The sequence below is a fragment of the Odocoileus virginianus genome, chromosome 17 (assembly GCF_023699985.2).
Source record: "Odocoileus virginianus isolate 20LAN1187 ecotype Illinois chromosome 17, Ovbor_1.2, whole genome shotgun sequence".
NCBI lineage: Eukaryota > Metazoa > Chordata > Mammalia > Artiodactyla > Cervidae > Odocoileus > Odocoileus virginianus.
In genome coordinates, this window is record NC_069690.1 from 44,079,229 (window position 1) to 44,204,691 (window position 125,463).

General features: G+C 44.1%; 4 protein-coding genes across 8 annotated transcripts; 3 read left to right on the plus strand and 1 right to left on the minus strand.

Annotated features, from left to right (window-relative positions):
* Nucleotides 1-25,915: 25,915 nt before the first annotated feature.
* On the minus strand, nt 25,916-27,084 carry RPRML (reprimo like). The gene has a single exon (XM_020873488.2). It carries the CDS (start codon nt 26,793-26,795, stop codon nt 26,430-26,432), a length of 366 nt encoding a protein of 121 aa, XP_020729147.1. The 5' UTR covers nt 26,796-27,084; the 3' UTR covers nt 25,916-26,429.
* A 195-nt stretch (nt 27,085-27,279) lies between these two features.
* On the plus strand, nt 27,280-56,398 carry LYZL6 (lysozyme like 6). Of its 3 annotated transcripts, none has more exons than XM_070479615.1 (5): nt 27,280-27,330; nt 52,079-52,312; nt 53,254-53,412; nt 54,321-54,399; nt 55,971-56,398. In XM_070479615.1, the coding sequence occupies exons 2-5, from the start codon at nt 52,174-52,176 to the stop codon at nt 56,038-56,040; spliced, it is 447 nt and encodes a 148-aa protein (XP_070335716.1). In that variant the 5' UTR covers nt 27,280-27,330; nt 52,079-52,173; the 3' UTR covers nt 56,041-56,398. The 3 variants fall into 3 exon arrangements, with proteins under 3 accessions (XP_070335716.1, XP_070335715.1, XP_020729085.2); XM_070479614.1 differs by lacking the exon at nt 27,280-27,330 and adding an exon at nt 28,498-28,660; XM_020873426.2 differs by lacking the exon at nt 27,280-27,330 and adding an exon at nt 48,718-48,878.
* Nucleotides 56,399-57,454: 1,056 nt separating this feature from the next.
* Nucleotides 57,455-65,592, plus strand: RDM1 (RAD52 motif containing 1). 2 transcript variants are annotated; one of them, XM_020873487.2, is made up of 7 exons: nt 57,455-57,595; nt 57,979-58,158; nt 59,941-60,063; nt 60,435-60,606; nt 61,474-61,572; nt 63,648-63,733; nt 65,187-65,592. In XM_020873487.2, exons 1-7 carry the CDS (start codon nt 57,482-57,484, stop codon nt 65,286-65,288), a joined length of 876 nt encoding a protein of 291 aa, XP_020729146.2. In that variant the 5' UTR covers nt 57,455-57,481; the 3' UTR covers nt 65,289-65,592. The 2 variants fall into 2 exon arrangements, with proteins under 2 accessions (XP_020729146.2, XP_070335717.1); XM_070479616.1 differs by lacking the exon at nt 59,941-60,063.
* Nucleotides 65,593-65,708: 116 nt separating this feature from the next.
* Nucleotides 65,709-111,269, plus strand: LOC110124750 (leucine-rich repeat-containing protein 37A-like). Of its 2 annotated transcripts, XM_020873385.2 has the most exons (14): nt 65,709-70,602; nt 72,967-73,038; nt 80,215-80,286; nt 83,863-83,934; nt 84,542-84,622; nt 93,638-93,709; nt 94,235-94,309; nt 100,007-100,125; nt 102,330-104,137; nt 104,551-104,655; nt 109,250-109,293; nt 110,654-110,708; nt 110,794-110,936; nt 111,046-111,269. In XM_020873385.2, exons 1-14 carry the CDS (start codon nt 65,753-65,755, stop codon nt 111,149-111,151), a joined length of 7,674 nt encoding a protein of 2,557 aa, XP_020729044.2. In that variant the 5' UTR covers nt 65,709-65,752; the 3' UTR covers nt 111,152-111,269. The 2 variants fall into 2 exon arrangements, with proteins under 2 accessions (XP_020729044.2, XP_020729045.2); XM_020873386.2 differs by lacking the exons at nt 83,863-83,934; nt 84,542-84,622.
* Nucleotides 111,270-125,463: the final 14,194 nt, after the last annotated feature.

The window sequence follows — 125,463 nt, forward strand, 5'->3', positions numbered from 1 at the left end:
TTACCAGGTTCAAAATAAAGTCTTAATTTGTTTCCATCTTATTCCAGGAAAGATTTAAGGAGACCTAGAGAAAATAACTAAGTGAATAAAGAAGTGAACACTAGGAACAAGTTAGCAGAATGTTAGTGCCAAGAAAAAGACACTCAGATGCAAGTTGTGAAGCCCCACAGGAAGGCTCTGAGGGATGCCTAACTTGGCCTGGAGGCCCAGGAGGCACAGCGAAGAGAGAAGCATGACATGTTATAGTCTGTTGGGGGTAGGATGTTATATTTGCTCAGAGGAGGGCCTAGACCTTGACAACTGCTCACTTCCTGTGGCCCTTACTAGAAGTCAGACATGATTGGTTTCTGGGTCACCTCTGTGATCTTCACAAACCTTCCCAGTTAGGTTGAGAGTCTTTCCCTTTGTGCAGATCAGGAGACTGAGCTTCAGTGAATTTAACAAAGCCCCACAAGGAGTCCTGGAGGAACCGGCTGCTCTGACTTCATAGCCCAAGCACATAACCATGGAACCCTGCCTGCCTGCCTCCCATGCTCAGGACATGATGCCGGAGACTGGGGCAGCCTGGATAAAGAGCTGTAGCATGTTTGGTGCATCTTACATGGCAGGTTCTCTGCTCTGAAATATTTTCCTAATTTAGTGGGCAGGGGTGGAGAATTTGAGGAGGACCTCCTGGAAGTGGTGAATGGGAGCTGTACTCAATCTTTCCACTAGGGGGCGACATAAGCCTTTCAGGCTGGTCTGCCCAGCACTCCACTCTGCCTTAGGCCTGGTGCACTTGGAAGAGGAGGAATCTTCTTCAGATTTAGTTTGTTTCCTTATAGAGATTCCTGCTGAGTAGCAGCTTGTCCCTTGTTGCTCTCAGGGTATAGCCAGCAATGCCATCTGAAATCCCAGTGCATTCTAATTTCTAGGGCTCCCCTCACTTTTATGTCTCAGAGCACATGGGTGTGTTGCAAACAGTCGTGGCAAATGCTCCCCAGTGTGGTGTCAGTTCCTCCCCCTCTCTCTGTGTCTGTTCATGTCATGCAGCACGTGGGAGCTGAGGGAAGGGGGGGTGGCAGAGGATTCTGCAGTCCTTGGCCCTCAGGTGCCGTCGGTAACCCCCCCGCCATAGAACCTCCGGTGTGTGCAGGCCCTCCCTGCCTCATCCCACAGCCCACTGGCAGGGGCCTCAACGTTGGCTTATATCCGGATCCCTTCCAGAGCTTTTAAACGCACCATGTGTGGGTCTTACCCCAATCCATTATTATTTAACTGGCTTGGGTTGTAGCCTGGATATGGGGAATTTGAAGGGTTGCCAATATAGGAGACTTGGGTTCGATCCCTGGGTTGGGAAGATCCCCTGACGGAGGACATGGCAACTGACTCCAGTGTTCTTGCCTGGAAAATCCCACGGACAGAGGAGCCTGGCAGGCTATGTTCCATGGGATCTCAGAGATCTTGTTAGTGACTAACACCAACAGCAACATCCATCAGCCCGTGACCATCAGAGGCAGTGAGGGAGAGCTGCTGGGAGGGCTGCCTGTTCGGCTCACATCAGCTCAGGGCCCATCTGAGAAGTGGTTGCTGCTCCGAGGCTCAGGAAGCCTGCATGGAGCTGAATCCTGGGTGGGCAGTTGCTTGGTGTGGGCTGTGCCTAAGGAAGGTGCTGCCGCCCCTCTTCCGCCTTCCAAGGCTATGGCCCCATATTCTTTCACCTAAGACACCTTGGGTAGATCCTCTGACTCCACTCCCCTCCTGGCACCTGCTGGCAGGGTTTTTTTTTTTTTTTAATGCAGTTTAAACTTACGAGTTGTTTATTTCTGGAATTTTTCCGTTTAATGTTTTTAGACTGAGGTTGAACAGAGATAATTGAAACCATGGAAGGTGGAACTGTGGATAAGGGGGGGACTTCTGAATAGAATTTTCGTAAGTTCTGTGACTCATACCAGCCAACCTGGACAGAAGTGCCAGTATCCTGGGTGTTCCATTGCAACTGGCATCTGAGGTGGGGAGCAGGCCTGTAAGATGGGGCCCTTAACCTGTGGGGTCCGACATTAAATCCAGAAGTTAGTGTCAGAATTGAACTGAAATGTTGGACACCCAGTTTGTGTCAGAGAATTGGGAAATAAACATTCATTCATTCATGATGCTCAGCACTTTGCTCAGGCTTTCAGTTTGGGATTCTGAGTTGTCCACCTCTTTCCAAAATTAGCCTTTATCATGATCAGCCAGAGTCTGTAGTAGTGTTAGATAACAAACTTTAAAAAATATATGTATCTTTGGCCGCACCAGGTCTTAGTTGCAGCACACAGGATCTTTGATCTTTAACTGTGGCGTGTGGGATCCAGTTTCCTGACCAGGGATCAAACCCAGCCCCCGGCATTGGGAGCACAGAGTCTTAGCCACTAGACCACCAGGGAAGTCCCAGATATCAAACTTTTATATGGTAAAAACTTGACTTGGTCACTTCTCTGCTAAGAGTTTCTCACACCAGGGCCTGTGCAAGGACGGGGCAGCAGGTTGGGGAGTTGGGACCGCCATAGGAACGGAGAGTAATCATTGCTGACCCTCAGACCTCTCTCCATGTGGCTGTGAACTTCTCAAGAGAAAATCTTGAATGCTCCTCGATGTTGTCTGAGTTCTGTTGCAGTATGCCTGGGTGGGCACACAGTCAGTGTCTAGGAAACCATTTCTTCCCCTCCTTCACCACTGTGGCAGGGAGCAGCCTCTTTCAGGGAGCTCAGCACAGAGGCCCTGGGAGACCCTTGGCAGGCAGTCCCCAGAGCAGAATTCCGGAATGGGAAACCATGGCCACCTTCTTGAACAAAAAACCTTAAAACAAATTTTCTGAGATCATCTATTTGGAGGCAACAGCCATTAACTAAAGATGTAGGAGGCCTGGGATATTCACTTAAGGAAGAAAAAAAGCTCAACCCTAGTATTGTACCCTTTTAACATAAAAAGTCAATTTATGGACTTTCCTGGGGATCCAGTGACTAAGACTCCCGTGCTCTCAATGCAGGGGGCCTGGGTTTGATCACTCATGGAGGAACTAGATTCCACATGCTGCAGTAAAGACAGGGTGCAGCTAAAAATAAGTGAATAAAATTTTAAAAGTCAGTAGTTACAAGAGATGTCATGGGGCAGTGATAGGGCCAAGCAAGTGGGATAGATCCCAAGAATACACATTCAGAGGGCGGAGAGCTCCTGCGGACAGGGTGGAAGTAGTTTCAGAGTCCTTCCCTGGGGAGGACTGGAGCGGTGTCAGAGTCCTTCCTGGACTAGGGGAGGACTGGAGTGGTGTCAGAGTCCTTCCTGAACGGGGGGGACTGTAGGCAGGTGTAGGCGATGGATTAGTGGGCCTGGAGGATGGTACTGACTGATGTCCTCAAAGGACATCCCTCCCTGGGGAGAGGAGCTGGTTTGAAGGGAGGAGTGTGAGCTCAGTTCTCAGCTGGTGGGGTTTGGAGCAGTTTTGAGATCTTGGCACTCTTTCCTTGTGGAAAGACTGGGAAAGTACTGGGTAGAAAGCTGGAGCGGGGGCTGAAGAAGGCCTTGCTGTGAACTTGGATGTAAGCGTTCCCAACTCCCAGCCTGAAGCCAGAGCAGTGGGAGAGACCCCTGAGCACTCGCTGAACTCTGTGGACTCAGGATGGAGGTGGGGCAGGGGGCGGGGATGCTCCCTTCACCAGGAGGCCTTGGTTTGAAGCCTCCTCTTTGGGGTAGGTGTGCAGGAGTGGGGCTGTGCTGGGACTCTGGGTGGCCAGTTCCTCAGGAGCACCCGTGTCTGGACTCCTCAGGCATGGAGCACCCACCAGATGGGCACAGGTTCAGGGGAGGAGGCTGGCTCTGCCACATACCGTGAGAACTCCCCACTGCCTGTCTGATGACATGTTCATGAGACCTGGTGGAGAAGCTACGCATCTCGTGTGGTGTGAACAAGCTCATCTCTCCTGGGAGGACCTGGTCACCAAGGAGATGCAGCTGGTGGGATGGGGGTAGGGGTATGTGGTGGGATGGTGTTTGTGATGGGCATGGCAGACATGGCTTAGAATCTTGATTTTACCACTTCTTAGCAAGACAACCACAGGCTTAATTGTCCAAGCCTGTTTCCTCATCTGTGCTATGGGAACAATAATAACAACTCATCGTGGTGGCTAATGTGCCCATATTTGAGATCTTGGCAGTCAATGGAAGTGATTTGTTAAGAGGCAGAAAAGTTTAAGTGGTTGTAATCAAGCAAGCCTGGGTAGGCAACCCAGCTTTGTTCCTTATTAACTTTGTCACTTCAAGCAAGTAATATCACTATCCCAAGACTGCTTTCTTTTTTAATAAACTATTTTCAATTAATTATTTATTTGGCTGTGCCAGCTCTTAGTTGTGGCACACAGGACCTTCAGTCTTTAGTTGCAATGTATTAACTGTTACTTGCACAGCATATGGGATCTAGTTCCCTGAGCAGGGGTGGAACCTGGGCCCCCTGCATTGGGAGTACAGAGTCTTAGCCACTGGACCACCAGGGAAGTCCCAGACTCTGATCTCTTAGGGATAAAGTGTGCCCCTCTGGGAACCAGTGAACAATGCAGTTTATATGAAAAGCATTTCTGCCCAGCCTAGGACATAAGATGTAGCTGAAGTTTTTGTTGTTGTTAATCAGCACTGTATAAGACCTAGGTCTGGTCCCTGCTTACTCAGCTGATAAGCTTGCTAGTCAAGGACCCAGTATCCCTAAAGAAAGTACAGCAGGCATTCACCAGGTCGACTTTGTGAACAGGTATGATGTCATGGATACAATATTGTATTTGGCATCAGAAGATCTGAATTCAAATCCCTGCCTTATTACTTTTAGAAAGTATTCATTTATATATTTGGCTGCATCAGGGATTGAACCTGGCCCACCAGGGAAGTGCCCCTGCTTTTTTACTCATTATCACTTGCTTTCCTGGTGGCTCAGGTGGTAAAGAATCTGCCTGCAATGCAGGAGACCCAGGTTCAGTTCCTGGGTTGGGAAGATCCTACGGAGAAAGGAATGGCAACCTACTCCAGTATTCTTGACTGGAGAGTCCCATGGACAGAGAAGCCTGATGGGCTACAACCCATGGGGTCGCAGAGAGTCAGACACAACTGAGTGACTAATCACACCACACCCATCTCTTGCTTATGCTCTCTCTCAGCCTCAGTGTCCTTGTGTGTCAAATGGGGATGGTAGTAATGACCTACTTCTTAGAACTGTGGTGAGGACAAAACGATCAATCATGTGGAGCAATGAGGGTGCTCTGGGCTGCAGGCACCAGCAACTCCAACTCCAAGTAGCTTAAAGGACTGCTGGAGCTGGAGTGGGCTGCAGGGTTTATCGATTGAGGGCTCAGTGATGTCATCCAGGGCAGCCTTGGGACTGCCTGGGTTCCCCAAGAACAGCAGAACGCTGGGGAGAGGATGTAGGAGAGGTGGGAGTGATGGTTGAAAGGTTAGACTGGAATTGTCACCTGCTGAAGTTGATGGATTCATTCACTCAGTAAGTACTCATTGGGCACCCGCTAGGTGCCCAGTCATGGAGCTGGGCCTTGGAATACAGATGTGATTCATGAGGTCCCACCTGCATTAGTTTCAAATAGTGTGTCACCACAAAACATAGGGGCTTAGAGACTGTCCTGGTGGTCTAGTGGCTAAGACTCTGGTCCCAATAAAGGGAGCCCCATCAGGCATCTCTTGATGCCTGGTCAGAGAGCTAGATCCCACATCTAGTTCTGAAGATCCTGCCTGCCACAACTAAGACCTGGTGCAGCCAAATAAATACATAAAGATTTAAACATGAACAGACAACACTGCTGTATTCAAAATGGATAACCATCAAGGAACTTTTGTATAGCACATGGAACTCAGTGTTACGTGCCAGCCTGGATGGGAGACCGGTCGGGGGAGAATGGATACGTGTACATGTATGGCTGAGTCTCTTTGCTGTAACAGGTGAAGCTAACACAAAGTTGTTAATCGGCTATACTCCAATACAAAATAAAAAGCTTAAAGTTTGAAAAAAAATGAACAAACAAAAAATCCTAGGGACTTAACAACACTCAGTAGTTTTATCTCACCATTTCTAAAGACTAGGATGGGGCATGGTTGGGATGCTCCGTGATGTCTCAGGCTTCAGCTGGCAGGTTGCAGGGTCGGGGAGGGAATCATCCGAAGATTCACTCATGGGTCTGGTGCTTGGTGTCCGCTGAACTCCTTGGCTGAGGCTGTCCACTAGAACGCCTTCTCGGGGCCTCCATGTGGCCAGGGCTTCCTCACAGCGTGGTGGCTGTGTTCCGAGAGTGAGCAGCCCAAGGGAAAGAGCCTGGTGGGAGCTGTACTTATGACCGAGCCTCAGAAGTCCCACGCCGTCAGTTCTACCCTGCTCCTTGGGCAGTGGCAGGCACAAGCCCCCACTGCCTCTCAGAGGAAGAAGTGTTGGTCACAGTGTTAAGAGACAGGTAGGATGGGGTCAAGCCCTACATGTGGCCATCTTCGGATAGTACAGTCTGCCATGTTGTTTTGTTGTTGGTTAGTTGCTCAGTCGTGTCTGACTCTTTGCGACCCCACGGACTGTAGCCCGCCAGGCTCCATGACAGGATTCTCCAGGCAAGAATAATGGAGTGGGTTGCCATTTCCTTCTCCGGGATCTTCCTGACCCAGGGATCAAACCTGCGTCTCCTGCTTGGCAGGCGGATTCTTTACCACTGAGCCACCTAGCTACTCCCATAGTCTGCCAAAGTCCTCTGCAATAACATGCACATCTAACTCACAACGATCAAATACACAAAGTCTATCACCATAGGTACCAGGTGGTGTCTGCTCGCCTAAGACACAGGAGGAGGCCTTTGAGCTGAATCTCAGCTGAATGACTCGACTAGATGTGGCCTGGGAGGAAGGTCTCAGCAGAAGGAATAGTGTGAAAGGATTATATCCTGAAAAGAGCATGAGGATCTCTGTGACTGGGGCTCAGGCCTGGGGTTGAGGGTTTGCTGGGGCCAGACGTGGTACCAAGGAACAGGCTCATGACTCTCTGCCCTCCTTCATACCCTGCCTCTCAGCACACGGTACACACTTAATAAATATTGATTGAAATTAGAATGAACAATATGTGTCCAAGAGGAAACCATATCCCAGAGCCATAAGATGGGGCCTCTGGAGGAGGCATGGGCTAAAGACAAGCCAGAAGTCACTGTCTTACTGTAGGAACTTGGGGTCTTTTTCCTTAATTGCCAGCCTTCCAGTATTTTTCATTGTTTCTGAGAGAGCCTGCGGGAGCTGGTAGCAGTGCCTGACCCACTTCCCTTTTGTTTCCCTTGCTGCCAGCAAGATTCTTGGGGTCTCTTCCCTGCCCGCAAGACCCCCATCACACTGCTGCCCCTCATGGATGAAGAGGAGGGGATGGGATGGCAGAGGAGGAGTGGAAGGACCAGGAGGGAGGAGATGGAGAGGAGGGGAAAGAAAGGAGAAGGAGGGTTAGGGGAGAGAAAATTGAATCCTTCAGTGTATGTTCAGGGCCAGAGCCAAAGTTCTGCACCACAAATTGCTTTTTCCTTCACACTCATCCCAGGGAAAGGTCCAATTAAAATAGCACCTATTGGAAATGGAAGAGTAATTGCAACAGGCAGCTTATGAAACCCGTTTCTGGGAGCATGCAGGAGCAGCCAGGAGCTATGGGAACATCTGTCTGCGTGCTCAGATACCCTGAGCTCAGGGGTGAGGTGGCCCCATGCAGCAAAGGCCGGTGGCACGGGGGCCGCCGCAGCGTCTTGCCTGTCTCAGGACCTGTGCGACAGCCTCAGAAGAGCCTGGGCTGGTCTCTGCGGGGAGGACACCCTGTGCTGTGGTGGGTGGTGCTGAGATGAGGGGCTGATGAGATCCAAACTGTCAGGTTCCAAATCCCAGGACAGAGGAAACGTGGAGCTGAGTGGGGTCTTGGGGACCTTCTGGGGGAGAGTGATGTGCGAGGGGTCACTCAGCCAGCGGGGAATATAACAGATCTGAAGCCAGAGTGGAGTTGCCCTGCTCCCAGTCAAGTGCTCGTGCCATTTCACCCGTGCCATGGGCATTCTCACCTTGCCAGTTTGTCCTAACCCTAGTCTGTGGCCTTTACCCCAGCTAGGTCCCATGACCCGGCGCTCTGCCATACTCTTGCCAGGCACAGCTAACTCAGGGTGATGGAAGCCATGCCAGGTCTCTGATTGGGGGTATCTCCCCAGGCCCCTTGGATAGCGATGTGAACTGGCACACACATTGCCAGATGGTGCTGTCCCTAAAAGGATGCAGACAGAGGTGGACAGAGCCCACAAACAGCTGAAACGGTGGCTTCCAGAGGTGCCTGCTTGCCACCCACAGTGAAAGCCTGGTGGTGGGTGGCATTCTCCCCTCGGGTTACCCATTAGATGATGTCTCATCCTCCCAGAGTCAGTTTCCATGGAAACGGCAAGTTCCTTACCCATCATTTTCATCCTTAAAGCTTCCCACCCCAGCTGTCTGTGCCTGGGCGGCTCGCCCTGCTGCCGCACCAGCCGGCCCCAGTCCCAGGTTTAACGGTGAATTGTCGAGCTGCCAGCAAAGCCTCCTGGGATGTGTCTGGTAACTGGCATAGCCCTTGAATATGACTGTATAATCACTTCTTTTTTTTTTAGATTTTTGATGTGGACCATTTTTAAAGTCTTTACTGAATTTGTTACAATATTGCTTGTGTTTTAGTTTTTTGGCGTAAGGCCTGCAGAATCTTAGCTCCCTGAGGAGGGACTGAACCTACACCTCCTGCCTTGAAAGGCAAAGTCAGCCACTGGACCACCAGGGAAGTCGCATAATCACTTTAAAAAATTATTTCTTTATTAATTTTGGCTGTGCTGGTCTTCATTGCTGCACAGGCTTTTTCTCAAGTTGCGGTGTGCAGGCTTCTCATTGCGGTGGCTTCTGTTGCAGGGCGTGGGCTCTAGGGTGTGCAGACTTCGGTAGTTGTGGCTCCGGGGCTATAGAGCACAGGCCTATGGACTTGTTCTGGGGCCCGGGCCAGGGGTCAAACTCACGTCGCCTGCACTGGCAGGCAGGTTCTTAACCACGGAACCAGCAGCGGTTCATCAGGGAAATCCGCCACCATCCCTTCTTAAATGTGTTAGGCGCCTGCTCCCTTAGCAGAGCCACCTCCGTCCTCTCCCCTGGAACTTAGCATCGGGGTTCTCCCCATTCCCCTCTGCCCACCGTCCCAGGCTGAGGCCATGCTCATTAGTGCTGCGTGAAAGCCAGACACTGACTCAGGGGGAAAGGGAAGCCTTCAGTTTTCTGGGGCCCAGGTACCGGCAGGGAGGAACGCCAGCCTCCATGGCCGCAGGGCGGGCGGGAGAACACGCAGGGAGGGCTGTCCACCCCGCCCTCCCTCTGTCTCCTAGTCAGCTCTGTTCCTGGCCTCTGTGTAGCACTTCTCCTCTGGCTTTTTAACCTCTCTTCTCCTCTCTAGCCATCAGCTCCTTCACACCCCAACTCCAAGTTCACTTGCACCAGGATGTCTTTCTAAACCATTTTTCTCAGCATGGCTATATTTGGTTCCTGCAGTATAACTTTGCATATATTATGTCAGAGAAAGGAGATTCCTGAAGCTATTTTTTCTTTCTAAAGCTATTTTTTAGTATATTTTCTTTCTATACTGGAGAATTCCTGTCATGGGCATATGTTGTTGATCTGCCCAGCATCCCCTCTTCAGACTACAAGCCAGTATCCCCTTCAGCTGGTGACATTATCTCCCCTTCATGTGGAAAAGTCTGTTCCATAGGATGCAGCCAGGACTGCCTTCTCCAGCAGGGGGCAAGGACTTGAAGTAGACCCAGCCAGTTGGAGAACTCTATCCGTGGGCCCTAGTGGTTGGTTCAAAAATGACCACATGACCACACAGAGCCAATTGGAATCTTCCTTGGTATTCCTGGAGACAGTGCTGGGTCCCTGACCAATGTCCTTTCTCCCCTTGATTCTCACTAACAAAACCCTACTTTTAGTGGAAGCCCAGTAGAAAATATTGTGGTCTCCAGGTTTTCTTGCAGCTAGGGGTAAATCATGTCACCCCATTCTGGTCAGTAGGAGGTGGGGAGAAGTTGCTGGAAGGGACTTCTTGGAAAGACTTTAAGAAGGAGCAGACTCTGACTGGCATGGCCTCTTGAGCACAAATTCTAACTCACCACTGGCTCCGTGGGAGCAAGGCATCTTAACCTGGAGCTTGAATTCCAGCCAAGTGGAGAGGCTGCCTGAGAATGAAGCCCTCCAAGAGGAAAGCAAAGCTGAGAGGGAGAGAGAGATTGAGAGAGAGACATGGAGATGGGAGGGAGGGAGGACAATGTCAGTTTAGCCCCTGGATTGAGCCATGCCCTCAAAACTTCCCAATTTCAGGAGCCAGGAAATCCGTTTCCTACTTAAGCAGGTTTACATTGGGTTTCTGTCTCACTGAAGGCTCAGAAGGAAATCCTCTACAAGACCAAAGCCATGCCTTTGTCTCTGTTCTCACGTCCCAAGCTATTAATGTTTACATTATAAAATGCTACATGCAAAGCTAGCACAGAATAAACATTAATTCAAGTAGACCTAGAGCCTCCCCACCCCAATTTTCTTATGTCATCAAGAGTCAAATTAGAACTTGGAAGGACTTGGTTTCTGAACCAAACTCATTAAAAGACACACATCCATCTGTCCTCTGTAGATGTCTCAGGCCATGCATGCCTGCATTCTTCTCTTGGAATCCCTTCTCTTCATTAAACCATTCCTTCAGCCCTCACCTCCTCCAGGAAGCCTTCCAAACCAGATCTTAACTTCATCATCCTGCCTACCTTTGCGATTCCTTGCTTTTACTAACATTTTCATCCAGCTGTTCTTGGTTAGATATATCATTTGAGTGTAGCTCTGTGTGTGTGTGTGTGTGTGTGTGTGTGTGTGTGTGTGAGATCCCTCCCACCCCACCCGTTCCAACTGACTCAGAGCTTTTCAGGACAGGGACTGTGTCTCTGCCCTCTGACTAGGACTCTTCTGGGGGCAGGGGTTAGTAGGGGGGCAGGACTCCCCTGCTAGTCTGGGAACCCAGATGCTGCTTCTCCTCACAGCAGACAAGGCACTGCACAATTTAGAATCATCTCTCCATGCCTCATGAACCTCATCAGCAAGGCAAGAAAAATCTGATCTGAATCACATTATAAATGGTGAGTGGGAGGAAGATGACTAAGAGTGACCCTCCTCATTCACAGGAGGATCCACCTTAACCTTCATGGGAAAACTGAAGAACAGCCCACAAGATTAGTCCCAGAGCAGAATCTGCTGTTCACCAGCTCCTGCTGTATTCTAACTCAGATCCTGTTCCCTCCTGTGTAGCAACGTAAACAGAAGTCTCCCCACACGAGGCCAGAATTCTGCCTTACAGGCGTTCTTGCTTCGCTTGTTCCTTGACTGTTGGGTAACAATGAAGCCTTCATTGGGAAGTTTGTCAAATCTGCGTAGACGCTGAGGGGGCGGCCATATGTTTTCTGTCTCGTGGCTCCTGTTGGACCGCAGCCCTGGAGTAGCCTGTGCAGCTGACAGCGCTGGTGGGACGCGGTACCACCCTCCTGCCCTCTTCAACACGCCCCTCTGTCTTGGTGCCCCCTGCCCCCATCCCAACACTCAAGCCTTTCTAGCAGCAGCTGTGCAATGAACCGTGGTGGAGGAGGGATGCTAAGGTAGGGTCCTGAAGAAGGTGATGGATTCCCAGTGAGAGTCAGAGAAAGTCACTGGGGGAGGACAGAACCTGAGAAAAGGCAGTGCTTGGGGGGGGTGGGGGGCGGGCAGGGCGTGGATGAGGCTGCCCTCAGAGAACTGACTTGGAGCTATAGAGAGCAGGGAGCCAAGGTGAGGAGGGGTGAGGCAGAGAAGACATGAAGGTGTGATGGACATGAATGACTGATTTGGTGGGAGAGGAAGGAATTGATGAAAGCCCTTCAATGCAAGTCGAATCTGTATTGGGTAGAAAAGGCAATGAGGAGATGAGGCCAGATCTTGAATAGGAAAGAGACATGATAAAAATAGTGCTGGTGATCCAGTCATCTGCATGTGGGAGGCTGAGCGCTTAGGGAAATGGAGGCGAGGCGCTAAGCCTGGGTGCTGCAGTCTGATAGGTGTGCGTGGCGGGGATTATGGAAGTGGGTTGGAGCTCGGGTCAAGGTGAGTGACTTCTCAACTTTTAGACAGGCTTCATCTCTTGGACGAAGGTGCCAGGCGCTCAGGTTTAATTCCCCAAGGGGATGATGGCTCCGGGAATCTGGGCCACTGCTTTGGAGATCAGTTGCTGTCAGAGCTCACCAGATCTGGACCATCCCATTCAACCCATGGAGAGCAGGTCTCCTTGTCCTCAGCTGTCCAGGACTTTCTTTCCATTGGCAGCAACTGGCCAGGGATCTTGAAGAAGCCAGGGGTGGGGTACAGGCTACCAAGAAGTTTGGGCCCAGGTAAGCGAACTTGCATGGCAAAGGAGAGAGGTGAAGCACCTTCAGCCTCACCGTTTTACCCACATTCCTATCACATACCAAATAAGAATAAAGATGGGATACATTTGCCCAATAACTCAAGACAGGGTCTCCATGGCAACAATTACCCAAAAATCCACTCCTGACAGTCGCAACAGCAGGAACTAGCAAAGAAGACTCTGGGGGTGGGAGACAGGCGTGGGGACTCAGAGGATGGCTTCCTTTTATTCTTGAACTGAAGGAAATGCTGACGGCAGAAACCAAGGCATCTCAGAGCTTGACTCAGCCAAGAACACTTGGAAGGGGGGGCTGGAAGGAGCCTTAAACATGAGGCCTGGCTGCAGAACACCCATCAGTGTCCTGCAGGGGATGTGTCAGCTCAGGGGTGAGGGCTGAGCCATCAGTGCGTCACCCCTCCCGCCACCCACTTCCGGTGGACCAGAGTTCTCCCTGCCTCCTGGAGATCGTGGGATGGGGACTAGGGGTGGACCCAACTTCCTGGGAAATGAGGATCTCCGGGGAGTTTGAGCCTGCCTGAAGACTGAGTCCAAATCCATGAAAACTCCACACATGATTGGGATCTAGCTCACTCCACCCCTCCTTATTTGTTTCCCCAGAAGTGAACATACAATCTATCTTGAAGAACCAGTACAAGGCTGAGTGAGTCAAGTGAGATGGGAAATGCTTTACCAAAGTCAAGTCCAGTGCAGAGACAAGAGGTCTCCATGTATCCATGCAGAACAGCTTAACAAAATCAGACTGAGGCTTTCCTCCACAGGCAGAACATCCTAGGACAAGGGAGTCAGTATCAGGAATGCAAGGGAGGCACCTAAGTGTGGTCAGAGAGCAGCATCAGGAGCCGGTGGGAAGATGAGAGCATAGGGTATCTTAGCAACAGAAGCATCATCTGCTTCCTACCAGAAGACAGGTGGACAGATGGACTGAGGGCAGGCAACAAAGTGCATGACCTCTAATCTCTAAATTTTTAAGAAGAGGTTTGGATCAAAAGGAAAAGTATTCTGCTTCCTTTTTGGAAAAAAACTAAATCCACCAGTACCACCCCACACCCACCCCTACTTCTAAGGTTATTTCTCTTTGTCTGGTAGTGCTCAAGAGCCACTGATTATTTTTCAGATCCTGTAGATCAGGCTGCACTAAAAATCCTGGAGAAAGGAGAGGTTCTTCATCTTTCTTTTGGGAACAAAGAAAAGAGACAAATTGACTCTATCTCTAGAGCCAAGAAGGCTCTGCTGCATTTGGACTTGTCTACCAGCCCCCATGGATAGCAGTTCTCTTACACTGAATTATGGTGAGAAGGGATTAAGCCAGAGTATTTCCTGAGCCCTCGTTTGGTTCCAGCTCTCTCCTTTGCCATCCCACTCTCCACCTGCAAAACTTTTCTCTTCCCTTTTATCTCCCTACCTATGGAAAGTCCTTTCATCCCTGGAGGTCCCCAGAAGCCACCACTCTGGGACACACACACACACACACCCGCCTTCTGGACTGAGCAGGGAAGAGAGAGATGCGTACACACACACACACACACACACACACACACACACACACCGCCTTCTGGACTGAGCAGGGAAGAGAGAGATGCGTACACACACACACACACACACACACACACACACACACACACACACCGCCTTCTGGACTGAGCAGGGAAGAGAGAGATGCGTACACACACACACACACACACACACACACACACACCCCGCCTTCTGGACTGAGCAGGGAAGAGAGAGATGCAGGAGCAAGGCCATCCACAAAGTGTTGGCCGGGCCCTCAGGCAGGACTTTACAGGGTGGACTTCAGAGTGATCACCAAGGTCCAGGCTTCAGTAGGGTCCAGAAGTTTGACCAGGACACTCAAAAGTGGCCAGTCTCTAAGGACTGACTGAACTCAATGAAGAGCAACCAGACCGCCACTTCCTAAACTCAGGATGGAAGGAATGGAGGCTGCCTTTTCAGTCACTGGACTACTCATGCTCTAGTAGCTCCCTTTCTTGGAGTCAAGAGATCAGGGAAACCAAAATAAAGGTCAGGAAGCCACTTGTAGAACAGAGAACCAGAGCAAGAAGGCAATAGGAGGGAAATCAGAGCAGAGGGGATCCATGTACACGTGGAGCGGATTCACTTTGCTATACAGCAGCAACTCCCTAACACTGTGAAGCAACTATTGTTCAGCCACTCAGTCGTGTCCGACTCTCTGTGACCCCATGGACTGCAGCACGCCAGGCTTCCCTGCCCTTCACCATCTCCTGGAGTTTGCTCAGACTCATGTCCACTGCGTCAGTGATGCCATCCAACTATCTCATCCTCTGTTGCCCCCTTCTCCTCCTGCCCGCAATCTTTCCCAGCATCAGAGTCTTTTCTAATGAGTCAGCTCTTCACATCAGGTAGCCAAAGTATTGGAGCTTCAGCTTCAGCATCAGTCCTGCCAATGAATACATAAGGTTGATTTCCTTTAGGATTGACTGGTTTGAGCTCCTTGCTGTCCAAGGGATTCTCAAGTGTCTTCTATACGTCAATAAAAATTAATTTTAAGGAAATTCTATTGTTAAAAAATGCAATAGACCTAAGTAATGTAAACCCAGACCAGAGTGAGTCACCTTCTCAGTAACCAGAAGGCTCAGCTTCCCCATTCACTCATTGCATCATCCACTCAACAGATACTTGTGGTGTTCCTACTACACAGGCACTAGCTAGGTACTGGGGAACAGTAGCGGAGAGAGTGGACAATGGACGGGAGAGGTGTAGAACTCTGTGAGAGACTCTCTTAATGAAAAGACAAGGCCTAGGCTGGGAGAAAATATTCACAAGTCACACATCTGCCATGAACTCTCAAAAGTTAATAACGAAGACCAACAATCCAACTTTAAAAAAAGAGCAAGACACGCTTCTCTAAAGAAGATATTCAGATGGTAAATGACCCCATGACAAGATTTTCAACACCCTCATTCCTTAGAAATTACTAATTTAACTCACAGTGAGATATCTCAACCTACATACTAGAAAGAACACACATACAAAGAAACAAAATACAAAAACAAGCAACAAATGAAACACTGACATTACCAAGTTCTGTGAGAATGAACAGCAGACAGAACACTCACACATTCCTGATGGGAATGCAGAATGTGACAGCCACTGTGAGAAACAGTTGGGCAGCTTCTTGTAGAGTTAAAAATATTTATGACCCAACAATCTATATGACCCAACACTCCTAGGTACTGAGAAAGGAAAAGAAAGCTTCACTCATCCATACATCCAAAAACTGTGCATGATTGTTTATGTTGAATTTATTCATAATCACCAAATACTGATACCCAAATGTCCTGATAACCCAAATGTACTTCAATTGAAGACAGATAAAAATCAAAATTTAATTGAAAAAAATCTGTGATAAATTCATGTAGTGGAATACTACTCAACAATTAAAATGAATGAACTACTGATGCACAGAGCAATGTGGGTGCATTAAGCTAAGTGTAAGTAGCCAGACTGAAAAGGCCACATATCATATGATTCCATTGATTTGACATTCTGGGGAAAAAAAAACCGTAGGGAATAAATGACAGGGAATAAATCAGTGATTGTCAGGTGTTGAGGGAGGGAGGGAGGGTTTGACTACAAGGAGGCAACTTGAGGAAGTATGTGTGTTTGGTACAACTGTTCTGTATCTTGGTTGTGTTGGTGATTACACAACTTGAATCATTTGTCAAAATTCATAGTACTTACTATACACCAAAAAAACAAATTTCACTGTATGTAGTTTTAAAAATAAAAAGGCATATTTGTGGGGATTTCTTGGCAGTCCAGTGGTTAGGACTCTGTGCTTTCACTGCCAAGAGCACTGATTCAGTCCCTGGTCAGGGAACTATGATCCTACAAGCTATATAGTATGGCCAAAAAAAAAAAAAAAAAACATATTTATGACTACTTTGGGGAGAATTAAAAAACAGGGTGGAAATAAAATACTAGAGAAGAAAAGTTGGTAGATGGGTGAGGTAATCAGAGTTCAAACATTTGAAGTCTTTGTTTTGTCCAGGATGAAGACAGAGATATTGATTAATTTCAGACTCTTTCATCAAAGATGCTATTAAAAATTGAAGGTAACTGCTATAAGAACAGAAATAAAATGCACAACTTCCAAACCAGTAGAAGGCATGAAAGAAAGGGGGGAAAGGGAGCAAATAAAAAGAGTAATAAAAACAAAACACTAAATAAGATGTTAGAAATAAATCCAAATAGATTGGTTATCACAAGAAATGAAACCAGAGAAAACACACCAGTAAAAAGATCATATATGTTTTAATCCAGCTGTATTTTATGAACCTAAAATATATTGCTGGAGAAACCTGCAAAGAAAGGATTGAAGAAAAGATACACAAAGAAAATATTAACCAAAATAGAGTTGATAAAGAAAATATTAATATCCAACAAAGTGTGAAGCCTTTATTTAATACCTGCTGTATTCAGAGCCGTGTCCTAGGCCTGTGGGGGTGATATGTGAGAAACAGAAATGTGACATGTAACTAGTCCTAGGGAACTAGTTAGGGTGGTAACCACATGCCTCTAGATTATATGGTTAACAAATACTTGTTCAATAACTCTGTGCAAACCCAGTAAGAGGTGGTATGTCTGAGAACGAGGTAAGGTAGTGGCATACTTGTAATTTCAATAATAAAAATCATTTATTGATCAATGTAAATGTAGTAGTTGGTTTCCAAAAACATCCATCAATGAGCCATGCCTCCCAGTATTGATGCCCTTATATAGTCTCTTCTCCCACAGTGGATCTGGGCTGGCCCTGGAACTCATAGTGATGAGTAGGATGTGGCATAAAATATGCCAATTCTGAGCCTAAGGCTTATGAGGCTTGAAATCTTCTGCTTCTACATTCTTGGGAAGAAAGCTGATATGTATCAATAATAATTACAGCCATCCCGCGGTAGAGACCATGTGGAGAAACCACGTGGAAAAGGAGATGCCATGAGACTATTAGGAAAGAAGAGAAGTCCCACCCCATCTCAGCCATCCCAGCTGAGCCCTGACTTCCATCTGTCCCCACCAAGCCACCAGACTTGGACACTCTAGCCAGATGACCCCTAGATGGCTGCAGCTCCTGCTGATGTCACAGTGCAGTTGAGGAACTTCCCAGCTGACCCATGGATGCCCAGTCAACCCACGGAACCATGAAAGATAATACAATTATTTTATTTTTAGTATTTCTTTATTGAGCTGCACTGGATCTTAGTTGTGTCATGTGGGATCTCACGTTGTGGCACAGACTCTTCTGTCGTGGCACTTGGGCTCCAGAGCATGTGGGTTCAGTAGTGTGGGCTTAGTTGCCACATGGTATGTGGGATTTTAGTTCCCTGCCCAGGGGTAGAACCCCTGTCCGCTGCATTGCAAGACGTATTCCTAACCACTGGACCATCAGGGAAGTCCCAAAACAGAGGTCATTTTAAATCATAAAGTTTGGGGTGTTATTTTTTATGCTGCTATAAATAATCAAAACAATAACTTTCAATGTATGCTGACACTGTGCTTGCTAATCATTTCCATAAATGATGTTGTTTAATGCCTTCAACAACACTTAGAGGTTTGTGGCATTAACCCCCATTTTACCAATGAAGAAACAGAAGCTTGGAAAGTATGTCTTATAGCTAATAAGGAGCAGAAGCAGGGCTTGTATCAAGGGCCCTTCTTGATTAGGGACTCCACGCTCCCAACCATCCCTTTGTGTTGACAAGTGGGGGCGTTGAAGAGTGAAAACCACAAGGTGTTTCAGATGGAATTGTGGTGTCTGTGTCCCTTAGAGGGAGAGCTCCCTTTGAGCTTTCCTTCCTTTGTCTCTTGCGTCTTCTGCTGCTGTAGAGTGAAGCAGACTCTGGAAAGATGATCAGATAAGTAGGCAGAGGATATAAGTTGGAGATTTTATTATAGTTTTGACACCTAACAAGCACTAATCATCCTCAGTGTTCAGTTGTCACTTGAGAAAATGTAAATGCTACATCTGCTCACTGCCTGTCTTTCCTTCCAGACGAAAGAACACATGTTCCTAACAAGAGACTGTGCCCTGTTCCTCATCCTCAGCCCACTAGAGAAGCCCAAGCCTTGGGACAGATGGGAAGGGTTGAATCTTTATGGGCTGTCCTCTCCCCTGTAGCCCAGGCAAGCTTCCAGGAGTCTTCTGGGACCATCAGGTGTTAGGGATCATCTTAGTCCCCATCTTAGCTTCATTGATGAGAAAACAAAGGTCCACAGAGAAGGCGTGACTTCATCAAAAACCCACTGACAGCAAATATCAGAATCAGGCTAGGACCCCCTCCAGATTCCTCTTCCAGTGCTCTCTGAACTCCAAGACTCTCTGGAGTCTCTCTCCAGCTGCAAGCAGGTCTCCCGACTCCTGATAGAGGTCTTCTGAGTCCACCAGACCCTAGAAGTGCTGAGAATAACCAGGATCTAATGGCAACCCACTCCGGTACTCTTGCTTGGAAAATTGTATGGACAGAGGAGCCTGATAGGCTACAGTCCATAGGGTCACAAAGAGTTGGACACGACAGAGTAACTTCACTTTATTGACAACAAGATGTGGCCCAGGAGCTCAACGGACAGATGTTCAGCACCACAGACAGCTCCTCTGACCTATTGAGTAATTTACTTGCGAGACCAGTTGCCCCTCAAGGCAGAGAATCATGGGAGAGAGAGAAAAGAATTAGAATGATCTTAGAGTTCAGCCACTCACTTTGCATGGGAGAAAACCCAAGAACAGATAAGAATGACTTGTTCAAGGTCACATGACAGGTCAATAGAAAGGAGGGCCAGCAGCCCACTTCCTTGTACCTCTTCAGGGCCCTCAGATACCTGATTCTGATATTCTGATTCTCATGACTTACTAATGATACAGCCAGAGCTTGAATCCAAGTCTTCAAAATTTAAGTCCATTGTCTTTGGGGATGATAAGAAAAGAAAAAGGGAGCGGCAAAAAGAAACTGAAAGAGCACCCGGCCCTGATGGTAAGGTTTGTGATTTGGCCTCTAAACGTCAAGTCTTTGATGGGAGCTCACTACTTCCCCAAGGTGATGTGGCCTTTTAGAAACAGTTTTGTTACCATGGCAACCTCATTCCAGGTTTCATTTCCATGGCAATTCATTGGATCACTTTACAGATCACTCTTCGGGGAAAGTATACGTGTGACTGCTGATACATACATTGCAGAAAAATTAATGTAAAACCACATTTTTAGAAGGATCTCATATTCAGAGTCTGCAGTCAGGAGTATAACAAGGCAGGTTCCAGCATAGATGGGCCACGGCATCAAGGACCCAGAGCAGTCTTTGGGGGCAGATGTGCCCTCTGACTGTCATTGAAAACCTCTTCTAAACTTTACAGATCAGTATATCTTAAGCTCACCAAGACCATAAAAAATATCTCCTTTTCTGTATCATCCCTAGTGTCCTGCGCTGCAAATGACAAAGCCTCAGACTTGCCTCTGGTTGCAAGAAGTGCTGGGACAAGGGCGGGGGGGGGGGGGGGACTGATTCTTCTGACTGCAATCTTTGCAGTACCCCAAGAGTGACTCCTCCTGTTTCTGTTACCCATGCAGCCCAGTTTGGGGCACCCCTAGAGCTGTTCCCGTCTTTGGTGGCAGACCTTACTTGCGTGATCTGTGGTTGTGGGCACCTCTTTCAACATGACCTAATCTGCCACCTATCTCCCAGGAGATCTTTGTGGTTTCTAGTCCATGAGGACACCCCTTCTGTTTCCCAGCAATGCTATGGATTTTCTTTACTATCCTGATGTTTATGATGACAGAGTTGGCTGGAGTGAGTATCTAGGGCACCATTAAGACCTAACCCTCTTTCTGTCTCTACTTTTAGTGTTTTGGGTAGCTTTCCTTGGCAACTTAAAGTCTGTTTAATGATGGTCGTGAGTCATTCATTACTTCCTCATCATTTTCATCATCAGTAACAATACTGTTTCTTGACTAAGAAGGGTCACCATCACATTCTGCAACAAAGAAAAGTAACAAGTGCTCACGAAAATCCGCATATCCCGAACAATGAAACAGAAAAATCAAGACATGGTTTAATTTCAGAATTTTAATCAAAATCTTGAAATATGTCGGTTCTTCACCTTCCAAATATCTTTCTTTTAAACTTTTTTATTTTGTATTGGGGTATAGCTAAATAACAATGTTGTGGTAATTTCAGATAAACAGCGAAGGGACTCAGCCATACATATACAAGTATCCATTCTCCCCCAACTCCCCTCCCATCCAGGCTGCCACAGAACACTGGGCAGAGTTCCATGTGCCACACAGTAGGTCCTTGTTGGTTTTCCATTTTAAATATAGCAGTGCGTCCATGTCTATTCCAAACTCCCAAAGTATCCTTTCACCTGTCAAATATCTTTTGACCTCAGATAGACTTGAATTTAAGGCTTCCCTGTGGCTCAGTCAGTAAAGAATCCACCTGCCATGGAGGAGACCTGGATTCGATCCCTGGGTCAGGAAGATCCCCTGGAGAAGGAATTGGCAACCCATTTCTTTATTATTGCTTTGGAAATCCCATGGACAGAGGAGTCTGGTGGACTACAGTCTGTGGGGTCACAAGAGTTGGACATGACTTAGAGACTAAACCACCACCACCAGATTTGAATTTGGACTCTGGTCCTATGGGTTCTTTTTTTAAATTTATTTAGAGGTGCTGGGTCTTAGTTGTAGCATGCAAACTCTGAGTTGTATGGCATGTGGGATCTAGCTCCCTGACGAGGGACTGAACTCAGGGCCCGTGCATTGGGAGCTCAGAGTCTTGGCCACTGGACCACCAGGAAAGTCTCTGGTTCTATGGATTCTTAACTGTGGTTTCAGAGGAATGACCTAAACAATTTGAGCCTTGTTCTCTTAAGCAGAGATGACAGCAACCTCTGCCTTGCAGGAATGATTAGATCTGGGTTATGAAAAAATCAGAAAGGATTATGAGATCAAATATGAAAAGTACTCCACACTATTCCTGGCATGTGAAAGATCTTCACTAAATGGCAATATTAGCACCTAAAAGGGGAATCATTATTGTGAAATTTCATTTGCATCTGACTGAAGTGAGCGCTCACCCGCCTTGTGTTTTGTTTATTTGATTACATGTCTTTGATCCATATGAGCCATGACACTCTTTGAAAGCAGAGGCTGTGTCTTCAGTTCAACCCAGTTTTGTGATGTCTCTAAACAAAATAAAGCATCGTGCTTGCTGCCACAGAAAACGCATACACAGAGAAGACAGTTGTGATCCTCAAGGCTAGTGTAGTGATGGAGTTCTGTCACACCATGGAGCTGCAGGGGTAAGCAGGTACTGCCTCAGGAAAACCCCCTCACCTTTCGGCTGCTCTCAGAGTCCTGAACACTTATTTGGTGTGGCCTGAGCTGGAGTTCTGGGTTCTAGACATCCCATGTACCTGGTCAGATCTTGATTGACAAGAGAGGACTGTGAGTTGCACTCAAGGGATGCTACTCAGAGATCCTACTAAATTCCTTTGCATTGAGTTGACCAAAATGTTAGTTCAGGTTTTTCATACAATCTCGTGGAAAACCCAAATGAAATGTTTGGCCAACCCAATATAAACTACACACACACCCCTTTTCCCCCAACACTGGAATGCTGGCTGTGGCCATTTTTGTCTGTGTCCACCACTTCTCACGTTTCCCTCTCCCTTCTAAACCTCCCTAACACTCCAGATTGCTCTTGGTCTGCTGCCGAGTGGGTGTCTCGGGAGAGATCAGGCAGGGCAACTCCTGGAAGCCAGCCCAGCCTGGCTCTGTGTGAATGCGATTCAGACAAACAAGTGGGAAGATAAGTGGATGCTGTGATGTAAGCCCTTCCTACTGTCTCCCACTCCAGGGGACCTCTCTTACTAGTGAGGGCATAACTGACCCCAAATATTCCAGCCCTGACTCAAAGGAAGGAGGAAAGTGAGTGGTTTGACCTCATCCCCAAGACCCTCAGCTTAGTACCCGAGGGCTAGTGGCCCTGAGGAGCGCGGCAAGAATCTGGAGCTTCCGGGGCTGCAGGCCAGGCTAGACTCCAGCTCTGCCACCCCCTTGCTCACCCTGGTGCCCTCACAGTACCTGGCCTCGGAGATTCCCAGTAGTCATGGGTACAAAGGATGAACTGGGGCAAGTCCCTTAAACAGAACCTTAGTTTCCTCTTCCTGGCACACGGGAGAGTGTCTGCTCTTACTCACCACGCTATTGTGGACAGCAAACAAGAGCGTGCAAAATGGGAGCAGTGATGAAGTTGTCCTCTGTGGGGTAGGCGCTCAGTGCTCGCTCTGCAGGCTAGACATGTGATACATTGTTTTTATCCTGCTTATGAGAGTGCTTTGAAAACAACAAATTACATTGCAGATATAAGTTACTGGATTTCTGTCCAGGATCCCTTTCCAGAAAACCAAATATATCTTGCTGGGGAAGTGTTCATACCCTAAACAAAAATCACGGCAGTCACAGTAATTATCTTTATTTGCTGTTTATTCCATGCTAGGCACTATGTTGGCTACCTAAACTCATCATCTCATGGGAGCTATGGGTTCTATGGCTTCCATTTTATGTTTATTTATTTATTTATTATTTATTTTTGCCTGCGCTGGGTCTTCATTGCTGCCCATGGGCTTTCTCTGGTTGCACAAAGCAGAGGCTACTTTCCAGTTGTGTGTGGACTTCTCATTGCAGTGGCTTCTCTTGTTGCGAAGCATGGGCTCTAGGGTGTGTGGGCTTCAGTAGTTGGAGCAAATGGGCCGAACTACCCTGAGGCAAGTGGAATCTTCCCAGACCAGGGATGGAACGTGTGTCCCTCTGCATTGGCAGAAAGACTCTTAACCACTGGACCACCAGGGAAGTCCCTGGCTTCCACTTTACAAATGGAAACTAAGGCACAGAGGAAACGAAGGAAAACTAAGGCACAGAGGTTGAGTTACTTCCCCAGAGTCACAGGACTAGGAAGCAGGGTGACTAGGATCTCAAAGACCAGTTCAGGACCTCTTTTCTGAACCCAGGATCCCCAGAGACCTGGCCCCTCAAACTTGGGCAGCCTTTGTTGGAAGATCTTTCCCTGCCCAGGGATGGGGAGTAGGGGGAGGGCATTGGAGAACTAGACCCCTCCTCGATCCAGCACCCCACGCCCCAGACTCAGGATTCTGATCTAGTCCTGCTTTTCCCCCAGAGCATGATGCTTCCTCTTACGTAACTAAGTGTGCCCGCCCCCAAGGTTTATATAAGAGAACTCTGGTAAACACACTGCAGGACATCAGGGCTTCGGGAGAACTGAGATGGACAAAAAATGAGATCTTACCCTCCAGCCCTTCCCAGGACCCCACTCACACTTGCTGTTTTCCTCTTTGGGGGCTGGAGCCTGGCTTTGTGTGTCCCTACTTGCGGTAGGGGCATGCCGGTCATGGAGGGCACAAACAGGCATGTTGATAGGCGTGTCTTCATGGTCCTTTTTCTTCTTTACAGTGAGAAAATCCTGCAAAGCTTCCCCACTAAGGCTTTCCTTTTTTCAGCAAATTCAGGAAACTTAAATCCCCTCCTCTTGCCCCAGTCATAGATCCATTTCATTAGAGGGATGTTCTCATAGTTGTTCGCTCCAGCTTGGTCAGCCAGAAAACTGTTTCAGTGTCCCTCCTGAAACTACCGTTTTCTAGTCATTTGGGTTTTCCATGGATGCCTGCAGTTCTCAGAACCACGTTCTCCAGGCCATCTCGTCACCCTGGGCTCCAGGCCTCTGTGCTACACAAAGCTACATAGTCAGCTTGCCCCCATCACTCAAGGCCGCTCTCCCCAGATCAGGCCTGCAAGTCACCCCAAGCCATCGACAGAACATTCTCCACATTGTGGATCAAATGGAGCCACCCAAATTTGATCCATCCAAAAGTATGGATCAAAACTATTTATAAACTATCCTTTATAAATAGTTTCTGGCCCCTAGCCTCTACTGGACTGGCCTAATTGGATGAACTTGATTGAACTCTCCCAGGTCGGAGATTGGGATGGTGGGGTGGGGGTGAGTGGGAAGGTGACACATCCTGATGTTGATGACTGTGGTTACACAGGAGGGCTCAGGAACCAGGAAGACACTGGGTCCTTCATAAGCAGTGAGCATCTACGCTCTTGTTGAGATACCTTGCCCTCCCCCAACCTCATGTGGAACTAGTGTTGAAGACATGAGGTAGTGGGCCCTATACATGTGTGTGTGCTAAGTTGCTTCAGTCATGCCCTATACATCTCTTCCCAAAGCCAAGTAAGGCTTCAGTCCCCTTCCATCTCACTCATCTTTACTTCCACACATGGTGAAAGGGAGAAGAGAGACAGAAATCAATCAGAGCCCTCCCCTCAAATCTTCCAAGCACCAGGGTGCCGGAGTCAGGCTGGCACTAGGGTTCGGGGGGGATACATGGGCCACAAAGCCCAGCTTTCTCTCCTTCTGTCCCCCTGACCCCAGGCTCAGTTCTTCCCCAGACCAGACACTTGCAGACAGTAGAACCACTCATTCCCCCTTGGCCGGTGAGTGCCAAGGTTCTAACTGCTTAACAAGGCTTTATGGAAATTCTGCACCTATAAGAGATGCCAGGGTTCTGGGCAGCAGGGGCAATCTCATAATGGCAGGTTCCAAATTCCCCGAACACAGCTGCACTGGAGGCCATTTGCTCCATTTTACACGTCCTGGGTGTGGACCTCACTGGTGGTCCAGTGGTTAAGACTCCACCTTCCAGTTCTGGGGGGTGTGGGTTCAGTCCCTGGCGGGGGGAATTATGGTCCCACCCCATGCCAAGGGCTGCAGCCAAAAATATTTTTTAATAAATAAATAAACATCCTGGGTCCTTCAAACCACAACACCCTCTCCCAAGCCCACATCCCCCTTCCCCCACACCCTCCCTCCCCACACCGCAAGGCAAATCTTCAGAATCTGCTCCCCGACCTTCTACAAGGGTAAGTCAGACAAGCCCTGAGCTGGGGCTTTTGGCCCTATCATGACAATTCCACCTCCATCTAGACCTCTCCCCACACACCAATTACACTTCATTTGTCCACTCTCCTGATGTACTGTTTTTGCTGTTTTCTCCCTTTTGAATTCGAGTCGCTGATTTATTTTTTTTCCATCTCACAGAATAGATTCAAATTGATTTAATTTACCTCACCAGCTGTCCAGCCGTCCTTGCAGGACCTGCCTGCCCCGGCTGGCAGCAGTAGAAAACGGGCACTTTCCCCCCCTTCCCGGCTTTGGAGTGGGGTCTCAGGAGACCCCGACCATCCCCCATAGCTGCCCAGTCCGGCGGCCAGGCGTCCTGTGACCTGCTTAACATGCTGGCTCCTAGGTTACACACCGCCCCCGCCGCCAACAAACGCCCCAGCATACACACAACACCCCACAGAGGAAGCCCCCGACGGCTGTAGCTTTATTAAAAGATTCTCAAATGCGAAATCAGGCCAACAAGCCCAACAAGCTCAGTGACTCAGATTCATCCACAACTGCACTCCCCCCCACCTCGCCATGCTGGTCGGAACTGGTCCCCACTCCACCCCACCTACATACACACAAAATTCCCACGCGAGTGACCTCAGCCCCAAGATGCTTTCTACAGCCTCTCCCACCACCCTGCCCAGAACTTTAAAAAAAACAAAAAAAACACCAGTTTAAGAACCCCCATCCCGCCCACCAAGGCTGGACAGCACGCAGTCTGGTGTGGAAGTCCCTTCCCGCGCCGCCGCCTGGAGTCCTGCAGTGTCCTGGGGGCGGGCGCCCCGTGGCGCTTTGCGGGTGGGGGGAGGCCCTCGAGCTGCCCTCCCGGAGGCGGCGGCAGAGCTCCGGAAGGCGGATCTAGGGTCCTGGGCTCTCCTCGGTCTTCTTCCAGCCGCGCTGACGAGGGCGGGCAGAGGCGGCGCTCAGTACAGCCCCAGGATGGCAGCGCCCACGTCCTTGGAAGGCCGGCGCTCCTGCATCAGAAAGTTAATCATGCTCTCGGACTTGATGAGCAGGTTGCAGCCCAGGAAGAAGACGCCGAAGAGCACGGTGAGCGACAGCACGCAGAGCACGGCGATCTGCGCCACGCGCGACACCCACAGGCTGCGCTCGTCCGGCGCCAGCCCCGCGGGGACCCCGTCGCTGGCGGACAGCGGCGCGCCCCCAGGGCAGCAGCCCAGCCACGTGCCCAGCCCGTGGCTGCGGTTCCCCAGCGCAGCCCCGCCGCCGCCGCCGCCCAAGCCACCCGCTGTCTCCAGGCCGCTGTGGTTCAGGAAGGTCGCGTTCATCGCAGCTCGGCGCCCAGGGGGGTCTCGGCGCGCGGTCCGGGGCGCACGGGAAGGCTCTCCGGCGTCGGCGCTCTGGGAGAAGCCCGGGTCCACCTGTGCGCGGGGAGAGGGAGAGGGCGGGGGGCTGCCGGCGCGCCTCACCCCCTCCGGCCGCCGGCCCCGGGGCACCTGGCGGGAAGCGGCGGCCGGGAGAGTCGAGCAACAGGCTTCGCGTGAGCTGGAGCCGCAGAGCCCAGCGCGCCTCTAGGCACCGACTGCGCTCGGCGCCCGCCCAGCCGCCCCTCCCCTAGCAACGGCCCCGCCCCCTCTCCTCCCTTCCTTCCCCCCGCAGCTCCCCCAGGCCGCATCCATGGAGGGGTGGGAGATCCCGCCGCGATCGCATCTCCGCCTGTGTCTCGAGGTTGGAAGGGGTCGGGAGATCAGGGCAGCCCCGCCCTCAGTCGGCGAAGCTCGACACCCTCAAGGCATCCTTGGTCTGTTCCAGCCGGGAAAAATCGCCCCAAGGAGCCCCTTCTGGGATTTGATGCTCTCTGCAGTTAAGTTCTTCCTGAAGTCTGCCCTAAATCTCTTCTCCGCTCTTGACTGAGGTCGTGGTAAGCCTTCCCAGATGTCGGAGGAGTTGCAGAGAAGCCCCCACCCCTCGCATCCTCTCCCCGCAGCGCGGCCTTTCCTTTCCCCTTCGCCAAATCCCCCCTCCCCACCTCACTGGACCGTGGCCGTGTGTGGCCACCGAATCCCACCGACCCGACTCAGGTCGTCCCAGCCTCGCCCCCACCATGAATATGAGGAGTACTCTCGTCTCCTTCCCACCTCGTCCCCACCCCTCCCCACGTGGTTTTCTTAACTTAAAAATAGGTTATTGCGTTTTTTCTTTATTCCTTTTTACAAAGCCACATTACTGTAAACTAGTTAGAAAGTACACATTCGGAAAACGAAAAAAATCTAAAAACTCATAATCCTACTACCCAGAGAGTGTTCATGTTACTGCCTTGCTTCAAAATCTTCCTGGCCTTTTTCTATGTGTTTCTATATATGTATTCAGAATAAGGATGCACTGTTCATAATACTGTTTTGAACATGCTGTTTTGTAATCCTTTGTCATTTACCAGTTTCTTCTTTCATAGTGATAAATATTCATCTACAACAGGAGCTTGTTAAAACCCAGATTCCTGAGCCCAGCCCAGAGTTTCTGAATCTGTAAATCTGTGCCTTTCAAACAAATGCTCTTTCTGCTCTTCCTGGACTTACTTTGAGAATTATTGGCCTGGACATCCTTTTCAGAGAAGGAATTGTGTTTCAAAGTATAGACTGTTATACTGTTACAATTTATTGAACCAAAGTCTCTATTTTTGGATATTTGATTTGTTTCTGTTCCATCTTTACTTTTTTCCCTCCCTCTTTCTTTTTTCTTTCTCTTTCATCAGAAACAATATTTACCATCAAAAACTTGGTAAGAAATCTTTGTACAGGACCCGTAATTTTTTATTTCTATCGTATTTTGAAAAATGGACCTGCAGAATCAGTAAATTACATCTGACTAAATTGCCCTCCAGAAATGTACCAGTTTCCACTCCAGCCTTCCACTGGGAGAAAAGAGTGGATTGCGCCCAGTCCTGGTCATTGTCGATATTTTAAAACTCATTGTGTGAATTCAGGGGATAGGGGATAGTTCCTCACCCTTGTATTCTTTGGTTGTTGAATCAAAGGAAAAAACGGAAAGCATTTAGGACTTGTTGCAGCAGTCTAGGCAAAAGATGGCTGGCTGGAGGCTTGGATTCCAGGGATGGCAGTAGAAGGAGAGAAACCGTGGATGGAAACAAAGAGCCTGGAAATTGGAGGGAGGGGATTCAGGCTGTCTCCAGCAGGTGAGCATCTCAAAGTCACCCCCTCACTATTAGCAGAACACTAATTCGTGTGTCTGTGTCCTGCGAAGCTATTGAATTTTTCATTTTAAAGATGAAACTGACACATATGCATAGACACACACACACACAGAGGAGAATAGAGAAAGACTCAGATCACCTCCTCAGTCCTAGGAGCACAGCCTGGCACAAGGGCACTCAGAGTTTTCTGGGCAGGAGTCTCCCTACCCTGACTACCCCTCAGGGCCAGGACAGAACAGAATGAGAATGGTATCTGGCCTGGACACTTTCTCTTCTGCTTTTGACCAGTTGGATTTCTTTAGAGAAATACTTTTATGCCCTTTGTCCATCCTTCTTCTGAGACAAACCCCTGACCTTTGATGTACCCTGGACTTAGCCCATGACTGACTCCATCGGGCTGAAGTCAGTCAAGCTGCCAAATGTGCAGAAAGGTGGGGGAGGGTAAGGAAAGCTGGGCTACAGTGTCCTGCCTACTTCAGGAAGAGGCTTTGAGGAGGCTGATGTGTGTCCTCAGTCGTGTCACTGTAGCCCATCAGGCTCCTCTGTCCATGGAATTTTCCAGGTGAGAAATACTGGAGTGGGTGGCCATTTCCTCCAGCAGGGGATCTTCCCGACCCAGGGATCGAACCTGTGTCTCTTATGTCTCCTGTATTGACAGGCAGATTCTTTACCACTTGTGCCATCTATGAAGTCTGACCTTTCCTTTATTAAGCACCTATTGTATGCTCAGTGCATCAAATATATTATCTCAATGAATGTTTTGTTTTTTTTTTTTTTTTTTGGACCACACCGTTCAGCATGCATGTGGGATCTTAGTTCCCCAACCAGGGATCAAACCCATGCCCCATGCAGTGGAAGTGCAGAGCCTTAACCACTGGACCTCCAGAGAGTCCCTCACTGAATTCTTACAGTGAATGTATCCTCGACATGAGGAAACAGAGGTTCAGAGTGGTTGACTTACTTAAGCCTACTCAGCTAGTTAAGCATCAGAGCCACAATTTGAGCCTAAATCTATCCTGTTCCAAAGCTACACTCTCCTTTTTAAAATTTTATTGAAATTAGTTGATTTACAATGTTGTGTTAATTTCTTCTGTACAGCAAAGTGACTCATATATATATAATAATATATATAGTATATATTATACATATATCTATAATATATTCTTTTTCATATTCATTTACATTATGGCTTGTCACAGCATATTGAATATAGTTCCCTGTGCTATACAGTAGGATCTTTTTGTTCATCCATCCTCTATATAATAGTTTGTGCCTGCTAATCCCAAGCTCCCATTTCTTCCCTCCTCTACCCCCCAAGTCTGGCCTCTACATCTGTGAGTCTGTTTCTGTTTTGTAGATATATTGGTTTGTATCATCTATTTTAGATTCCACGTGTATGTTATATCATATTTTTTTAACTTTTTATTTTGTATCGAGGTATAGCTGACTAATAATGTGATAGTTTCAGGTGAACAGAGAAGGGACTCAGCCATACATTTACATGTATCCATTCTCCCCTAAATTCCCCTCCCATCTGGGCTGTCACATAACATTGAGAAGAGTTCCATGTGCTATACAGTAGGTCCTTGTTGGTCATCCATTTTAAATATAGCGGCATGTACGTGTCCATCCCAAACTCCCTACTATCCTTGACCCCCATCTTTCTCCCACTCTGTAATCATAAGCTCCTTCACTAAGTCTGTGAGTCTGTTTCTTTTTTGTCTGTAAGTTCATTTGTATCATTTCTTTTTAGATTCCACATATAAGGGATGTGATAGATATCATATCATCATCTCTAGATCAATCGATGTTGCTGCAAATGGAATTATTTCATTTTTTTCATGGCTGAGTAATATTCCATTGTGTTTATATACCACATCCAAAGCTACACTTAATTTTAACTGTCCCCCATCATCCCTGAGCAGCTTTCTCTGGACATCTGGTGGGAGAGAAAGATGTTGTCTATGACCTGGGAGAAGGAAGGGAGAGAGAGAACTTGGTCTTGTGGAAATAAGCAAAGATCACCCAAAGGAGAATGAGCAAAGTCTATTTTTCCAGAGTTTGCTACGGCAAGGGAGTCAGCCATATTTACTTGAGTTTGACAGACACACAACGGCAGGCAGAAAGCTTTATAGTGGGGGGAGGGGAATGATAGGCTTCATATATGCCCTGATTGGAGACTGCTGACTTGGAAAAGGTGTAGGTGGGCAAACTAGATGGGGGGCTTCCCGTGTGTTTGGTTAGGGGAGCATATTTAACTTTCCCCAATCTGTACTATGTTGAAAGTGGGGGCAAAATTAGAGAAGCTTGTCATTGATCAATGTCTGGCCATTTGGGGCTGGTTACTGCAAGGGTTGTGATTTGGCTTCCTGGGCTGTTGCTATAGGTCGTGAGTCAGAGCGCGGTTTTTATATATGGTCTGGCCATTGTCTGTATATTCAGTGTCTCAGACTCCTCCCCAGAGTAGGAGTGGGGACCTACCTAGCCTGGACCCAGCCAGGTACTCCCTCCTTCTGCTTCTCTCTTCTGCCCTTTCTGGAGGCACTGGCCCCAGAAAGTCTGGTTGCCATTTGATTGGCCTTTTTTTTTTTTTTTTCCAAGTCACACCATGCAGCTTGTGGGATGTTAGTTCCCTGACCAGGGACTGAACCTGTGCCCTTGCAGTGAAAGTTCAGAGTTCTAACCATTGGACCACCAGGGAACTCCTTGCATTAACTGTTTTTTGGTGTTTTTTTTTTTTTTTTTTAAGCTCTTTGGGGCCCTCAATTCTTTTTATTATTGATTAGTTAATTTTTGGCTGTGCTGGGTCTTCATTGCTGCGTGGGCTTTCTTCCTCTTGTTGCAGTGAGCGGGGCCTCCTCTCCAGCTATGGGACATGGGCTTCTCATTGCAGTGGCCTCCCTTGTTGCAGAGCATAGGCTCTAGGTGCATCGGCTTCAGCAGCTGTGGGCTCGGGCCTTGCTGCTCCACGGCATGTGGGATCTCCCCAGATCAGGGATCCTGCATTGGCAGGCGGATTCTTTACCACTGAGCCACTCACTAGGGCAGTCCTGCGTTAACTCTTAACTCATACAATAACCCTGAAAAGTAAGTGCGTTACTTATTTATCCCTGCATCACAAATCACCCTCAAATTTAGCAAATATTTATTATCTCGCAATAGTTTCTGAGGGCCAGGAAACCAGAAGCCGCTTAGCTGAGTGGTTCTGGGTTGGGGTCTCTCATGAGGTTGTAGTCAAGGGGTTGGCTGGGGTCACAGTCACATAAAAGCTCCATGGTGGGGGGTAGAGGATTGACTTCTAACGTGACTCCTCAACACAGCTGTTGTCTCGAAGGCTCAGTTCCCGGCTGTGTAGACCTTCCCGAGGGGCGGCCTCGTGACACGTCCTCGTGACATGCAGTTGGCTTGCCTCAGAGCCACTCTTGAAGAAGGTGCTGGAGGGACTTCCCTTGTGTTCTAGTGGTCAGGACTCCATGCTTCCAATGCACGGGGGTGTGGGTTCCATCCCTGGTCGGGGAACTAGGATCCTACATGCCATAAGATGGGGTCAAAAAGGAAAAAAAAAAAAAAAGCATGTGCGGGAAGGTGAGCAACTGGTGGAAGGGAGAGAGGCAGAAGAATGAGGCTGCAGGGTAGAAATTGTTATTTAATCTTCACAGCAAGCCTTACCGAGAGAGACCGCAAGCCTCTTTGGATAGATGAGAAAATGGAAGCTCAGAAAGGAGAAAATTCTTGCCTGAGGTCACAGAGCTGGTAACTGGCACAGCCAGAATTTCAGCCCTTAGCTATCTTATAACCCAGTCCAAGCTCATTCCAGATCCAGCAAGTTGTTTGCTCATGGGGGCAGGGAGGGCGGGGGGATGAATGGTGACTATAGGAATGTGCTTTGATATTAGAGAAAAGCATCCCCCCATCCAAGCCCCAGGACTTGGGAGGGGCCTCAGGAGCCCGAGAAGGTGCCTGTCTGCAGGCTGTCTGCCGCCCTAGAACCAGGAAGCCAGTGCCTCTGGGCCCAGCTGCCTCCCACACAGCACTATTTTTACCCTCCACCTCAGTGACAAGCCTGCCTCTCCCAGATCTGGAAAGGCCATCTGGGCAGTCTGGCTGCCCCAGGAAGAACCTCCGCCCAGAGGCCACTGTTGTCCCCACAGCTGTTTCTAGATGAACCTTTAGCTCTCAGGCCTGCCTTGGCCATCCAGGATCAGTAAGACACCTCCCCTAGATTCAGAGATTAATCAAACCTCCCCAATTAGTATCAATTGCCAGGTGGACCTATCCAAACTAAAATGTTTAAATCCAAAGGTATTTTACATTGTCAACCTTTCCAAGAAGGTTAATAAAGTGCTCCCTTCATTTTAATGAAGAGCTCAGGATGATTTTATTTGCATATTCAACTGTACACTGAACATGTTGTTGTTCAGTTGCTCAGTCGTGTCTGACTCTGCAATCCCGTGGACTGCAGCACACCAGGCTTCCCAGTCCTTCAGTACCTCCTGGAGTTTGCTCAAACTATGTCCATTGAGTCGGTGATGCCATCCAACCATCTCATCCTTTGTCATCTCCTTCTCCTCCTGCCTTCTATCTTTCCTAGCATCAGGGTCTTTTCCAGTGAATTGGCTCTTTGCATCTGGTAACCAAAGTGTTGGAGCTTCAGCTTCAGCATCAGTCCCAATGAATATTCGGGGTTGATTTCCTTTATACTGACTAGTTTGATCTCCTTGCTGTCCAAGGGATTCTCAAGAGTCTTCTCCAGCACCACAGGTTGAAATCAATTCTTTGGTGCTCAGCCTTCTTTATAGTCCACCTCTCACATCCATACTTGATTACACACGCACAAAATATCAATAGGTGACCCTTGTACCATAGCTTGTTTCAGGGAGGCCCAAGAACCCTTGAAAGGAATTTATTTTCTGAAGTGGTTTCAAACAGCTGCCCTGGGGCTCCTGTTTATGCTAGTCATTCATTTGGCAAACTCTTCCTGGAGCGGGCAAAGGTTGCTTTATGCCCAGGTCCTGTCCAAATGATCTCACGTTTCACATTGGCAGAGGGGAAGTTAATAATGATTTCCTGCGTCTGGTACAGAATTTAAATAAATACAGACTGCCCTGTTTAGCCTTTGCCCCTCCAGAGATTTCGAGGTTGGGCCCTGCTCTGTTCATGCACACAGAATGGAAGACAGAGGAGCCTGGCTGTTCATGCAAAGGTGGCTTTGCCCAAAGCAGCGAGAAATATGCCTTGAGGGGTGTTCATGCCGTAGCAGAAAGTGGGAAGTATTTGTTTAAGAACTGTGCAGTGGAGAACTTGTGAGCAGATGTCACAGGTATCAGGAACTTCACACGTCACCTCCTGCCACCTGTCTGATTTGTGTTTCAGAGAATACCTGGTTTTTGGAGATCTAGAATCTATTTCTGCCCCTAATTGTCTGCGTGACCTTTGACAAGTCAGTTATCCTCTCTGGACTTTGATTGGCTCATCTGTAAATCAAGGGAGCTGAATCTGATCATTTTCAATAAAACTTTATTTATAAAAACAGGAAGTGGGGCCAGATGGGTCATGGTTTGCCTTTCTCCACTCTCTCTTTCCTGGAAGGGGTGGGGTGGATGTGCAGAGAGCATGGGGCCCAAGATCTGTGCCTGGTCTGTACCTCAGGCATTACCTGGGCCTTTCTTATTGATGTCATTCAGTCACTCAGTCATGTCCGACTCTTTGTGACCCTGTGGACTGCAGCATGCCAGGCTTCCCTATTCTTCACCAACTCCCGGAACTTGCTCACACTCGTGTCCATTGAGTCAGTGATGCCATCCAACCATCTCATCCTCTGTTGTCCCCTTCTCCTCCTGCCTTCCATCTTTCCCAGCATCAGGGCCTTTTCTAATGAGTCTGGCTCCTCACATCAGGTGGCCAAAATGTTGGAGTTTCAACTTCGGCATCAGTCCTTCCAATGAATATTCAGGATTGATTTCCTTTAGGACTGATAGTTTTGATAATTTGATAATTGGATTGATATTTTTGATAGAATTGATAAAATGCAGGGAGCACTTTATTAACCTTTTTGGAAAGGTTGATAATGTAAAATATCTTTGGATTTAAACATTTTAGTATGGATAGGTCCAACCTGGCAATCAATACTAACAAAAAAGTGAACAAACTTTTTTTTACTACTGTGTACCACTCAGCACAGTTTGGACTGGTTTGATCTTGCTGTCCAAGGGATTCTCAAGTCTTCTCTAACACCACAGTTCAAAAGCATCACTTCTTTGGCACTCATCCTTCTTTATGGTCCAACTCTCACATCCATCCATGACTACTGGAAAAACCATAGCTTTGACTAGATGAACCTTTGTCGGCAAAGTGATGTGTCTGCTTTTTAATATGCTGTCTAGGTTAGTCATAGCTTTTCTTCCAAGGAGCAAGTGTCTTTTAATTTCATGGCTGCAGTCATCATCTGCAGGGATTTTGGAGCCCAAGAAAATAAAGTCTGTCACTGTTTCCATTGTTTCCCTACCTATTTGCCATGAAGTGATGGGACCAGATGCCATCATCTTAGGCCTTTCTTACCCCATTTGTAAGATGAGAAGCATGGGTAAGATCTGCATTCCCCAAACTGTATTCTGGATCAACAGTCCCAGTGAGGTACCCACAGAAGTGACACTGACCCCAACAGGTTTCTTCACTACAGGACTTCTCAGAGCCTTTAGACTACTGATGGCATTGTGACTTTCCCAGGGTGATGCAGGATGTGCTGTGTAACAAAGGGATACTTTTTTCCTCACCAGCAACTAATATGGGTTGGCCAAATAGTTCATTTGGACTTTTCCATACCATCTTGTGGAAAAACCTGAATAAACTTTTTTTTTTGGCCACTGTACCACTCAGCACAGTTTGGGAAATGCCCTGTAATCTCCCGAAAACCTTTTGTTTCCTTCCCTGCAGAAGGATGATGATGATTCCTGCCTCCTGGAATTGTTGGGAAGGGTAAGCGAGGTAATGCCTGGAAACAGGCCTGGCACAGGGCCTGGCACAGAGTAAGTGTTCAATAAATGCTGGCAGCAATTATTTATAATAAGGTTCTTCCTTTCCAGCTCTGACATTCTGTGCTTCTAACTGCAGCGTGTAATTAAACCCCAAAGCATCTGGCTTCTCAAGCCTAAAGAACAAGTCTGGAGGAAGGAAAAAAGGAAGAGAAAGATCCTTCTGGGTTGCCCATTTGGCACCAGCTTCAATACCAGTCGTCACAACAGGGGGGCTGCAGCAAAATGCCAGTTCCTAATGACAAGGCTCTGGGGAGTCGGTGGTTCCCTGTTTAGCTCAGATGCTGTGGGGAATATTGCAGACTCTGGAGAGGAGAGGGGGAGGACCAGGGCTGCTTTGGGGTCAAGTGGAAGAACCCCACAGCATCCCACATGAGTCAGCCACCCCTTCCCACTGTCCGGGCACAGTGATCTTGGCCACTTACAGTCCTGTATGATGTGCTAGGGGAACAGTGACAGGAGAACTGAGTCAGAAAAGGTACATAGGAAAATTCAGACAAAAGGGGCAGGAAGAGCAATCTGCAGGGGAAGCAGCATCTGCTGTGGCTCTGAAACCTAAGGGAGCCCAGGGCTGTGGTCACAGGGACCCAGGGGTGAGGCTGCAGCGCTGCGGAGTGTCTAGAGAGAAGGCTGAAGAGTGGGCAGGGAGGGGCCTTGCCTGGTAGTCCAGTGGTTAAGAATACACATTTCCAATGTTGGGGGCCTGAGTTCAATCTCTGGTCAGAAAATAGATCCTGCATGCCACAGCTAAGGCCTGGCAAATATTAAAGGAAAAAAACCACAACATTAAAAAGCAAATATTTAAAAAAAGATAATGAAGTATTAAAGATGTAGTGTACAACATTATAAATATAATTAACACTGCTGAATGCTATATATGAAAGTTGTTAAGAGGATAAATTCCAAGAGTTCTCATCACAAGGAAAGTTTTTTCTTTTTTTCTTTTGTATATATATAAGATGATGAATGTTCACTAACCTTATTGTGATAATCATTTCATGATGTATGTAAGTCAAATCATTATGCTGTACACCTTAAACTTACACAGTGCTGTATGTCAATTATATCTCAGTAAGACTAGAAGAAAAAAGAGAATAAGATGATCATTTTATTGATGTTTCTGAATGCCATAATGAGCACGTGCAATGGGAAAACCTTGGAGAACCTTCTACAAATCATTGAAAGGGATGAGACAAGGGAAGGAAGTGATTCACACCACACTAGGAACCAGTGTCTAAAACATTGACCCCATAAAGTCAGTTGGACAACAGGAAGCTGTTCGCACCTATTTGAATATTAGAAACATGTCTTTTCTCCCCCTCTTTCTTCAGCGTCATTTGACAGCTGAAATGACATACTCAAGCTGCTTTCTTTTTTTTAAGATTTTTTTTTATGTGGACCATTTTTAAAGTCTTTATTGAATTTGTTACAATATTTATTCTGTTTTATGTTTTGGTTTTTTGACTGCAAGGTATGTGGGATCTCAGCTCCCTGACCAGGGTGGAACCTGCACCCCCAGCATTGGAAGACAAAGTCTTAACCACTGAACCGCCAGGGAAATATCCATAAGCTGCTTTGAAATGGTTCAGGCCTTCCACCAGCTATATTTCCAAGAGTTTATCACATTGCAATGGTTCCAAACTGTATTCCTTGTGGAGCACTAGGGTTTCATAGAGACATTTGGTTGGTTCTACAAAACTTTGACTTGAATGCCACAGGTGCTGAGGCTGATTAGAAACAAAACCGGAAGAAAAAAAAAAGAAACAAAACCAAAAATAAGGATGATCTACAACCCCTGACTTTTTAAAAACAAAATGTACATTTGAATTTATAAAATAAATGTAACTAACAAGATGCCCCTCTTACCTGTTGTTTTTATGAATTCTAGTTCAAGTTTTATTTGGAAGGGGTCTTACTTCTTAAAGTAAACACTATCACCATTCCAAGAAAATAGTCATTTTATGCTAGAAGGTGTAGCTTCAAAGATACTCACTACAGCACTGCTTAGAGTAGGAGCCAGCAAATTATGGCTCAGAGGCTAAATTGGCCACTGCTTGTTTTTGTAAATAAAGTTTTATTGGAACACAGTCATGCTTCTTCTTTTATGCATTGTCTGTGGCTGCTTTGGTGCTACAAAGGCAGGGTTAAACAGACTCCTTATAGCCTATAAAGGCTAAAACATATTATTCAGCCCTTTACAGAAAAGGTTTGCTGACTCCTGGTTTCTAATATTGAAAAAAAATGGAACCAAATTGAATGTCCAAGGAAGGGAATTGGTCAAATTACAGCATATCCCTTCAGTAAAGAAAATGCAAGGCTACCTTGGGAAAGTGAGGCTGTAGCAAGGAGTGCTCCAGCTTGATTGCACATTGGAACCCCCTGGAGAGTCTTAAAAGTCCCATGGACCAACCCCATCCAGGGTCAATTAAATCTGCCTGAGAGTGAAACCCAGACATGAATATTTGTTAAGCTTTCCTTGGGGCTTCTAACAAGAGCCACTGTTGGAGAAAAATATTTGATGACATAGAAATACGACCACTGTTTGCAGTCGTCCCTCCATTTCCACAAGGAATTGGTTCCAGAACCTGCTTCAGATATGAAAATCCCCAGGTGCTAAAGTCCCGTAACCAATCCTCCATATCCACAGATACGGAACCTGCCTTGTTTTGAAAAAAGTCTGGAATAAATGGACCCGCGCAATTGAAACCTGTGCTGTTCAAGGTCAACTGTACTGTTAAGTGAAGAGAAGCAAATTATCTAACAGAGTATACCTCATGACTCCTTTTTGGTAAATTTCTGCCTACACACACACACACACACACACACACACACACATGCACACAGACTCACACAGATGAACAACAGGTGTGAAACATAGATGTGCTCATCTCTGTGTGAGATACTTTAATATTTTTCTTTTATCTGTATTTCCTATATGTTCTAAAGTGAATATTATATCTTGTAACAAGTACCAAAAAAAGATAAAGTCATCAGCTTAAAAAGTCATATACTTTTCATTTCAGGAAAAAAAGAGAAATGAGCATCTAATCAAGGTATTCACAGGTCATTTGTGTACACACCACACCCATAGGGGTGATGCCACTGCAGCCCAGTGGAGAGGCAGGTCCCAGCCTCTTGGTGACAGCTGGGTTCTGTGAGTTAGGCAGTCGCTGCTGCCTCTAAGCCCCAGGGCCCTCAAGATTAATGGGATGCGGGCTTCCCTGGTGGTCCAGTGGTTAAGAATCCGCCTGCCCATGCAGGAGACATGGGTCCCATCCCTGGTCCTGGAGAATTCCACATGCCACGCCTGTGCACCGCAACTATTGAGCCCGGAGCCTTAGTGCCCATGCTCTGCAACAAGAGAAATCACAGCGATGAGAAGCGCTGCAACAGGGTAGTCCCCACTCACCGTGACTAGAGAAAGCCCTCACTCAGCAATGAAGACCCAGTGCAGCCATAAACAGGTAAATCTTAGAAAAAAAAAAAAAAGATTAATGGGATGAGTTTGTCCACCTCATGAGATTAAAGACATTTATGTGCAACGTCTGGCGCAAAGCAGGTGCTCAACAACATTGCATTTTTCTCCATAAGCAGCTCTCAGGGTCAGCCTGCAGCCAGTCAGCTCCTTGCTCATCTTGCTGAAGGAGAAGGGTTAGTTTAGCCCAAGTTCATCTACAGTTGCTGGTCCCCAGCGCTGTTGCAGTTTAGCTTGGAATCTCTGCTGCCAGTGGAATTTTCCTGGACTCCCTAGAAAGGCCCGGGCTTCTTACCAACCTGTTGACCCTCTTATCAGCATAGCCTAACTCCACCATCCCCAGATGGGGTCCCATCTGCATACAGAAAGAAGGGCTTTCAATTTTCCTGGGGCTCCTCATCTTTAATAAAAATGACAATTGTAGCTGCCGTATTTGGACCCTACATCTGCCCAGGCTTACATTCTCTATCTCTCAGCCTTAGCTCTGTTGGGCCTGGGATGATGCTATCCCATTTCACAGGTGAGGCTCAGAGAGGTGGAGGGACTCAGTCAAGGTCACACAGCTGATAACTGGCAGGTCTGTCTGGTCCCCAGGTTTCCCCACTGCACCACACTGCCTTCTAGCAGCTGTCTCTGTTCTCTTTTCTATCCCAGTGGATTCTAATGGACAGCCAAGTTAGAGAACTGTTTTTACAAAAGCAGTGATTCTCAACATTGACTATGGAATTGCCCAGAGAGATTTTTAAATGCTAATGATAAGGGTGGACACTGAGGGGTGTGGGGTGGGACGGGTGGAGATTGGAGGAGGGCGAACGGGGAGTCACTGCAAGGGACCCTTCAGGTCTTCTGTGCTTGTGGTAAGGTTCTACTTCTTGATCTGGATGCTGGGTGCTTAGGTGTGTTCAATTGCGTGTGTGTGTGAAGATCACTTATGACTCATGTACTTTTCTTTGTACATGTTATTCCATAGTAAATTTTTTAAAATTATTTTTTAAGTAAAGAAAAAAAAAAGGCAGTTGTCCTCAACCACATCGCCGCCTGCTGGGAGAAGGCAGTCTGTGACCCTTGGACTCATCTTGAGAGTTCCTTTCACAGCATCAAGCAGTTGTTGGCCTTTGAGTCTGTGCCTGTCCTTGACAATGAGCAGACAGTTCTTCCAGGGCTGATGCTGCGCTTAGCTGTAAAAGGCCCGCCGTTGCTGCGGTGGCAGGTACTCAGGCCCTATGACTAGGTTCAACACCTCCCTCCCTACAACTGAATTCATGTGACCCCATTCCTCCCAAGCCCTGGGACCTAGGGCAGCAGAGATGGAAACAGCTACACCCCAGCACCTGGGTCTAAGTGTGAGCCCCCTGCTCACTTCTGCCTTATGTCATAATTTGAGTCCCTGGACACATGTTCTCTGATTTTTACTTATAGACTCTCTGATTTTTAGTTGGGCCCATCCGTGAATGTGTGAAACTAAGACTGTATTTCCCATTGTCATTTGGAGCTAGGTCTGGTTCTGGCCAATAGAATGTAAGTGAAGTAGTCTGCACAATTCTAGGAAATGCCCTAAAAAAGGAGACTGTACTTCTCCTTCCCCTCCTCTTTCTTGTTACCTGGAACATGGCAAGGAAAGGCTGAGTCCTAGCAGCCGTTTTGGGTCAAAGAGCAAAGTCATGACTAAAGATAGGAGAACAAGACAGGGGAAACTGGATCCTCTCTCTCTTTCATCTCCTTTGCACTATGGGGCACCCTGTTGGTAGGAGACTGACTCCCTCTGGGTGTCTTAACATGAGAGAGAAAGGAGCTTCTACTCTGTTTGAGCCAGTGATATTTGGGGTTTTCCACTCCTCTCAACCCCAATTTAAGCCTAGCTAACATCCAGTGCTTCTGACTAAACAAATATATGTATATATTTGTTATTGATTTACTTGGCTGTGCCAGGCCTTATTTGCGGGTTTTATATAAAAAGGTTTTATATAAAACCTTACGTGGGTTTTAATTCCTTGACCAGGGATCGAACCTGGGCCCCCTGCATTGGGCACACAGAGTCTTAGCCACTGAACCACCAGGTAAGTCTCAGGGCTTCTGCTTTTGATCTTTGGCCTGAGTTCTAGCCTTGGTTACCTGCCCAATATGAGGATGAGGGTCCTGCCTTTCTCCCTTGGGCACTGGAGTTCTGCCCCGGTCCCACCTGAGTGGTTGAACCCTGCAACCTCCTGGTGCTCCGCATCCATGCTGCCTGCAGGATTGTGTTGGCCAGAGTGGCGTACAGCCTGCTGCTCCAATTGCTTTCCTAGAGGGAGCCCTGCCACTCTCTTCCCTCTCATCCTCTTACCTGTGGCTCCTGCCATGTGCCTGACAGGCTGGCCGCTCTCTGGACATTACAGCAGGACCAATGCCTGCTGTACCTTCCCCAGGGGGCAGACAACGGCCAGTTCCTGAGATGTATTGGAAATAGGCAGCTAATGCAAAAGAAAAAATACAGCTAATAAATATTTGTTGTTGTTGTTCAGTCTCTCAGTCATGTCAGACTCTTTAGGACCCCGTGGATTGATTAATGAATCAATCGATGAATTATTGGCACCCCGCAGCCCCACTTTCTGTACGTGGGCCGTTGCTGGCCCCTAGTGGCCACTGGGTAAATTGCACAGAGAGTTGGCCTGAGAATCGGAGTGTGGGAAAAATTTTCCCCCATTTCTGAATTTTCCTGATGCTGGGGGTTTCAACCATGACCCATAACTCCTTCGTCATAAAATATATTTTGTGTGATGATAATAGTTTTTAAAGATTTTAAGCACTTTATTGAGGTTGTTGTTCAGTCACTAAGTCACATCCGATTCTTTGTGACCCCGTGGACTGCAGCACGCTAGGCTTTCCTGTCCTTCACCTTCTCCCAGAGTTTGCTCAAATTCACGTCCATTGAGTCAGTGATGTGTGTGCTGCGCTTAGTCGCTCAGTCGTGTCCGACTCTGCGACCCCATGGACTGTAGCCTGCCAAGTCGATGACGCTATCCAATAAATGACTTATTTGTAGGGTGCAATTTGATAAGTTTTGATTTATGTGAATATCCATGCCCATCATCACAATCAAGATGGTAAACTTCTCCATCCCTCCCCCCAGATTTGCTTGTCCCCCTTTCTACCCCTTGTCCCCAAGCAACTAATGACTGCTTTCTGCTTTCTATAATTTAAAAACATTTTAATTTATTTATCTTTCTGACTATGACACAAGGCACTTGGGATCTTAGTTCCCTGACCACAGATCAAACCCTTGATCCCTGCAGTGGAAGCGTGGAGCCCTAAACACTGAACCACCAGGGAATTCCCCCCATGCTTTCTATAATTAAAAAAAAAATTATAGATTAGTCCACATTTTTGAGAGTTTTCTATAAATGAAATCAGTATATACTTTTGTTTTTTTGGTCTGGCTTCTTTTACTCAGTATAATTATTTTGAAATTTATCCATTCAACAAATTAACCAATAGTTCTTCTCTTTTCATTGACATGTTTATCCATTCAGAGTGATGGTAAATTTAAAAAGCAGCATTGTGCCCTAACTATCATCTGGCAAAGAAACAGAAGGAAAGTAATAAAATAATAGTAGATGCTCATGCATGAGAACAGTAAAACATACAATGATGTGGTCACAGGCTTTACCTATACATGAAATTACATGAGCCCAGTTCTTTGCCAGAAAGTTTGGCTGGTTTGGCTCCAAAGGCCACTCCATGCAGAAGGGTACTTGGTGTGTGGATCACACATGGGTGCTGAGATTGAGCAGATAAGGTGCGAACAGGCAGATTTTAGTTCAGGGATTCACTTCTCAGAGGACTGATGATTAGGGCGGCATGTTACTTTTTGAATTATGTGAGTGGTGTGTTCGGTGTGGACCACTGTGGAATTTTCTCCAGTCTGTTAATTACTCAGGGACCTCCCTGGTGGTCCAGTGGCTAAGATGCCGCACTCCCAATGTAGGTGGCCCAGGTTCAGTCCCTGGTCAGGGAACTAGATTCCACAAGCTGCAACTAAGTTTGCATGCCACAACTAGAAGAACCCACATGCTGAAAAGATCAAAGATCCATTGTACCACAACTAAGACCCGGTGCAGCCAAGTAAATAAAGAAATGTTAATTACTCAGGCTTATGAGCTCACTGAGGTCCGTACTTGATTTTTTTAAAGCATGTTTGTATTTGACTCATCTTGTGTTTCACAGTGCAATCTAGAAGCTTCCATTGCACTTTCCTCAACAGAAACAGAAGTCTCCTTCTGTGGCCCATGCTTTCAAGGCCAGCAGCCGGCAATGGTACCTCTTTGTCCTACTGGAGGCCTTCTTGAGTCAGAACATGATTTTATGAGAGAAAATGTTTGGCAATGATTTTGAAATAACAAAGCTTTAGAACCTTCAGTTACTCTACCTTCTTGGATAATCAACCTACTGAGTTTTGTGGTGACCTGTAGCTTCAGAGTGACCTGTCCTTGCAAGGAATTTATGCCAGAAACTTTGAAGAATTTAGCTTACATTGCACTAGTGCCACCAAGAATCCAGAGTCCAAAGTGGGACACATAATATGCAGGTTCTCTCGTTGCTGTTTCTTAACTCCATTTTTAACTTGTCACCCAACATTTCCCCTGAATCCGATTAAATATGAAAGTGTGAAAGTGTCAGTCACTCAGTCGTGTCCGACTCTTTGTGACCCCATGAACTGTAGTCCACCAGGCTCCTCTGTCCATGGGATTCTCCAGGCAAGAATACTGGAGTGAGTAGCCATTCCCTTCGCCAGGGGATCTTCCCCACCCAGGGATCAAACCCGGGACTACTGCATTGCAGGCAGATTCCTTAGCATCTGAGCCACCAGGGAACCCCCAATTAAATATATTATGCTTTTATTCTTATGCTTTGCTTCCTTCTGTCTTCCTTGGGAAAGTTTTTCTTCTAATTTTTCTGACTTCTTGAATCAAACACTCAATTTGTTTTACTTGAATGAAAGCAGTTAAGACTATGAATTTACTTCTAAATAAATTTCAGACATGATATATTAATGTCATTTTCATTTTAGAAAGCTGTTACTCCAGATTTTATTAATAATTTGCCAGTAACCCAATAATTATTCAGGGGAGAAGTGTATGTGTGTCTGTGTCTGTGTTTCTTTTAAAGTTATAAGAAATTGAGGTTTTTAAATTGTAGCCAGAGTATGGAGCTGATATAATTCCTCCTTTCAGGACAATTTGAGGTAATAGTTTTAGCCTAGTTTATAATCAGTTTTGTAACTATTCCTGAAGTATTTGAGAAGGTATACTTTCTGTGGGGTAAAGTACAGCCTAAAAAAAAACAAAACTCAGTCTTGGGCTTCCCTGGTGGTCCAGTGGATAAGAATCCGTCTGCCAATGCAAGGTACACAGGTTTGATCCCTAGTCTGGGAAGATTCCACAAGCCACAGAGCAACTACTGAAGCCCGTGCATCTAAAGCCTGTGCTCCACAAGAGACGCCACCTCCACGAGAAACCCGCACACCGCAACCAGAGAGTAGCCCCAACTCGCTGCGACTAGAGAAAGCCCCCCCACACAATGAACACCTAGTGCAAACAAAAATAAATCCATAAATAATTTTAAAAATTCAGTCTTATGACCATATGGTTTGAATATGTCTCATTGGTGACTGTCTTTTCATGTCAGATCTGCAAACTCACCTTTTTCAGCTGTGTTGTTTCGTCCCAGTTTAAGTCTCTGATCTTTGTTATCCACATCCATCCTTTTTGATCTCATCATTTTCCACATGCCTTTCTGCTCAGGATTTGGAGGTCTTCCAAGTGTGTGACAACAGCCTTTTTTTTTTTAAAGATATTTTTATATGGACCATTTTTAAAGCTTTATTGAATGTTACAATATAGCTCCTGTTTTATGTTTTTGGTGAAAGTTTAATGGCTCTTGCTAGGCACTATTTTGAAGTCCAGAGAGGCTTTGGGCAGAAAAGTATTTAGGTAGGAGAAAAGACTAATTAATTAACTCTTCAGAGCTTTCCTCTCAGGTAGCCTGAAGGCAATAGATATGAACACAATGAGTTGCTAGTAGTGCTGAGTGTACAGTTTCTTATTTTTGTGGTCCTATTCTTGGTTCTGGAAGTATCCATGAAATAATACAATATTTACCTCGATGTAAAAAGCTGAGGAAATGTTTGTAAGATTGCAAAACTCACATTACACATTACTCTTATGTTTTCATATATGTCTAGACTTTAGACATAATATAATTCTTTACATTGGCAACAAGATGGACATTAAATGCTAGACTTATGATGAATTTTGACATTTTAATTTGAAGAGTTACTTTAAGGTTTAAGTTAAATTTATAATTTAAATAAAATTTGTTACATTTTAAAATTCAAAGTTGTTTAGTAAAGTGTAGTTAAACTTTCAAAGAGTAAAATAAAATGGATCTCTGTAATTTTGATATAAAAATGTAATATACATTCATTCCAATTTGTATTTTGACTTTTAAGAAAATAACTTTTTTTATTTGTTTATTTACTTTTGACCGTACTGGGTCTTTGTTACTGTGCGGGCTTTTCTGTCATCTCGGCAAGTGCGGGCTGCTCTCTAGGTGCAGTGCACAGACTTCTCATTGCGGCGGCTCCTCTTGTTGGGGAGCAAGGCTCTAGGGTGTGGGGGTTCAGCATTTGCAGCAGGTGGGCTCAGTAGTTGCAGCTTCTGGGCTCTAGAGCACAGGCCCAGTAGCTGTGGTGCACAGGCTTGGTTGCTCCATAGCATGTAGGATCTTCCCAGACCAGGGATCGAACCCGTGTGTCCTGCATTGGGAGGCGGAGTCTCTACCACAGAGCCAACAGGAAAGCCCTTGACTTTCAAATTATTAGATACTTTTCAATATTTTAAAGAAACTAACTTTTTGGAAAACAGGAAAAATTAGTACATTTTTAACGCAAATTTACATTTTTGATGAAAATATATTTAAAATTATGTACTTTCAATATGTTTTTAATTCTTAAATATATTTAAAATCTTGATAATAGTAATATAACTAGTGTTTGTGCTGAAAGGAAGATAGGAAAATAAATTTCATGGAAAAGTTTTAATCCTTTATGAATTATGTATACACTTATTACTCATCCCAACATTATTAATCCATTAACAGAGCATCCAGACATGTGGAATAAAAATTAAGTTCATTGATCTTTGACATTCTGCTAACTTTCAGTCATATAATAACATAAGCCATAGCTTCATATGGGCTTCCCAGGCAGCGTTGGTGGTAAAGAATTCACCTTTTAATGCATGAAAGGCAAGAGACATGTTTCGAGCCCTGGGTCAGGAAGATCCTCTGGAGTAGGAAACAGCAATCCACTCCAGCATTCTTGCCTGGAAAATTCCATGGACAGAGGAGCCTGGCGGGCTACAGTCCCTGGATCCGCAGACTCAGACCCAACTGAGCACACACACACACATAGCTTTATACACATTTTTAAAATTTTATTCTTTTAAAGGAATGTTTGTCAGAATATGAGGATAGAAAATATTTTATTTAATAGCTTGTTAGCTTGATTTATAACGTGCCAATGTTTATTTAGACAAGTGATATGTGGAATCCATGTCTTCTTGCCCCAGGCTACAACATCCAGACTTTATTCATGGGTCCCGGGTTGGATGTGCCAGTTTTTTGAATGGGTAGGAATCCACCCAGGGCTCATGTGTGTCACAGCTGGGGGTGAGTGGGGGCTGGAGGGTCCCTATGGTCCCCTTCTGAGTGCTGCCATCATTCCCTCTAAGACCATGTTGCAAGGAGACCCTCGCCTGCAGGCCCGATTTGCAGCATGTGGTCCTGGACTACGGAAGCCTTTCCTGTCACCCAGGGTTCTAATTCTGCACAGGTGAGGTTACTTGGATCATCTGAAGTTATCTGGGTCATTTGTTTTGGCCACAAATGGTACTGCATAAAGTGATACCCAGAGAATGTCCTTCTCCCAGGGTTCAACCTCCACCAGAGCTTCAGAATGGATACTTTCAAAATGTGGTGCTGGAGAAGATTCTTGAGAGTCCTTTGGACTGCAAGGAGATCAAACCAGTCAATCCTAAAGAAAGTCAGTCCTGAATATTCATTGGAAGGACTGATGCTGAAGCTCCAATACTTTGGCCACCTGATGCAAAGAGCCAACTCATTAGAAAAGACCCTGATGCTGGGCAGGAGGAGAAGAGGGCGACAGAGGATGAGATGATTGGATGACATCACCGACTCAGTGGACATGAGTTTGAGCAAGCTCCAGGAGATGGTGAAGGACAGGGAAGCCCGGCGTGCTGCAGTCCATGGGGCTGAAAAGAGTCGGACACAACTGAGCGACTGAAGAACGGCCAGAGCTTCTGCTGTCTTTCCTTCCCAAGACGCAATGCGCTGCTGCCCCGCTGGGGGGGGCAAGTCCAGAGGCGGAGGGTACAGGGCATCATTGCCCACTTAGAAAACTCCTCCTACTTCCTTTCTGGTAGACTCTATCACCCTGTCTCAAGGGTGAAGTGAGCATCAGTAACAAAACTTTTTTTGCCTCCTTTTTGCTATGCTTCTGCTGCTAAGTTGCTTCAGTCATGTCTGACTCTTTGCAACCCCATGGACTGTAGCCCACCAGGCTCCTCTGTCCATGGGATTCTCCAGGCAAGAACACTGGAGTGGGTTGCCATGCCCTCCTCCAGGGGATCTTCCCAACCCAAGGATCGAGCCTGTGTCTTTTATGTTTCCTGTATTAGCAGGCAAGTGTTTTTTTTTTTTTAACCATTAGCGCCACCTGGGAAGCCCTTCCTTTTCGCTATAGTTGGTGGAAATGTCTCCTAGACTTCCTTGGTGACAAATGACACTAAGATGTGTGTCCTTCATGGGGAGGTGACAGGTTGTCAGGTCACCACTCCATGGATGGTTAACTCCATCCTACCTGTACTAAGCAGGTCTCTTTTGGTCGTATGGGTGACAGAAACTCAACTCAAATGTGTTTATACAAGAAAGGACATTTATTGAATCACAGGGTTGCAGTAAGGGCAAAGGTGAGTTTAGGCTGCAGAAGTGGTGGATGCTGGGATAAGAGTCCTGTCTGGACTCTGCTCCCTGTTCAAGGAGGCTATTCTCTCAGATGGGCTGTACCCATGAGATTCCAAGCAGTCTCAGGCCCCACACCTGAAGGCTTCCTGTGAGAAGCTGAGCCTCGCCACTTAGTTTCAGTTCAAGATACACGCGTTGGGGCACGAACAAACCTTCTCACCTGGAGGACATGGCCCTGTGACCGGCAGACTACCTAAAAGCCATGGGGGAAGGAGTTCCCTCAAAGGTGTTACTGTGCCCAGAAGGGAAGGGAGGTGGTCAGACAGAACAACGTGCTCTGTCCCATCAGTGGTCTTCGTCACAGTTGTCACCAATCCCTCCAGGCCCATCTGCCGCTTCTGCCTCAAGTTTGGCCTCAAGATTGAGCCAGTTTGCATGGTTAAGACCAGAGTATTTCCAGGAGGGTGATGACATCACAGAACTGGGGTTCCAGAAGGCGGGGGTGACTGAGTGCTCCCATCTTCTTTAGAACATGGAGAGCAGTGAGCTGGGCGGGGCTAAAGGATAGTCCATGAGGAAGAGGGGGCTCCCACCCAAAAGGCTTTGTTCTATAGATTCTCACGGAAAGCCCTGGGCAGGCTGGGACCTGGGGTCGGCGAGGGATAGGAGAGAGGTAAGCTTCGGGAGGGGAGGTTGGGATGCACCTGCCCGAACCACCGTCTTCCCTGGAGAACCCCAAGAGGGGCTTTCAGGGGCAGAGATGGAGCTCCCTGCTTTCCAAGGCAGGATCCTTGGAAGGATCTGAAAGATCCTGTGTCTGAAGGATCCCACTGAGTCAGGGCCAAGTAGGGTTGTATGAGACACACTTATACTAAAAAAATAACCATTGTCTGAAATGCTGATGTAACAGGACATGCTGTGATTTTATTTACTAAATCTGGCAACTGTAGAGTGGGAGAGAGAAGCAAAAGAATGGTCGCAAGCTCAGGCTGCTAAGGAGTGAGTCTCAGGAGACAGAATAAAACATTCGTGAGGAGACAGACTGTCAGGGTAGCCATCTTGTCCAAGAAACTGCCAGACTCATGAAGCCAGTGCATGGAAGAACCTTCGGGAACATACACCTAGTTAAGGAAACCCACCCACACACACAAGCCTTCCTAGGTGGTGTAGTGGTCAAGAATCCACCTGCCAATGCAGGAGACATGGGTTCTATTCCTGAGTCAGGAAGATCCCCTGGAGGAGAACAGGACAAGCTACTCCAGGATTCTTGCCTGGGAAATCCCATGGATGAAGGAGCCTGATGGGCTAAGTCCATGGGGTTGCAAAGAGTTGAACACGACTTAGGGTCTAAACAAGACAGCAGCAGGATGAGCACAGAGCAAGATGTTTTCCCTTCCTCCTCCTCCATTTCCAGCAAAGAGACATGTATCCATTCTCCCCCAAATTCCCCTCTTGTCCATATTACATTGAGCAGAGCTCCCTGTGCTATACAGTAGGTCTTTGTTGGTTATCCATTTTAAATATAGCAGTGTGTATGTATATGTTCATCTCAAATTCCCTAACTATCCCTTTCTGCACCACCCCCCCCCCCGCATCCTTTCCCCCTGATAACCATAAGTTCTTTCTCTAAGTCTGTGAGTCTGTATCTGTTTTGTAAATAAGTTCATTTTTATCATTTCTTTTTAGATTCTGCATATAACAGATATCATAAGATATTTCTCCTTCTCTGTCTGACTTACTTCACTCAATATGACTGAAGTCAAAAAATGCTATCTGGTTTCTCCACTGTATTGTTACTGTTTTTCTCATGCAACTAAGATGCAATCTGTGGGGAGACACTTTAGGACCATGAACAAACTCAGTTCACTAAGCTTCCCACTCCCTCTGATTTAGCACCCACTGTTGATTCTTTCTTGCTCAGATCAATCTATAATGGTTTCAGGATGGTGATTTTTCAACTTCTTGCCTACCTCCACATTTATCCGTCAGCATTTTCATGTCAGAAAGAGCCCCCCCCCCCCAATCCCCATTATGTATCTATTGGACTATCTATTACTGTTGTGAACTCATGGCTTCCTATCTTACTCAATGGGTTATCATCATTTGATAGAGTGAAAGTTATCACAGATAATAACTATCATCATTTATTGTGATGGCCAAATTGTTCTAGATTATCTTGGAAACTGTTATTCATTGGTTTCACAGATATGATACCAAAGCACATGCAACAAAAGAAAAAAATACATAAATCAGTCTTTATCAAAATTTAAAACTTGTGTTTCAAAGACACACCATCAAGAGAGTGAAAAGTGACCCACAGAATGTGAGGAAGTATTTGCAAATTATGTATCTGATAAGGTTCAGAATATATAAAGAACACTTACAGCTCAATAATGAAAAAACAAAAAACCCAACTGAAAAAATGGGCAAAGGATATGAAAAGACATTTTGCCAAAGTCATACAAATGACCAATGGGCATGTGAAAAGACAATCAACATTATCAGCCATCAGGCAAAGGCAAATCAAAACCACAATGTGATACCACTTCACACCCATTAGGATAGCTTTGATCAAAAAGACAGTTAATAACTGTATTGGTGAGGATGTGGAGAAGTTGGAATCTTCATACATGGTTGATTGGAATGTAAATTGGTACAGCCACTTTGGAAGTTTAGCAATTCCTCAAAAGTTTAAACTTTAAGTCACCATGTGACCCAGCAATTCCACTGTTTGGAATATATCCATAGGAATGGAAATATTTGTCCACACAAAAACTTGTACATGAATGTTCATAGGAGCATTATTCCTAATAACCAAAAAGTAGAAACAACTCAAATGTCCACAAACTGATGAATACATAAACAAATTGTGATATATCCATACAATGTAATACTATTCACCCAGGGTTTAGTCACTCGTGCCCAACTCTTGTGACCCCATGGACTGACAGGAGGCTGGCCAGGCTCCTCCGTCCATGGGATTCTTCAGGCAAGAATACTGGAGTGGACCACCATTTCCTTCTCCAGGGTATTCAGCCATGAAAAAGGAATAAATACTGGTACATGCTATGACATGGATGAACCTTGAAAACATTATGTTAAGTGAAAGATGTCAAATGCAAAAGACCAGATATTGTATGACTTCATTTATGTGAAATGCTCAGAACAGGTAAATCTATAGAAATAAAAAGCAGATTGCATGCGTGCATGCTAAGTCACTTCAGTTGTGTCCATCTCTTTGAGATTGTAGCCCATCAGGCTCCTCTGTCCATGGGATTCTCCAGGCAGAGTACTGGAGTGCGTTGCCATGCCCTCCTCCAGGGGAATCTTCCCCACCCAGGGATCGAACTTGCATCTTTTATGTCTCCTGCATTGGCAGGAGCACTAGCTCCACCTGGGAAGCCCAGAAAGTAGGTTAGTGGTTGCCAGAGTCTATAGGGAAGTGGAACAAGGAGTGACAACTAATAGATATGAGGTTTCTTTTAGGGTTGATGAAAACAGTATAAAGTTGATTGTCGTGATAGTCACATAGTACTGCATTCTGAAAATGATTTTCTGCAATCTGAAAATGATTGAATTATACACTTTAACTGAATTAAGTGTATGTATAGTGTATGAGTTATATATTGTCAATTATATCTCAGTAAAGTTGTTACCTCAAAAATGTTATTCCAGATTTGGCTAGTGGGTACCCCTTTAGGCCAGCTTACATGTCCATTTGACATGCCCCAGCATTGTTAATTTTAAATTGGGGAATAAAAAACCAAACAGGAGACCCAAAAAAAAGTATTTATAGAATAATACATGAGAGGAAAGAGAAGTAGCCAGGAGGGGAGCAGCGGGTGAGTGAGGACATTTGGCTGCCCTCTCCAGATTCTCCGGGAGAAGACCAGGAGACAGTCTGGGAGACTCCAGGCCCCGCAGGCCCTCCGCCGCTCGCCCTCCACCGTGCCTCCTCCCCTCCAAGGATGACAAGCCCACTGCTCATCTCCTTGGTCAGCTGCCTCGTTGCTGTGAATCAGCCCAGCCTCATCGGCCGCTGTGACTTGGCCAAGGTGCTGCACCAGGAGGACCTGGATGGGTTTGAGGGCTACTCCCTGACTGACTGTGAGTGACATTTTCTAACACCCTGCTCCTTCCTCCTCCCATGGTCGTGCCTTCAGTGGCCATCTTTCTTTCTTCTCTTATTTGTTTTTTCAAAGTCAAATGAACAAAGCAGTCCTCTCCAAGAAGGCTTTCCCCACATTCCATGTTTGTTCAACCATTATTAACTGAGCACTTACTATGTCCCAGGAATGACTGCAGGTGCTGGGGGTGCAGACTTCGACATAGCTCCTCCTCTTACAGTATTCACATCCTAGGGGAAGAGGCAGCAGGAAACACACACAGATATATGAAGTGCTTCCTGGTGGTGATAAATGCTCTGCAGAAGAATAAGTCAGGGGGAGTGATGGGTGACACTGTTTTAGAAGGGGAAGTCAAGGAAGGCCTCTCTGAGGAGGTGACTTTGAGAAGTGCTGAATAGGAAAAAGGATCCAGTCCCCCAAATGTCTGGGGGAAGAGCATTCCAGGCAGTGCGAACAGACAGTGTAAAGGTTTTATCCAGCTCCACAGTAGAGATAGCTCCTTTTGGCCCAGAATTTGTGCATATCTGCCTTACAACACTCTCTCCTTTTATTTTGCCTTGTGGGTTTTTTAGGTCCATAGTTTCATTCTTACTCTATAGGCTCCTTGAAGGCAACACCTGCATTTGACCCAGCTAAATGTCCCTCTCGGGGCTTTGCACAGTTTCTGGCACACAGTCAGTGATCATTAAGTGCAGAAAGGATGGATGGACAGATGGATGCATGAGTGGTTGTACTGACGGGTGGCTGGCTGAATGGACTGAAAAATGAGAGGAGAAGCTGATGGATGTTTCTGGCCTGCCAGCCCCATCCAGCCCCTCAGTCCTTGTTCCTTTCTTCTGATTCCTCATCCCTTTCTCCTCCATCTTCCTTCTCCCTCAGCTTGGCCACCCCCTCTGAAAACCCTCTTCTCCCTGTTCTAAGGGCTGTGCCTGGCTTTCGTAGAGAGTGATTTCAACATAACAAAGGTGAATGAAAACACAGATGGCAGCTTTGACTATGGCATCTTCCAGATCAACAGCCACTACTGGTGCAACGATTACCAGAGTCACACGGAAAACAATTGCCAAGTGGACTGTCAAGGTCTGGCACGGGTCCCAGGGTGGGAGAGGTGAGAGAGATGACCAGGCTCTACTCACGGGATGCACAGCCTGGCAGCGCCCCCAGAGGGATGGCTCGTGGAGTCAGGGGATTCCTTGACTGAGCAGGGGGTCTGACCGTGTCCCTGGATGCCCACAGAAGCTTCTGCAGGCTGCTCTCGGGATCCAGAAAGGCTCTGCACAGCCAGTAGAGTGGAGCAGTGCAGCCGCCAACATTTATTGAGTGTATTACATACTCAGTACTTTGCACACATGGCTCATTTTACCAACTTGCTATGTGATAGAAACTAATATGATCCCCACTTTACAGACGGGCAAACTGAGGCTCAGAGAACCAGTGCCAAATGCCACTCTGGTGGCCCCGATGGCTCAGCTCTTGCCAGCAAGTAGTGCTGTCTTTGGCTGTTGGTCTGACTGAAGATCAAGTGCTAAGTCCCCACCTCAGGGCTAGTCCAGAAGATTCCACAGGTCCATGACCCTCTGATGAGGAGGAGACCTCATCTCCTCCTTTGAACTCTGATGAATGGCCCTCGGCTCTTCACCTGAAGAACCTCGCTCCCTAGGCAGGACTTCACCTTGGTCACTGTGCAGCCTGTTTTGGCTTTACCTTTCCCTAGAAACCTCCACACTCGGGATGAACCACCATCCACTAGGGAGGATGGCAGTAAACAGACCCACATCTCTGTCCTCCTGACCCTCCTGCCCCTACTCCCCAACCACCCCCAACGTCCACCAGCCATTGTATGGATGTCCAGATGGGCCTCTGAGAGGGAGTCCATGCCTCGGCTGCAAGTTCTCAGTCTCTGGGTGGGAGGAGCCTTGCAGAGAGAGCCAGTCTTTGGGACTGTCCCCAGCACTTTCATGGGTATTCTCTTTCTCCCTTTCTTTCAGAACTGCTGAGCCCCAATCTTCTCGCGATTATCAACTGTGCAAAAAAGATTGTGTCTGGAGCGGGGGGGATGAAGAACTGGTGAGGAGGTCACTTTGGGACAAAGTTAGTGGGCAGAGCCTTAAGAAAGATGTGGTGACAGAGAAAGGGACAGTAGGTCAGGACTTTCTGTACAGTCTAGAAAAATGGGGGCTGTGGCAGGCACTCTTGACTTAGTAGCTCCTGGGATCTAGCTCTTTCTCTGATGCTATATTGAGCAAAACTCTTTTGGCTGCAGTAACAGAATGACTTTAGTTAGCCGGAAGTAGGGGGGTGTGGTGGGGGGGGAGGGGTGGATTTATGCTGAGAGGACAAGGTGTCTTGCTGGGCCCACACGAGGGGTGCAGTTAGGCTTCAGGAAAGGGATGGAAACAGGGCTGGGGACTTTCCCTGGCAAGTTTCTGCTTCTCTCAGTGCCTTGGCCTCACTACTCCCTCTGCAGACTGGGTTTCTCTAATCTACAGTCCACCAGACAGACAGTCTGCCCTGAATCTATGGGCTAATGTCCTAAACAACCATAGAGACCCGTGAGGCTCAGTCCTAGTCCACATAGAGGATCTGTTGGATTCAGCTTGGACCTGGTGACCTGGCTCCATTCAGCTGTAGGGATGGAAGCAATTAAGCAACATAAACACAGCTGCCATGGGACCCTCTCTCTATAACTGGCAGCAACATTTCTATAAAAAAGAGTGTTGTTCGTCAGCAGGATGAGTGTTGCAGATCCAGCTTAACTATGGTGGACGTTGAGTTGATTATTTAACATTTCTAAGCCTCAAACTGGATATATAAACAATGTAAATGGCTGCCTCTACCAGAAACTGAAAACAGAAGGAGTTAAGTACCTTGCATGCTCCAAAGTGAAGTGTTAGTCATGTCCGACTCTTTGCAACCCCACGCACTATAGCCTGCCAGGCTCCTCTGTCCGTGGAATTCTCCAAGCAAGAATACCAGAGTGGTTTGCCATTCCCTTCTCCAGGGGATCCTCCCTACCCAGGGATTGAACCTGGGTCTCCTGCATTGCAGGCAGATTCCTTATCATCTGAGCCACCAGGGAAGGGATGTCTATTTATAAGGGGCACTGGGGCTTCCCTCGTAGTCCAGTGGCTAAGACTCCACACTCCCAAAGCAGGGGGCCCAGGTTCGATCCCTGGTCAGGGAACTAGATCCCACATGCCGCAACTAAGACCCGGCAGAGCCAAATAAATAACTTTTTTTAAAATGAATGCACATAGCAACTTTATCAGAAAGAGAGAGAGAGAGAGAGAGGAGGGGGCATTGATGACTGTTAAGGCTGACACTTTCTGGAGGGAAAGTCAATAGTTACACCTGGGATTTTTTTTTTTAAGTAACCCTCAGCCCTGTAAAAAAAGCTCTCCCCCTTCAGGAGTTGAGGATTTGAAAATGTGGAAGTGTACTGGGTAGGGGGAAAGAGCAAACACTATGGATGACAGAAATTAAAGAATCAGAGGGGCCACAGGAGGACACAGTAGAGAGCTGGGAATGAAGGGGTTTCTGGGCATTGCTCTGTACATAATACTCACGGAAAGCTGGGTCATGTGTAAAGCAGCAGCTGCTAAGTAGGAAGCAAGAACCACTCTTCTCTCTCTCCGCAGGGTGAAATGGAGGTTGCACTGTGCCGGCCGGCCCCTCTCCTACTGGATGACAGGCTGTCACCTGGCATGAGGCAGGGAGCAGGCCTGTGGTGGAGTCATTCCAGAACTCCTCTCCTCACTTGGGAATTCTTCAATTCTTCTTCCTCTTGCCTCCACTTCATGTTATTTTCTTCCCTTCCCATTTACAAATAAAACTGACCAGAGCCCCAGGAATAAATGGTTTTCTAGGGCTTCCTCCTTGTTCCCATCCAGGCCCAGGTCCCTGGTTCCTGACTGTCATTTGCAAACCAAGAAGACCACGATGAAAGAAGCTTCTCTATTTTTTGGAATTATTAAACCATTCCTTGTGCAAAGAATGTGTTAATTTATTCATGATTAATTCATGATTAATTTGAGTACCTAATAGATTATGAGTGTGTGCTAGGTACTAGAAAGTGAAGTGAGTGAAGCCACTCAGTCGTGTCTGACTCTTTGCGACCCCATGGACTAATGTAGCCCACCAGGCTCCTCCGTCCATGGGATTCTCCAGGCAAGAATACTGGAGTGGAATACTGGAGTGGGTTGCCATTTCCTTCTCCAGGGGATTTTCCCGACCCAGGGATCGAACCCAGGTCTCCCGCATTGCAGGCAGACGCTTTAACCTCTGAGCCACCAGGGAAGCCCAGGTATAGAAGAAAGATGATAAATGGTAACTATTGTTCATGTGGTGTTCATAATCCAGCTGGAGAAGCAGAGATATCTGTGAACAATGGATACAATGAATAAATGGACACATACAATGAATGCAAGAATAATGAAATGGATAATAAAATCTGTAGTTATTGGTTTGAAATAGTATCAAGATCCATATTATTCCTCTAAAGTCAACTATTTTTGAAGTAAAAGAGCTCAGAAGTAGGTAATGAGTGATGCTAAAGTTCTGATATATTGAAGTGGAGAAAGTCGTGGTAGGGGTGCAGAAATATGGCAGGTGATTTGGGGGTACTTTAGGAAAATGGGCTAGAAACCAGCTTTTTAAGGATTTCAAACTAGACTGTTGATGGCTTTAATAAGCTATACCTTGATTTGCATATTTAAAACTCATGAAAACAAACACTCTTAAGTCCAAGTGTTGCATCTTTGGTGGTCATTTCCCACAGGGTCGGGACATCTAAAATTTTAAAGTTCAGTGGGTATTTACTGCTAACTACTTAGTACTCTAGTCTTCCCTGGGAGTCTGAAGATGAAGCCAGCTGCTATAAAGTCCGCACCATCCGATCCAATAAACTAACTCTTTGAACTCAATCCACAAAATACACTTGTGTAAAATCACTAAACTCCAAAGTCTCCCCGACGACGGAGCTGCGGAAGGGGAACTAGAGGCGGAGCCCCGCCAGGAGTGGGCGGGGCAAAGGAGAGGTACGAGCCCCGCCCTCGTCTCACTCCCCTGGCCCCGCCCCCTCAAGCGCTCTTTTTAAAAAAGCGCGGGCGCGCCGTGCGCAGGCGCAGTGCGGCTCGCGAGCGAGCCGCGCATGCGCGGTGACGGTAGGATGGCGGAGTTGGTACCTTTTGCGGTTCCCACAGAGGGTGACAAAACCTTGCTTGTGTGGGAACTGAGCTCTGGACCCACGGCCGAGGCCTTGCAAGTGAGCCAGGCCGGGGTGGAGGGAGGGATGGAAAAAGCCGCCTCGCGCCCTAGTAATTGGGAGCCCCGGGGCCCTGCTTCAGCACCTCGCCCGCCTGTGGTCTTCGCTGAGAAGAATCTTAGTTCTAGAGCCGACTGGAGCGGTCAACTCGCCCTTAAAGATTTTTCAGAGATAGCTCCCAGCAGGCCTCACAATGCCTCCTAGTGCTTCTCGAAGCTTAGGACTTCAGAGGGAAACTTGTTTGTGAAATGAGAAGTGTTTGGAGTTGCAGGCTCACCACCGTTGCCTGTGGCGAAGGGCTGGGGGGAATATAAGGGAATGGTCAATTTGGTTTCCTGGGCTTGAAATTTCCTGCTCCCTCTTACAGTAGGACCACCCTACAGCATTCTCTGTTCACAGTCTTCTCCCAGTTCGGCCTTCTGTATTCGGTCCGAGTCTTCCCAAACGCCGCAGTGGCCGGTCCTGGATTCTATGCCATCATCAAGTTTTATTCAGCGAGGGATGCTCACAGAGCCCAAAAGACATGCAACCAGAAGCAGCTTTTCCAGAAATCTCCAGTGAAGGTGGGTCCAAATGTGGAATTCCTCGCTCCTCTGGGATGAAGTGCTGAATTTAAAACGAATAGGCCAACGTTTGTAAAGCGTTCTGGTTTACAGAATGCTTTCAGATGCATTGCTCCACTTACTGCCCCCCACAGCTCCCCATTTCTTCCCCCCACCCCCCCTTTCTTTTCTTTTTTAAAGAAACTCGAGCTCAGGATTGTTAACTGACTTACTTAAGGTTCATGACAATAAATATGGAAACTAGAGGTCAAACCCAAACTTATTGATGTTAAACCCCATGTCATTTATGCTGCCCCTTAATTTAAGAAATCTTCACAAGAGTTCTTTATAGTTATTTTTATATGAATTTTAAATGTGTGAGCTTGACAAAGTTTTTAGTCAGTTGTAACATAAAGGATGCTTTATCATCATCATCATCATTCTCAAACTGCTTATTCAGAACTCCCTTCAGTTTCCAGAAAATGGTTAAAATATTCTTTAGTGTATGATTATTCTAATAATATGGCTCCATAGTAACACGCTAGCCAGTTTTACTTCCCCAGAGCCCCAGAATGAACATTTCATTATATGCCTCCATTCAGCCACCGTTCCTTTTCCAAAGATTTTTTCAATTCTTCTGAATAGCTGAGTAAGGCTTAGATTTCCCAAGCCTTTCACTTTATAACTGTATGTCTCCTCTGCTTCAGTTGGAGAAAGTAATTTCACTTTCTTATTTACTCATTCTTTCATTCATTCACTGAGTCAACAGACCCTCAGTCCTCTATTATATGCCAAGAATTATGCTTGTTCCTGGTAACAAGATATGGTTCCTTCCAACACTTAAGAAGTTCATAAACTAGTGATAGAGGAAGATGCACAAACAGAGAAATAAAGAATTAATAATGCTTTGACTTTATTTGAATTTTTATTAATATATTTATACGCTACACACTGTTTAAAATGGAAATAGATATTTAACAAAGTGCTAGTGATGTAAAAAATCCACAGTAAAGTGATACTGTGTAAGTTATTTGGAGAAATAATGCCGGAAATACTTATACTCTCAAAGGAGCTTGTTAATGTAGATGAACCTCTAATTCTTTTGGTTACTTATAAAATTTATAGAGATATGTGTATTCCCTCTTCTAACAGGGGTTATTAACTTGGGGAGGGGGTGCTACAGATTAAGGTCCTACTTCAGTGGCAGGTCCATCTTATCTCCCCTTCAGGTCATATTCTCAAGCAGGATAAGATAGGGATAAGATGATTAAAAGTTTTCTTCCTTTGCTTACCCACAGCCCTATAATAGGCTTCTGCTGGGCTTCCTTGGTTGCGTTCATCATCACTTTCACCACCAGAGGACAGGGAAACCTTCCAATGAATCGGGTTCTGGAAATGATGCAGAAAAGTACTGACTTACTAAAAAATAATAAAGAACACTTATTTAGGGCTCACTGTGAACTCATTGCTTAAAATGTCCTATATAATCTTTACAGCCACTCAAATTGATTGGGGTTTCCCAGGTGGCTCAGTGATAAAGAATCTGCCTGCAGTTCAGGAGACGCAGGTTCACTCCCTGGGTGGGAAGATCCCCCAGAGGAGGAAATGGCAACCCACTCCAATATTCTTGCCTGGGAAATCCTATGGACAGAGGAACCTGGAAGGCTACAGTCTGTGGGGTCACAAAAGAGTAGGACACAACTCAGCAACTAAACAACACAACATGAAACTGGTATTGACAAACAGGTATATCCAAAATAAGTCTATGTCAGATTGATATTTTTAGGTTTCTTATGTCTTTAGATTCGTCTTGGCACCCAACATAAGGCAGTTCAACACAACGCCCTTGCCCTAAACAGCTCCAGATGTCAGGAATTGGCAAATTACTACTTTGGTTTCAATGGATGGTCAAAAAGGATCATCAAGGTAAACTCTGTAGATTTTCTTTGACCAACCAGGCCCCTTTCAACATTGAACTCCTAGACTTTAGAAAGAAAACTAGAAATGGGCTACAGGGAGGAGATGGGAAAGACTTCCCCATGGAAGTATCTGAGCATGGACATGCCACCTAGAATTCGTGATCATCTCAGTGACTTAAATGGTGGTGTCCATAATTTTCTCCAGTATTTGTGTGATATATAATAATAAATAGTTCTCTGTACCTAGTAATTCATTTGCAAATCTCACTTGATTTTGAAGCTGTAGGACACCTCAACTATTAACTGGGATTGATGGAGTTTTTTATTTTTCAAAACAGAATATTTTGAAGTATAACCTTTAATTCAAAATCCTAACAGCTTCAGGATCTTTCTGACCCTGAAGAAGAAAGGGAAAATGAAGATATTGTGGCACCTCTTCAGAAGCAAAGTCTGAAGTTCTTCTGTGCTTTAGAGGTGGTGTTGCCATCCTACGAGTGCAGAAGTCCAGGAGTTGGCATGGCTGAGGAACCTTTGGATAACTTGGAAGAAGGTCTCTTTTCCTTTCTTTCTGAAACTCGCCTTTTCAGATACATCATCACCTTTGCCAAGCAGCTGAAGTCCAGGGCAGAGTTTTTCTCCTTTGCCACACAGGGTTTTAACTTAGGCAATACCTGACAAGACCATGAACTTTAGAGTTTTAGAACTGACTGCCTGCCAAGGAGGAGGGAAAATTAAGGTGGTTTTTTTTTTCCCCATTTTTGGTTAATAATTTGTTTTCTGCTAAAATAGTCCTTCAAATACAGATCTCTTATGGCCTTCAGTTATCCCAACAAAATCATTCTCTAAAGATTTAAATCAACTCTTGTGTAAAGCTTCAGTCCTTTGCCTCCTATGGAAGGGCTTGAGTGGAGAAAGTCAAATGTAGATCCCTGGAAAGGGGATTCCCATTGGTATGGATTCCCATGGCACTTGGGCTTCAGTCAGAAGCAGGGCTGTTAGTAAAGGGAGTGGAGGAGGCCCCACCATCCACTTGAGTGAGTGATGCCTGGGGAGAGACCAGATCATCTGTCTCACTGTGTGAATCCAGCCCTCTCAACGCAGGAGTCTGCAGGAGTGTGGCTGTAGCTTGTCTATGTGGAATCTGTGAGTAATGAGAGATTTGTGTCATGTTCTTGGCTTTCATCTCCCATCTAGTATTCCAGGAACTTCAAGAATAGATGTGAGCAGGAAAACTGTGCCGTGCCGGAATATAACTACATCATAGCCATTCAACCATACACTAGTGTTGTGTTCCCCCTTAATCACTAAGATAATGATCTAAGAATCACAGGTGCATTTTTAAATTTTTAAACATATAACCTAGAAATCAGTTAATTCAGATAAGCATTTTAAATTCACTTGTTTTGGTTGGATTTAGGGCCATTATCACTCCTTATGAAAAGGAAGAAAACCCAGAAACTTGCTATTCAGAAGGCTATGACAAATGCATTCCAGAAACTGCAGATTGTGGTTTTAGGTAAGACTTTTTTTGACTGTCCTTATAGTACTTCAGTTTCAATGAGCAATTAAACTTATTTGAAAAGTTAATTGGATGAAAATAATGGTTATCTAAAACACTACATAGGGATTTCCGTGGTGGTCTAGTGGCTAAGACTCTGTGCTCCCAATATAGGGGGCCTGGGTTTGATCCCTCATCAGGGAAGTAGCATGTGGCTCCCACATGCTACAACTAAAGATCCTGCATGCCACAACTAAGACCTAGCACAGCCAAGTAAATAGATAAATAAAAAGTAAAAAAAAAAAATGTTTAAAAATAAATAAAACACTACATATTCTTTCATTTACCAAATGCTTGCACAGCAACAGTCTCACATTTGTTCTTTGTGGCATTTATGAGAAAAATGACACAAATATTATTGTCCCCACTGTTTAGATGTACACTGAGTTGCCTCAGTTCATACAGAAAGTGTTTGATCCCTTTCTTGTTTCTCGATTGCTGACTTATCATACGGAATAGTATGGTGACTGTAAGCCTTGGACACCTGTGTTTGAGTCCTGACTTTGTCTCTTAGATTTTTGTTGTTGTTGCAATTTTAGGTTTTCTAGCCAGAGAGATTTGAAGTTATTAAACATCCCTAAGCTGCAATTTCTTTATCTATAAATAGGGTTAGTAATTCAGCTTACCTTGTGGGGCATATTGTAAGAGTAAATAAGATGGTGAATGTAAAAGTCTTACAACCATGCCTGGAACATAGTAAGCAGACAAAATATTTCGATGATGATTATTATCATTGTTTTCTTGAAGAATTGATTAGATTATGTTTTTGGAATCAATTTCAGTTTTCATTTCTGATATATTGGGTGAATATGATTCTTATATACATTTTTTGTGAGCCTTGAATGTGATCATGCTATTGAATAGCTTGATTATGTATCCTATTGAGTTATATAGGGTGAAAATGTCACAGGCTGTGCCCAAAGGAAACTTCATGGTTGGTAGATCCCTGGAACAGAATTGCTCCCCTGTTTCACAGCCCTGTGGGCTTAGGGACTGAGAAATGCCAGCTAAGTTGTCAGAGACCTTATTTGCTTGTCAGAGTTGACCTTGGACTGGTGTCAGCCTTCCAGCCTGGACAGTCGTTACAGTGAAGTTTGACTTCCCTAGTCACCAGGCAGGATGTCCATGAGCTGTCAATTCCAGTAACAACCTTTGAGAACCAAACTAACTGTCTAGGTTGTTTGCCTATCCCTAATATGCAAATTGGAGAAGGCAATGGCAGCCCACTCCAGTGCTCTTGCCTGGAGGGTCCCGTGGACAGAGGAGCCTGGTGGGCTGCAGTCCATGGGGTCGCGAAGGGTCGGACGTGACTGAGCGACTTCATTCACTTTTCACTTTCATGTGTTGGAGAAGGAAATCGCAACCCACTCCAGTGTTCTTGCCTGGAGAATCCCAGGGACGGGGGAAGCCTGGTGGGCTGCCCTCTATGGGGTTGCACAGAGTCAGACAACTGAAGCGACTTAGCAGCAGCAGCAGCAATATGCAAATGGTGTTCCTTATATGCACTCAAAATTCCTTAAACCGAAAAGCCTGGTGGCTGTAGTTTGCCTTGAGGGAAGCTGTGTAGTCCAAAAGGTACATAGGCCAGTAAAATTCTCTCTCCAAAGCTTTGTTCATTGTATCTGGTAGAATTTTGGTCCCAAGTAGTAGACATTTGCCTCACTTCTAATATGACGTTTCCTGTATAGTCCAGTGGTATCTATCCCCGGTTTGAATTCCCTTTGACCCCTCCTTAGTGCCTTCCTATTTAATCATATTGTGATTGAACATTTTTGTTTCCACAGCTTTTACTGCCTCATTCCTTAGTTCTTATTTCTAAGATCATAAAGGTTTTTGAACCAAAGTTGATACTTCTCTTACATATTTTTTCACAAATAGTAATGATATGTGTTGGATGTGGGAACTGCTAGGAAAATGCTCTTGTTTTCTGCTTTTAGAAATAAAAAGAATGTCTAATTATTGGATGCTACCATTGTGCACAGGAAGTTTTGGAACAAAATTTCTGAATTGATATTTGTTAACTCTTATTTCAGAAAGTGGCAAAATAGCTGTGGCGTATAGATCCTGTGAAGAGGTCACAGATGCTAGAACTGAAGAGGAACTACAGGATTTAATTCAAGTATGTGGAGAGAAAGACTCAAGGGATACAAAGCCAGGGTAGCCGTAATTCAAAACAACCAGAAGATTCTTGGCATGTCTGCTCAGCTCCATCCTCCTTAGGAAATGTGAAACTCTGAAACTGCTTTTGAAGCAGGGAGTTTCTAGGACTTTTCCTGATGTCTGAGCCTTCTCTCTGACCCCTTATTTGAGATTTGGAGAGCAGGGTTGAGGACCATGAGGTACTTGTACAGTTGTGGACACAGGAGAAAACACAGGCCTCTTAGAACTCCCCTCAAACAGAATTGCGGGCATTTGGAAACAAAGTAATTATGGCTTTAATTTGTTGTGATTATGCTACAGTGTGTGGCAACTGTATTAATGTATTAATGCCTTTCAAATAATGTGTTTTACCCAGATCTCATATGTATTTTGTGTGAAATATTTTGCTGAAGGACCTTTCTGTAAAGCAGTTATATGAATGCCTCAAATCAGGGATTAAGTTGTCAAAGTAATTTTTAAAAGAAAACATTAATGTACTGCATATAGGATTTAAAAAAAAAAGAGCAAAGAATGTGTTTCATGTCATTGAGAACTTAATTTGGGGCTAGATTTCTGATTATTTAACCCACCCCAATGTTGCAAAGTTTGTTTTGAAGAGAAGAAAGTAGAGACAGAAAAGGTGGTTATGTCCTTAAAAACAAAAATTTTGAAAGCTTTTCATTCACAAAATAATTATTTTAATTCAATTTAAATCAAATAAGTCATGGAAACTTCAAACGTGTCCAAGTTTGGGCTTTTAGAAGGCTAGCCTCCCGTGAAATGAGAGAGGAAAGGATTTGGTATTGATGCTGAAGATTTTGGAAATCTGATTATAAAAACAAATCCGTTCCTAAATGAGGCCAGTCTTCGAATCAGTTCCATTTAAAAAACCGTTAGGTTGGACAGTGGGGATAAGATGAAGCTCCCTTTCTCTTGGAGTTTAGATGTTAGAGGTTGCCAAACAAAAAGGACTAGATTATTTTAAAAAGGACTGTGAAGAAAGTAAACTGCATGTTTAGTTACAGTATTTCAAGAAAATTATTTAACATGCTGACTTTCAACATCTTAAGTGTTTTCTCCAGGTGTGTACACAGAGCAGGGCTCTGTAAAGTGACACTGCAAATTTTTGTAGATCAATGGCTGTGTTGAAACAAGGTGGGATGGGGCAAGTTTTCCCATGGTAATGTAAAGGGCCATTCACTTGGTTGGACATTCTTTGCCAGGATGACTTGCTCACTTGCCCAAAGCCTCTCCTACAGAAATTTTGAAGTCATCACTGATTTGGTGGTAACCCCTAATAGCAGAGTGGTGAATTAATGACCAGACTTGGGTACTGAGAGTTTAGAGGAAAGAGCAACATGTTTTAATAACTTTAAAATTGTAAGGTGTGTTCCCCTCCCGCCACCCTAACTATAGTGCTGCTCATTTTGCAGGTCAGCTGCTTTTCCTGGAAGCCGTGTGGCCAAGGGGAGGAAGAATGCCTCTCAGACTTCAGCTTTGAGGAGGAAGAGTTCACAGTGCCAGAATTGGACTAGCACTAATGAATTTCCTGGAATGCTTGGCTCTGGGGCTTCCTTGGGAAGCTCTGCATCCCCTTTCACTCCTCCCCCAACCCCTGGGCTGCCAGCGTCCAGGGCCATTTAGGTTTGCAGCCCAAATCCTGCCTGGCTGCACGGAGCCAGGAGGGGCTGGGGGAGGCTAGGGAGAGGGCCCGGCCAGAGGGCACTGTCACCTGTGTGAGAGGAAGGATGGCTTGGTTTGCGCCCTGGTGACTCTGGGAAAAAGGCGCACTCAGATGGCGCAGATTGGTTCGAACCTAATAAAGATGGCGTAACTAAAGGTGTCGTAAATAAAGGGCTGGACGCGGGGCGGGGGAGGGGCGCGCGGTTGCTAACGGTGCGCGCGCGTTGCGGGCTCACATAACGGTTCGGCTCCCGCTCAGGGGCGGCGCCGGCGCCCCACTGGCCTGGGTCGCTGCGCCCGGGAGCCTCCGCATGTCATGTCCCGGCTGCGCCTCTGGTCCCCACGGCTCCTCCTTACCTGGCAACCGTTGTGGCTTTTGGTTCAGGCAGCTCAGCCTCTGGAGTGGGCCCAGGGCCCTGTCCAGTTGACCTCCGACCCCCCAGGGCTGACTGAGCCCTGGTCTTCACACTCCTCTGACCTCCCGCCCAAATTGCCCCATGCACTCACACCCCTGGCAGAGCCAGGGGGCTTTAATTACTTGACTTCCTCCTCTCCAGACCACATGTTGGCCCTGCCTCATGAGGATTTGAGTGAGACTCTGGTTCCATACCTGGACTCGGATTCAGCTGGAGAGCTGTTGGCAGAGCCAGATAAGTTTGCTATTCTACACGAGGATCTGGATGACAAGCTAACCCAGCATCAAAATCTCCCAGAAGCGGTTCCAGTGCTAGATTGGGATCAGAATCAAGCCTTGGTTCTGCCTCCTCAACACAAAAGTAAGGCTAAAACTATAGATCTAGATCAGACTGAAAATCACCAATCATTTGAAATACTTGTTCCGCCTCTAGGTAGTAAGAGCTCAAAACCAACGAAGTTTATTGTTTCACCCTCAAACCTGAAGAAAGATCTCATTAAGCATCGACAGCTTGCCAAAGTTGTTGTTGGAACTACAAGACAACTTGGAAAAAAAAATCAGGGTCTAGAAGAACTGCAGGATGATTATTTAGATTCCAGTATGGATGACTTTTATCCTGAGGAGAGCCTACCTACGGATTTTCTGGGGAGCCCAGATGAAACTCCAGAGCCCCCTGAAGCTGAAATTTCATCTCAGCAGGAGTACCACACTTCCCGACCGTTTCCCACCGAGCTGTTTGAATCTTCATCCCAACAAGAGACGCCTGAGGAAGCTGAATCTTTTTCATCCGAGGAAGAGGCCCAGGCTCAGCATCTGGAGCACACCAGCGAGGTAGAACTACCTCTACTTCAGCAGGAGTCTCTGTCTCAACCTGCAGAGACCCCCAAGGAAGTGGAAACCTCAAGCCCTCAGGAGGCCCTAGCCCAGCCTTTGGAGGTACCTAAGGAGACTGTAGTTGGGCCAGCAGCGCATCATAAAGTTCAGCAGTCACACTTGCACAATGTCACTGTTAAACCTCTGGATCTAGTGCTTACCGTGACTCCAGAAGTGACTAAAGAGGTGGAACTTTCTCCAGTCCAGCAGGGGGTCCTATCTCAACCTCCAGAGCACTTTGAGGAGGTTGAACCTCTTCCAGCCCAACAGGAGGCCCCATCTGAGTTTCCAGAGCAACAAGATGTGGTTGAAACTCCTCCAGTCCAGCCGGAGGCCCTGTCTCAACCTGCAAAGCACCCTGAGACAGTTGCATCTCCTCTGCTCCATCAAGAGACCCCAACTCAAGCTCCAGGGTTCCCTACTGAGTATGTATTCCAAGTTCCAATGAGCGATGAGGTAGTAGTTCAGCCTGGCATTCGGCATCAGGTTCATTCAAACCTGCACGATGTTGCATTTCAACCTCATGATTTGGGACTTACCATCACTCCTATGCTCATTAAGAAAACTAAATTTCCTGCAACTCAGCAGAAGCCTCCAGAGACCCTGGGGGAGGCTGAACTTTCAAGTGAGCAGGAGCAACCGGCTCAGCCTTCTGAGCTTACTGGGGAAGGTGAAGCTTTTCCAACCCAGCAGGAGACCACAGGCCAGGCCCCTGAGGAAGCTGAGCCTTCTCCAAGTGAACAAGAGCAACTAACTCAGCCTTCTGAGCCTGCTGGGGAAGTTGAACCCTCTCTCACCCAGCAGGAGACCCTGACTCAGCTGTCAGACTCTCTTGGAGTAGCTGGACCTTCTCCAGTCCTGGAGGAAGAGGCTGCTCCGTCTCCAGAGTCCCCTAATGAGGTCGAATCTTTTCCCACCCAGCAGGAGACCCAAGGTCTGTCTCCAGTGGAGACAGAATCTGCTGCAACACTGCTGGAGCAACTGACTCAACATTCAGGCATATCCAATGTCACTGTCAAACCTGCAGATCTTGAGCTTACCATAACCACAGAACCCACTCCGGTGGCAGGACTTTCTCCAAGTCAGCATATGCCTTTGGCTCAGTCCTCAGCGCCCCTTACTAATGCAGAATTTTCCGCATCCCCGCCGGAGGCCCCCACACTGCTTTCACAGTTGCCTGAGAAAGTTGAACCTTTGCCAGTTCAAGTGCCAGCTCCAGTCCCGTCTCCAGAGGCTGTTACCCAGATTACACCTTCAGAACAACAGGAGACGCTAGCTCAGAATCCACAGGCTCATGAGATTATACCTTCTCCACCCCAGCAGGAGGCCACAGCGCAGCGTCCCGAGCTCTCTAATGAAGTTACAGTTCTCTCTCCAGAGCATCATGTGACAACAGTTTCCTCTCCAGGTCAACTGCAGCGGCCCAGCGCCACTGTCAAGCCTGTGGATCTTGCACTCACCATCACTCTAGCATTCACTAATAAGGTTAAAACATCTCCACCCCAAAAGGAAACCTCAGCTCAGTCTACAGTGTCCCCTGGGCAGTTAAAACCTTTGTCAGTCCAGCAAGAGCTTTCAAATCGGCCACTGACTGCCTCTGAAAATGAACTTTTTTTGGTCGAGCATGAGCAACCAGCTCAGCCTCCAGAGGACACCAACGATGCTGCTACTCAACCTTTAGGAGAGAATGAGGTAACAGTCTCACCTCTGGGTCCAGTGTTTCCTCATATCACTGCTAAATCCGTGGATCTGGCGGTTGTCCTAACTCCAGGCTCAACTAAAGACCTTGTACATTCTCCAATGAAGCTGGAGAATGCTGCTCATACTCCAGATCCCCCTGGGAGGGTTGAGCTTTCTTTAGCCCAGGGGGGACACCCAGCTCAGTCTCCGGTTCCCCAGGGGAGCCCAACTGTATCTCTCAAGCCCCCCAAGGAGGTGGTGTCTTCTCCCACACAGCAGGTGCTTGAGACTCAGACATCAGAACCCCCTGCAAAGGTGGAACCACTTCCAGTCCCTCAGGGGACCCCTCCTCAGCTTCTACGGCCCCCTCAGACTGTAGGATCTTCTCCAAACCAAGAGGAGTTCCCAGCCCCACCCCTTAAAGAGACAGAACCTTCTCCAACCCAGCAGGGCGGCCCATTGCAGCCTCCAGTGCCACCTACAGAGGTTGTAGCACAAACTCTAGTGCTTTATGAGGTGACATTTTCAACACCAGGACAGGATCAGACTCATCATTCAAACTTAACCAGTGCCACAGTCAAACCTTTGGCCCAGAAGCCTGTTGTAACTCCAGAACCTTCTACACCCCTGGAGGCGACACTTCCTAATCCAGAGCAGGTTCAAGTGCAGCATCCAACCTTGACTGAGGTCACAGTTCAACCTTTGGACCTTGAACTTACCATAAAGCCAGAGCCCACCAAGGAGGAAGAACCTTCTCCAACCATGCAGGAGCTACCACCTCAGCCTGTGGAGCCACCTAAGGAGGTTGTGGCTGATTCAACTCCAGGCCAGTATCAAGCTCAGAATCCAACACTGCCCAGTGCCCCAGTTCAGCCTCTCAACCCGGAGCCTACTGTAACTCCAAAGCCTACTGTAGAAGCTGAATCTTCTACAGCTCTTCACCCCAAACCCCCTGAGGTGACGCTTCCAAATCCAGAGCAAGTTCAGTCTCAGTTGTCGGAGTTCACAGTTCAACCTTTGGACCTGGAACTTACCATAACTCCAGAATCCACGAATGAGGCTGTATCTTCTCCAGCCATGCAGGAGACCCCAGCTCAGCGTCCAGTGCAGCAAGAGGTGACTGTTCCAGTGCCAGCTCAGAGCCAACTGCTGCCCAGTGCCACAGTTCACCCATCAGGCCAGAGGCCTAACACAACTCCAGAACCTATGACAGAGGCTGAATATTCCACAGGCCTGCAGCAGACTGCAGCTATTCCACCATACCCCGAGTTAACACTGCCACATCCAAAGCCAGTTCAGTCTCAGCGCCCAACCTTGAGCAAGGTCACCTTTCAATCTTTGGACCTGGAACTCACACTAACTCCGGAATCCACTGTGGAGGTCGAACCTTCTCCAACCGTGCAGCAGACCCAAGCTCAGCCTCCAAAACCCATTAAGGAAGTTGTAGCTCAGCCTCCATTGTATTCCGAGGTGACAGGTCCAGCACTCGAGGCGGCGTCGCCTGGCGTCACCGCTTATCACGTGAACCTGGAGCTTACCGTAACTCCAGAACCTGCTACGGTGTCCGAACATTCTGCTGCCCTGCCGCAGACCACAGCTCCTCCTCCAGAACAGCCTGAGGGGACACTTGCCCATGCAAACCTGACTGAAGTCACTCTTCAGCCTATGGACGTGGAAGTTAACGTTACCGCAGTGAATAATACGGAGACTGAGCCTCCTCCAACCCTGCAGGAGACCCCAAGTAAGGATCAAAGTCAGCCTCCAACATCACCCAGTGTCACAACTCATCCCGCGAACCTGGAGCTCACCATAACCTTGCAACCTGCTATGGGGTCTGAATATTCTACTGCCCTGCAGCAGACCACGGCTCTCCCAGAGGTGACACTTCCACCACCAAACCTGACTCAAGCCACAGTCCCAACTGTGGACCTGGGAGTTAGCATATCTCAGCAGTCCAGGCCATCTGAGATGGTTCATTTTCCTTTGACTCCATTTTCAGAACCCAAAAGTCCCCCTGTTATAAAACGTATACCAGGAAAGAAGCGACCAGTACAGAATGCCACCACAACCATCAACGTATGTAAGCTCTGTACCTGCAAAGATGAGACGCTGTCGTGTGTTGGTCTGAGCGCAAAGCAGAAGCTCCCCAGAGTCCCTGAGCCAGGGCCCAACTCCTACAATGGCACCTTCACCATCTTGTAAGAATGGCCTTTCTTTATTTGTTCTCTGCGTCCTGCCTAACATGGTAGCCCCTCTTCCAGGTTTTCCTGGGTCTTTCTCATCTCCCCAACCCACATTGACTGACTTGCTATTTTTAACCTTTTATTTGTTCTTCATTCTCCTCCTTACTATTGTTCCCTCTTCTCCAGTCTTTTACTTATAATCACCCCTATTCCTTTTCCTTCTCTATTTTTTACCCCATTATTTAATTCCTTAACATCTACTCTTCTCCCATTTTCGCTCCATCCTTTTTATAGCAACATGTCCCTCTCCCCACCTCATTGGTGGTGAAACAACAAATGGTTAAGAGTAGAGATTTCTGAGCTGAACTGCCTGGGTTTGAACCCACGTCTGTTATTTGTTAGCTTTGTGACTCAATTTCATCATCTGTAAAGAGGGAATGATGATAGTCATCTCATAGGATTGTTGTGAGATTTAGATGAGTTAATACATGTGAAGCTCTTACATCAGTGCCTAATGTATGTGGGCTTTCCTGGTGCCTCAAACGGTTAAGAATCTGCCTGCGATGCGGGAGACCCAAGTTTGATCCCTGGGTCAGGAAGGTCCCCTGGAGAAGGAAATTGCCATTTCTAGTATTCTTGCCTAGAGAATTCCATGGACAGAGGAGCCTGACAGGTTCCATGGGGTCTCAAAGAGTCAGACCCAACTGAGCGACTAACACACATAATACATGTAAAACTCTTACATCAGTGCCTAGCATATATGTTAGTGTTAGCTATTATTATATTCAGTTCCTCAGTTATATCTAGAACTCATCTTTGTCCCCTGACTCTCTATGTGTAACGCCCATTTTGTGCCCAACACAGGGCTAAGTACTGTGGGCACCACAGAAGTATGACATTGTCTGCAGAACGTGACAGTGATAGGTGAGAAGAAAGGGGATGTGTTTTAAAAGGGAGATAATATACAGTTAAGCATTGAAAGAGATACAGATATCTGCTGTAGTTCACCAGAACCTATAATCATTAGGGTGTGGAGGTCAGGGAAAGCTGCATGGATAAGTTAAAATCACCTGGGACTTAAAACATTGGCTGTGATTTGTTAGGGAAAAAACAGGGAGCACGGTCTGGGCAAATGTGTGCCTGCGAGGATGATCAGGACTTCATAGATCAGTCTGGCTGTAAAAAGAAGTGGGTTGGTGGTGGTGGTTTAGTAGCTAAGTCATATCTGACTCTTTTTGACCCTGTGGACTGTAGCCCACCAGGCACCTCCACCCATGGGATTTCCCAGGCAAGAATTCTGGAATGGATTGCCATTTCCTTCTCCAAGGGATCTGACCCAGGGATCAAAACCACATCTGCATTGGCAAGTGAATTCCTTATCTCTGAGCCACCAGGGAAGCCCAAAAGAATTGGGTTAGAGAACAATGAAAGCTACAATTATGACAAACCTTGGCTCTCCTAATGGAGATGTGAAAGTGATGATATAAGATATGCAGAGCCACTGAAAGTTTTCAAGCAAGAAAGACAAATGATTAAAACAGAATTATTTTAGATTCCATATGTAGACTGATCTTGAGAGGAAAGCTTGATTCAGGGAGACCAAATAGAATGGTCTAGCAAAATCTAGGGGTAAGTGAAACGGGGCTGAATTAGAGTAGTTGTGAGAGGAGTAGGAAGAAAATCATGAGAGCATGACAAAGGCAAAACCGACTAGGTGTAGTCATTGACTAGCGCTGGGGGACTTGGGTATGTGGGAAAGAGAAAAATCGCATATGTTGGTGGGGCTTCCCAGGTGGTGCTAGTGGCAAAGAACCCGCCTGCCAAAGCAGAGACATAAGAGACATGGGTTGATTCCCTGGGTTGGGAAGATCCTCTGGAGAAGGAAATGGCACCCCACTCTAGTATTCTTGCCTGGAGAATTCCATGGACAGAGGAGCCTGGCAGGTTACAGTCCATGGAGTTGCAAAGAGTTGGACACGACTGAAGCGATTTAGCATGCATGCATGATGGGGAGAATGATGGTGGTATAACAGGTGGAAATACAGCAGTTGGGAAGGAGAGCTAGTTTGAGGAAGATGAGTTCCATTTTAAACATTTAAGGTTTGATCCCTGGGTTGGGAAGATCCCCCAGAAAAGGGAATGGCCACTCACTCCAGTATTCTTGCCTGGAGAATCTCATGAATAGAGGAGCCTGGCAGGCTATAGTCCAGAGGGTCATAAAGAGTTGGACTAAGCACACACACTGGGAAGCTGTGGGAATTAAAAATGGTTTTTTTTTTCTGCATTTGAATATTCCCCATAAGGTGGCCATGGTTCTTTTACATATTCTCTTCATTCTTTTCCTGCCTATTCAAGGATATGACCTATGTTTCTTCACAGAAATTTCCAAGGAAACTATATTTCTTACATTGATGAAAATATATGGAAGGCATACCGTTGGGCTGAGAAACTGTGAGTATATTCTCTCCAAATGTGAATACAAACTGCTCACTGTTTTGTAAGATCCTTCTTGGTCCAGAATTTTGAGGTCAATAGCTGTCAGAAAAGGTATTTCCCCTTTCATCTCCCAAAGCAACCTATTGATTGAAATTCTGTTTATTTTAAAAATTAAATGTGGCAGGCCCTCTTTAAAATCAGTCATTTATTTTCCATTATATGAGTATTATATGATTATATTCTCACTATGTAAAAATAACAGGTATAGTGAAAACTCTCTTTGCTCCCTAAACCCCATTCAAGCTGCTTTGAGTTTAGTATATATCCTTCCAGACTCTTTCCTATACATTTGAATACATATATATTTCCAGATAACCAAATAAGTTTGTTGTATGATTTTCTTATCTTTTTTACATAAATGAAACATCCTGCAACTTGACTCTTTCATTTCATGTTGTCTTAGATTTCTTTCATTCCTAGTACATAGAGGGTTACCCCATTCATTTCAACTCCTGTGTAATATTCCATAGTATAAATGTATCATAGTTTAATAATGCCCCTGTTGAAGGACGTCTATATGTCCAGTTTTCTTGTTGCATGCATTGCTGCAATGAGTATCCTCATACAGGCACCTGTGTGAATCTGGTTAGGTATTTCTGTAGAATAGATATCTAGAAATGGGATTGTTGGGGCGAAGACTATGTAGATACAAATTTTTCAGTTCAGTTCAGTCATTCAGTCGTGTCTGACTCTGCGACCCCATGAACCACAGCACGCCAGGCTTCCCTGTCCATCACCAACTCCCGGAGTTTACCCAAACTCATGTCCATTGAATTGGTGATGCCATCCATCCATCTCATCCTCTGTTGTCCCCTTCTCCTCCTGCCCTCAATCTTCCCCAGCATCAGGGTCTTTTCAAATGAGTCAGCTCTTTGCATCAGGTGGCCAAAATATTGGAGTTTCAGCTTCAACATCAGTCCTTCCAATGAACACCAAGGACTGATTTCCTTTAGGATGGACTGGTTGGATCTCCTTGCAGTCCAAGGGACTCTCAAGAGTCTTCTCCAACACCACAGTTCAAAAGCATCAATTCTTTGGCGCTCAGTGTTCTTCATAGTCCAACTCTCACATCCATACATGACTACTGTAAAAACCATAGCCTTGACTAGATGGACCTTTATTGACAAAAGTAATGTCTCTGCTTTTTAATATGCCATCTAGGTTGGTCATAACTTTCCTTCCAAGGAGTAAGCGTCTTTTAATTTCATGGCTGCAGTCATCATCTGCAGTGATTTTGGAGCCCCCAAAAAACAAAGTCAGCCGCTGTTTCCCCACCTATTTGCCATGAAGTGATGGGACCGGATGCCATGATCTTAGTTTTCTGAATGTTGAGCTTTAAGCCAACTTTTTCACTCTCCTCTTTTACTTTCATCAAGAGGCTCTTTAGTTCTTCACTTTCTGCCATAAGGGCGGTGTCATCTGCATATCTGAGGTTATTGATATTTCTCCCGGCAGTCTTGATTCCAGCTTGTGCTTTATCCAGCCCAGCGTTTCTCATGATGTACTCTGCATATAAGTTAAATAAGCAGGGTGACAATATATAACCTTGACGTACTCCTTTTCCTATTTGGAACCAGTCTGTTTTTCCATGTCCAGTTCCAACTGTTGCTTCCTGACCTGCTTCCAGGTTTCTCAAGAGGCAGGTCGGGTGGTCTGGTATTCCCATCTCTTTCAGAATTTTCCACAGTTTATTGTGATCCATACAGTCAAAGGCTTTGGCATAGTCAGTAAAGCAGTAGATGTTTTTTCTGAAACTCTCTTGCTTTTTCGATGATCCAGCGAATGTTGGCAGTTTGATCTCTGGTTCCTTTGCCTTGTCTAAATCCAGCTTGAACATCTGGAAGTCCATGGTTCACGTACTGCTGAAGCCTGGCTTGGAGAATTTTGAGCATTACTTTCCTAGTGTGTGAGATGAGTGCAATTGTGTGGTAGTTTGAGCATTCTTTGGCATTGCCTTTCTTAGGGATTGGAATGAAAACTGACCTTTCCCAGTCCTGTGGCCACTGCTGAGTTTTCCAAATTTGCTGGCATACTGAGTGCAGCACTTTCACAGCATCATCTTTCAGGATTTGAAATATAAGCTCAACTGGAATTCCATCACCTCCACTAACTTTGTTTGTAGTGATACTTTCTAAGGCCCACTTGACTTCACCTTCTGGGATGTCTGGCTCTAGGTGAGTGATCACGCCATTGTGATTATCTGGGTCGTGAAGATATTTTTTGTACGGTTCTTCTGTGTATTCTTGCCACCTCTTCTTAATATCTTCTGCTTCTGTTAGGTCCATACCATTTCTGTCCTTTATCAAGCCCATCTTTGCATGAAATGTTCCCTTGGTATCTCTAATTTTCTTGATGAGATCTCTAGTCTTTCCCATTCTATTGTTTGCCTCTATTTCTTTGCATTGATCGCTGAGGAAGGCTTTCTTATCTCTCCTTGCTATTCTTTGGAACTCTGCATTCGAATGGGTATATCTTTCCTTTTCTCCTTTGCTTTTTGCTTCTCTTCTTTTCACAGCTATTTGTAAGGCCTCCTCAGACAGCCATTTTGCTTTTTTGCATTTCTTTTTCTTGGTTATGGTCTTGATCCCTGTCTCCTGTACAATGTCACGAACCTCCGTCCATAGTTCATCAGGCACTCTATCAGATCTAGTCCCTTAAATCTATTTCTCACTTCCACTGTATAGTCAAAAGGGGCTTAATTTAGGTCATACCTGAATGGTCTAGTGGTTTTCCCCACTTTATTCCATTTAAGTCTGAATTTGGCAACAAGGAGTTCATGATCCAAGCCACAGTCAGCTCCCGGTCTTGTTTTTGCTGACTGTATAGAGCTTCTCCATCTTTGGCTGCAAAGAATATAATCAGTCTGATTTTGGTGTTGACCATGTTCTACTCCCATCAACATGCCATGATGACATTCCTTTCCATCACATTCCTTCTACCATTGGATATTCTCCACACCTTCCCCTGCTCCTTTTTGGCTGATGTGATGGGTGAATCAAAGAGGTCTGATCTGAATTTGAATTTTTCTGATCACTTATGAATTTAAATGTCTGTACATGTTTACTGAACATTTGTCTTTCTAAATTGTCTGTGCTTAGTCCATTTTTCTGTTACTGTTATTTTTTATTGATTTGTAGAAAAAATCTGCTTAGATACATAAGTGATTTTGGGAAAAAACATTCAAAGTAATTAACTAGTATTTCATGACCATTTATGGTCATATCATTCATTCAACTTGAATAGACCAGTCATAAATGAATTCCAAATTAATAATGAAAGACATAACATGTTCCCTTAGTTTGACTATCTTATTGGTAAGGAAAAAATGCTAGAACCAGGCAATTTTTTAAAATTTACGGATTTTGTAGCTACAAAATGTAGTTTATATTTCCCATGATAGTATCTAGCTTGGAGATTTTATTTCCCACACTTGTAAGAAGAATGAAAGTCATGTGGCACAAGAAATAGATTAACATTAGTTTCCTCTGAGGAGTAGAGGGGAGTGGTGGAGTAAGGGACAGAGGTAAGAGAAAAAGTTTGGATTGTGTACTATATATCTTTGGGATTTTGAGCCATGTGAATATATATTATGTATTTTGTAAAAAAAATAAATTGAATTTAAAAAGTTAACTGTTTAACTGTTAAAAAGCCTGTGTGTGGGAAATGATATAGTGTAACATGAATCTGGTAAGATTTGAAGATTTCTAAGTCAGCTTGAGGTTTATACCTTATAAGCAGAGGTCCCTAACTTGGTGTCAGTGGCTCCCCAGGACAGAGTTTTTTAATCTCCCTCCTGATCCCTCACGTATGTCTCTTTGGCGTATAATCTACAGAAGCTTATGTTCTTGTGATAATGTTTTCAAGTGTATAATAGGTTAAAATATATAGAAAAACAAAGGAAACCAACTATGTTGAAACACTGACTAGTTTTCAGAATAGTTCAAAAATTAGTGATAGAGTAATAAATATGCTTCTCTTAGCACATTAAATAACAAGATAGTGGTAGGTCAATAAATGTTATTACTCGGGGTAGTGATGTGAATAAATGATATTTTGAGATATCTGCAACGTACATGTGATATGAAATGATCTGTGATTTCTGTTGGGGACCAAGTTAACTACTGCTGATCTACTGTGATTTGTTGCCTATATTCATAATGGAAGGACCTGCTGATTTTATTGAGAGATTGTGAAAATTGAGATATAATCTTGTTTCCCATCCAAGTTTAGCCCTCTGAATTCAGTCTACTCTGTTCATAGACCTCTGCCCTAAAAGGATGGTCCACAAATGGAAATTGCACATATACTTTTACATGTGTTCGAGACAGTGCAGTTTTCTAGGGAAAAGGACACTGTTTTTGTGAAGTTCTCAATGGATTCTTATCTCAAAAGATTTAGTCACAAATGTAGGGGTGAAGACATTTCTTTTCTTGTACTTATCCTCATGAATGATGGTATATGGATGATTTGTTTTAAATAAAAGTATCAGATAGTTGATGAGCCATCACTTTTTTAATTCATTCAATAAATATTTTTATGTGTCTCCTATGTGCCAGGAACTGTTTTAAATGCTAGGGAGACAAGTCCCAAAACAAAAAAGACCAAGTATTCCAGTTCTCAGGGGGGTTACAAATATATAAAAATAAGTAAGTAAGTATAATAGATAAATAGATATAATTTTAAGTATTGATGAGTACTTTGGAGAGAAAGAAAGCAGAGAAAGTTGAGTAAATCACTTCTAGAATGGCCTACTATTTGCATTATATGTATAGTTGAGTCAAAGAAACACTGAGCCCTCTCAGTTTTCCAGAAGTTGTAGAATGGAGAGAAGGATAATTGTCTATAAATATAGAATCAAGAATGAATGTGAAACTTAGAAGATTGCCTTAGATAAGAACCTTGGTCAGAAGTGAAACATGGATGTTTCTTAAACGTTACTTCATGCCTGGTTTTGATATTTTCATGGTGTGAGAAAGTTTTTGATCCGGCTTTAACACTTGATTCCCCATAGTTTTAAATTTCTTGCCTCAGTCAGAATGAATATTTGGAGTTCTACAGATCAGTAGACTTTATTTCAGTTAGTTGCTTATTTGAAGCTTCTTTTGGGGGTACTTTTTGGTGACTGACATTCTCAGTCTAAACTTTACTTCTAGGTTGAATTTATTACTGTTATTTTTAAAAATTTTAATATCCTGCCATCCAAACAAGTCCATAAAAAGAAACCCCATTAATTTAAAATACTCTCTGTCCTCCCACGATATTCAAACTCCCAACTAGTCTGATATGGGCATGAGCCAATCAAAAAAGACAGTGCCGTGAAGAGCTCATGATCAGCCCCATCTCTTCACTGTCCTGATTGAACCCTTGTCAGTGTTCAGACTTATAACTAATACATATGAGTTTCACTTCTGTCTTGACCTTTTTCATATATCATTATTTCCTGTGACTTTTGTAAATCACCTATGGTGTACACAGTTTTGTTACACGATGTGGGGAGATAGAGTTCTTTCCAACTTTCGAAGTTATGAAAAGGGTTACTATAAACGTCGTTGGGCATATTGATTTGAGCTTCCCAGGTGGAGCTAGTAGTAAAGAACCTGCCTACCACTGCAGGAGACATAAGAGATGCAGATTCGATCCCTGAATTGGGAAGATCCCCTGGAGGAGGAAATAGCAACTCACTCCAGTATTCTTGCCTGGGAAATCCCATGGATAGAGGAACCTGGCGGGCTACAGTCTGCGAAGTCTCTTCTGTCTTGACCTTTTTCATATATCATTATTTCCTGTGACTTTTGTATATCACCTACGGTGTACACAGTTTTGGTATGTGATGTGGGGAGGTAGAGTTCTTTCCAACTTTCAAAGTTATGCAAAGGGTTACTATAAATGTTGTTGGACATATTGATTTGTTTTTTCTTTTTGGATCATTTCCATGGAAATATGAAAACACTACTTAACAGAGGTGAGGAGAGAATCAGTCTTAGCACCATCTAAACACCATCTTGACCATTCCCCCTTCAGCTGTCCAAGACTGCTCTTCTTTCTAACATGGTGAATTTCAAAGTGAGGTCAGGATCTTTGAAGCATTTTCAGGACTCCAAGAGTTCTTTGTGGGAATTCTGTGGGAATAAAGTCTTCTGTGTTTTTGTTTTAGTGACCCTTTGAAAATGTATATGCCTGTATTCTATATAGTATGAACCACCTTATAACTGAGTTGCAGAGTTTCCAGGGAGTAATACTTTAATTCTCATAAACTATGTGTAAAGAATTAATTTATGAGATGGAATCAAGATATGAGGTGGAATTAACATAAATATGTGACCAAGATACACTGTAAGGAAAAACAATGTTTTAAATGCAGAACTCAGTGAAAATATTCACAAGGCAACATAGCATGTGCTCAGATCCCCAAGATTCCTGAAGGATGTGCCACTGTTAATATTGCAAGGAAGGGGATTCTTGCAGGCAAGAGAAACTGACCTCTGATATCTTTATAGAGTTTCTTCTGTACTGAAGTCAGAGAGAGAGCTGTGATTGGAAAGTTCTGCCCAGGGACTCCTCAGATGCTGACAGAATTCTTTTCTGACATGAGTGGTGTCACACAGGGATTTGTTTCATCATTATTAAACTGAACAATTGTATATATTTTATGCATATTTTTAAAATATGTGGATAATTTTCAAAAAAGTTTTACTAGAGGAAAAAATCAAATGGCTTCATTTTCAGCCCTGATACAGTTCTGTGTGGAACTTCCCAATAAGGTTTGGGAAAAGAGAAGAGGGAAGGACCTCTGCAGTGTTGGTGCTGCCAGAGTTGGATTCTAACAGAAATCCTGTGATCTAGAGAGTAGGCATTAACTGTATGATCTGTATGATTTGGTGGGAAGAGTGTGGATTTGGATGGAGCGTGTGTGTGTGTGTGTGTATGTGTGATGGAAAGAGACACAGCAAAGGATGTGAGGAAAAAGGTTTAAATGAAAACAGAGCAGAAATCGCCATCCTTAAATTAAGTAAGAATTAGGGTGTTTAGATGGCACCATTACTTAGCTTCCTCCACTTACAGGAGTACTATGTAGTAAATGGTTGTAGTTGTTTTGCATTTTGATTGAGAAATAACATTTTCACTTTTCAGAATTCTCAGTGAAAATTCTTTGACTGAATTACACAAGGACTCATTTGAAGGCTTGCTATCCCTCCAATATTTGTAAGTTAATTAGTAAATCATATTTATTTATGAGATCTTATCTATAAAGTAACTACGGGTTCAAATTAGATAGTCTCTTCAATTTCTTCCACCCATACAATTCTACAATTTTGTAAGTCTGTGTAGGGCCCTAGCCCATCTCTACCATTAAATACCTCCTATTAATTTTTTAATTTAATTATTTAGACAAGATATAGATGGGAAAATACCCTTTAGTTGTAGAGGAAAAGTGGTAATAGTATCTGAGCAATTATAGACTCCCATGTCTGTAACATTATATATAAATGTTCATATACTATCTGCTTATATTTTGTTTATGACTCAAATCTGACCCATGGTCCATTTTTATACAGCCCATAAGTTAAGAATGATTTTTAAAGGGTTGTAAATGAAAAAAATAGAGAGAAACAAAGAAAAATATGTGACAGAGACTGTGTGGCCTGCAAAGTCTAAAATATTTACTCCCTGGCCTTTTTGGAAAACGTTTGAAAAACTTGTTTTAGTAAAATGAGAGGAATTAAAGTTAACTTCAAAATGTCACTGACAGGAAAGAAAATATAGAGCACTTACATTAGTGTGAATGCCATTAACTCATAATTTTGATAATGTAATCTAAGCTAAAACTGGATCAGATGCTATTAAAGCAATGCTGTTTAAACGGAACCTTGAAGGGCTATTGGTATCATCAATAGACATCTTGGTAAGAATAAGCTTGTGAAAGGAAAGTGAGAGAAAGATAAAACACAGGAAAATGTTAAATATTTAACGTTTAACACTAAAATGTTAAATATTTAAGCAGATGAACTATGTAAACAGTACTTTGTCAAGAACACATTAAGTTATCAAAAGAACAGACTATTGTTAAGGATTTCATGCAAGAATTGCATGAAATTAAAAATGTTAAAGATGATGTGTAAGTGGTATATTTAGAAATGTTTACACTAAATGAACATATCAGAAATGCCCCTAACTTCACTAGGTACAAAACAAAAGTCTCTCCAGCCTCTGTTTTTTGGCCGCAGTGTGGCTTGCAGGATCTTAGTTCCTCCACCAGGGAGTGAATCCAGGCCCCTGGCAGTGGAAGTGCTGAGTCCTAACCACTGGGCATCCAGGGAATGCCGTCTGTAGCTTCTTTATCCAAGGTGAAATGCTTGCATAATGTTTCTGTTTATTTAGGGATAAGGAGATACTGTGTTCTTTGCTTTAAAAGCTCAATTTTTGTCCTTTGTCCATGGCATCCAAGATCTGTATGTTATTAACCCTTATTAAGCCAATTTAGGATGCTGTTTAACAAGTAGATTATTTTTGCAAAGATAAAAGAGTTAAAGGAGATGAGTATATAAAGAGTCTCACCTCACCCTAACAATAGTTCTTTAATTATCAAACCTTCAAAGCCTTAGGGGCAACATTTTCTTTTCTTCTGTCTAGGCGCCAAACCTTACAAACACAGTTTGGAGAAAAACAAAGATAACTTACTCAGTGGATTAGGCCCTTCCTTACTTCTATGAAATACTTTATAAGCTGATTATTTCATGTTAGCATCCATATGCTCATTCTGTTTTAAAAATGCCAATCAATAAAAAAGCTAAAAAAGAATATGCTAAGAACTAAGCCTAGTGTTGAAAACACAAAAGTGGCTAAGATAGAATTCCTTCTAGCAATTCATGATCTCACAGAGAAAATAAACATAGAAACTCAAACCATAACGACAAAGTGCAGTAGAGGCACAGAAGAGGGAGCCATGAAATAATAAAGCTCCATTTCTTTTAAAACAGTCATTTTCTTCTTATTCACTCCCTATTTGTTGATTTTATAAATATTTGAGTTTGCTTTATGTCCATGCATTGGCTGCAAACATGATAGACAATGTGCATAAACAGGATCTAACCTATACATTCAAGGAGTTTTATGCTGAGAGGAAATGGGATGCAAAAGTAGCTTTCTTTTTTTAGAAAAGAATAAGGGCAATGAGAGCTGTAAGCTGGTGTTGGAGCATAGAAGAGGGAAAAAAAGACTTCTAACTGGATCAGGGAAGATGTTGCTAAAGCAATGCTATTCAAACGGAACCTTAAAGGGCCATTGGTATCATCCAACAGACATCTTGGGAAGAATAAGCTTGCAAAATAAAATTGGGAGAAAGACAAAACACAGGAAAAACACTTTGAGTACCCATAGAGTTCCAGTACAGAGAATAGGAGATGAGAGCCAGGTTATCAAGGGCATTGGGGGACAAACCCAGAATATCGTGCCAAGCAACCATGTTACCACAGCAGTGCTCTAGGACAGACTTGAGCCTGCAGCAGAATCAGTCACTTGGAGGGCTTGTTGAAACACAAGCTCCACCTCTGTAGTTAATGATTCAATCAGTCCAGAGTAGGGCTGAGTATTTGTAGCTTCAGTAAGTTCACAAATGGTGCTGGTATTGAAGACTACTTCTGGAAATTGGCTCAGATGGTAAACAATCCGCCTGCAATGCGGGAGACCTTGGTTCGATCCCTGGGTTAGGAAGAGACCCTGGAGAAGGGAATGGCTACTCACTCCAGTATTCTGGCCTAGAGAATGCCATGGCCCGAGGAGCCTGGCAGGCTACAGTCCATGGGTTCGCAAAGAGTCGGACACGACTGAGCAACTTTCACTTTCTGGAGAGTTAAACTAATGATCATGTAGAGGCTGGCTTAGGAATGGAGACAGCAGAGATAGAAACACCAGTCAGAAGACAGTTATACTCATCCAGGTGAAATGAGGCACAAGCTGATGTCAATGGAAACAGGATAGTCAGCTATAGTCAAGAGTGGGTATTTTCAAATAAAAATCAATGTGATAGAAAGTATAATACTGAATTAGGTAAAGTTACATATCAATGAGGGGAGTAACTTCCTTTCAGGTTGTATGAAAGGATATCTTTTATTTCTGCTAGTACTGAATTGGCCTAGAAAAACAGAACTAAATTGGGAGGTGTGTAAATATAAGAAAATTCCTTTTAATGTTAGAAATTGTAATTGGAGATAAAAACTTTGAGCTCATAATCTAGAATTTGGAAAGACTACAAAAGGTGGGAATCTAATCAATTCTGCTGTCAGGAAAGATTACCTCCAAAATTTATCAAGATCTATAGTTGTAGCTCAAACGGTAAAGAATCTGACTGCGAGACAGGAGACCAGGGTTCAGTCCCTGGGTTGGGAAGTTCCTCTGGAGGAGGGAATGGCAATCCACTCCAGTATTCTTGCCTGGAGAATTCCATGGACAGAGAAGCCTGGCGGGCTACAGTCCATGGGATCGCAAAGAGTTGGACACGACCAAGCGACTAACACAGTCCATAGTGATAGCTGCCTTCCAGGTGATTATGATATAAACTTTAAAAAAGTTCTGTAGTTATATATTTTATTTATAGAGATTTCTTGAGAGAGGTGAAGGCAGGGTTAGGGACTCTGGAAGGTTCAAATAACAATTCCTAAGGTTTGGAATTTAGATCAAAGCTACTTATTTGTTTTTATCATTCTAACCTCTACTAGTTATTCCTATTAAATAGATATCTAATAGCTAATTGAGGCAATATTTTCCTTTTACTTTTCCTAGAGATTTATCCTGCAATAAAATACAGTCTATTGAAAGACGTTCATTTGAACCACTTCCTTTTTTGCAGTTTATGTAAGTTACAAATATAACTTCATTATATTTGGAATTTTTAGAAAACTTAACTTTTATCAAATTAACTTGTTACTCATTTTGAAATATTATTAAAATTATATAACAAGTCCTTTTTGTCTCTGGCAAAGATGAGTGTGAGAATTATTACATAGATCAGTGTGAATCGTTCTAGAACAGTGGTTCCCCACCAGGGTGATTTTGCATGCAGCGACATTTGGCAACGTCTGGAGACATTTTTGCTTGTTAGAACTGTATGTACTACTGACATCTAGTGGACAGAGGCCAGAGATGCAACTAAGCATTCAACAGTGTACAGGAGAGCCCCAGCACAAGATAGAATTAACCAGTCTCAAATGTCAATAGTGCTGCTTTCCTAGAGAAGTAAAGATCACTTAACATAAGCATTTATTGAGCATTTGCTAAATGCACCACATATATAATCATTAGAGTGTAAATCATATTATCTTCCACAGTGAAATTTCTTTAGTGTATGGAGGGAGTACTGATGTTATTTTCATCATATATAAATTAGATTTACTGCCAAAGGATAAGTGTTTTGAAAGAATATATTTTTTTCTTCTTCTTTTGCTTGTGTCTTTTTTTATAGAAATCTTGGTTGCAATTTACTCACAGAACTGAGCTTTGGAACATTTCAGGCCTGGCATGGAATGCAGTTTTTACACAAGTTGTAAGTGAAATAGAAGATGAATACATGTATAAAACTGTGTGTAAAAACATCATACAGTTATTGGTTACCTGGGTGTAAGCCTAGTATAAATCCTGAAAAGTATGTCTTGAGATCCCTTTTTTTTTCTCAAATGAGGAAACTAAGGTACAAAGAGGCCAAGAGACTTATCTAACTCCTATGTATGAAATGGTCTGGTTTCCATAGCACTGATCTTTGGCACAGGCAATAAAAGGCACCAAGCAAAAACATTCAAATTAGCACTGTCATGGAATCCCACTGATGCTGCTCCAATACGGGAAGGGTCCATGAAGTTCCATTTTTTAATTTAACTTTGATTCCTGCTCATGTGCAAAGTTCTGAAATGCTTAAAATCTATGCAGTGCAGAGGTGCAAAGGTCTAAGTTTAGCACAATATTCTTCATGGAACGAAAGGTGTGGATGCTTCCTCAACCATTAGCTTCTTTTAAATGGTAAAGGAAAACGAATTCCTGAACATCCACCACAGGGCTCTCCCAATCACCCAGATCCTTGTTTTTCAAGAAGTATGCCTCTGAAGTGAATTATCTGTGGCCAGTAGGAACCTTTCAGTTATGGAAAAAGATGATGTTTTTGTTCAGTAGTGTGAAAAATATAAAGAAAATACATTGCTGTAGCCTAATTTTATAGACTTTTCCTGACTACTCTTCAATAACAAGTGTGGGTTTTATACCCCTTCTGCTCAAAAATTCTGTGATTTCTCTGTGACACAAGCAAATCATAGTGAGTACATTCCATGGCCAGAAGGGAATTTCCAAGTCAAGGTAAAGAGCCTTGTCTATCTATGCCTGGCTTTGGTAAAGACTCTCTTACTGTCTTGTGGCTCAGAAATCCAGTTTCACACAGTTCCTTTCCAGTTAATGAAGGTGTTGAGGGTGTGTCCAGAGCTACAGATCCCTATCTGGGGTGGCCTCCCACCCCCCACCCCCACCCCTCATGAGTTTCCTGATGCCTACTTTGGGGAAAGAGCATCCAGGGTCAGTTTTTCTTTGGCCAGAGTGCCAGAGAGCAGGCTCCTAAGGGCCCTCCACCAGGAGGTTTCAGTAGCGTCAATACAATGTCTTAAACTCACCACGTTTTCTAAACATTTTATAATGCCAAGAGTCCCTAATAAGAATCAGAGTTTCACTGTGGTTATGCAGGCAACAGGAAAATAAATCGTGGAATCACAGTTGACAAAAATTAATGAATTCATTCAAAAACATTCACAGAGTGCCATACCCACTGTGTGTCAGCACTATTCTAAGTGCTGTGCTGGGGACACAAAGAATAGGACAAGGACTTTGTCCCCAGGAAGCTTTCACACTGAAAAGAGGAAGATGGATGTTGATGGGAAAATATATGAGAGCCATGCTAGCATCTATGTAGCAGGGTAACAAGGTGGGCAGGGGCAACAAAGCAGAAAATGGGTGGTGGGTCATAAAAGATTCTTAAGGGAAGAGATACCAACTTGTTCCTTTTGAATTTTTGTGTTTATCATAAGTGACAGGAAAAGGTAATGAAAGAATTTGAGCTATCTGCTATTGGAAATAAATTAATACTGTACTCCTAAAACTCATTCAAAGTTTTACCATCAAAAGATTGTCACAATATAGTAAGTGTGTGTTGAGGGTAGGGCTCTTTGTTTTGGGCCAAGTCTTTCTACTAGACAAAGCTAATTTGCTTCAGGCAACATTTGCCATGGTGAGATATAAACTTTATTGCATCTCTTTCCAAAGGCAAAATGCCAAGAGACGATGCTACCCCTCGAGTTAAGTCATTTTATTACCTATAATGACTAGGGTGTTTATAAGTTGAAATGGTATTTTCCCTTGCATTAAGTAAGTTTGGTAAAGGGCCCAGCTGCAGTGGATTTATCATGAATTAAATGAAGCTTAAGCTTCAGGTCTCCTCACTTGCATAAGTCCCTTCCAAGGTCTTGGGAGTGGTCCTAGCAATTTTTGTATTCTTGTCTTTGTGTGCTTTTATTAGAATTTCCCAAAGTAGATAAGGTTCAGGCCCTACAAAAACTTGATTCATCACTGGCTTTCAGGTAATTATAACAGTAGGTTTCTTAAATGAAGCCTGTATGTTATTGACAAACACCAGATAAACAGGTTAGCAGTGTGGTAGTCTATTCTGAACATGAAATCCACCTCAAAGTTCAACCAAGGGCTTTTTAACTAAATACAACTTTGTGAATGGCAGTAATAATCATATCTCTTTCAGATGAAATCAGGAATGAAATGTATTATGGAAAACCAGCAATGGTTGATAATCCTAAATGTTAAGTATACTTTTTTTTTCTGACTTTAAAGTGCTTCTCCTTCATTCACCTACACAGGTCCAGACTGATGGCTTATTTTTTTTTTTAATTCTTTTAGTCACTTCATTGTTTTTAACAATACAAGCTCCATGATTTTAGAAACTGAAGGACTGTACAATGTAGAAAGGCTATATAATTATCCAGACAGGGCATGTTCACATGCTGGCTTGTCTGTGGTACATCAATATTGTACCAAGAACATAAGCATTATGAGAGAATTAGAGGAAAACCAAAGCCTCATCCCTATTGAATTATTTACCTCACTGTTGAGAATATAGATGAGATGGATGTGGTCATACCATGAAGGCAAATTGAGCTGTGGTCACCAAGCCTCCCAGTCAGCTGGCCTTGGTTTTCTTTAGATAGCTGTGTACACACAAAAAAGTTAGCACAGTTGAGGGTGTTGTCATCACTTTTTGGTATGTACTGGAATCCTGGCAGCTTCTCAGATTCAGAAAGGCATCAACATTAAAAATGAAAAAGAACTCACTCAGGTCTGTCCTCTGGGATGATTTAGGGTGGCTGGTTTGGTTTTTTTTTTTTAATAGTTCAAAAATTTGAGATTGTCACACATAGCAACTACTCTACTTTTCTTCTCCCAACTGCATCATATTCTTACCACCTATATTACAACGTTTCTTCTTTCTGTCAAAAGCATAGTAATTCTTCCTCTGCCCTATAACATTTCTTTAATATCTACATCTCTTAGATACTTATTATGTTCCAGGCACTATACTTAGTGTACAAGTAAGATAGTGTGCCTAAAGCTTTTACCATGCTGCTTGATACATGGTAAATAATGAATACATATTACTTCACACTTTTATTCTCCCAACAACTCTTATTATCCCCATTTTGGGGATGAGGAAATTAAAACTCAGAGACATTGGATAACTTGCCTAGCTACATTCACACTGTTAATAAGAGGCAAAACCACTTATGAGCTTTGCAAGTAATGTTCTACGCAGCTCTTCATTTCCTTGTAGTAAGAACTAAATGATGACAATTTGGCTTTTTGTACCTTGCATCTTGAAGTTGGCTTCTAACTTGAATAGCGCCTTTAGAGCAGAGAGCTCTGGTTTCCCTGTGATAATTCCACACTTCTGGAGCTCTTGGCCAGGCCACCTCTGGGCATTCTCAGGGTTTCTGGCCAGTGCAAATATGACATCATCACTTCTGAGCACCTACTCTCTGCCCATGCTTGCTGGGTGCTTTGCATATGCTCTTTCACTTAATCCTTACCTGCCTTACAAGGTAAATGGTACTAAGTAAGACAGAGATGTTCATTATTCAAGTCACTGTACCAGAAAGTGACAATCAGAATTCAAACTCAGGTCTGCCTGATTCCCTTCTTTCTTTCTCTGTTCCTCACTGCCAGGGACTCTCCTTCAAGGCTATTCTCAGAACTTGGATGGAAAGACAGATTCACCACTTCAAATTCTTTAGGCTGCCCCCACCCCACCCCAAGAAAGGGTTTACGTGGTGCAGCTGGAGGTCTTGTATTGAGGAGCCTCACGTGGGGAGTCATGTTCTCATGGCTCATGGACCTATGTAGATGAATAAAGGAAAGGGGGTCAGCCCATCCCCAAGTACTTCAAATATATTGGAACAGGGTCCAGGTCACTCTGCTCATTTCTCTGACTGCCTTCCTCCAAGGAACCAGTTTGCCCTGCCCGCCTTGGGATTCTAGCACAGACAGTTGTGGAGTTTGTCCTATTTGAAATTTGTTTTCACTGCCTGCTTTGGACATTTTTTCAGCTAAAGCTGTTAGGATTTCAGTACACTCAGGACAGTGATGACAAGCTTCAGTCCTCAATTCTTCTCTGTCTCCTCAGTTAATAGAAAGGAAACGTAGCCCATCTGTCTGGACCTGTATAGAAGAATTTGGAGAAAAAAATAAGAGGTAAGAAATGTTCCCTTATTTTGTGTTCTACAGCAGAAGGATGATGGGGAAACATTTGAGCTTTATTCTTTAAATAAGATATATTTTTCAAAACCATTTAGGATAGCATTCCTTAAACTTTGACTCTGAGATGGTCTTTGAGGCTAATAAAAACTGTTGCCTAGGGGAATCTGGGTAAAAATATACACATATTCCTTGATCTGTTTGTTTTTGTAACATTTTATGTTTGAAATTATTCAAATAAAACTTATTTTTTAAAGTTGCCCCCCCAAAAAAAACCTGTTCCCATGTTTTGTTCCATAAAGATAAGCTCATGAATCAAAAAGGTAATGGACTAGAAGTCGGCATACCTTTTATGTGTAAAATGAGGGAATCGGGCCAAGATGGAAATGGTCTGTAGTAGTGTCCGCTGAGAATCTAAAACCATTTGTCCTTTGGTTTGTGGGAAAGTAGGTGCTGTGGGAGCCCCCGCATTGAGTTGTTGACTCATTCTCACTCATTCTTCCCTTTGCCCAGACACAAGCTTAGTGAATAAAAGACTCCCCTAAAGCCAGGAGGCAGAAACAGGGTAGCTTAGAGTGGCTGCACGTTTTTATTTCACTAGGGATGAACTCAAGGATATTAATCTCAGAAAAGGACTGCTTGGTTAAGAAAAAACAGTGAGCTCCTGGAACCGAGACCATGGGCAAGCTATTAAGAAAAAGCAAAGGGTTGGAAAATTGAGATAATTCTGGAGAAAGATAACAAACTTTGCCAAATCGTTTTGGCTACCTATTGCTTTATAATCATTCTATTTTCATATATATAGTCATTCTGATGACTAAGGAAAAGGGGACAGGAGAAGATGCAAAAGTGAAGGAATTCACTGTCACAGGAACCCATCAGTAATCCGATAGGTTTTAATGCCAAAAGTTTGTTTTTCAGCTTCTCAAAGTTTGAGGAACTGTGCTTAACCAAACCTGTGACACTCACATTTTTTCTTTTTTTGACATGTACACACTGTTCTATTTATTTATTATTTATTTTTGGCTATGCTGGGTCTTCGTTGGGGCACAGACTGTCTCTAGTTGCAGTGCACAGGCTTCTCATTGCAGAGGCTTTTCTCATGGAACATAGGCTCTAGGGCGCAAAGGCTTCAGTAGTTGTGGCTCGAGGGCCCTGGAGCATGCAGCCTTCAGTAGCTGTGGCTCTGGACCATGGGCTCCGTAGTTGTGGCACAGGGGCTTAGTTGCCCACAGAGGCATGTGGAATCTTCCTGGATTGAACCCGTGTCTCCTGCATTGGAAGTATGGAGTCTTAACCACTGGACCTCCAGGGAAGTCCTATTTTTTTTTTTTACTTTCCTGATAATGTCTTCTGAAGCACAAACATTTTAAATTTTTATGAAGTCCAGTTCATCTATTTTTCCTCTGATTGTTTATGCTTTGGGTATCAGGTAGCATAGCGGTAAAGAATCTGCCTACCAATGCAGGAGATGCAAGAGATGTGGGTTTGATCCCTGGGTCAGGAAGGATCCCCTGGAGTAGGAAGTGGCAACCCACTCTATTATTCTTGCCTGGAAAATTCCATGGACAGAGGAGCCTGGTGGGCCACAGTCCATGGGGTCCAAAAAGAATCGGACCTTACTGAGTAACTGAACACAGCGCATACACAATGCAAGGTCATAAAAATTTACTCCTTTGTTCTTTTCCAAGAGTTTTATAGCTTTAGCTCTTACTTTGGATATTTGATCCATTTGGAGTTAATTTTCTTATATGGTGTGACATGTAAGAGTCCAGCTTCATTATTTTGTGTGTGGATGTACATTTGTTCCAGCACCATTTGAAAAGACTACTCTTTCCACATTTAATTGCTTTGGCACCCATGTTGAAAATCAATAGACCATAAATATAAGGCTTTATTTCTGTACTGTCAATTCTATTACATTGATCTAAAATGTTTATTCTTATGCCAGCCCCACACTGTGATTGCAGTAGCCTTAAGCTGGGTTTTGAAACCACCAACATTGTTTCAGTTTTTCTTTTTTTCTTGAATTGCCATGTGAATTTTAGAATTAAGTTGGCAATTTCTGGAAAGAAGTCAGCTGGAATTTTGATAGACATTGCCCTGAAACCATAGGTCAGTTTGGGAAGTGGTGAAATTTTAATAATGTTTCTTTCCTATCCTTGAACAAAGCATGTCTTTACATTTTATTTAGACCTTCTTTAACTTCTTTCAACAATGTTTCATACTTTGCAGTGTGAATCTTGCGCTTCTTTGGTTAAAATTTTTCCCAAGTATTTTATTTGTTTTGATGCTGTTATTTATGGAATTGTTTTCTTAATTTCGTGTTTGTAGCACTGTTGTGTAGAAATATACCTAATTTTTGTATATTTATCTTACATCCTGTAACTTTGCTGAACTCTTTAATTAAGGCTAATAGTTATTTTTAGATTCCCAAGAATATGTCTTGTGGTCTTCTAGTTTCCCAGGAATGTGTTGGAACATTACAGAGTCTCTGTGGGCATCTCATTCCTCAGCTTTTCTTTCTTTCTTTATTTTTGGCTGTGGTTCTTCTTTGCTGTGAAGGCTTTTCTCTAGTTGCAGAGAAAAGGAGCTACTCCCTAGTTGTGGTGCGCAGGTTTCTCATTGCAGTGGGTTCTCTTGTGCAGAGCGCTGGCTCTAGGGTGCAAGGGCTTCAGTAGTTGCAGCTCATGGGCTCAGTAGTTGCAGCTCCCAGGTTCTAGAGCACAGGCTGAATAGTTGTGGGACGGGGGCTTAGTTGCCACGCGGCATGTGGGATCTTCCTGGACCAGGATCGAACCCGTGTCTCCTGCATTGGTAGGTGGATTCTTTACCGATGAGCCACCAGGGAAGCCCCTCAGCTTTTCTTGTAAGCTTTTTGGTTAGGCTGTTTTTTTTTTTTGCCTCAAACTGTTATCCACGGCCTCATACAACTGTCTTGTTAAAATATTTACTTGAAAATATTTTCCAAAAATACCACTTGAAAAGAGGCTTTTTACATTAAGTAGCTTCCAGTCAGGTCAAAGGCAAACCTTTCAAGTAAGGTCTTCCAGGGAACTCCCAAACATGTAAAATAATGATAGTGCTTTGGAAGTGAGGCTTTGAAGGCCCTCCCAGTCCATTCTGCTTCCTCTGGTACCAGAGATGTGGGCTGTTTTTCACGGCATGGAGAGCAAAGGTCTGGAACAAGAGAACAAAGTTTCCTCATTTGTAAAATTGGGCAACACAGATCTCATTGTTCTTACAGAAATTAATTTATTTTCCTTGAATAGGTTCCCTGGTTTGCTGCAGGCCTGTTGGTTAAATTTCCAGAGTTCAGGAAAAGTTGATTCTGACCATTTTTTGGTCAGCTTTGTTGTCATTGCTTTTATGGAGGGATGAATTTTCAGATGTCCTTACTCTATCAGTTTTTCTGATTTGCCTGCACCATTGTTTAAAATCTCAGTGACCATAGGCTAATTAAATATTTAATCATGGGAGATGGTTAGGGAAAAGAAAGAAAAAGAGAAAGTGCAATTCTCATAGAGGCTTTCCCAAATGGATAGATGAAATTTGAAAAGGTATTTCTATATTTAGTGTTCTCACAATTAAGGTTAACATAACAGATATTTTTAATCCCTCATTTTTTTCCCCATGTTGGTTAAACACAGGCTTTGGAGTCAGAACTGAGTACAAATTCCAGTTCTACTTCTTACTAGTTTGATGACTTAGAACAAGTTATATAACTTCTCTGTGCCTCAGTTTCCTCATTTGTAAAATGGGGTAATAAGTTGATCACATAAGGTTACTAAGAGGATTAAATGTTAAATGCCAATCACAGATGCCTAGCAACCCAACAGATGTTAGTTGTGATAATTAGCTTTATAATATTCTGCAAAAATATGCCAGTGATTCTTGGGTGGAGTTACCCTAAAGACAGATTTTCTTTCCTTTCTTCCTGTTTCTTCTTGGTTTTCCTTTTCCTTATTTGTTTTAAAGAACTAAGAAGAAAATCTATTCCAGTATTTTGGAATAAAACTTTGAAAAAAAAAACACTTTGTTCCAAAAAAATTAATTTTTTCATTTTTTTGATATATAAATAAAATATTATTTATTTATTCAACAAATATTTATTAAATACCTAGTAAATATTAGGCACTCTGTCAGGCACAGGGATAACAATGACAATATAGTGTGGTCACTGCTTTCAAGTTGTTGACAACCTACGAGACTGACAGGCAAACAGGTGACTACATACACTGTAGCAAAGGCTATGATCCTAGGATACACATGGAACCACGTGACGGGAATATGACCTTCGCCAGTTCCTCTTGTATTTATCTCTTCTTCTTTGGCTCCAAAATCAAGGAACTGTCCAATTTTTGTCTTTAATTTGGTTTAAACTATGAAACTTTAAAAATTTTATAAAAATGAAAGAAAAACACCTTGAATTATGGAGGCCTTTAGAAATAGTATTTCTTATGGAGCAAGGGCTTCCTACCAGCATAGTCTCTTCTAGGGTTTTTGGCCTGAAAAGTTCTTTGGCATATTTTTTTCTTGGCTATCCACTATTTTTCTGTTTTTTTCCTTTCTCTTCTCCTTCTTATCATCTAGAGACTTGGGTAATTCCCAAAGGAATAGTACTTTATGGATTCTAAGGATGATTTATAGGTAAAGACAGAAAAAGATTATTTTTTTTTACCAAGTTCTGTATGCCCCAAAAATGAATGTAAACTTTCTTGGACATCATTGAAAATGTGGACAATTTTAATTTCATTCCATTTTTCAGAATTCTCAATCGTAATCCTTTGACAGCAGTGGAAGATTCATATCTTTTTAAATTGCCAGCATTAAAATATTTGTGAGTATTACAGCATTTTCATGGCCCTTGCGATGATTTCTACTCTTTCTTACTTTTGTCACAGGTTGAGTATTTTGGCTAAAAAGTCATAATTTAAATTTTAACTAGGTTATTGATAAAAGAGTCGTTGGCAAAGGAAAAAGTTGAAGAATGTATATGAGTAAGACAGCCAGCAGAGGAGGAGAGCAGTGTTGAAGAACACACATAGATATGGAACATGTAGGTGCATGTAGGAATATTATTTATCCCAGAAAGCAAAAGGGAATAAGGGGTACAGTATTTTATCAAGAGAGGTATATGTAATTGAAAATGAGAAGTCAGGATAATAAAAAAAGATTTTACTGTTCAGCACCAGGGTCATTAGTTTGATGATGCAAATTTAAATTTCTCCAATAAGAGTTCCCTGGAATTATCTAGGGCATACAAGAAGTCAGAATTGAAGTAATCACATGTTAAAAATTTTAAGTTTAGAATTTGTGTTTATATTATATGTTTATATCTTACATGCTTGGGCTTCTCCTTCAGAGACATGGGAACAACACAAGTGTCACTTACAACAATTGAAAGCATTCTCATGATGACCCTTGAATTGGAAAAACTGTAAGTTGATTTTTATTATATTTATTTTCACTCACTTGTGTATTTTTAGGTTTATTATTTTTTTAAGTTTATTGATGTATAATTTTCATTTAATAAAATTCACTGTTTAAAAATATACAGTTTGATGTGTTTTGACAGACTTATAGTTCTGTAGCCACCATTACATTTGAGATATAGAAAACTTATGCACCCCACCAAAGACCCCTCATGTCCCTTTGTAGTCAGTCTCCTCCTCCCACTACCAGCCCCTGGCAACCACCAATCTGATTTTTGTCTTTATAATTTGCCTTTTCCATAGTATCTTAAACATGAAATTATGTGGTCTGTAGCTTTTGTTTTTGTCTCCTTTCACTTAGCCAGTCTCCTTGGAGATTTATTGATGCAGTTGCACCTATTGGTAGTTCATTCCTCAGCAATAATGCTGAGTAGTATTCCAGTTGTATGGGTATATAGTTTGTTTATGCATTTATCAGTTGATGAACATCAGCTGAGTTGTTTCATTTTTTGGCTGTTATGAACAAAACATCTAAAAATATTCACATGCATGTGTGAGCATATGTTTTGTGCAAATATATATTTTCACTTCTTTGGGGTAAAATACCTAAGGGTGGGATTGCTACATCATATGCTAAGTGCATATTTAACTTTTAAAGAAACTGCTGAACTGTTTTCTAAAGTGGTTGCTCCATTTTGCATTCCCACTGGCAATGTCTGAGAGTTGGGATTGCTCACATCTTCACCTGATCCTTATATTTGTTTTAAAAAATTCAAGCCTTCCTAGTAGGTGTGTCGGAGAAGGCAATGGCACCCCACTCCAGTACTCTTGCCTGGAAAATCCCATGGACAGAGGAACCTGGTGGGCTGCAGTCCATGGGGTCGCTAAGAGTCGGACATGACTGAGCGACTTCACTTTCACTTTTCACTTTCATGCATTGGAGAAGGAAATGGCAACCCACTCCAGTGTTCTTGCCTTGAGAATCCCAGGGACGGGGAGCTTGGTGGGCTGCCATCTATGGGGTTGCACAGAGTCGGACACGACTGAAGCGACTTAGCAGCAGCAGTAAGTATGTGGTTAAATCTCATTGTGCTTTAATTTGCTGATAGCTGATGCTGTTGAGTGTCTATTCATGTGCAGGTATCTTTTAAAATGAAGTGTCTGTTCAAATCCATTTTAATTGGATATTTATATTGAGTTTTAAGACTACTTTATAGAGCACTGAAAAATAAGTCCTTTCTCTTAGATATGTGTTTAGTAAATATCTTCTCTTTATTGTGACTTACCTTCATTCTATTAAAGTGTCTCTGAAGACCCGAAGTTTTAAAACTTTGAAGAACTCTAGCAATTTTTCTTGTATGGTTTGTGCTTTTTTGTGTCTTACCTAAAAAATCTTCTTCTGAGATCCCATTGCCTAATCCAAAATCACAAAGATTTTCTCCTGTGTTTTCTTCCAGAAGTTGTATAGTTACATTTAGGTCTATGATCCATTTAATTTTCATGTATAGTGTGAGGGAAGGGGTCAAGTTTTAATTTTTTGCAGTTTAAAAAACTATTTCTGTAGGTCCTTATTGTGACAGTTTATTACACACCTTCAGTTCAGTTCAGTCACTCAGTCATGTCTGACTCTTTGCAACCCCATGGACTGCAGTATGCCAGGCTTCCCTGTCCATCAGCAGCTCCCAAAGCTTACTCAAACTCATGTCCGTAGAGTTGGTGATGCCATCCAATCATCTCATCCTCTGGTCCCCTTCTCCTCCTGCCTTCAATCTTTCCCAGCATCAGGGTCTTTTCCAATGTGTCAGTTCTTCGCATCAAGTAGCCAAAGTACTAGAGTTTCAGCTTCAGCGTCAATCCTTCCAATGAATATTCAGGACTGATTTCCTCTATTTGGGTGGAGTGTTCTATAAATGTCAATTAGGTCAAGTAGGTTGATAGTGTTGTTCATGTCTTCTAGTCCTTTCTGGTTTTTTATCTACTTGTTCTGTTAATTATTGAGAGAGGAATGTTGAAATCCCTAACTGTAATTGTAGATTTTTTTTGTTTGTTTCTCCTTGCCACTCTCATTTTCCATTCATATATTTTGAAGCTGTTACTGAATGGATATTTTTTTAGGTAATTTCTTATTCATTAATTGACCTTTCTATCGTGATGAAGTAACATTCTCTATCCCTGATAATATTCTTGCTTTGACACTGACTTTGTCTTAAAGTGATACATCCACTCCAGTTTTCTTTTCATTAGTGTTAGCATAGAATAATTTTTTCTATCCTTTTAATCTTTTATTTTCTATTGAAGATAGTTCTTGTATATAGTTGGCTTTTGCTTTTTTGTCTAGTGTGAGTCTTTTAATTAGGGTGATTAGAACATTTACATTTAATGTAATTATTGATATTGCTACATTCAAATCTACTGTCTTGCCATTTGCTTTCTATTTGTCCCATCTGTACTTTCTTTTTCCTTTTTCCTTTTTCTTCCTACTTTCAGCCTGAGTACATTTTATTATTTTATTTCCTTTGTTGGCTAATTCATTATAACTCAGGTTTTGTTATTTTAATGATTGCTTTATAGTTTACAGTATGCATCTTAAACTTATCACAGTCTATCTTCAAATGGTATTACACAATTTCATTAATAGTATAGGAATCTTACAATAGGGTACTTCTATTTCTTCCCTCCTGGCCTTTGTGGTATTGTTTTCATATATTTTACTTATGTAATAAACAGCACACTATAATTTTTTTTTAAAAAAAATAGATTCAATTTGGATCGGTTTTACATCTTCCATGCCTCTACTTAACCTTTTCAGTCTTTAGTCTGGGTTTTGTAACAAATGAAATACAGTTGTTGTAACTTTTTTCATGTATGTTGTTGTTGCTATTGTTCAATCGCTAAGTTTTATCTGACTCTTTGTGACCCCATGGACTGCAGACTGCCAGGCTTCCCTGTCCTTCACCATCTCCCAGAGTTTGCCCAAATTCATGCCCATTGAGTCAGTGAGGCAATCTAACCATCTCATCCTCTGTCACCCTCTTCTTTTGCCTTCAATCCTTCTTTTCCAATGAGTTGGCTGTTTACATTAGGTGGTCAAAGTATTAGAGCTTCAACTTCAGCATCAGTCCTTCCAATGACTATTCAGGGTTGATTTCCTTTAGGATTGACTGGTTTGATCTCCTTGCTGTCCAAGGGTCTCTCAAGAGTCTTTTCCAGCACCACAATTCAAAAGCATCAATTCTTCAATTCTCAGCCTTCTTTATGGTCCACCTCTCACATCCATACATGACTAATGGAAAAATCATAGCTTTGACTATATAAGACCTTTGTTGGCAAAGTGGTGTGTCTGTTTTTTAATATGCTGTCTAGGTTTGTCATAGTTTTTCTTCCAAAGAGCAAGTGTCTTTTAATTTCATGGCTGCAGTCACTATCTGCAGTGATTTTTGGAGTCCAAGAAAAGAACGTGTCACTGCTACCACTTTTTCCCCTTCTATTTGCCATGAAGTAATGGGGCCACATGCCATGATCTTAGTTTTTTGAATGTTAAGTTTTAAGCCAGCCAGCAGTCAACCAGTCAGCCAGCTTTTTCATATATCATAATTTTTTAAATGTCCTTTTCTACTAATTCTAATATCTGTATAGATAAATGAGTTCGTTTTGATTGATTGCTTTTTTCCCCAATATAGGTCACATTTTCCTGCTTATTTGCATGCCTGGTAATTTTTCATGTGATTCTAGACATTGTGAATTTTTTAGCTTATTGTGTGCTATATATTTTTATAAAATGCTTGGGCTTTGTTTTGGGTAAAGTTAAGTTACTCAAAACAATTTTATTCTTTTAGGTCTAACTTTTAAGATTCATTAGGTAGCACTTCAAGTAACCTTTAGTGTAGAATTCATTATTTGCAACTACTGAGACAAGTCCTTTCTGTGTATCATGAGGTTTTCCCTTCTGACTTGTAGGAACAGATGCTATTCCCAACCCTGTGTAATATCCAGTTAATCTCTTTTTTTTTTTACTTTAAAAAAATTTATTCATTTTTTAAAATTTATTTTTTATTGAAGGATAATTGCTTTCCAGAATTTTGCAGTTATTCTTATTACTAATCCTTTCATGTGGTTCTTTTCCTGGCATCAGTTAATTCCACACACAAATGCACTGACCAATATTTTGTTGAATACTTAAGAGCTCCCTCTGCATACCTCCAGAGTTCTTTGTCTGTACTTCTTTTCCCTCTAGTCCTCTGCTTTGTGAACTCCCATCACCTTGGTTTTCCCAGATTCTCGGCTCCATTTCTTTAGCTGGGGAGTCTGCCAGTCTGTGCCAGGGTTTCTCTACCCTGTACCATGACCTGGAAATTCTCTTAAAGAAGTAAGCTAGGGCAATCATAAGGGTCACTTCATTTATCTCCCATCTCTTGGGGCTCACTGAACTTGATTGCCTGAGGTCCAGTTTCTTGAAAACTGTTTTTCGTATGTTTTATTTGATTTTTTCATTATTTCAGGTAAAAGCTTAAATTGGTCCTTGCTACTTCATCTTGACCTGAAGCCAATAATATTCTTTCAGTCTGTTTTGTTTTGATGTGGAGTCCGATCAAAGACTAGCACTGCATGGCATGTCTTTGTTTCCTTTAATGTAGAATGTTTCCCTGCTATTTTTTTTTGGGGGGGGGGGTGTCTTTTGTGACATTGGCATTTCTGAAGAGTCTAAGCCAGTTGTTTTGTAATTTGCCCCACAATCTGGACTTGGCTGTTTCCTCGTTGGATTCAAAGTAAACATTTTGGAGAAGAATACTATGTAAGTGATGTATCCTTCCTACTTCATCACTTCAAGTGGCCTAATGCTAAGTCTGATCACTTGATTAAGGTGATATCTTACATATGTCTCCATTGTAAAGTTATTTTCCCCCTTGGTAATTGATAAATAATATGTGGGCTGAACTTTGGGATCGGTGAAGATCCTACTTCCAGACAACTCTTCATCCAGCTGTGCATCAATGATAATCCTTGTCTGAATCAACTATTACACTGATAGTTGTAAAATGACACTTTTCTAATTTCATCATTCCTTTTTCATTTATTACCTATTATTATTCTATAAAGCAGAGCTCCCTCACTTTTCTTTTTGAATATCATTATGAATTCATGTACTCTTCTAATTATAACTTGTTATAATGATGTTATTCTTTTGAATGTTCAGATTGTCCAGATTTGGTCAATGAGATCTCTGTTATTGTTTAACCACACACTGTTTTTTTATTCCTAGAGTAATTTCTAATGTATTTATTACTCATAAATAGGAATTGATAAAGAGACTCCGGAAGTTGGGGACTTATTCAGATTCTTCTTAGAAGTCTGCCTACTTCTGTGTATTGTCAACCCAAAATTAAGTTTTGGGGTTGGAAGGAGATATTTCTGAATTAAACTACAGATCAATGTCACCCAGTTCTAGTCCCTATTCCCTTTTATCTAGGCATACCATCCCCACTGCTACCCTAATCCTTCTGTTGGGCACCTCTGGCCTCTATATTTATTTTCAACAGTCAAGAGCAGCAACTGGCCAACTGATTTGTATCCAGTTCTCCAATCCACATGCCCCAATAACTAACTCCTTTATGCACTGGCCTGTGGTGGCTTTGGCCTGCCTCTTCCACCTACTCGAGTAATTCCTTTACCACAAATTTGATTCTCTGCGTTTCCATTTATAGGATCTTACCTATCCGTATGGCCTGCTGCCTCTGCCAATTTAAAGATACTATTGAGGTTGTCTGCAAGACAGTCAAACTGCATTGTGACAGTGATTGCCTGACAAACATCACATTTTGTGGTGAGTCTGAATTGCCTGATGATAATTTTTAAATTTTCTTCTAATTCTTTAATTTTTATTTTTAACCAGTGATGATAAATTTTAAAATTAATAATGTAATTGCATTATTTTTATTCATTCAGAGTTCCACATCCCTAAATTTCTAAGAACTACTCCCTTACTAAAAATCAGATTCTTGGTTACATTATTAAGCTAATAATAGCTTAGTTACATTGTTAACTTAATAACATAACTGATATACATACATAAAAGAACAAGAGAAAGGAATGGAAGGGGGAAGGGCATTAACACGAGTGGCCACATAGTGTATTCTGTGCTGTCTGCAAATGAGAACTTATTCATACAGTGCATCAGTTTGTAAACTGATTCTATATACATTAGGTCTCTAGTATCCTTTGTCTTACAGGATAAATGTAAACATATTTTTGATATTTTGTCTATTTTTATAATATTATAAAAGAGTACAAGTGATGCTGTCTTATGGCCTACTTGGAGCCTGAGAGTTTCTGGTTCCACCACCAGAAGCTGCTAGCTAGCTCTTCTAAAGGATGGGTGCACTGTGTGTGTGCTAAGTTGCTTCAGTCATGTCTGACTCTTTGAGATTCTATGGACTGTTGCCCACCAGAATCCTCTGTCCATGAGATTCTCCAGGCAAGAATACTGAAGTGTGTTACCATACCCTCCTCCAGGGGTTCTTCCAAACCCAGGGATCAAACCTGCGTCTCTTACATCTCTTGCATTGGCAAGTAGGTTCTTTACCACTAGCGCTACTGGGGAAGAACAATTTTATTCTTAGACTGTCCAGCTCTGAACTTGTTCTGAATCTCAAACTTTTCTATCCACAAAACACTCAGGTGCTTCTGACTATTTTTCTATATATTAGATTTGTTGGCACTAACTTGATAATCTCCAAAATGTGCTTTGATGCCCAGATAGCTTGAATGCAGGGGTCTATCAGTGGTCTAGAACACATCATAAATAATGACACTTTGTTACTTATATAAAGACAATTTTTGCTTATTTTTCAAAAAAATTTTTTATTTTGGCCACTCAGTTCCCTGACCAGGGATAGAACCTGGGCCATAGCAATGAAAATACCGAATCCTAACCGTTATACCACCAGGGAACTCCTCAAAACAATTGTTTTTACCAATTATATTACTCCCTTCTCCCCCAGAAGTGGGCCAGAAAAGGCATTTTTAATCTCCTTTTGCAGATGCGGAAAAGCAAGATCTGAGGTATTAAGTACAATGGCCTAGTACCCAGATCTCCTGTCTCCGATTTTAAGCTCTCTGCACACCCATGCCCTCCTCTCACATGACCCTTATGTCCTTCTTTGACCCCTGCCACCACCACTAAAATTTTTAATCCTTTTGGAAGAAAAGCCCAGCTACACAATGGTACATATTACCTTCGTACAGTCAGAAGCTTTGGATGGTTTCCCAAAACACTGGAAATATTAGAAGTGAAAAGAAATGAAAGCAAAGTAGGCAACTGACAAAATTTGCTTTTCCCTTCTGCATTATAATACTTCAAGTATTATTCTATTGATCTGTTGAACATTCCACACTGGCATATAGGCTGGCAAATCTGTTAGCTAATGGATCCCTGCCTAAATTTCAGCAAAGAGCCAGGGTGACATAAGAGTTTTGGACATAGAGCCCTCTCTTCTAGGGGCTGGAATATATGGAGGCAGGGACTGAGCAAAGGACTCAATGGTTGGGTGGAGGACACGTTCGGATGATGACCTGCCGGTGGCAGCTGTGGTCATGGTCGTCTGTGATAATAGTAAGGATGCAAGTGCACCGAAGAGGTAGAGAGAGGAGACCTTACGCTCCTCTGTGTCTGAGGCAGGACAGGATGGGGTATGTGACCGTGAGGAGTCACAGTAGATCTGAGTAGAGGAATCTTTGTCTAACTGACAGTCCCTTGGGAGTCAGTCGAGTGATCCTAAATATAATTACTATATTTCATGCCACAGAATCTTCTGAGCAGATGGTCACTTTTTCAAAAGAGATATCTTTTTTCACCTTTTATTATTGTCAATCATTGACTTATGTTTGGCTTTCTTTCTTTCCCCTCCAAGTGGCAGTCAAACATTTGCTGATGCCTAATTTATTTGTCTGGGATACATGACTGTGGACTGACAAAAACCTCTCCCATCAGTCTTCAGTTATCAAAAACAGTCTCTTCTCTTTTGACAGATGAAAATACATCTATAGGGAATGCAGAAGGATCGTTCATGAAGGTGTTACAAGCCCGGAAGAAGAACACCAGCACGGAACTGACTATTGAACCTGAGAGGGCGTCCTCAGACATAAGTGCTGTCAGTCTGCCAGCCTTCATGAATGAGCAGCTGGACTTTAATGACGAAAGTGATGTGATCAGCGCACTGAATTACATACTGCCTTATTTCTCAGAGGGAAATCTAGAAGATGTTGAATCAACATTATTGCCCTTTATTCAACTTCTTTTTACAAATGCCCATGAGGGAGATATGCCCCTGGGCCATTTCAAAAACAATACAAAGAACCCTTCTGTTAAGCCTATATACAACAATTCAACTTATAAAAATAAATTGAGGAAACTCTATTTTCTGGAAAACTTGTTAGATGCAGAAATTCAAGAAAAAATTGATGAGGTTAAAAAGAAAGAAAAAACGGCCATGCTTATCCGTGCCAACCTTTTGGGCCCCAAATTTAAACGCCAAATCTTTCCGAAGAAACTGGAAACAGCCCAGCTACAGGAAAACAGTCTAGCTGAGATTGAGAGTCCAGGGCAAAGGCTGCTGAGAGTGGACAGGGTCCTCAAGCGCCCAAGGGGCCTACAGAAAAGGCACTTCAAAGATGCAGGAGATGAGAGCAGCGAGAAGAAACAGAATGCCCAGCCATTTGTGGAGAACACTGCCAAAGAAAGAAGGCTCAGGAGGCCGTCCCCAAGGGAACTGGATGAACTGGACATGGTGCAAAGGCCCAGGAAGTTAGTGGGGAACTCCTTCAACACAGAGCCTTCGTTCATAAAGGAACACAAGGCAGCAGTCTCTTCTTTCCTGAAACAGTACTCTCGGGGCAGGCCTTCTGACCCCCTCCCTCCAAAACCCCAACCTGAGGTTAAAAACAAATCAAAAGACTTATCCTACACCATTTTTGTTTTAGAAGATGCTGATGCTAGAGTGAGAAACATGAAGTCTTCCAAACCAGTCTCACATTCCAGAAAAAAATACCTCTTCCATAAAACTCGCTCTCGGGTGGCCCACAGAACACCGAAGGCCAAAATAAGCCGAAAGATGAGAAAGAAAGGTTCACTCAGTAGGATGATGCTGGCCAGAAGGCCTCTGTTCTCTGCAGTGAGGAGTCTCATCAATTCCCCTCCACGAGAGGGGTTTTCATCTTCAGGATTACTGGATCCTCAGGAAAATCCTTTTTCAGAATTATATTCTCTTTCAGACCCTGCTAAAGACAACTCTGGTTCAGTGAACAATACTCCACATGTTTTTGGAGCAGTTGTCTCTTCGGGAAACATTACTCGGCCAAAACAAACAAGACCTGGAATTGCTGCCCGTAATAATGTCTCCAGTGCACATTCTACTGTTGCTGCAGACTTCATGCCACCTGTTCAACACACGAACGAAACACAATGGGAGTACCACAACGTGGGCACTGAGCTCGCCTCTAAGCCCCCAAGTGTCAGTTTCTCAGTGCTCGCATCCCCAGGCGATCAGTTTGAGAGTCAGCTTAACCAGCAGCTACGATCTCTCATCCCCAACAACGACGTGAGAAAGCTCATTGCTCACGTCATCAGGACTTTGAAGATGGACTGCTCTGAGACCCACGTGCAGCTGGCCTGCGCCAAACTCATCTCCAGAACAGGCCTCTTGATGAAGCTTCTCAGCGAGCAGCAAGAAATAAAGGTGTCCAAGGCAGAATGGGATACGGACCAGTGGAAAACTGAGAACTACATCAATGAGAGCACAGAAGCCCAGAGTGAACAGAAAGAACCGGAGTCCAGTGAGGTGAGGATCATGCCTGAAACCTGGGACCTGGGCTTCCACTCAGTTCAGGTCATGCCATTAAAGTGCCCAAGCAGGAAGCCTGGGGCTCCTGGTCTGTACCTTGTCTCAACCAAGCTGGCTAAGATAGTGACCTCCCTCTCTGCTTATTCAGAGAATGTGCCACTATTCCTAGGATAGATGAGAAGAGGACATAACACACAAGATAAATACATTGTAGAAGATAATGCTAACAATGAGATCAATAACTTTAAGTTTGGTTTCTTCTTATAAAAGCTATCCACTTGAAAAGGATGGAGTCTTCTAGTAGTTTAAGAATAGCCAGCTATTGTTTACAATAGGTTTAAGAATACTCAGCTTTCATCCTTTCCAGCTCCCTGTTTTTAAAAACTTGTTATTTATTTCTTTATTTTTAGCTCACAAAAGAAGTCCCAGGTTACGGCTATAACAACAAACTCATCCTGGCGATATCTGTGACTGTAGTAGTGATGTTTTTGATTATAATGTTCTGTCTCATTGAGGTAAGGATGATTATTAATTCAGATTCAGAACCCCCAACCTGAGAAATCAAAGCGACCTTTCCACCTGCTAGTACTTGATACTCCTCTTCAGTCACGAGGACTGAGATATATTTTGTTCTTTTATTGAAGAGTGTGTTCCCAGGGTTTTCACAGGAGCTCCACTCACAGGAAATATCTGTGGAACTGAATCCAAGATAATAAGCCGTTAGACTCTTCTGACCAGTTAAGTTTATAAGAAGCCAGAGTTGACACGATAGTAACATTTCTCCGACTCAGAACACCATGTGGATTTGATGTACTCACAGGCACTCTCATGCTACCTTGATTTCTCTCCTTGTTGGCTGCAGTGATGAGATACATCATTTCCACCCTCACGTAGCTATCGGTCACCCTAGGAGGGCTAAAAGGATCTTATCAGTCCCTTAGATCTCCTCAGCAGCCGTCTTCTCCGGTGTGTTAGGCATTGTGTAAATAGGTTCCATTAGAGCGCTACAGGTAAGAATCCTGCATCAGGCCACCCGGAAGTATGTCATGTTTGGAGCAGCATCTTCCTGGAGCTAGCCTGTTGACCTTTCATTCAGTTACGTAGTGGTTTATTACTTTCCCCAACAGGCAGTTGCTAACACTAAGAGGAAGATTTTGGGTTTTTAACATGTTTATTTTATGTTTTATAATCTCATTGATTTATTCTTGCTGCCCTGGGTCTTTGTTGCTTTGTGTGGGCTTTCTCTGGTCGAGACAAGTGGTGGGGCTACTCTTCCCTGCTGAGCACAGGCTTCTCGTGGTGGTGGCTTGCTGCAGGGCAGGCTCTGTGTGTGGGAGCTGAGTAGTTGCCGCATACAGGCTTAGTTTGCTCTGCGGCATGTGGGTCTTCCTGGACCAGGATCAAACCCATGTCTCCTGCATTGGCAGGCAGACTCCTATCCACAGCACCACCAGGGAAGTCCAAAAGAGCAATTTTAATGAGCTGACCATCTTGATTCTTCTCTACCAAGTCAATCTACTTTATCTTTTCTTCTGTCCTGGCAGCCCTCTATTCCAGCCAAAGCAGCCCCTCACCATGTGCTTGTTACACCGTACCTATTCCTGCTTTTACCTGCACGTTTGTGCAGACAAAATAAATTCCTGTATTTTACTTTGCCTGTGGGAGTCCTGTGACTCTCCAAAGCCAACTCAAGTTCATCTTTCTTCAAATAGACTTCCCTGAATAATCCAGCCGTGCTGACCCTAGTCCCGTGAGGCCTGTCACCAGTTCTTAGGGGCCCCAGCAAAGCAGTCCCCTCACCTCAGAACTTACAAAAGTGGTAAACAGTTCTTTAGAAGGTGGCTCCCTAAGAGCCTCATGGACGGGAGCAGAGCAGTGTAAGGACCAATGGCTTACTGGTCTGTCAGACCTGAATAAAACCTGACATGATGTGTCTGCTAAAGAGAAATGTGTCGGTCTGTAGGAGGACTGGTCAGTAGTGAAAGTACAGAAAAGGTGAAGAGGGAGCAGCATGGGCCGTGCCCAGCCTCACCTTGTCCAAAAGTAGAGATGGCACCTGAGGCAGCATCACTGAAGAGTCAGGCCCATCGCCAGGCTGCACCTGTTGAGAGCATCTGGCTACCACAGGCCTTTTCATTTAATGTGGGATTCAGCTGGTTCCTTTGGTTCTAATTCTCTTCTCACCAAGTAGCCTTTTGAGTGTGTGGTTGTGCTTTGGTGTGCCTTGGAGGCCTGTCTTTACAGAAGTTTAATTCTCTGGTTGTGTAGACACAGGTGCCCTGTCTGTAGAACAGATGTATTTCTCGTCAAGTAAGAATTTGGCATTCTGATTTTTAATCAGTCCTGTGATATTATTGATAAAGTGAAACTGCCACAAGAGGAAGATGTAAGTTCTCTCTTGGTGGGGAAGAGTAATTTCTGAGCCTAGGAGGTTGGGGACTTAGCATGGGGTCTGGGGACTTAGCATGGGGTCAGCTTGCTAGTAGTTGGCCATTGCCCAGACTGTACTCTCTGCATCTCCAGGTGGCATATGGCCTTTGCTTGTTTAGTATATCTGTATGTGTGAGCTAAGTCGCCAGTCGTGTCTGACTCTTTGTGACCCCTGTGGACTGTAGCTCTTTCAGGCTCCTCTGTCCTTGGGATTCTCCAAGCAGGAATACTGGAGTGGGTTGTCATGCCTTCTTCCAGGAGATCTTCCTGACCCAGGAATCAAATCCGCATCTCTTAGGTCTTGTGCATTGGCGGGCAGGTTCTTTACCACTAGTGCCATCCGGGAAGTCCTATAACATCCTCTTTATACTGTTTTTAATTTCCATGTAGTTTAACCTTGCATTTGTATTTATTTACACCAGTTCATTGTTTCCTCTTCCCACTTACAAGGTTTTTGAGGACAGGGACTGTGCAATGTTTTTCCCATGATAGACACTAATGGTGTTTGACAGAACAGAGATGAGGCATTTTATCAGTTCCACAGTGAGGAATAATGCAACGGAATATTTATTTAAAGTAACGTAGAGAGTCCAGAAATAGAGCCATGTGTTCTTAAGATATTTGTCATGTTTTAATATTCTAATCAGTGGAAGAAAATGAATAAATGATAATCAAATAAGCTGCCTGACTATTTATGGGGAGGGGGAAGAATAAAAGCAGATCCCCATTTCTCACCTTAAAAAAAACATGTTTCCATAAATGTGAAAAAATACTGCATAAAAGTATTAGAAGAAAAGCAGTATTTTAATAATCCTGTGGCAGGAAAGCAGCTTCAGGGCCTGGTACCACGAGCAGAGTCTTTGATGGATCTGACCACCTGGTCTGTGACAACAACTTAGCACTGCTTCATGCCAAGTGGAAGATGAAGAATTTTCTGTGTACTGTCTGACTGAATCGCCACAATCCTGTGAGGATGGTATTACTGTCCCTCTCTCATAGAGGAAGGAAATCAGCATGAGGCCCCAGTGGTCAAACCAAAAGCAGGAGCCAGTATCACCCGACTGCAAAGCCTGTGCTCCCTACTCTGCTCTTTTGTCTTGTCACCTTAGAGACAGAAACAATGGGAGGTTTTGAAATGCTGAAATTCAATGAAAGCCAATATTTATTTATCATAAAGAGGTTTGTGGTGGGGGGTTGTTTTTGTTTGTTTGGACGTGCTGTGCTTGCAGGATCTTCATTCCCGACTAGGGAATGACCCAGGGGTGACCCAGGTCACCACAGTGAAATCGCGGAGTCCTAACCACTGGACCACTAGGGAACTCCCCGGGGTTTTGTAAATCAACAGGAAGAAGACAGACAATCCAGAGGAGAAGGGGTTGAGGGCTGAGAAGAGTAGGAGAGGCATTGACAGTCTACCACCACAACGGGCCAGCCTCTCCTCATAGCTCATGTGCAGCAGGTTTTGTTAGCCAAGCCTTTGTCACCTCATGACACAAAAATCATCTCTAATCACCATCTTCAAGTACTTTTATAATCTGTCTAGAACTTGCTGTATTTGATTTTTAGTGTGGTTGAGGTAGGGGATCTAACCTTTTCCCCAGTACGTGAAGATCCACTTGTTTTCAAATCTTTCACTGAATGGTTCATTCTTTCTCCCCTCTCTAAAATACTGTCTTTACTTGGATTCTATTCTGTTGATCCAGTTATCTCTTCAATATCACACTGCTTAACTCCAGGTACTCTATAACATGTAATTTTTTATCTGTTAGGGTAAGGCCCTGATCTTTGATCTTCTTTTTCATACATTTCATAAGTGTTCTTGCATATATTCTCTATCAAATGTCAGCTCACCAGGTTTTGTTTAAAAATTTCCTTGGACATAAATAGGGTTGCATCGAATTTGTAGGTTAATTTGAGGAGAATTGACCTCCTTACAGTATTCTCAGAAGATAGAATCCTATGCCACGTATGTATTTCTTCTCAGTGTCCTTCAGGAAGGTTTTAATATTCTCATTACATAAGTCTTACACATTTTTGGTTGAGTTTATTCCTAGTTACTTTATGCATTCTTATTGATATTATAAATGGGATCTTTTTTTCTATTAGCTAGTTGTTTGTGCTATATAGGAAAGCTATTAAAGCTTATATGTTGATCTCTTGATTTTGTATATAAGCTGTCTTACTGAATTCTCATATTACTTACAGTACTTAAAATTTCAGTTGATTCCTTTGGTCTTCTAAAGTCCATCATTCATATGCAGATATGTTTATCTCTTCCTTTCCAATTCTCCCTTTTTCTTACTGTACTGATTAGGACCCCTTTCCTCCACAGTGATCAATAGTAATAGTAATGATAGGCATCTTCCCCCTGTTCTTGATTTTAAACAGTGCTTAGTTTTCTGGTCAATACTTTTATTTTCTTTCCCTACTTCTGAAAGTTTTTTGTTAGGAATTATCTGTTGAACATGATCTAAAATGGTCCATAAAATGTATCGCCAGCTGCATGCAACACCCAAGGTTAGGTACTGTGGGAGAGTCAAAGGATTCTTAGACAGGATAGAATTCCTGTCCTTAAAAATGTTATCAACTCACTGGGTAGGTAAGACTGAAAATAAAAAGTAATGAATAAAGATTTGGAAGTGGCTGTCATGATTGTGATCATGTTTTCTTTTAAAACAGATTTATTCTCATAGAACAGCATCAGAGGAAGAAGGAAGCAGAAGGTAAATATTGGTCTTTTAAAGTAGAATTTTAGAACTAGAGGAGAGCTGAGAATTCATCTATTTTAGTCTCCTCACCAAAGGCAGGAAGAAGCTTTATTTACCCTAGTGCTTTACACTAATTTATTTATCATCAGAACTAGCTCCCCAACCAAATCAGGCCTAGCACAGGACTGGGATGGATTCATCTGGTTTCACTTATTCTTTAAGGGAAGAGGGTGGACGGGGAGAGGTTTTGGTTGTACCTATTCCAGCTGGTGGTAGGCATCAGGCCAGGTCAGAGGTGTTCTTGGAGGCTCTGGGGTAAGGAAGTTAGAGATTTGGGGGCTAGCCTTTACTCAAAGCTGATGAAAAGTAGAACAAATTATGTGTTCTTTCTGTAAAGGGGCAGGAAAGCTCCCCTTTTCATCTTCCTGGTTTTCAGCCCCCACTCCGTATTCCCTTTATCCAAACCTCATAAAGTTTTAACTGGAAGAAACTTTAGACAGTAGTTTGTCTTTTCCTTTTATAATTTAAAAAAAAAATGGAGAAAGAGAAAACATCCAGCCCCATGGTCATGCTGCTAGTGATTATCAAAAAGAAGGTGGTGCCTTTCCACCGAGGGCGCCTTGTGATCACACTGTGCTTAGGCTGCGAGCTGCATTTTATGTCACAGCTCAGTACACACAGACTTTATGGACAGAAGTGGTTTCTGAACAAACTCAGTGTGCACACCGTTGTTTTTTTTTTTTTTTTTTCAATTCTGTTTGTTTTCAAAAAGAATACTTTTGAGTTTTCCTGCTGGTCATAACCTTTAAACTGATTTCACAATTCATTCACACTTCAGTGACAACCTGCCATATGCAAGTCAGAGTGCTAGGTAACTTTGCTAGTTGGATTTAAGGGTTTACCTGCTGTGATGCAGTTTATCGGATAGAGCAGCTAAGAAAACAGAAGCACCTCCTCCCCTCCCCACCCTACCCCAGCAAATGCTGCACATGAGACTAAGTCCAAAGGGGGCTAGTGTGGAATGCTTCTGGAAGGAATGTGCATCTGCCCAGCACGGTTGCGCAGTGTTTTCACTGCTCGAGGGCAGTTGGCTGAGGGCCGAGAAATGTGAGTGGGGCTGCAATTGTGCCTGTAAGCCATGCTAAGCCACATGCACAGGTCTCCCCAGAGATGCGGGCCAGGGGCCAGTTTGGACAGACCCGGAGAGCTTCTGGAAGGCCAGCATGGAGTGATTCTCAAGACCCCAGGTCTGTGGTGACTTTGCTCATTGTGATTGCTGACTGAAGTCCCAGTTAGTCCTGGTAAGACCAGAGCAAATACACTGTGAGCGATGGAAAGTGGCACCTGACACTAACCGTGTATGCTTTCCTCCAAGGGGCTTTTTCGGATTTCTGCTGCGTAAGAGGAGCTCAGGGACAAGTGAGAGTCAGGTGGGTTTGGGAAGGATGAAGTGCTGTAGCCGGAGGAAGCGGGGGGGTGGGAAGCAGAGCTAACCTGTCGCTCTCTGTGTCCCAGGAGGGCTTTTTCTGGAGGCGGCGGCCACTTTGGCTTCGGGACATGTACAGGCCTCTCAACGCCACGCGCAAGAAAAACATGGCGCAGAAGCTGCACGACAAGGAGTCTTCGGAAGAGGATGAGATTTTCAATAAGGATGCAGGGTAAACAATAGGAGACGATTTACACTTCTCGCCTCAGATGAGGAAATAACGAAAAGTGTAATTGCCCCTTGCGAGACTAAACGCCTTGGCACTCTTCCTCTCATCCCAGGGGGACCCCTGAAGCACCGACAGAGGAGCCTCCGGCTACAGATTCGGCTGCTGAAGAGCCAGAGGGTGAGGAGAGTGAGGCAGCCGCCGACACCGCCACAGAGTGAGCCCCGTCCTGCCACAGGCCACCTGAAGATTTTATTTTCTAATACTGGCTTCTCAGCATCACTTGTAAAATACTTATTTTTCTCATATTAAAATGTATAAATCCATAACCAATTCTAACCATGTGGTAAGGAATTAAAATGTCAATAGTTGAGTATTTATGTACCACTATCAAGGGCCTGCAAGAAAAAAGCAGAGCTCTTTTTTTGAAACTAGAACCCCTCAGGGCGGCCAGAACTTCCATCAGAGGAAATGCGGGCAGAAGAGGATAAATACAAGGATGGAGGGGGGCTTCCGTCCCTTGTTTCTCCAGTATAACCAGCCCCCAAGAACTGGAAAACAGGTCGTCCTCAGGGGGCATAGATCATTAAATCAAATAACAATTTTCTCTGGTGCTCTCTCTTCTGGTTCATCAAGTACAAGTTATTTACAACACACTTGACCTCCTGCTCACGGAGGATCATCCACTTCCAGCCTCTCTTGTCAGTCGCTGGAGCTGACAGAATATGTGGATCACTGGGCCACCCTCCACCACAGGACCAAGGCCTGACTTTCTCCCAAGCTCTCAAACTCATGTACAGGAGGAACTCATGTTCCCTGTCTTGGTAGGGGGTTCTCCACCCCTTCAAGCTGGTGGAAAATGCACATTGGGTTGTATTTTTTCTTTAAAAAGCAAAAAAAAAAAAAAAAAAATCTGAGCCTTTGAATAGCTAGCAGGGAGGGGCCAGAGGGGCAGGATAAAGAAAAACATGTGAGTGCACCCCAGATGGTCCTCCTCAGGCCCCAGCCTCTCTTGACCCCTTAGAGGGTCGGTCATGTGCTGCTTGGCTCCCTCCAGCACCAAACCAAACCCACTCCTGCCTCACCCAACACGTGCCCAGGGCTGCCTTGACTCCAAGTGATGCTGTAATGACAGTGCTATGTGGGGAAGGTGCAAAGGCTTTTCCAGTCCTGCAAAGAAAATCATTAATTGATCACATTTAGTAAGTCAGGGAGAAAGAAATGTATTAATGAGCAAAAGAAATTCTGAATGAATAAGATTTGATAATCTACCAAAATGACCACAGATAGCGTCAGAGCTTTAATAATACGAGGTGAAGAATGGTGCAAACCGCGGGATGAGGGCACACAGTCCCCCAGAGGAGCAGTGGGCCTCAGAGCCCAGCAGGTTCTGCTAGTTGGGTGGGGTTTCAAGCAAAGTGATCAGCCCACCTGTTTCTTCTGGTTTATGAGTTCCCTGATGCTGCATGAAGACATCTATTCTCTCAGTGCCTGCCCAGGTCATCTTCCAAAATTTCTCACCAAGAATGAAAAACAAATGTTTTCTCTGGGTAGTAACTTCAGCCAACGAGTATTTACTTTGTTTAAAGTGCATGACCAATAATACTAATAATAGGAAGCAGCAGCAGCTAGCATGTTCTATTTGCTTGTGTGGTGCCCAGCCCTGGGTTAGGCATTTTATGGTCTTGTTTAGCCCAACGATCCATGGAAACATATCTTGTTATCCTCGTTTGACAGATAGGAAACAGGGTTTGAAGAATGTAGGTAACCTGGACTTCCCTGAGGGTCCAGTGGTTAAGAATCCACCCCTCAGTGCAGGGGGCACGGGTTTAATCCCTGATTCGGAAAGATCCCACATGCTGTGGGGCAACTAAGCCTGTGCGCCGCTCAGTTCCTGAAGCCCACGCGCTCAAGCCTGTGCTCTGCAACAAGAGAAGCTGTGCACTTCAGCTGCAGAAAGCTCACGTGCAGCAACGAAAACCAGTGCAGCCAAAAACAAACAAGGAAATAAAATTCAAAAGAGAAGAACGTAGGTTACCTGCTCAAGTGCCCCAGGCCACACGTCCAAAAGTGTGTTAGGGTTGTAGCGCAGAACGGCTAGATTCCAATAGGGGTGAGAAAAGTATAGAATATTTGGTTGCCACCACAGAGTCAATAACAGTGATGATAATAATAATTAGGGGAAGAGGTGGCTGCTGTTTACTGAGCACCTGCTGTGCGCCAGGTACTGTACTAGGGGCTTTGGTTGCACTTAGTTCACAAGAGCAGCAAGTCCCCAGGTCCACTCAAAACTCTGTAATGAAAGGGAGGTTGATTTCAGTAAGAGAGGTAGACACAGAGACAGGGAGTTGACAAGACCAGGGGGAGAGATCCTTGCACTGCTGGGCTTCCCAAAGCTCGGACCAGGATTCCCCGTAGCTCCAGGCTCCTATCTGGGGACATTTTCATTATTTCAAAGTTGGTACATAAAGTGAGGTTTACACATCATTTTTTTTGTATCACACTACCTCAAATTTGCACAATTTTGTATTGGTCTCACATGCTACCTTACCAGTTTTCTAAATTAAAATCCCCGAGAATAAAAGTCTGCTTTGCTTAACTTGACCTAAAGGTGGCTGCTGTTGTTCAGCCGCCCAGTCATGTCTGACTCTTTGTGACCCCATGGGCTGCAGCATGCCAGGCTTCCCTGTCCTTCACTATCTCCCGGAGCTTGCTCAAACTCATGTCCATTGAGTCAATGATGCCATCCAACCATCTTGTTCTCTGACCTAGACTGGGCAGTGTTTTTACCAGAGCCCAGAGACATCACCTGGCCAGCCTGTGAGTGAGATGTCTCTCCTTGGATCAGGCACACATCCCTGGAGACAGCTTGAAAGTGGGAAGAGTGCCCAGGGTCAGGTGGTACAAAGCTTGTCTGCCTAGGGCTGCCTCTGTCACCATCACATGATGGACAAGCCAGCACAGAGCCCAGCTCCTTATTGAGAGCTGAGTGACAGAAGGAGAGAGGGAGACACAAGGCCAATAGCTACCAAATGAATGAAAAGTCTCACTGATTCTGATGAAATCTGTCAGAGAAATTAGCCATTTTTTAAAAGTTAATGAAATGAGACCATGTACAATTAGGGCAAAAATGATACAGAAAAGTTGTAAGACTCAGAGGAGGGAAGGTTAGGAAGCTAGGGAGAGTCCATGAAAAAGGGAGAACTTGAGTTGGGCCTGGAGTACGAGCCAGACACTGCTCCTGGTGCTGGGGAAAGAGTTGATTAGGACAAAGTCACTGCCACGAGGGACCCTAAGCCTAACAGGAGGCCCAGACACCTGAAGATACACAGAGAAGACAGTGTGTTGGCAAGACAGTGGCAATGGACCAACAAGTGGTTCAGTTCCTGGTTGACTGGAAAGGAGTAAATGTGAAGGGTGGCTTGGAGGAAAGGAAGAGGAAGAAAGCCACATAGAAGCTTCTTAGGAGGACAAGATGAAGGAAGGGCATTCCAGATGGAGGACAGTACAGAGGTCAGAAGCATGAAATCTCGGGCAGGCTTGAAACAGGTGCAGTCTGGTGTTCCCAAGTGTAGAGCTCAACGGGGAAAGGGCAGCAGATGAGGCTGTGCAGGTGAGCAGGGAAACAGTCCTGAAGCGCCTGGCAAAGGACCTGATCAAACAGAGCACAGACCATAATGTTTTAAGCAGAGAAAAGAGATATGACCAAGCTTGAATTCTATAAAGAGTACTTTGATGGTGGCCTAAAAGTAGTCAGGCCAAGAGATCAACATGGGGATGTAGACCAAGTAGGAACTGGAAGAAAATGGGGTACCAGACCAGAGGTTTTGATGCAACTGAAGGGCTTGTGCAGTGGGTGCAGATGAGTAAGAACTGAAAGGACAAGAGCTTATGTTTTAAGGATGAAAGATTGGTCTTGTACGTGAAACCCACCTATGCTGGATAACTGACACTTATCAGAGGTGGGCTCCGACCCTGTCCCAGCAGCTGAGAGACAAAAGTCCCTAGCTTCAGGTGTTGGCTGAAACAAACAGCAAGTTCTTTAGGCAGCCTGGAGTTTCTCCAGGCAGGCACTTGAAGAGGGGCTAGAGTCATCCTAGAGCTGTGGCCTTGAGCTGGTAGAAACTATGTTGGTGTTTGTTCAAGTCTTTATGGGCCAAGGTTGAATCTAGAGGGAGGCACAGAGAAGCCTGGCTAGAGTTTAGTCCAGGATAGAGTCTGTCACCCTCCAAACCCACATGCCCACTCCAGCCTCTGTCAGCCTCTGAAGCAGGGGTCCCCCTGCTTCTTGTGTTCACTGAAGTGCTGAGATGTGGAAGCAAGGGGGTCAGGGAGGTGGATGCAGAGGTTCTCTGGCTTCTTCAGGGCCAGAGGTCAGCAGGGATTTGAGGGTGGGAGAGGTCGGCTCCTAGGATGACTAGGAGGCAGAATGGACATCTCTGCCCACCCCTCCCACTCCCCAAGGAGGTCAGGACCTCTCACTCCTGGGGAGCACCAGGCCTGGGTTCTGGTGAGAGTGAGATGCTGTCGAGACCCCCCTGGGGGAGGGCCTTGGAGCAGCAGCTTGCAGACATAGCAGGAACGCACCCATCCAAGAAAAGAACAGGCCCCGTGGCCTGGAGCAGGAGTGGAAACATGGTTCAGGGTGAGGCTTCAGCTGTTGGAGGGTGATGTAGGAAAGAGGGTTTGGCGCCACACTGTGGCGTGTTTGGACTTGCAGGAAAATTACCACCTATCTGTGAACAATACAAAGGCTGCTGGTGGAAGAGGGCTACAGTGAGAATGGTGGAGCCTGTCTCCCCACGAGCTGCCAAATTAACCCTGGCTGCTTAACCATATTCTTACACAAAAGGTCAATAAATGTCTTTCTTATTTAACTCAATATTGTGTAGGATCTCTACTGCAGCGGCTTAACTTATAATCTAATAAAAGAGTGTGCACATGTATTAATTAGTTATTGCCACAATAATGCTATGTAATAAACCCATCCCAACCTCGTGGGTAGCAATTCTCATGAGTCTGCAGTTTGGCTGGGGCAGCTGTGGTTTAATGTTCTGTTGGCTGGGTCCACTCTGCTCCTCACTGCTGGTCTGCAGACCAGATGAGGTAGCTCTTTTCCAAGCGTGTTTATCCTGAGGCCCAGGCTGAAGAGGCAGCAGCTGCCCAAGTGAAACTGCCACACTCTCATTTTTGCCCATTCTGTGGGCCAAAGCAAGTCACATGACCAAGCCCGAGCCCAGGGACTAGACAGTCCACTCTGCCCACAGTGAGATGAGTATAGAGGTAGTGAGGGATAAGGGATCAGGGCTAATAATTCTATCCATCCCGGGATGTGGTGAGTCTTGGTTTGGGATGTATGCAGATGATTGCGATTTTGTTCTGCATCAACAAACAGCTGCCATAGGACCTGTTGGTAAGGGTAGTCCTGGTTCTGGCAGAAGAAGGGTTTGGCAGAATGCACACCTTCCACTCTCGTAGGTGTCACCTATAAGTGGAGCATTGTGAAAGCCACTGTCTGTCCGTGTGCAGACCCAAACACTTTCTCTATTTTTTTAATAGTTGAATTTTATTTTTTTTCTTTAAAATATTTTTTAAATTGAAGTATAGTTGATCTACAATGTTGTGTTAGTTTCTATTGTATAGCAGTGTGAGTCAGTCATACATACATATACATAAACCCACTCTTTTCAGATTCTTTTCCCATATAGGTCATTACAGAGTATTGCATAGAGTGCCCTGTGCTATATAGCAGGTCTTTATTAGTTGTCTATTTTATATGTGAAAGTGAAGTTGCTCAGTCATGTCCGACTCTTTGTGACCCCATGGACTGTAGCCCACAAGGCTCCTCCATCCATGGAATTTTCTAGGCAGGAGTACTGGAGTGGGTTGCCACTTCCTTCTCCACACTTTCTCTATTATGTCAGGAAGCCTGACAAGGCAAGAATCACATCCTCTTCTCATCCCCAATGTATAAAAGCAGGCCCTGCCCCCAGCAATGATTCAGGGATATTCTTGAGTGACTTTTAGATCATTTCTTCATTCTGCCTATATGATTCCTTGTGAAATACAGACTGAGCTCCTAAAGGTCAGCACATGATGCTATGTATTTGTTCCACAAGCTGCAAATGGACTATGCCGTTTGGAGGTGGGTTTTGTACCCAGATCTGGCTGATACTGAATTCTGTATCCACTGCTGCCTGAAGGGACCTCACAGAAGAAAGCGTTTGTACAGAGTAAACATCATAACAGGGTAGTGAAATGTCTTTCTCTAGATGCCATTTGAAACTGGCTAGATTCTCATTGCCTGAAATATCCTAAGAGAAAGATTGTCTGAAAGCACAATCCTGGGGATTTCCCTGGTGGTCCAATGCAGGAGGTGATGTAGGAAATCACCTTCCAATGCAGGAGGTGCAGGTTCAATCCCTGGTCAGGGAGCTAAGATCTCACATGCCTTGGGGCCAAAACATAAAACAGAAGCAATACTATAACAAATTCAATAAAGACTTGGGAAAAAATAGTCCATATCAAAAAATCTTTAAAAAGAAATAAAACAGTACATTTCTAGTTATGCCTGCACCTTGGTTAAATTATGATGCAGATTGGGGGGAAAAAAATAGCACAACCCTAGGGAACTCCCTGACTGTCTAGTGGTTAGGACTCGGTGCTTTCACTGCCATGGGTCCCGAGTCCAATCCCTGACTGGGGACTAAAATGTTGCAAGCCACAAGACATGGCCAAATAAATAAATAATACAAAAGCGCAATAATACAAAATAATACAAAAGGGGTCCACATGGACTTTGAGACAATTTTAAGAACAATGAGATCGTTCATCAGGGCCCCCACAGCTCCGACGTCACATGTGGCTAACGGCCACCATATTGGACATCTCAGATAGACTGTTTCCATAATCATGGTTCTGTTGGATAATGCTGGTACAGAATATGTCCAGGACACAGAAGAAAATGGTAATGGTAGTTGCTTTCAGAGAAGGAAACTGGGAAGCTGCAGCACCATCTTCCCTCTTGTACCTTTTGAATTTTTTGTCATGTCTTTGTATGAAGTACTTAAATTAAAAACAACAACTGGGAATTAGAAATCTCCACATAGGGTCACCATACCAGGACAGTGATTCTCAGGATATTACTTTGCAATCAGCATAAAACAAAGTAAGCTAATAGATGTTATGATTTCACATTTAATTTTTTTTCACAGTGTAAATATTTAGCTCCTGCCACCATCTCTCTGCTCTTGTGAACTCATAGACAACAACGTGAAGTAGCCAGGGGACGTTAAAGGAAAAACAACCTACTGTCAAGCACTGGCTGACAGCATTATTTTTCCTGAGAAATAAATTCAGATGATCATGATTTTATTCCAGATCAATAAACAGCAGCCATAGGACCTGTTGATAAGGTCATTCGTAGCTCTATAACAAAGAATTGTTCTGAACAATGCACAACTTCCAAGTGAGACAGGAAGGAAGAGGGCAGGGCACAATCTCTAAAAGAACAACATAGTCCTTGAATATACGACACAAACTGGCTAGAACCAGTGAGGTCCAAGATGGCAGAAGATTTGACTGCTGGTAGACCTTGAGCCTCTTGCCTTCTGAGATGGCCCACACTCTGTGTGGGGTTTTTCTCCCATGGCTGCTCTCAGTTTCCAGATGGCCCCATGTCCTGGGGCTGCTCTTGCCTGCTGAAACTACACAACTCAGATGGGACTTGAACCCAGCCAGAAGCTACACTGGGACTTGAACCCACTGTCTTTGAGTTGATTTCACATAACTGGTGGAGAAAGAAATGTCAACCCACTCCAGTACTCTTGCCTGGAAAATCCCATGGACGGAGGAGCCTGGTAGGCTGCAGTCCATGGGGTCGCTAAGAGTCAGACACGACTGAGTGACTTTACTTTTGCTTTTCACTTTCAAGCATTGGAGAAGGAAATGGCAACCCACTCCAGTGTTCTTGCCTGGAGAATCCCAGGGACAGGGGAGCCTTGTGGGCTGCCGTCTATGGGGTCACACAGAGTCGGACATGGCTGAAGCGACTTAGTAGCAGCAGCAGCAGCACATAACTGGACTTAGGACTTAATAAAGCTCAGGTTCTTGATGTTTATCACAGAAAGAATTCAGTGAAAGGCAAAGTGATGGGTAAAAAGTAGATTTATTTAGAGAGATACACATTCCATAGACAGAATGTCTCAAAAGGCATGAACCCCCCTCTAGGACATGTGGTCATTTTGGAAAATAAGCCCTCAAGAGCTATGTCATTCTTTTAAAGGTTGTGCCCTGCCCCCATCCCTCCTGTTTTACAAACACCCTGCCTCCTGAATGAGTTTGAGAACTGGTGTAACAGGGAACAGGGATCCTGCTTGTAACCTGTATCCAGGTCAGTGAAGGAAGGAATGGGGGTAAGTCAGGAAGAGCGCAGGGAACAATCTTTAAAAGAATGACATAGTGGGAGGACAGGACATAAACTGGTTAGAACCAACTAGGCTCAAGATGGCAGGCAAATTGATTTCCACTAGAACTTGACCCTCAGTGTATGCTCACTGCAACTCATCAGCATGTGTTCCAAGGCACCATGACAGTTCCAAGGCAGACCATAAAAGTCAGAAAGTGGACAGTGGCCTCGATCCTGGAAATCTCCACCCCTTCCTCAAAATGGCTGAAATACTCCTCCCACTCATTATCCTATGAAAGTACCCAGCCCTACAGAACTGACAACCTCAAGGGTGCCCACTCTCACCACTACTATTCAACATAGTTTTGGAAGTATTGGCCACAGCAATCAGAGCAGAAAAAGAAATAAAAGGAATTCAGATAGGAAAAGAAGAAGTAAAACTCTCACTGTTTGCAGATGACGTGATCTACATAGAAAACCCTAAAGACTCTACCAGAAAATTACTAGAGCTAATCAATGAATACAGTAATGTTGCAGGATATAAAATTAACACAAAGAAATCCCTTGCATTCCTATACACTAACAATGAGAAAACAGAAAGAGAAATTAAGGAAACAATACCATTCACCATTGCAACAAAAAGAATAAAATACTTATATCTACCTATAAGTATATCTACCTAAAGTATCCTAGAGTATATCACCCTAGAGTAGATACCTAAAGTATACCTACCTAAAGTAGTACCTAAAGTATATCTACCTAAAGAAACAAAATACCTATATATAGAAAACTATAAAACACTGATGAAAGAAATCAAAGTGGACACAAATAGATGGAGAAATATACCATGTTCATGGATTGGAAGAATCAATATTGTGATAATGACTATACTACCCAAAGCAATTTATAGATTCAATGCAATCCCTATCAAGCTACCAATGGTATTTTTCACAGAACTAGAACAAATAATTTCACAATTTGTATGGAAATACAAAAAACCTTGAATAGCCAAAGCAATCTTGAGAAAGAAGAATGGAACTGGAGGAATCAACCTGCCTGACTTCAGGCTCTACTTCAAAGCCACAGTCATCAAGACAGTATGGTACTGGCACAAAGACAGAAATATAGATCAATGGAACAAAATAGAAAGCCCAGAGATAAATCCACGAACCTATGGACACCTTATCTTCGACAAAGGAGGCAAGGATATACAATGAAAAAAAGACAACCTCTTTAAAAAGTGGTGCTGGGAAAACTGGTCAACCACTTGTAAAATAATGAAACTAGAACACTTTCTAATGCCATACACAAAAATAAACTCAAAATGGATTAAAGATCTAAACGTAAGACCAGAAACTATAAAACTCCTAGAGGAAAATATAGGCAAAACACCTCCAACATAAATCACAGCAGGATCCTCTATGACCCACCTCCCAGAATATTGGAAATAAAAGCAAAAATAAACAAATGGGACCTAATTAAACTTCAAAGCTTTTGCACAACAAAGGAAACTATAAGCAAGGTGAAAAGACAGCCCTCAGAATGGGAGAAAATAATAGCAAACAAAGCAACAGACAAAGGATTAATCTCAAAAATATGCAAGCAACTCCTGCAGCTCAATTCCAGAAAAATAAATGACCCAATCAAAAAATGGGCCAAAGAACTAAACAGACATATCTCCAAGGAAGACATACAGGTAGCTAACAAACACATGAAAAGATGCTCAATATCACTCATTATCAGAGAAATGCAAATCAAAACCACAATAAGGTACCATTACATGCCAATCAGGATGGCTGCTATCCAAAAGTCTACAAGCAATAAATGCTGGAGAGGGTATGGAGAAAAGGGAACCCTCTTACACTGTTGGTGGGAATGCAAACTAGTACAGCCACTATGGAGAACAGTGTGGAGATTCCTTAAAAAACTGGAAATAGAACTGCCATATGACCCAGCAATCCCACTCCTGGGCATACACACAGAGGAAACCAGATCTGAAAGAGACACGTGCACCCCAATGTTCATCACAGCACTGTTTATAATAGCCAGGACATGGAAGCAACCTAGATGCCCATCAGCAGACGAATGGATAAGGAAGCTGTGGTACATATACACCATGGAATATTACTCAGCCATTAAAAAGAATTCATTTGAATCAGTTCTAATGAGATGGGTGAAACTGGAGCCCATTATACAGAGTGAAGTAAGCCAGAAAGATAAAGACCAATACAGTATACTAATGCATATATATGGAATTTAAAAAGATGGTAATGATAACCCTATATGCAAAACAGAAAAAGAGACACAGATGTACAGAACAGACTTTGGGACTCTGTGGGAGAAGGCGAGGGTGGGATGTTATGAGAGAATAGCATTGAAACAAGTACACTATCAAGGGTGAAACAGATCACCAGCCCAAGTTAGATGCATGAGACAAGTGCTCAGGGCTGGTGCACTGGGAAGACCCAGAGGGATGGGATGGGGAGGGAGGTGTGAAGGGGATCAGGATGGGGAACACATGTAAATCCATGGCTGATTCATGTCAATGTATGGCAAAAACTACTACAATATTGTGAAGTAATTAGCCTCCAACTAATAAAAATAAATGAAAAAAAAAGAAAAAGAAAATAAAATAAATGCCACATCCTTCATTAAAAAAAAAAAAAAAAGAACTGATCAACCCCATACTCTGCTGCCACTCACACCTTCTGAGATGGCCCTGTCTGTGGAGTGGGTTTCTCTCTGAATAAATTCACTTCTTATCTATCACTTTGTCTCTCACTGAATTCTTTCTGTGATGACATCAAGAAACTAAGCTTCATTAAGTCATGAGATGAGGTGTGTGATATCAGTTAAAAGACTGAGTTCAAATCCCAATCTGAGTCACATGGTTTCATGACCAGGGATTGAACCGAATCTGGGCAGTGAAAGATCTGAGTCTTAACCATGGGACCACCGTGGAATTCCCTGTAAACACTATTAATTATCTGGAGACAGTGACATAACTAAGTCTCAAGAATAGTTTGAGGGTGGCAACTCCTTGCCAGTGGCAAGTAGGAATTCAACAGACAGAGTCTAAAATGGATAAATAAGAACTAGATGTGCAAAGAGAAATGGAGAAAAACAGCAGAAGATTCATCTAAAACCTGCTCTGTAGAGGTACGTAGGCCCAGTGAGCTGGCTCAGAAAGGTGGGCAAGGACCTGGTCTGGGGCAAGGAACTGCTATAAGTCCTTGTGTTTCATCACCATGTCATTTCACTTAGTACTATCTGAATGTAAACTGCATATAATGCAATTTTTGTTGGGTTTTTTTTTTTCAGTTCATTACTTGGTGACTTTTTTTTTTCCAATAAGAGGTATAATTGAAAAATAATTTAAAAATTTAAATCCATTTTTAAAAAGAGTGGGAAGTGGAATTCCCTAGTGGTTTAGTGGTTAGGGCTCCACTAGAGGGGGTACAGGTTTGATCCCTGGCCCTGGAACTAGGATCTGGCAAGCCATGCCATGTGGCCAAAATGGAGAGAAAGAGAGAGAGAGAGTGGGAAGAATCAGTTCCCTACTAAAGAACCTGGGAAAACACCAGCTATTCCATTGTTGAAAGAGATGGTTGCAGTAATACCTGTTTCATGATTTTAACTTGATGCCAAGTAAGAATATATCTGGGATCCAAAGGAGAAAAGATCTCACTCCAGTGCTCAGAAGAGCAGTGAAAGGGCAGGGGCCTGACTGGACTGGGAAGATAAGAATTGCCTTGGGCTTCCCTGGTAGTTTAGCTGGTAAAGAATTCGCCTGCAATGCAGGAGATCCTGGTTTGATTCCTGGGCCAAGAAGTTCCCCTGGAGAAGGGATAGTCTACCTGCTCCAGTATTCTGGGGCTTCCCTGGTGTCTCAGAAGAATTACCAAATTGTAATAATAATAGCTAATCATCTTCCAGTGTTTCCTACAGACCAGAAACTGTCTTAACAATATTATCTTATTTAATCTGACATTTTCCCCAATTTACAGATGAGGAACTGAGGCTCAGTGGGTTTTAGGAACTTCCCTGAAGTCACACATTCCAGACCACTCTGCCTGAGGCTAAGGGGTCAGAGGATGTTGTGACTTACTTCTCCTTTCTAAACATCAATAAAACTCAATTTAGAAGTTTCATTTTCAGTGATATCTCAAGGGACCTATGAAAATTAACAACACTGTGGCAGTTGTCCTAGCTTTATGCTCATTGGATGGCCCTGAACCCTGGACTGTTTTAGGGAAAGCTTAGCAAACACCTGGGCTTCCCAGGTGGTTCAGTGGTAAAGAACCCGCCACCAGTGCAGGAGACATGGGAGATGCAGGTTCAGTCCCTGGGTCAGGAAGATCTCCTGGAGAAGGAAATGGCAATTCACTCCAGTATTCTTGCCTAGACAATTCCACGGACAGAGAAGCCTGGCAGGCTACAGTCCACGGGGTCGCAAAAAGTCGGACACAACTGAGCACACATGTCCATCTATTTACTATCAGCAAACAGTATGGGATTCAAAACTAAGCATTCCTGACTCCAAAGCTCCCTTGCTGTGCCACTGAACTATGCTTCCTCACCAACAAGAATCAGAAAGAGCTGGGAGAGAATGCTGCTTCTGCTGTTTATTCATTGTGTGGCCTTGGGCCCCAAGTCACTTAACCTCTCTTAAGCCTGTTTTCTTATTTGTACAGTTGTTAGGGGAAGCACTGACCGAAACCATCCTCCCTGGCCAGACCCAATAATAACCACTTGCATGAGTTATCTTACAACAGGAGGTCCTGGGAAGGAACAAGGAACTCACAAGCTACCACCAACCAGGAAGAAGTTGGGAAAGGTCAAAAGGAGAGAGGAGATGCCAGTCCATGTGTCCTACCAACTTGCCAGAATCCTCGCTGGAATCCAACTTGGCTGAGCAATGTGCATGCCATCAGGAAGGACCCTGAGTCAGAATGATCAGCCAGAGGGACTTCCCTGGTGGTCCAGTGACTAAGATTCCATACTCCCAACGCAGGGGGCTCAGGTTTAGTCCCTGGTCAGGGAAATAGATCCCACATGCTGCAACTGAGAGTTTGAGCGCTGCAGCTAAAGATACCACATGCCACAACTAAGACCCAGAGCAGCCAAATTAATAAAAATAAATCATCAAAAAAATGACTGGGTGGAGACAACCCAGAAACTAACACCATCACCGTAAAACCTAAGACTGTGAACTGCATGGCAGAGAAGTTCTGGATTCTCTTACCCTACTGCTCTCTGCTGGGGCACCCCTTCCCAATAAAGTCTCTTGCTTTGTTAGCATGTCTTCTCCTTTGGACAATTCATCTCCGACTGTTAGACAAGACCTCACTCTCAGGCCTTGAAAGGAGGCCCCCTTCCTGCAATACTATGGGCATAACAAGGACGCCTACCTCCCAAGTGCTTGGTAAGGACAGATCACAATTCCATCCTGGCAAACAGTAGGAGCTTCTATTTTCCACAAATGTCAAACTCTTACCCTTCATCCCCCAGGTTGGGGCAGAGATTCTCGCATTTTACTATGCTTCACACCCATCAGAGGTGAGGGCAGAAGACAAGAGGGATGATCAAGCTCAAATTTTTGGACCCTGTCTTGTAGTGATTCTTTAGAGTAGGGGTGGGGTTCAGGATTATATATGTTGGACCTGTCCCCAGGGAATTTGGATGGCTGCAGTCCTTCTATCTGGCTTCAGATAACTCTGGATAGTGCTAGAAATCTAAGCTTTCAGACCAGTAGGATATGAGCTGTCTTCGCAAATGTTTTGAGCCCTGGTCTCAAATGTTTTGCCCTGGTCTCCAACTGTGTCCGCACCTCCTCCCTTTCTCTCTGGTGTAATCTATCTTTATCTTCTCTTTTATCTCGACCCCTTGCTCTGACTTTTCCTTACTTCCTGGCTTCCCCTCCCCTTCTTGGTCCACCCTCCCCTGAGCTCAGCTTGCATTTCTACCCACCAGCCATTTCTTCTTCTCCTTCTTCTTCTTTTAATATTTATTTATTTGGTTGCAACAGGTCTCTGCTGCAGCGTGCGATATATTTAGTTGTGGTATGTGAGATCCTCTACTGACAAGAAGGCTCAGATCAAGAGTCACCTCCTCCAGGATGCCTTT

Coding starts and splice junctions, on each gene's coding strand:
- RPRML (XM_020873488.2), bottom strand. CDS start 26,795: ATGAACGCGACCTTCCTGAACCACAGCGGCCTGGAGACAGCGGGTGGC.
- LYZL6 (XM_070479614.1), top strand. CDS start 28,579: ATGGCAGTAGAAGGAGAGAAACCGTGGATGGAAACAAAGAGCCTGGAA. Junction 52,313..53,253: donor GGGCTACTCCCTGACTGACT/GTGAGTGACATT, acceptor CCCTGTTCTAAG/GGCTGTGCCTGGCTTTCGTA. Junction 54,400..55,970: donor GCGGGGGGGATGAAGAACTG/GTGAGGAGGTCA, acceptor CTCTCTCCGCAG/GGTGAAATGGAGGTTGCACT.
- RDM1 (XM_020873487.2), top strand. CDS start 57,482: ATGCGCGGTGACGGTAGGATGGCGGAGTTGGTACCTTTTGCGGTTCCC. Junction 60,064..60,434: donor GGTCAAAAAGGATCATCAAG/GTAAACTCTGTA, acceptor AAATCCTAACAG/CTTCAGGATCTTTCTGACCC. Junction 63,734..65,186: donor AACTACAGGATTTAATTCAA/GTATGTGGAGAG, acceptor CTCATTTTGCAG/GTCAGCTGCTTTTCCTGGAA.
- LOC110124750 (XM_020873385.2), top strand. CDS start 65,753: ATGTCCCGGCTGCGCCTCTGGTCCCCACGGCTCCTCCTTACCTGGCAA. Junction 84,623..93,637: donor ATGCAGTTTTTACACAAGTT/GTAAGTGAAATA, acceptor TCCATTTTTCAG/AATTCTCAATCGTAATCCTT. Junction 104,656..109,249: donor TAATGTTCTGTCTCATTGAG/GTAAGGATGATT, acceptor CTTTTAAAACAG/ATTTATTCTCATAGAACAGC.